The sequence below is a fragment of the Coloeus monedula genome (genome assembly GCF_965178545.1).
Source record: "Coloeus monedula genome assembly, chromosome: 6".
Lineage (NCBI taxonomy): Eukaryota > Metazoa > Chordata > Aves > Passeriformes > Corvidae > Coloeus > Coloeus monedula.
Genome location: NC_138786.1, coordinates 35,338,109 through 35,482,287, shown reverse-complemented (window position 1 = coordinate 35,482,287; position 144,179 = coordinate 35,338,109).

Genomic DNA, 144,179 nt, shown 5'->3' with positions numbered 1-144,179 from the left:
AGTTTTGAAAAATATTTTTACCTCAAATCAGATCTTTTGCAGATCCTTATCTATCTATCTATTGTACCTACACCATTTGTGTCTCTGTATCAACACAAAGGTCACAAACACCTCACAGTAATAGACTCCTTAGTGCCAAAAGAACCCAGTGTCACAGACATTTTATCAAAAAATCCTTGGTGGCCAGTCTAAGAACATTCCAATCCAATATATTAGTAGATTCTAGATTTTGATTGCCTTAGTATCCAATCAACAAAAAAAAGCCTTCTTAAATGTGAAAGACTAATTATTCCTGCTCTCATTTCAATTTTTGTCTGTCAGAGAGGTCTCTCAGTACCCCAATGCCTTTTGACTTCAGCAATAAAGCCAACATAAGCCAACATAATGGTCAGCAAAATGGGTGGCTATATGATAAGCTAGATTTAACCTATGTAATTATAGAAATTACCATATAAATATGGTAATACCCCATATATTACCATATAAATATGAAAATACCCCATAATAATTTTTATTAAATCATCAGTAAAACAAAAAGGGCATATACACAGAGTAGGAAAGCCCCTGTTCTTGGATAACTCCTGTTTTTCATGCTGCCACACCACATACCAAGGTAAGAAGGATGTTTCTTTAAGATAAGATGGGTAGTCAAACATTTCAAAGTATTACATTTTTTTTTGAAATTATGGAAGCTTATAATAAAAAATAACCATATATTGTAACCATTCCTACTCCCGCATTAAGTGACATTCTGTTCGTTTTGGTAATTCTCTCCTCAATTTTAACTTTGTAGAACTGGTATGGCAGGTAAATGCAGCTATTTTTGATAGGAAAAGAACATTCTCGGTGATGCCATTTTAAAGCTGAATGACGCTTTTGTGGTGCTATCACTGCATTATCCACAGCTATGATTCAGCAAACCTGAAAGGAAAATTTCTTTACTCCATTTTCTTCCATTGCTTTTTCCTCGCTACCCTGTGTACCCTTTTCACAAATCAGAGAGTTTGCAAAAACCTTCTGCAAACAAAAAACCAATTTCACTTATGTTCATACCTTGAGGGGTATCAGAGAAAGATGAGCAATTACTCATCTCATGCCCTGTTTTCTCTTCAGATACTAAGATACCTGGTCCTGAAATGATGAAGTTGCCTTTTAAGAGCATTTTCTACTAAGTGCTGGGAATTTATCTCTGAGTCCTAACATGAAAGATGCTGCGAATCATGGTTATTTGTTGGTGCACTGATTGCTGCTATCAGCTGCATGTGCTTCTGGACAGGGGGACATCATAAAATCTGCAAAAAGTCAGTCATAAAAACAAAAAATTACACTATTATCTGTAATAGAAAAAAACCCACTCTGTTAAAAACATTTGTGATGCAAAAGCAAAAATTGTGAACAATGCACTTAGTAAAAAATTATACATATGTAGCATAAGCTGTGCATGTCAGAGCTTTTATGTTTATTATTTATGCAAACCTGTGTTACTGAGATGTAATTAATATTACAATAGCTGTGCGTGTGTGTTCATGTTCCCACATCATTTTTGCAAGGTCAGGGAGAGGAATTATTCTCTCTTAGAGGTAGGAACAGAGGTACAGAGTGATTAATCAGAAAAAGACGGGGAGAAATGTTGAAATTCCAGTTTGAAATATCAGGAATGCTAAGGATTTCTTTAAAACAGGTTACATCTTCTCAAACCAGGTCCTGAAAAAAAAAAACTTTGGCATATGTGGTAAACCCCCTAAGGTTTACATAATATGTTTATGTTAAATGGGAAAGCGTTGTTAAAGGTTAGTAATAATTGTCTTTTTCATGGGGAGAAAATGATGATTATAACATTGAAACCAATCCCTCTTTTCTAAGTTCTTCACTTAAAATCTTTAACTTATCTACAAATGAGAATGGAATCTTACAGACAAGATTCACCTTCAGAAGTCTCCCACGCTGTGTGGATTTGCTGATACAGCTATACAGGTTAGTGTTTTCTAATCTAGACAAAGCATTCAGCTTCAGTGTGCTCTGCCTGTTGATGCACTGCATCTGGGAGAGAAGGGGAAGATTACTTAGTTTCTCTAACCAAATATAGGAAGCAACAATCAAACACAGAAAAAATTACAGAGAAAAATTCAGGTTTATTATTTGAATGTTTTCATGTTTACAGGCTGATACCTGAATGTTTTCATGACTGCAGCTTTAAGCAAAGTGTATTAATCTTATTATGTTGTAGGTATTTTATGCCTTTCAGATACAGGAGTGCATGTGAAAAAAACAGTCCAAGGAATTCTCCGCAATGCAGTTTTACATAAGGGCCTGTAGGAGCAGGCAGAATGTTATTAGACCATAAAAGCACATCAGGCTGATTTATGGTTTCTGATCAAGGTTTCTGTGAAAATTACTCTGCATCAACAGCTCAAGGTGACTGCTACCATTAATGTGTGGAAAATAAATGAGGTGGGGAGACTGATATCAGAGGAAGTAAAAGGAAGCGCTGAGCCAGTTTATATAGCACAGGCTTCCCATTTTGTTTTACAGTACATAGAAGGCTGTCATCAAAATGATTGCTTTGGGGCAGAAAAAGCAATTCCTGATAATTAGATCTTATGGCAGGCCTTCTTACATCTGGTATATAAGAACCATCAGGTATAATACCTTCCCACTATACGTCATTCTCTCCTCTGTCCTGTAAATATTCTTAGGATGTAGAAAATGAATAACATGTCTTTTTTTTTTTTTTCCTGAAGTTATTTTCCAGAAGAAATAAAATTCTAAACATGGTTTCACAGGAGTCTCAGTGACTAGGACTATATTACACACGGTCTGATAGCAATTTGCATTTTGACCAGCATTACAGTAAATACCTGACATCTTTTCCACAGTTCAGTGTCCTTGTATTGTGTGTTGTTTCATTTGCTGGTGCTGGATTTTTTATTCCACTTTTATTTTTATTGAAAACATAAAGCTATACTATTTAAATACAAATGTATAACACATTTTTAAAAATTTAATTCATTTATTATTTAAATTTTAACTCATTTTATATTAATATGGTTCTAATGCACAGCTATTCTTTGCATATAGTTTATTTTTATTAATATAAAGATACATACATTATATATCTTTATTTATATAAAGATACATACATCTATATAATGCCAATTAAATTTTTTTGGGGTTGTTTTAAACAGACTGGATTTTATTTATTATTATTTTACTTTCTGCATAATATTCAAGATATTTAAATGAAATAACAATGAAATTAAATCCATCCATGTTAAAGATTTTAGTGACAATACTAAACTATGAACCATGGAAAAGTGGACTATATGCTTCTATATAGCATTTAAAACCATTTTCTAGTAATTTATTTCTAGATTCTAAAATGTTGCATAAAGATGTGCAGCATCATTTTACCCATTTGCAGAAACATCAGGGCTACTCACACAGCTGGCTATAGAAGCTGATCTGGTGGTCACACGGAATATGTTTTCAAAGCAGCTTGTGGAACAAAGACATCCATACCTTGGGGAAGGGCAGGGTCAGGATTTTGATTTAGGATATGATGACATACTAACTACAAGTTTTCAAAATGGAATCTTCGTTCCTAACCCAAATCTCTTCCAAGATACCGTCACAATAAAATGTGGTACATTTTTTAGTGCATAATACTAATTTATCTGTGGATTTTAAAACAGGTAGTTTGTTATTATATTTAACGAGAAATTTACAAACTTAAAAAAATATTTTAACTATTTGTATTCTTCAGATGTATCCTGAGAGAAAAAGGACTCCTGTTTATGTGCAAGGGTGATTAGTTTGTACTGTTAATAAGATGGATTTCCTGGTACTTAATTGAAAGCAGGTGGATAATTAAAACCAATGCATAGCTAATCAAGAGTCAGATATCAGGTGATCATGAGGCCATGCTTGGTTCTGTTCAGGATAAAAACCTAACTTTCAAACCTGTTTACTTTAGCATCTAATGTGAAAATAGTAAGAAGTGTTGGTTCCTGGAGAGAACACAGTTAAGGTATCGTTTCACATGTACAAGAAATGGCTGGTACAAGGTCATAACATGGGAGGCGCTTTTTTTTTTTTTTTTTTTTTTTTTTTTTTTTTTTTGATCCTTTTTCTTAAAATAAGCATTAAAAGAAATCTGAATCTGCTCTTGCCTGCCTTTGTTCATTTGTTGTTCTGTAATGGGCCTTGTTAATGTTAACATGTTACAAAGTGTTAGTAAAATTCAGTGGTACCCATACTAAAATCTTGGTAACCTACAAAGCTCTCTTTGGAAAGTATGATAAGGCAGAAAGAAGGATAGCTGTTTACCATAGTATATGAGCAATGACTAGTTTTAGAGTGTTTCCTGTGCTACAATTTAAGTTGCACTTCGCCTTTGACAGTGTGATCATGCAGGGCAGTATGGTGCTAGATCCTGTTGGTAAGTAGGAGCTACTGTATACCAGTTATTTTCCTCTTCCAAACCCTCACACTAGCAAGAGGATACACAATTTTTTCTCTGCTACAGAAAGTTAGAAATGTGCACTGGGAATCATATTTCTCTGTCACCCTTACTTGTTTCTCTGACCCACTTCTCTCCTACTTCTGGGCTGCTGTTACGACCCTCTAGCTCATATGTATTGTTGCTGACAAAACTATGTTTTACTTATAGGTATTATGTATTGCAAACTGCTAACTGAGTGCTGAAATGTCATTTTGATTAACCTCTTTTCCCCTTCTTCTCTGAATGATTTTTTTTATAAGCAAGTATGTAAAAAAACCAGTGAAAATGTGCAGTCTGTTTTAAAGTGTTCTCAATTGCTTTGAATTTTAATGCTATTTTTTAACTTTTTTTACTGAACAAATCCACCCTGATAATATTTCTTTTACAGTCTCTTACAAGTTCCATATAAAGTTGGCTGTGACGGGAAAAAAATGCAATAATGTCTTATTATTAAAAAAAAGAGTTTGTATCTTTACTGAGTTCTATATGCTGGTGTTAAACACAAATTATCACATGAGACATTTGTTCATTTCCTTCTTATGATTTAATGTGGAGTAACTTTAATTGGATATTATACTTGCTTCCTTGCAGGTTTTTCTGGTTTTATATATGGTTGGAAAAAAAATCTTATTAAATATTTCTTATTACTTCTAATATGTAACCTCTTCCCTTCACAACTTTTTCAGAAAAAAAAGCTAATTTTGAAAGATAGGAAGAAGATGGAAAAACACACAAAGGATAAAGGAGAAGTTTAGAAAACCAGTGAAATCTGTGCCATTTCTATCTTATTTTAAAGTCGTAAGAAAGGCTTGATTTCTCAACAGTCTTGCATCTTAATGTTAGGAAAGATGGAAATTGTTCTCTCTGCGTTTGTTTAGAAGAGGGCCAAGAGTTTAAAAATCCTGTGGAGTTTCATTTTCTGTTTCTAATTTTTCTTGGTATACATATACATGTAATAGCTACATACATGTATGTATAAATCAGTGTTACAGTCACTAGCTCCCAAAGGAAGTCTTTAACAATTGATAGTGTTTTTCATATCAAATGTATGTATGACAAGGATTTAGACAGGTGAGTCATCTAATAACAGGCTCTGCAAACCTTTTCTACAGGGTAGGGGAATTGGCTGCACGGGCTTGATGATTAGCATTTCACTGTATGGTGTTGGAAGGGTAACGTTTGCTATATCTCATTTATGCTAACTAATCTTGACTACATTCTTGGCAGTTCTCTTTGATAAAGGCTTAATTGATCTTGGCACACTTCTATGGAAAACTTATGAGGGTAAAGAAAAACAATTCTAAGAAACACTCTGGGGCACCCATGTTTGAGCTGCAATTCTATGCCTGTCTCAGTCAGTGGTTTGAGGAAATAGCTGTATTTCTCCATGCTGAATTATGGGTTTGGATAGTTTTCCAAGGAGGGGGAGAGCAGAAGGCAAATAATGAAATAAAAATAATTTATCATATTGCTTAAGGGAGAGTGACCTTTCAGAAAATATCATACTTCTAACAGATGAGGCAGGCTTTGGCAGTCTTTAGGGAAGAAGAAATCAATTACAGTATGGTACTGCTGTATAAAAGTATGGGTGAATGTACTGATTTTGCTGAGAGGTCTTGTCAGCCTGGCATGTCATGTTCTGGAAGTACATATGGGTCCTGGTAGGGCTAATGGGTTTTGGGAAATGGTGGCTTAAGCCATGATTGATCTCCAGTTAAGTCTGTGCCTGTGGAAGCCTGCTAAAGTTCCTCGAATATATTAAGCTCATTTCAGTGCTTGTCAGTACACAGTACAGAAGATTGGATGTTTAATGTGCTGCACAAAAGAAAGTAACTTTAAATGATAGTAGTGTTTGTCAATAACAATAAATGGACTGATGATCATTCTGGGCTAAGAAGCACCTCTCAGAAGAGGCAGCCTGGTGATGGGAGTCTGTGCTGGTTTGGACAAATTTGGAGGAAAATATCCTCTGATAGAAGGCAGTTTACAACCATCCGCCCCCTACCAGGTTTGGGGAAAAAAAATTTTCCTTGGAGGAAAGTGAAAGAGATTAAAAAAAAAATTATTTAACGAACACACAGGGAAAGAATAATAATGCTGAATAAGGAAATCTCTCACTGTGGAGAGAAGCCTGGGGAGATTCAGAGTCCTTCTGAGGTGTGGTCTCTCTCTTCCTCCTTGGAGCTGGGTCGGTGTGGGCCCTCCTCCAGGGCCTTGGTGGAAAATTCTCCTGATGTGTTCTGGTGTTGAAACAGCCCAGAAGGGAAAAAAACGAAGTCCCAGGAAAACAAAGTTCAACCCTCCATCTCCCTCCAGAGGAAAGGAGAAAAAGGGAAAAGCAAGAAGGATGCTTCCTCTGCCCTTCTTTCTGCAGCAGCAGAATGCAGAGGAGTGTGTATCTGTGTCCTTGAACAACTGCTTTGAAAAGTTCGCTCAGTTTTTTTTCTCTCCCCCCTCTTGGGCTCAGTTTAAAGACACAGAAAGGCACAAGATTCATGTCTGGGCATAGGGCAGGAGACATGGGATACAACACCATAAAGTCACCCCAAGACAAAGACAGTGATCCTGATGGTTAAACTTACAGATCTGGAAGCAACCACCAGAGAACAAAATGCTCCAACCAAATCCTGAACAGATAACTACTTTCTTGAAAACCAGTATTTTCACTCTGGGGCAAACCAGGAGGTTTTTAGCATTTTATGACATAGAAACTAAGTCCAAAGTGAGCAAAAAGTCAGTTTTGGCTTATTCTACCATTTTACAATTTAGTTGTAGCTGAGGAAAGAGATGAAATCAACAGATGAAAAGGAAAATGTCTTTCAGTAGCCATTGTGTATTGTTTGCTACTGCCACACTTGAGAAAAAGAAGCTTCACCCCCCCCCCCCCCCCGCCCCATCTTTCCCCAGACATGTTCCAAAAGAGGATAACATTGAAATGCAATGACTTTGGCCAAACTGCAAATGTATTGCATAGATATAAATTAATAAAAACTGATGGGTTTGGGGTAATACATTGCATTGAAATTCACACTTTTATGGCTTTGAGACTTGTTGCCAATTAAAGACAGGAACCCAAGATAAACAAAAAATTATTAATAATATCTTGGTCTTACATAGCACTCTTCAGGAAAGAAAAGAAAAACTTTTTAAGATGGGTCAAAAAATTGTTTTTCCACAGCAAAAGGAAGAAAATTGGAAGGACCATAATAGTGCTGTAGAAACTGTAATAGGAAAAGTAATGCCTCCTTAGGTTATTTTCTTAGCTTTAGCACAAAAGTTCAGAGACATGAATGGATGTTAAAGAAAATGGATTTGGAAAAGACATACAAGGCTTTTTTTGCACTCAGTGTAATCCTTGTTACTAACAGCCTTCCTGGCACGTTGTTTTGAAGCAGTATTAGTCAAGAAGGTGATACTGTACTACCTGTCAGAAGTATATTAACAAGGCTTAGGAATATTTTCTCACCTTCTGATATCGTGGGGATCCAGTTGAATGTAAGAAATATTCTGGTGACTGGGTTCTTGGTTACACTTCCTCTGTATTTACTCTAATTGTGCACTATCAGAAATAAGTACCTGTTAGAGATTCCTATCTGCCAAATGGTATTCAACCTGCATTTAAATTAGCTGGAGAGAGAAATTAGTCTTTGGTAGTTATGAAAATTACAGGCTTTAGAGTAAACTTTATTCTACTTCAATATGTGTAGTGTTACTATTAACATTTTTGTACTAAACAAAGGAACATTAAAAAATTAATACATTAATGTCTAAAATACTGTACTGCATAATAACAGATAATGTAGAATAAACTAATGTGTTGAACACCTAAATATGACATTTGTTTGCCTTTCTGTTTATCTTTTTCTCTTTATGTAATCTTGTGTAATCATTAGATCTCAATAGCTAAATATGTGATCTTCATTTGCAGATGCCTAAATATCTCCTTTGGCCTTAACCTCTGTGGAAATTGGTGAATTTTAGCCCAGGTTTGCTGAAAAAGAAAATAGGTCGTTTGAAGTAAATGTCAGCTTAATAGATGTTTCACCCACTTCTTATGTTCCTGCAAATTGCTGAGCTTCATGTGTGACAGACCTACCTGACTCTGAGACTGAGGTGATAATTGTAAATCCTTTGCAACTCTTTTTGCCTATATATAGAGTTTGTACCAAGTTCTTAAGAAGCAAAAAAAGTATACATCTTAATAACAATGTTTCTTCTCTAATGTAACCCTCCCTAGCAATGTGAATTTCCACTGACCAATTATAAAGGAAAATAGGTAGGTTTATGGAGGGGGTGGCAGGCAACCATTCTGTTTCAAGGCATTTCAATAACCATTTCTAAAGGTGAAGATAAAGTGCAATAATACTTCAGGTATGGAGAATTGGGAAAGTAATTACTCAACTTTCCAAATTAGATTAATACTGGAATATTCCAAGCCTTAGTGTAGTGTAAATTTTTTTTGTTGATCCAGTTTTTTGCATCTCAATTCTTTGTATGGATTTGCATCTTGCCTATCTAGATACAAACTTTTTGTGTTAGTCTCATTCCTTTAAGATAGTAAATTTACTGTTGACTCTTCCTTTCAACGTTAAGTGGCTTTCTTTTTTCATCTTTACACATCTATCTTCACGCAGTTAACAAAAGCATTGCACTGGCAGATATATTTCAATTTTTGAGTGAAAAAGGCTGTGCTTAGATGTATGGGATGTGTGATCCTTTAACTTCTGAAAGCAAATATTCAATTTGTATGTCTGTCAAGATTGTGCATATGTGTGCTTTCAATTTCCTGAAGATATTGAAGTGATACTGTGTATAAATGGTTACTTTGTATTATCCTTACCATAGGGAATTGAAAAATGGTTTATGTGTGCTTGTAAATTTATGTTCAAAATTGGCTCCTCTTCAAAACTCTCCTAACTTAAAACAGGAGAACCTCTTTATCTGGTGTATATTTTGCTGTTTCTCTTTGTAATGAACTCATTCTTTGTGTTGTCTTCTTCACTTCATCTAACTAGACTTGAAAATATGTGGCATGTTGCTTCAGTGTTGCAGTTTTTAAGATATGTTTTTTCAATGCATGAGCTTACCTTCCTAAGGTCAGGCACTGGAATAGACCATGATACGGACTATGATTCTGTTTTTCCATTGCCCTCTGAGCAATTTCCCATCTGGCAAACCTTCAAAAACTTGCCACATCGGGTACTGATGTCAAAGAGATGAAGAATGAAAAAGTATATCAGTACAGCCAAAGAATACAAAGTGTTGCTGCATTCATGTAACAGATATGGTTAAAGGTGGTTTTCCCCATTCAAGTAAAAAAAGGTATTTGTTATGATTTTCAGCTGTCTCTATGACACTCATCAGTTATGAAACTTATTTCAGAACAAAATTGTGAGAAGCCTCTTTGCACTGGTATTGCACCCAGCCTTTTTGCAAATGATTCTATAAGTAGACATTTCTGTAGGGCTCAGCTACCACATCAATACCTATTATGCAAAAGTTATCCAGACCCCTAACATTCTCTTCAGAAAAAGCAACAATTTTGATTTGAAAAATGAACTTAATCTCCAATTTTGATTTCATTAAAGCCAGAAACGCATTCCAACTTGCTGATGAGTTGATGGTCAGAAGCTATGATCGTTATGACCCCATAAAGTGTTGAGGAGAATTCAAAAGTTGTTCTGGACTGATAATTCTACCCAAAAGAGACTTCCTTTTCTCACTTACTCTTTTTACTAATCAAATAATAATAATAAACTTCTCCACATCTAATGTGCAGTAGGTGGATGTAGATTGGAATTAAACCCAGCTGAAAAAGACAGATATATGGCCCTGTAATACAATGTACTGGGTGCTTAAATTGGATTTGATGGCAAAAAGGCAATGGCTCAGGTATTTCAGTGGTCCATGCTGCAATGCTCTCCTGTTATTTTTGATCTGGGTAATAGACTACTGCAAATAATGCTTCCTTGAGTAATTGCTTTTTAGTAGCTTGAAGAGTTTAACACCTCATTTTGTGGCAATAAACATCATAGAGATTTTTTCATGGATGTTAGAACTGTCAATATAATGAATACATATTTATAAACTTCTGCATATATGGCTTCTAATTCCTAACCAACCTATACCTACTTGTTCTGCCAGTTACTCTGTCCACTAATAATCTCTTACTTTTCTCCACTGTCTAGGTAGAACACATAATTAATTTGTAGGCATCATCTATACTACCTTGTTTTTATTGGCCAAGCAAAGCATACATTTATCAGTTTGATATTCTAGCTTATTACAGTTTCATTTGTAAGAAAATATTTCCAAAACCATCTCAAACAGCATTATTATTACCCTGTCTCCAGGCCAATGTTCCTGCCACTATTTCCCATTATTGAACATCTAGTGTTTCATTTTTAACCAGCATCCTTCTTATTTACTTCCTCATTAAACATGATTAAAAATTGAGGCTTTGTATTCCACAAATGGACTATATCATGTTACATTTTTGTTGAAAGTGAATTTTGAAAATGGATTTCAAGTTAACTGCATATTTGTAAACCCATGCAGTGTTTTCTAAATTACTGTGTGTGTCTAGTTATTACCCCTTAAAATGTATTCTTAATTTTGTATGTTATTGAGATAAGGTAATTGGTCTATAGTCTGTTGAATCATCCTCCCTTCTCTTCCCAATAAAGATATTACATTTGTTACTGTTATGACATAGGTCACCCTTCTGGATTTGTAGATGTATTTAAAATACCTAAAGTACATATTTCCTGTTCTCCAAATCCACTTTCCAACTTCTCTTAATACTTTTGGTTATAAAGTAAATATATCATACTGTTTGAAGAGACACTACATTTTATGGGTATTTATTGCTAGTTTCATGAGTTGGAAATAGTTTGACCTTTCATGATCATTCAGGAGGTTTTTGGAAAGGAGAACATAACTTATATTACCAATGGGATAGTGATGAATTCAAAATTTTCTGTAAAGTTACGTTATAGAGATTGAGGTGGTCAATGCTCAGGTTATTACTTTAAGCTACTTGTTTCCAGAGTTTACAGTTTTTACTACTGCATGTAACTCTTTGGTTGCAGCACCATATCTCCTCACGTGGACTTATAAGTGTTTTAAAGAGGTATTTGTAGAACAGAGCTGTTGGATGGGACTCTACCTGCTTCTCAACATGCAAGCAAACTAAGTTTGATTCTTCTTCCAACATTTTTCATTGAGCTGCAAAATACCATTCTTTAACCATGATTGTCATTCCTGAATCTAAAGAGAGCACTTGAGAACCATTTCCTCAAGTATTTATGCAATTCATATTTTACAGCCAGTACAGAACTACGCACACTCCTTTATTTTTCAACCTACACAGAAATATGTAGGTTTCTCCTGACATCTCCTGCATTCTTTAATTTTTAAGTATGTTTTTGGACTCCATAATGCATGCATTTGAGTCTATTTAATATTAGAAATGTCTATGTGGGTGGCAAGTTGTATTACTTTATGATGCTCCAGGGCAAGTGAGAGAGGCTGTGCTCTATGGAGCTCACAGAATACCCAGCTGCATATGGAATTAAAAGGCATGTGAGTGGGCTTGAAGATGATAAATTGCTTCTACTTGTCAAAAGGGAAATATTTTAATGAAGGTCATAGTATAAAAAAAAAGTTAGCCACCATGAAAACTGTTAGGAATTGAAGGGAACCAATAAAAACTACCAGACTTATTTAAAACTGTAGTAAATTTGTATCTCAAAAATGGTCAATATTTGATTTATTTAGAGTAGAACTTTGATGTGTCTTTTTCAACAGAGTTTTGAAAAGTTTTGAATGTGGGGGTAGTGTTGCAACTCTAGCTAACATCTATCAGTCCATAAGCACTATTTTTTGAATATTTATATGTAGATCCAGCCAGAACCATGCTTCTCCTTATTTCCCTATGCACATCTGAGAAAAAGAAAAGGATCTGGTACTATATTCTCAGTGGCCAGCCCCTTAGAGAGTAGGTGGCTATGGTTAGTTTCACCCTTAAATTTGACTTCACCAGAATTAACAGGACAAATTTTTGGGGAAACTTTTGTTAAAAAAGAAAATAATGCTGCATCTTCATTCTCTGTGTAGTACTTGAATTTGGGGAACATGCAACTTCCTTCATAACTTTTAAACAAGATAGACTAATCCATCTAGTAGATTATTTCCCTTTGCATTTTTTTGGTAATCTCCTCACTGTCACACTGTTATTACTGTTTTAGTGCAGAGAGACTTTAGACATATAGAAATTCTTCCCTTCTTGTTTAGCTTTAGAGGTCAGATTTGCATCCAGATGTCAAAATCACGGATATCTGAAATAAATCAAAATACTAACCTTCATGTGCTGTTTTTATGAAAGAAGTTTTTGAGTTAATATTTGGTTAATGATTAAAAGTTTATTCCTAATAATCTCCCTTATAATGTGTTCAAATCCAGGGGGACCAGGAAGAACAAGAATATTTAAGCATATGCTTATGCGCATAAGGGTTTTTCAGTCTTGCCAATTGCAGTTGTCAAATGTCCAAAGAAATAAAATTGTTAAAAATTATTTTTCTAAACCCATATATTCCTTGGGATAATTAAACTTTTGAGGTGTATAAAGAGTTACATTTTCTTATTTTTTCTGTTATGACAGCTATATATAAATATACTTTTTAGCTTGCTTCTTTTTAAGGCAAAAGAGATTTATGTGTTAGAAACTGAAGACTTTGGACAATTTTGACCTGGAAAGTTACCTATAAAATCAGAGGAAAAGCAGGTATGGTACCAACAACTCAAATATGTGAAATATGATCACAAGACTTAAAGGAGAGTGAGGGATTGTTTCAGTGAATAAGAAACATAATACTACAAATGACTAATAACTATAAATTTCAAAATACAGATTATATTGGTTTACATTATGAAGTATTTAGCATAATTTTTTAAAGGGAGATGTTCATGTCCAGTGGTTGTTCACAAGCTTCTCCAAACTTTCACATAATTTCTTGTGAAACTGACTGAAGTAAAATCTTTTTCTTGATATTGAATTATTACTAGCTGGAACTCTCAACAGTAAGTGTAATTCAATTCAGATTTAATAGACTTGTTTTTTACACCCTACACAAGTGTGTGCAATTAAAGAATACTTGTTTTCCTCAACCCTTTCTTCATTTTTTTGGAGGATTTTGACTTGAGCGTTCACCTATTTGACTGCAAAAATGTAACTGAGTTTCATGCAGATTTATCTACTAGTGTTGATATAATGCAATACACTTACAGAACTTGTGGCAGTGCATTTCATTTTTGTGCTCATGCGTTTAAAGGGGGGAAAAAAACAAAGCAAAAAAATTTTAAAAGGATACCACCAAGAGCGGAAGAATTTTCTGCACAAGAAAAGATTCTGTGTGGGAAGGTATTAGGTAGTCATTATGAGGCTCTTATTTCAATAATTATTCTTCAGCCTTTGAAATGTCATTATAGGTCAAAGAGGCAGCTATTTTTCCAAGTAGAAGCAGAATTTAATAAGGAAGGACACAATAGATATGTCAGATGGATAATAAATTGAAATGATGTCAAATTATGCATTGTTACAAGAATCAGCTATGTGATAAACTTTTGCATACTCTGGTTTACAAGTTCACTAACTCTTGTGGAGCATTTTCACTTGCCTTTCTTTGTTGGATAGACAATGCTGGCCTGTCCTATCTAGACCATACTCCATTAAAGTCATCTGCTTAAAGCAAGAGAGGTCAGTGACGCATCTTTGTTTCATTTGAGTTTTCATTTCAGGGGATATAGAAAAGGATATGTTTACTGTAAGTATATTATGGGTATTTAGCTAGCTTTCCCTAGATCTCCATACTTCTCTAAGGACAGATATATCCCAGTCATCTGCAATCAATCAAAATTTTTGCCACACATTTCTTTGCCTTTTAGGAGCCAAGAGTATATGAGTACAGGATAATGTTTGGCTTCAGTCCATGTTGTGTATGATATATAGTGTTAAATATAAATTTTAATACATGAGGCCTTGTTAAAATTTTGACTCTAGAGTTTTAGGTATGACCATCGCTTTTGCCAGGTGGGAATATTTAGTGACCTTTAGCCGGGTCTCATTAGCTCTTTTGTGAGCTTCCAATTTCAGGTTTCTACACATCATTAAGGATGTCTTAAAATAGAATTGACAAGATATGTTTCAATGTTCAGGAAGAACTTAGACATAGTTTTGATATCCAATTCATCCTACAAGCCTCAGTCAAAATTAGAATCTATCAAGCACCAAATTCAGCAGCCATATAAGTTTTTATGTAGTTAAGATGCTCCCATGTGCATGACATTGGTATGCCAGCTTATTCTCTCTCTATGTCCCATTTCAGCTCATTTCATCATGCCAACATCTAAATTCTATCACAGCTGTCTGGAAAACCCATAATTACAGTCAAGGCTGGCAGTTGCCACTCTTAGAACAGGCAGCTTACACAATTTTTCTTGGCAATAGACATCATAAACAGATGACAAAGGACAATCTCCTGGCACAACTGCAAAGCCGTCTGATGCAGGGTTGGCTAGCAGAACACGTCTTGTTGCACTTTGTTATTTTACTAGCATTCTTCAACAGCTAACCCAAATGAAGAGAGCCTGTATATCCCAGTCTTCCCTGGAGTCACTGACCATTTGGGTCAATACTTTTTTTCATTTGCAGAGGCAAGTTTCCTAGTGAAAAGGTTTGAGTGTGCATGTATAGAGGGGAGGGAGGTCCACACTGAGTCATCATTAATGAACCTGTTTGTGGGGAGCCTTTACTGGGTTCAATTATCAGAGCTTTCTCAAAGAGGTCTTTTCAAAACCTCACACTTATTCTAAGTTGCCCCTACACCCAGGCTGTCAACCCCAGGGGTATAATGTACACTGGACCCCAACAACTTTCTTCTCCATTTTGAAATTCTAAGCACAAGAAATTCTTCCTCACCATAAGAATTCTGTCCCCGTCCCCCTTATGCTACCAGGAAGGGACTTCAGCAAAAAGTCTGGATCTATGAGTTTCATTTGGTAAGGGGTGCTCATATACTAGAAACTATTTTATTCAAGGTGCAAGATATGAAAGTGTATGCAAATCTATCAATAACAGCTCAAATACTCTTATAGCTTATTTTTAATGTTGCAGAGTTTCTCCGGGATTACATTTTTCAAATTCTATAAACAGCCCTAAAATAAGAGTGATCAACTATCTCTCAACTGTTTTCTACAGCTATGATATTGCAAGTTGCTAGAAAGGACTTGAGCATTCTCCTGCTATGGGCAAATAAAAGCAGGCTCTATCCTGAGATGTAGTCAGAGGATGTTTGTGTTTGAGCCTGAATGTCTATTTTCTCCTATTTGAGGCTTGTCAATGGGAACTAGAGAAGTGAAATAGGGACTGTGATGTGACTCCTGTACAAGGAGAGGTAAGGCACTTACCCTGGAATCTGCCCTCCTTAAAATACGATTCTGTTCAATGGGCACAACATACCCATTGATGCTTACTGATCCTAGCATATGCAGTCCTCTAGTCCCAGCATATATTTTTTCATGTCCATGGAAACATCAGTGTTATGTTTTTCAGCTGACGTTATAACTGTCCTGTTACTCTGGAAAGATCGAAATAGATGATTTTGCTTGTTTCTGGGTTTCAGATGGAGATAGTACTTGGGATAACTATAACATCTGGACACAAGCCATACTTTCTTAGATAGAGAGAAGCCTTAATTTACACTGCAGTTTGATAAGGCTAGTCTATGCTTCTACTGCAGTACTGTTTCCTAAGTAAACCTTGATCTACAACAGGAAAGAGAATGGATGGAGACCAGCTGTTCATTCGAGGTGTTGTTAAAAGGGAGTGTAAATGTTGAAGTGACCAAGTGAGGCTTAGTAGCAAAACAGAGGAAAAATATACTTAGGCTGATTTGAGGTGTTAGTCTTCAGTTTTCTCAGTGATGTGAAGAGAAAAGGTAGATTGTCTTTAAAGATGAGGCACCAGCTTGCTAAGACCTGCCCTCTGAGTGTCAAGAGGCTGAGTGGCGCGGAACTGCATTGCAGCTAAAATGAAGCTAAGTCCGGGAGCATGAAATAGTTTACAGAACTATGGAACAAAGATGGAAATCCCAAGTGTGTTTATCTCACACAACTGTAATATCTGATGTTGGATGAGATTAATTTTCTGGACAGTCTTTTATACCTTAAAATATTAATTAATACTGGGAGCCCTAAGGTGTTGTCATGTGTCCACCAGATATGAATATCATCCATGAGTTTCAAAGGTTAATTACTGTGTAAAGAATACAAGTATAAAAAAGGGGTGATAGTCACCCTGATCTGTGTTTGAAATGATTATCTGATTCTTATTAGCTAAAGCAGTACCTTTTTCCTATCCTTAAAGTTATCTATGATGCTTGAAGGCTGTTGGTTAGAAAACATCATATAGAGCTCAACAAGGAGAGTAGTATGTGGGTTTCTCTTGCTTTTCTTCTTGAAAGAAGAGCAGGAGACAGGACCTTTCTGAAGAGATTTTCTGATTAATTCCATAAAGCAAATTCATTAAGTCTTTATTTTGTCATAATACTGATTCTTAGTTACGTTTTTTGTGATATCTATCTTTAGAGTAATAGTACTTTTTTTACTTTGAAATCAGGATATTGTTTCTCTCCCCAGCCACTCCCTTTAACCCCTTCAGGGTTTTGTTATCTGTGAAATTTTAAACTCAGTAAATGTAGATTTCTCTACAGAAGATAAACTAATATTAGTGAGTTTTGACATCCTTTTATTCAAAATTGGAGAAATAATTTTAGATAAGATATGTTCTTATGTCATGCATGAATTTTTACCAAAATGATACCATTCCATTTTCACATTCATTAGAACACTCTCATTTGGTCAAAATGAGTGGGAGTGTGACTGTAAAAAGTAAGCCACATGCTTTCAGTTGTGCTGGAGACAAAAAACACAATTAAGAGATGTAAATTTTAGTTAAGGTGAGATTTGAATTTTGGTTTCAGAATGTTTGGAAAGCAAGGAATATAAATTTTTACAATCAACATAATTGCCATCAGACAAAAATGCAATATTTTCTACATCACCAAAGTTGCCATTCTTCCTTTTTCTTTAGCCCTGTAAATATGCTTTTGTGTAATCTTACCATGAAAAAGGCTGAACTGGATTCTCTTGAGTTGCTTACCTAAAAGACCTTTCAGGAGTGACTACTTTTAGTCTAGAAATACATATATACTGCTACATTATAGTATAGCAACTGTGCCAATTTTTTGTTTGAGTTTATATCTGCATAATCTGTTTGATTTACAGCAGAAAGCATTTGTGTTGTTCCACTCTAGATAGCATCCATACCAAAAAGCCAACAATAAACAACCCACTGCTGTTCCTCATCTCAATGCTGTTAATAACAATCTGACTTTCAAAAACAGTCACAAATTCACCAACTGTCTCACTGCGTATTTTCCAAATCACAGTGAGGCAAAGTTGTTCTTAGAAATACATATGTGTAACAAAAAATTCAAATTAATATATTTTCCTACTCTACTACCTAGTAGCATTCACTATAGAAAGAACATTTCCCATAAAAAATATAATTTGCTTAGCAGTTCTGGTATGACCCAAATAACCCCATTCATTTCACAGAAACAGTTTTAGAGGCTATGTTGCATTATTCATTAATGTTGTGGATAACAACTTCAACCTCAAGACTGTTGAGCCAGCACTTTCATGAGCAGCAAATTCCCTGAGGGAGGGAATGAAAAAAATTGTCCCTACCCTGAGGTTTGAAAAATAGTCTTCACTACAGGAGCAGTTTGCTGAGGGGTTGTGTCTAATGAGAGGAAATTCTCTGAGATGATAATCATCCCCTGGAACATTTTTGGAAACCTGAAGCTCTTTATCAGACTGCTGTAAGAAATTTTTTGTTAATCCTCCCATTCCATGACATGCATATGCTCAGTCCTTGGGAGATCCTGAAAAGGGCAACTCATGCTGAGAGAGGGTATTTATTTTGTCTTTGTAGACCTGATGTACTGAAGGAAGGACAAGAAATGGTGTCCTTACTATAGAGAATATTGTATATGTGATCAAGAACAAAACACTTGAGATGGGTATTTAGGGAGAGGCAGTGAAGAGTTCATCTCTTTCCCATACCAACAGACAGAATTAAACCACTCTAAACTCCTCCACTAAACTGACCTCTTTGTACTGACACCAGTTTTGCTTTTTGTTTCTTTTTGCATGGAGCAACAGTGGGATTTAAGCTTACACTGGTCAGACCCAGTTATTAGTCTTTAAGAATATGAACTGTTCTGTCCTCCCATTCTTGCAAAAAAATGTGCTTTTGTAAGATAGTAATAATGTTCACTTCCTTGTTATTAACATTTTTTACTGTACTTGGCTGATTTGGTCATAGCATCCTCAGAAGTAACCTTGGTTCATACTCTCGGTAAAAATTCATGGGTATTTTGTGACAAATACAGGTTATAAAATGGTTACTGTGAAATCTTCACTTAATCCAAAATAGAGTTTCAGTCATATCAAGGCTAGGGATTAATATTTCTCTTCTCATATGTCACTATACTCTACAAATAGTGAGTTTGATTCTGATGTCTTTTTCAGCAACATAAATGAAATATTTTCCCATGTAATCAAAGGAAAAATCAGGATAGGATATAGAATCGGGAATTACATGGTTTTGTTTTGAACAGCAGTGAAGCACACAGACAGATTGACAGTAAAGTGTGCCTCTCTAATTTTTTGGAAGCATGAATTATTCAAGTAGTATCACAGCATATATTAAAAATACTTAAGATGTAAGCAGTACTGGAACTATGTCTAGCACGCCTCGATAGTCTAAATATTTGTAAATAGAGAATATGAGGCCTTTCTGATCCTGATTTCACAATTGCACATCAGGGTGGGCCTCAGGATATCATCAGGTTCAACGTCCTGCTCAAAGAAGGATTAACATTAAGCATATTAACTGGTGCAATACTGAAGACAGGATTTTAGAAAATGCTAAATAATATGTCCCTGGGAAAAGGAAGAGTTCAAATGGGCCCTTCTGCTGCTGTATGGGATTTAGAACGATCTGCAGGTCCCAAGCACAGCAAGGTAAGATTGCTGTCAAGGTGAATGCTGAACAAATGTGGGTGGTGTTGCTGCCAGTAAGTAACCATCCTCAGCAAAGATATTAAGGTTTTTGTTATTTCCGTTCTTCAGCTTCAGAATGGGGAACAAAATCAGAGGGATGATTTTTTGAAAAACTAATAGGATAATTTAATTGACTGGAATGTGAGTATCTCAAATACCTGTGTATCTGTGTGACAGCTTATGTAGATCAGGTGAATTTCTTCACAAAACACAGGTCATAACGTCTGTGGAAAATCACTGAATGTACAAGGTTGACTAATGTTTAGTGAAATTGTCAGGGAGGCAGAAGAAAGATAATAAAGTAGTAATAGCAGCTCTTTAATAGTTGAAAAAATGAAATAATTTGGGAAAAAAGCCGAATTTAGCTTGGAGATTAAGAGAACTTCTGTGAAGAACACAGAAATTATCCAGAAACTTTAACAAAGGTTGGTACCAGCTGTCAGATTTGGGAATTATTTATTTATTACATAGGTTGAAAATAAATTTTTATATATAAAGAACAAATACAAATACAGGAAAAAAGTGATAATTTTGTTTCTTTATCCTTCTAACATCACAGAAAGAACCAGTGCTTTAAGGTTTAGGCCTCTTCAGAACTGATTTTGGTTTGGTTTTTTTTGAGGAATGTAAGGAATTAGACATGCAAGATTGATAGATTTTAAAAAATTTTATTTAAATTCCTAAGCATTTGATATAAACAGGAGATGAATGGACTGTAAATAACCTGTAGAACAAACAGGAAAAGAAACTCGCTAGCAAGTCCATATGAAATGTAAACAGTTAATCAATTATTTAAATGAGATTTGTTCCTCTATTACTCTGCTTTGGAGTAAAAACTCAAAGTCCATCAGGTTTCCATCAAATAGAAAGAATCTCTTAAAGGAATTGTTTTTGCTTTTTTTTCAGTTATTTCATGCTTACTTGTAAAGTTTTCCTGAGATTTACCTCTAGAATGAAGCAGTCTAGAACTCTAGAAAGCGACAGCCTTATTGTGTTTGCAGAACAAGTATTAGTTAGATAAAAATCACTGTTTCCTCTAATCCACAAATATTTTGTGTCCCCATAGTTTTTAATCCAATGTTATGCAAATCAAGACAGAACCTAGAACTCCCAGGCTTCTGATTTATAGTTTTACGGTTCTTCCTCTCTCATTCCTTTGCATTCAGATCTGCTCCATCCTGCTTCAGTGCCGGAAAGTGAGAGCTGACAACTCAGCAAAAATTTTTGCACTGGAAGGTGATTCTTCCTACTTTAATCCTAAATTTTCATTTCATAAAGTCATTCCAATATTTTCTAATACAGTCATTCCCCACGTGACCCTTACAAGCATTCTTCCCACTCTTTCAGGTTATTGAAGAACATTTGATGGGTGTTTACCCCTCTTTATGATTCAGTCCAGTTATTTAGCTTCTGGGATTTTTGTTTGATTTTGTCTGTCTTCAGCGTTTTACAATACCAGCTCCCTCCCTGTATGAGATAATTTACCCAATACTAGATCAATGTAGTAATTATACCTCACAAATATTTTTTCCTGTTCTTCAAGTAATGGTGTCTTAGAGGAAGATTAAGCAGTATCTATCTGAATAAGCTGTTGCTTCACTTTTTACTTTTACAATTTGGATAAAAAGGAAGACAAAGCAAGGTTGCAATAAAATCATATGTTCATTGGTACTCATTGAATATTTAAAACACAAGGGTGCAACTTATATGATTCATTTTAAGTGTATGTGGGTGGTGGGGTTCTTGTGCTTATTGTAACAATCTAAGAAATAATTACTGAGTCTCAAACTGGCCAGGACTGAATTATTACCAAGAAAATGCAAAGAATAAACTATACATAGTATACAGTAGATCCTGTTTGTCACTTTTCTTTCCCTTTCCAGAATTAATAGACACTTTAAAAATCAAATTAAGTCTGCTTTATGGAGCTAAATTAATACACAGCAGCTAGCCAAACAGCCTAATATGTTTACTTACAGAAATATAGTCATTTACAAAGTAAGAGCTGATTGCAATAGGGTCTACTAATAGACTCTTAAAGGAACAATAAGTTTTGCACAATGGTGTTGGAAACCTGGTGCTTCTTCAAACAGCTAAGGATGAACTAAGCATCCTACTTCTGCAGAGCTAAGATGCCAAAAATATAACACAGCAGTTATATTCTGGTTTTCCAGGTAAACTATGGCCTATAGAAATATTTTCAATTCATCCTCAAACTGTTGAATGACTTGTTTGCCTTGGCTACACAGCAAGAAGAGGATTTGGCTCTCCAAGCACAAGCAACTTCAGTTATAGTGACCCAACTAATTTTCATCCAGCTCAAAAAAAAAAAAAAATTATTCTTCCAATTCAGAATGATCTGTTTTAATACGTGAAACCCAACCACAACCAAAACCCCCTTCCCATGCTTGTAATGAAGTCCAGTCCAAGAACATGCATTGCAGTAGGAAGTACTCAGCAAATTGCTTCAAGTAGTGATCTGCTTCAGCTTTTTCTGTTCTCAGTTACAGATCATATTTTCAGATTACTTTCACTGGAGAATTTTAATTGGTGGTCCTGTAGTCCTTTGAACAGGATTTTATTGTTCAAATATGGAAAAGCTGTCTTCACATTGTCAGGTAGCATGAAAGGATTGCCCTTAACCTTGCTGCCTGCTAAGCAATGGAACAGGAGATAAATAAAATGGAGCTTGAAACAGATTATGTCTGCTCTTAATAAGGGTCAATTAGCTATATCATCCACCTACAGACAGTTCTGTTCTTTTGCACAATCAGTAAATTACTTTTTCCAGGACATTGTATCAATGGTTGGGAATAGATGCCTCTAATTTTGGGCTTACTGAGAACTTTTGTAGTTATTGAAAAGGATTAATTTGACTCCTTTTTGGATAGTGTAACAGAAAGAAATGGTTTTTGCACCAAATTCTATAGATGTTTCCTGCATTTCATTTACCAAGCCTCTTTATTTTTTGTCTCCCTAGTAAGAAAAAACACAGTGCTGTTTTTCATCTTTATGATATCTGAATTCCAAATGTATTTGCTTGAGGAAGAAGGACTATTTCAACAGCAATAATGCTTAGGGGCCTTAGAGAGATGGGCTTTATTCGGCATTCAGAAGAGGAACTTGAACTGCCTGCATCTGTCTCATTATATAGGCTATATGCAGTAAGCCACAGTGTCTAACAGCTGCTGGTGTTAGGATTAAGGGGAAAATATTTAATTTGATGCAGAGGCACGTATGTCATAATTTCTGCTGTAGCTTCTACCTGCTCCCAAGGGTGCATGCTAGATATATGGCATAACACTCAAATCATTTAATTGTGTCAACAAAATATGGTGATGTTTGTTTAAAACAAAAATTAGTTTTGCAATAAAATTGATTAGTTGATGGTTACTTCACTGTCACTCTGCTGGTAGATAGAAAGACAAAATGCTTTTGTTTAATCTTGGAGGAGGGTGAAGAATTCTGGTGAGACCAGAGAAAATACACAGAACATGAATTAGTCTTTCTGTATAGTGAATCAATAAAACAACAGGGAAGTCTGAAGAGTAACCCAGATCATCTATCAAAATGGGTTTGTGCTCCTATCCTCACTGCCTTGTAAACAAGTGCCTTTAGCATTCTAGTGCCCAGAAGCATCTAAGACAAAAGGACAGAAACAGTTTTCAGTTTGCAGATGTACTGCCAATGACAAAAACAAGGCAAGATGAGAATTGAGCAAGCTGCTTCCCTTAATCTCTAAACCAGATCATACTAAAATTCCCAGGTGACAACTCATGTAACATGAAGATAGCTCTTTGCTATCTGCAGTAACAGAGAGTATGTTTTATGCAGAATGCTAATAAAATTACATAAGGGAGAAGGTATACCTTAGATTTGAAAAAGGTGGCAAATGAAATCAGGTAAGAAAACATAATTACATTAATAATGGAGGCTTGCTTTTCTCTATCGGATATCAGATCAGGAATCACAGATACAGAACTGTGAGAAAACCTGAATCTGATCATAATTCTGAGTAAGTGGATTTGTAATGTTTTCAAATCCATAAGTGGTGAGTTGCAATTAGTTAGATAAAGTCGGTTATGAAAAAGTAATTTATCTACTGAAACTGCTCAAATTACTATTGTTTTTTAATTTTTTTGGTGTAAATTGTGCACTAGTTCTCTTTCAAGTAATACAATAGCAGTAAAATAAACTGTAACAAGGGTGATAAAAAAGGAGGAAGAGCAAGAGCTATGCTGATAAGAAAGAAAATGCTCCTCGGGAGCATAAATTGCTTCTACTGCTTCATTGAAGAGGCAAGTGTCTACATGACCCTAGATTCCTCCTTGCTACAGATTAGGTAATGTGCACCTTACACACAATCACTTCTTTGGTCTTGAGGATGAGCTGTATTTTTCATGACAATACCCAGAAAAAAAATCATAGATGATGGTATTGCATGTGACAATGGAGAGTGAACATGGGTGACAATGCAGCAGCTAGGGAGCAAAGGTACACCCAAGAAATGAATGACTCATTGACTGTATGTGGAGAAGTCACCAGCTGCTTCATTCCTACTTTTAATTCAGCAAGGCTGACAAGACCAAAAATAATTGCCAAATTAAGATGTTTAGTAGTCTACATGTACTGAATTATGTCTCTAATTCCAATTCCTAGCAGACAGGTTATCCTTACCATATCTTTCATCCTTGCTAGTGGATTACCACTGTTCTGCTTAGCTGGTGGGGATTCTGTATGTAACTGATATGTTTTAAGGAAAACTGCAAAGATAACGTGCAAAGACACTTTGGTCCAGAGCATATGAAAACGAAGAGACCTGCCTTTTTTTTTTTTTTTTTTTTTTTTTTTTTTTTTGTGCTGATCTTGTATATACCTTGTATGTAATTTTTTCACTTCTGCTTCCACCCTTCCCTCCCATCTATGAAATCAAATCAGTCACTTTCTGCTCTGTGCAAGCTGCCAAGAGATCTCCAAGTAGAAAATATAGTGTATGAACTCAGCTTTGTATTACTATATCCCATAGGTCATCAGCAGACACACAGAAAAACTTTTCTTCAGGTGCTACTTTTCCATTCCTTTGTTTAAGCTACAATCTTTATTATAGTTTTTTTTTTTTAAATGCAGCTGCTATAGAAACTAGAATAAAAGTGGGGAGGGAATAAAGTAAATATAAATGTTAAATGTGAGAGGAAAAGACAGAAAGCCTCTTGCTACTGAGCCATAGATTATAAATTAGTGCTGCTATGCTGCAGAACAGAACAATTTTGTGGAAGATATTTTTTGCCAGAAATAAAAGCCTAGCCAAGCAATATTGTGAAGCATGTCATTACCCTCAGGGTGGAATCTGGCAAAAGAGTCAAGTTGTTTTGCATGTTACCTTTGAAACTGTGTGTTTTTAAATCTTAGCTTGGGCTTTATTGAGATGCAATTCCAAGCACACATAAAGGCAAACTGCTAAAACAGCTATAAATTATTATTTTATTTACTGTTTGATCACCTCCCCTGTAACCACTGATTTCTTTCTAACTATTATAACTGTAGTTTCTCGCATTCAAAGTGGTTCCCCAAGGACAACAAAGGAAACCAATAAATTCAAAGGCAATACTGTGAAATGAAATATAAGTTTGGCCTTTTATATGTATGTAGCAGCCAGCTATACAAAATTTATGCTTTAAGCTGTCAATTAAATAAGCAGCACGAACTTTTTCTTAGTGACTAAATAACATCCTAATACTGTCCAATGTTTGGTGACAAAGCTCTAATAGGCCACAGTGGTGCAATAAGGATGACTAACAACTGATTGTGGCTTATTTGATTACCATGTCAGCAATGTAGAATAAGCACCACATGTGAATGAAATGACCACAATGGCAATTTGTAAAACTCATGAATGAAATTAATTTTAGAATTATTTATTAACACTTCAGAAGAGAAAGTAGGTTTGGGTTAGTCTTCACATGTTACTTGTTGTCTGCTTGCACTTCTCTCTGCTCTACTCCATTTCTTTTGTTTCTACCATGCAGCCAAATTTCTTGTGTAGGTTATCAGGTGATAACAGATTCCCTTTGAATACTTATCTCACCACTGCATGTTAATTCAAGCTTGTATCCTTGTGACAAGCATTATCCTAACATGAAATTATTAATGGTTTTTGCCTAAAAGAGATTCATCCTGATAAGGATTTCAGAATAAGATGTCATTTTTAGTTTTAATTAAATGGCCTGTTATTCAAAGACAGTTGAATTGGTGTTGTCTATAAACATCACGTGTTAGTGGAATATCTGAAGTCTTAAAAGTTAGCAAAAAAACCATGTTTAAATATCAGATCCATGAGATGAGAAGATTCAAGATGAGCATATGTGAGAGAGTTGGGGATACATATAATTATAGAAAATTAAGATATTGATGTTTATAAAAATAAACAAAAGCCTACAGTATTTAATTGCCTGAAACATTAATGTAATATGAAATCATAAGACTTTGTACATGTCCTACCTTAATTATAGTTATATATTCTGATTTTCATCACCATTGTACCAGGCTGAGGCAAAAAATTTCTGCAACATGTAATTCCATAACAAAGGAACACAATACAATGCAGATGAAAAGAGACAGCACTCATGAGTAAGATGAAAAAATGTCAAAGTGATCACACCAGTGCAGTTAAATAAATAGTATTTCTGAACATAAGTCCATTGAGCAGTACAGTGATTCCATATGCAGCAACACTGATAATAGAGAGGTTAGTTTCTGTAAGAAAGAAGAGGAAATTCCCTTAATGATTGCTGCATAAACTAATTTACCAGTAGAGCTTGTTTCTCTTAATATGTTGAAACAGTGATATAATTTTAAATATGCTTACTCTAAGAATTTTTCAGTGAATAGTTCAGATTTTAGTCATATCATTTAATGGTTAAGGAGCAGGTTCAGCAAATGCACAGCTACAGAGTAATCTTTTAAAATGTTCACTAATATTGCCTTTTAAACTTTTCATTACTTGAATCAGTGCTATGTCTTAGAAAGTGAAAACTATGCTTCCTTGACAACATTGCCCTCACTAAATAATATTTTTTCACAAGTATCAGTCTATAAAATATTTTTTTAGAATTGCAGGTATGTAATTTTGAAGGTATTTTTTCATAAAATCAGATATTTAAAAACTTACCATTCTTTTTATATGTGGAAGCCCATTAAGATATATCCAGCTGACACCTGAGTAATTCAAGGTATTTATGAAAAAATGGGCATGGGGGAGTCTCCCTAAAATTCATATTGCTGGAAGAACTCTGGTTTAGCTTCAAAAAAAAACCTGAATGAAAAGTATAAAAATTAGAAATATTAGACATATCTTATGCAGAAATTTCATAATTTTTGAGATTTTCTAAATATCTGAGCTCTTTGGAGTCTTAACACCTTCAGTGAATGACCACAGCAAATTATATTAGCCATTGCATCAACAGGATTTTTTGTATCCCTGTGTTCTGAAATATATGAGTGTTTTTAAAAAATATTTGTGATTTTCAAGTCTTCCTTGAGCTTTAGGGAAATATAAAATAAAAGTAAAGCATTTCTGAAGGCTTTCTATCCTTCTTCTCCTCTTGTGGACACATTTCAAAGTGTGTTTTTTGAAATAGGTAGAAATTACAGTTTGACTGAGAAGTACCGAGTCCTGCTTTGGTTAGCATTTATGGAACTAATTTCTGAATGTGATAGCTTTTCCTGTTCAGGAAATCTCGACCTGGGTAATTAAAAGCTGATTGTATGCCACAGCACTGAAAAATGACTGCTGAAGTACTTCAGCACAGCCCTTGTCCATTCCTCAGAGCGAGACACAGAGTAACTCAGACTTTCACAGTCTAGTGCCATCATCCTTTGACTAAAATAGGCTTTTTCACCCTACCATGATGTACTCAGTATCTGCTTTCTTTTTCATCCAGCCTCCAAGGTGAACTCAGCATTAGATATTGTTAAAAATAAATAGCTCTAAAGCCTGTGGAGAAGGGAAAGGACTAGGGCTAACATTTCTCTGCATTAGTGATTATACTAAAGATTTCCTTTTGCCTTTCTAGCTTAAAAAGTTACATTTTACTGGCTGAACCAAAGCCTCATCTAATGTTTAAAAAGAAGAGAGTGTTAAGTAATTTGCAACAACAAAAATATATTCCTAATGAACCTTAAAATGAGCCTTCTTACTGAAACTCTTTCTATACCTGAAAAGAAGCTCCAATAGTTAACACATCACTGCCTACTGTATATGAAACATAAACAAAAGAAATCACTGACTAATATATTCTGTAAGAAGACTAGATTAAATGGATTTTCAAAATGAGATTGTAAAGATGATCTTAATTGTAATATCTCACTGAAGTTATTATTGTGTTGTGGGCTTTTAAGATACCGTGCTGAATATTGTATGTATGTCATTCTTTACTATGGAGAAAGCCATGAGGGTATTACAGTTAGCTCAGTTTGCTAGTTTTATCCACCTTCTAAAACATGCAGGTATGAGTTTATATAATTAATAAATACATTTAATTTCAAATAACCAAAGGTTTTAAGCACAGTGACCTGGTTCTGGAATATATTTCTAGCAGTATTAGTGCTGCAAAACACTAGCTGAGATGGAACTAGATAAGTTAAAGGAAGGGATTAAATGATGTGGTTCCCTATGATAGCAGGGGCCTGGACTTGATAAGCCAAGATCGTTTCTAGTCCTATCTCCTGCAGAAAAAGAAAGATACTGATCCTGTGGATTAGTGAAGCAACCTTACCTTAGCAAAAGACTAAGAGCAAGATTCTATTGCAAAGTCATAGCAGGTATGGTACAGAAAGCCTGATAGAAAAGAGGTACGTAAGCCGTAGCACAGAGGAAGATCTGTCATCTCTTAACAGTACAGCATTCCCCATGTCCCCAGATGTTTTGCTGATATCCTCCTTCCCTACCTAAAATGAAGGAAGGAACATCTAACCAATTGAAGCAGATTTTTTTCTTAGTAAAATCTTAATTTGGAACACTAACACCCAGTGTTCATAAAGACACTTATGCCTATCCTCAATTGACTCAAAAAATTTAAGAATTAGGTTGATTTATTTCATGTTTCTTTTCCACTGATCTGCTTAAACACTGCAAAGGAAAAACATCTATTTACACAGCTGGGTGGGAAAAGAGAAAAGCCACATATAACAGTGTCTCAGCTGTCCTGTGCAAACCACTTCTGGTTTCTAGTGGACTATTGCACAATGGAATTGATGACTGGATTTGGTACTGCTTCTGTGATAAACACTAGATACTGAAAATACAGTGCTTCACTCTGGGTGGCATATTTTCATAAAAGCACCAGCTGCCCTCTTCTCCAACCTCTGAAGAAAAGTTGGAGATTTTCTTCAAAAATCACCTATTTAATTTTAATAGGCCATTGGAATTTCTGTAGCTTTTTCACTGGTCATAGGCAGACATGAAGTTATCAAAAGTGATAGTGATATGAAAGGTTTTTAAAATCAATTTGAGCATTCTTTGTTCATACCTCAAATTCTTTCCCAGCCCCTCTAATTTCTTTTCCTCTTTTCATTCAAGCAAACATTCCATTTCATAAAAGTCAGCATTTTTCATGTGATAGTTTCTTTAACTTTCTCAGTGTTTTGTTCGTTAGGGGTAGGGTGTTTGGACCATTTTGTTTCCTTCTTGAATTGTGGGACAAATTTGCTTGAGCTTTGATTTAAAAAAAAACTTTAGAGTCTTCAATCTGTTGGTAAATTTCATTCTTTTTGGACTGTTATTTTTATATTCTTCCTGTCCTCTTTATATATTTACCTCTCACGAATTTGAACATTCGCATGCTGGATTTACCTGCAGTAAGTGTTACTGCAGTAGCATTTTTTATATCCTTCCTGTTCCTGTCCCCAGAGGTAGGACACAGGCAGTTGTATCACTTTGAGCCAAGTGTACTTTTGCATATCTTAGCTTTCTCACAGTATCTCCCTTCTAATTCGAAATGTTAGTCTACAACACTTTTCATTTTCATTACCTGACTATGTTATGATTAAGTTTCAGACTATGCTGCCTGTGCAATTTTCTTCTTCAGACAAATTCCCCAGTTCCTAACATACCTATATACACCGTTGCTTCATTCACACATTTGGGTTTCAAATCTCTACCTACTCCTCAGTTCTTGAGAAAAGAGTTGACAGGATTCTAAGAATGCTGTTTTTGAGGTGTCAGTCTTAGTTGTCCTGCCTAAGAGTCAGAATTTATCTTCCAAAAGCTAAGGCTCACAAAAGCACTTCATTTTTCCGTGCTTAATTATTCCTTTATCTCCAATTTATTTTGCAAGAAAAGACAGTAGTTGTCTGCATCAACAATTTACAGGTTAGAGCAACAAATTCTGTGATGTTGAATTTTTTGTGTAGGAATGGTGAATCAAAGAGAAGGTAACCAATAATGAACCACACAGAGAGTCCCAGAAAACTCAGATATTCAATTCATGTTAAAATAGATTCATTGTTATTTCCTTTGAACTAAGAGCTATTGCCTTGTTATTTAACATCCTATGGGCCTTATTATCTAGAATGCTAAACTGGCAGATCATAAAGGTCACTTCTGACTTCAAGAGTTACAGTTCTAGAAATTACTGTAGGTGATGACAATATGTAGCAATTGCTATTCCAGATCATACAGAACCAATAAATCTGAAGTTAGGAGGTCTGATACTGCATTAAAAGTGTAAGTAATCCAACAGTGAATGAAATTTGGATTTAAATGAGTGAAAATTAATTGAAAGCAACAATAAATCTGCCATCATTTTAACCACTTTCTCTCTTTGCAACAACACATCCTAGACTGAAAGTAGAGAAACCATGTAAAGGGGCTGCATTTGTTTTGAGGAAAGAATTAACTTCTTAGGAAAGACTTAAACTTATAGCTACTCAGGAAAAATTTTGATGTTACAAAATCTGAAAAGCAGCTGCATAGAAATGATTTAAGGAAGGTGAAATTGTCTGTCTATATAGTCAGTGGAAATTAGGTGAATTGTGTGGACAGTCAAAGGAGAAGCAGGAAAATCAGATCAAACTGCTCAGGTGTACACTGCAGAAATGTTCAATATATTTTTAATTGTTTAATCGGTGTTGACAACATTGACATTTACCATCTGATTAAGGTCAATGGTCTTCAAACACCTGTAAATAGTAGGAAAACAGATTTTATATAAACTCAAGAGTTTTAGAACATAAGTGAACACATATTAACCCCAGGAGTTTTAGAACATGCTATTTCTTTATTATTTCTTGTTCACTCATCAGGCATTGTTACTGTTTTCTTCTAGGTTTGAAAAGAAAGCAATGGAAAAAAAGTAATAATATGTCTTCCTGGCTTTAAATAAAGTCAATTTATACTATAAAAACACTAAACCAGTCAGTATTGGTTATTAGTATATTAGTATTGGAGATACTAAGTCCACCCACACAGAATTCTAGGTAGTCGATACTTTTCATTTCCTTGTGTGTAACAGATTTTATACTCAATACACATGAGCCACATATTGATAAAACTGTTTTCTGAAGACAAACTCAGGATTTAAATGGCTTGTGCTATCACAAGCTACGAAGAAAAACATGGGTTTAAAAACCAATTTTGACTCAAAAGTGTGCTTTGACTTAGCCTGTATTCTTTGTTGCCTTTCTCCATAGATGTAGATTCCCTGACAGCTTCTTACTGCATTCTCGGTCTTTCTCATGCATTAGAAGAGTAGTTTGTTTTCCATAAAGCTCCAGGCTACTGTGGGTTCCTTCAGCTATTATTTAAACACAGAGGAATGAATCCCTAACATAATCACATCTGACACCAACCACGTTGGTGTTTAGTTGTATGTCTGGGCTCTGTATCTTCAGTAGCTAATTTATATAATGAGGTAGAGAATTTCCCTCACCCTATAAGTGTAAGACATGAGCAAGTTCTCATGAGCACAAAGTAAGAAGCAGCTACATACAGCTTGTAAGCTGGGGCTTCCTGAAACAAAACTGCTTCAATTTTGTGTGTTAATTATTCAATATTTATAAGAGTTTGCTGTGACAGATGGGAAAATATGTCTGTGTCAAGCTGGTTTTGACACATTTTGCTTTGTGAATGTGTTTCTGTAATTGCCTTCAGAGATGATGTATTCTGTTTGATACTGAAGACTGTTTATGTCTATAGCTAGGTCAGAGAACAGAGTTCGTTTAGGGTATGGTGTCTGTGTCCTTATTTTCAACAAAATACAAATTTATCACCCCATAACTCTTTTAAGAGTCATTAAGTAATTCTTCCCAAAAGAGGGGTGTAGTGGATTTTTTTCAGAAATTTTCTTTTGAATAACTCTCAACTCTTTTGATGAGACAAGATAATGATCTCACTGATTTTTTCCTGTCCACCAATATAACTTCTTCATCTGTTTTTTATTAAGACCTCTATAAAATTAGAGATTAAATCCTGGTTTGCTTCAGTTACAAGTATTCCTCTATTTTTTAAATAATATTGTGGTGGTTTGACCTGGCTGGATGCCAGATACCCATGAGAGCTACCCTATCACTCCCCTCCTCAACTGGACAGAGGGCTGGAAAACAATATGATGAATGGTCCATGGCTTGAGACAAGGACATGAAGAGATCAGTCACTGATTACCATCACAAGCAAACCAGACTCCACTTGGGGAAATTAATTGAATTTTTTGCAAATCATATCAGAGTAGGATAATGAGAAGTAGAACCAAATGTTAAACATGCCTTCCCCCTGCTAGTCCTTACGGGGCTTAACTTTATTCTTGACTCTCTAACTCCTTTCCCAAGCAGTGAAGCAGGGACAAGGAATGGGGGTTTACTGGCAGTTCATCACATTGTTTCTGCCTCTGCTTCCTCCTCAGGGAGAGGACTCTTTCCACTTTTCCAGGATCCCTCCAACAGGAGACAGTCCTCCATTAACTTCTCCAGTGTGAATCCTTCCCATGGGCTACAGTTCTTCATTAACTTCTCCAGAGTTGGTCTCTTCCATAGGCTACAGTCCTTCAAAAAAAGGACACTGCTCCTGTGTGGGTTCCTCATGGTATCACAAGTCCTGCCAGCAAACCTGCACCAGCGTAGGCTCCTCTCTTCACGGGTCCACAGGTCATCTCAGGACCCTGCTCCAGTGCAGACATTCTATGGAGTCATAGCCTCCTCTGGGCACATCCACCTGCTCTGACATGGGGTTCTCCACAGGCTGCACGTGGATCTCTGCTTCCCCATGGACCTCCATGGGCTGCAGCTGATGGACTCAGCCTTGACCAGAGGTGGATCCATCTTGGAGCCAGCTGCATTAGCTCTGTCAGACACAGGGAAAGCTTCTGGTAGTTTCTCAGAGAAACCACATCTGTTCATCCACCACCAGCTCTGGTTACCCAAACCTTGCCACACAAACCCAAATAAGAACATGTTTCTATTTTGTAAATTATATGTGGTGAAAATATGTCCCTGTGGGCATTAAGGTTGTGTTGAGACAGTAAAATTTCCACTTGCTTCCCTGTTAAGCTGTCTTGTGCAACAGTATGTCTGAGAAACAGCCACAAACAGGCTGAGAGCCCATAAGAACCTCATGAAGTTCAACAAGTCAAAGTGCAAGGTCCTGCACCAGGGTTGGGGCAATCCAGACATGTAGAATCTGGGACAAGAACCTATTGAGAGCAGCTCTGTGGAGAAGGAGTTGGAAGTTCTCATAGATGAAAAACCAGACATGAGCCAACAGTCTGCACTCACGGCCCAACAGGCCAACAGTATCCTGGGCTGCACCAAAAAAAGCAAGGCCAAATAGTCTGAGGAATGTGGTTCTCCTCCTCTACCCTGTCCTTGTGATACACCACCAAGTGTTCTGTGTCCAGGTCTGGAGTCCTTAGTACAAGAAATGTGGACCTGTTGAACCAAGTCCAAAGGGCCATTAAGATGATCTGGTGGCTGGAACACCTCTTCTATGAAGACAGGATGAGAGAACTGGGGTATTTCAGCATGAAGAAGAAAGGCTCTGGGGAGACCTCATTGCAGCCTTGCAGTACTTAAAGCTTATAAAAAAGAGAAGGAGTGACTTCAACAACATTTAATGATATGACAAGGGGGAAAGGCTTTAAACTGAAGGAGGATAGGTTTAAATTAGATATTGGGAAGAAATTCTTTACTGTGAGGGTGGTGAAGCACTGAAACACATTACCCAGAAAAGCTGGATCTCCTATCCCTGGACGTGTTCAAGGCTGGGTTGGATGGAGCCCTGAGCAACATGATCTAGTGGGATGCATCATGGCTATGACAAGGTGTTGGATCTTTAAGGTCACTTCCAACCCACTCTCAAATATTCTGGTTGCTGATCTGTAAAAGTTTTCATGTAGCAACACAACACTAAATTTTTGTTTGTCACTACTTGTAAAATCCTCTTTTGACAGGTCCACTCAGCCCTTTAATACTTACAAAAATCATTACTGTTGGCTGACACACACCAACATAGGTTTCCAGACTTGAAGTACATAATTCCATATCTTTCAGCATAAACCTTGTGGATATTTTTTATTATCTGTGAACATCTCTGGATGACATAAACAAAAATATTGATTACAATGACTCTTATGTCTTTTATTATAAGGTCCAAATTATTTTTAATGTTTCCTAAAATGTCAGAAAAAAATTTTCATCCTTATGTTTGATTTTGTGGGTTTCTAGACCCAAAGTATTTTCATGATCCTTAAAATTTTCATTATCTGAAGTCTGCTTTTTTTGTGTTCCACTTGCCTAATTTACCTTAATCCCTTCAATAAATCTTGTGCTCTTGCTTGAGCACCGAACTCCCATTTAAGGGTGCCCATTTGGGGCACTCTCAACTGCAGATTTCAGTGATGTGCTGGCAATAAACCTTTCTCAGCAGAGACAGGTAACTGAGAAAGCTGCTCAGAGCTATGCATCAGCAGCCTGCCATCTATTTTTCAGTTTTACACAGTATCATCGTTCTGGTTTTTTTTTTTTTAAGTCTTAAATCATGTAGCTTTTTCCACACTATAATTCCTGGTATTTTTGTTGCTCTCAATTTTTTTCCCCATCTTCTCCACTCCCCATTTTTTCCTTATTATACAGTTTAATATAAACTGAAGAAACACTTCCAAAGTTAAAGGCATTGAATAAACACCTGAAACACATATTTCACAAAGAGGTACAAATAGTTCCAGTTTCTTGTATCAAAATATACATAATTGCTTTCTTTTGACTTAGTAAATAAGTTATTGGGAGATACTTCACACAGATGAATCAGTATCCAGCGTGGGTCTCAATTTACCTTATTTCTCTTTCTAAGAGCTGACCATACCATTTAATTTATCTACTGAGACTTTTCTATAGTAAATGAAGAGAGCCCAGTACCTCCAGGGGATAATTCGTCTCAATAAATGTAGATGTCTAGGGCAGATAGAACAATTCTTTCACAGGTGGTGCTACCTGTGGATTCAATCACTTATCAGCTTTAAATTTTTCCCAAGAATTGTGCTATTTTGATCTGAAAGAAAATGTCCAAATAATGTGGACCAATGCCATAATATCACTTTCTTATTTGTTATTTCTTTGCTGACTCTGGATCTTGGTATTATACAAAGCTTATCCTAAGGGCATGTTCTGTATCATGAGAATTCAGAGTTTCAGATTTTCAGTTATAAGAGCCAGTCTATTGTTTATAGGATATGAGTCTCCTGATCTTTGAATTTGTTTTTTGACAGATTAGACACTTGATGAATTGTTCTTTTCAGAAGTCCGTAAGTGAACTGTTTTTTCTAGGACCAGAGAAACAGTTCCATGAAAACAACTTATATTCATATAAACATTTTATTTTCAATGTCCTGAAAATGTTACTAAAAAGACAATTAATGTGAAAAATGAACACTTTGTACTGTAAGAAGTGAGAGCCTTTTTGGATATCAACTTCATTAAATTCTCATTATTTACAGATGAAATGGTTTGAATTATTCTTGTAAATTTTTTCCTGATTTTCTGTTTCTTCCATTATTCTAATCAGCAACATTTTTGTCAAACTGCTTAAATTTATATTGAGTATTTAATTATTTTGACAGCTGATAACAATATGTTAAATAGGAAGTAGGTTGAATTATTTGAATAATTACCTGAATTGCATCAGGAAAAGAATTAAACAAAACACTTTAAAAGAAACTACGTCAGTAGAATTCCAAAGAGATAAATACATTGGTTTTCAATCTAGTCACAACAGAATGAAAGTCTGATCCAAAGCCACTGAAATCAATAGGAGCATTTCCACTGAGCTGGCCTTGGATCAAGCTCCTGATGCAGAAAGCAAAAAATCGAAACTCCTTTATCTGTATTCATTGCACATGCAAAAATAAAGGAGCTTCACCCTGTACTCAAGTGAAGACAAAGAATCTTGATCTTGAATAAACTACCGTAACATCTGTTCACACAGACCCTTGCTCAATCCAATAATGACCTGCTAGAAAAAGTTTGAAAATACAGTTTTGAAATGTTTTACTCCTAACAGCTCAGAAAAAAGTTTTCTTAACGTATTTTTAAACCATTTTCCAGTAGCAACAGAATGACTAGTCATTCAATTTAGACTCTCCTTTATTCCTTTTCAATATATATATTGTGTACTGCTAAACATCAAGGAAGCCACCAAGTGACCGCAATAAAATAAGATTATATTACACATATGGAAAATACAACACATTTGAGATATTAGAAAGCAAATATTATTTTTTTTAAAACTACATAAAACCCATAATCCATTATTGCAATATGGAAACAAAGAAACTACAAGAGCCTGAGGGCCAGGGAGAGTTTAAGACAGCACAGAGTCACTGGTGAAATTATTGGATACTCGAGATGATATTTGTGCATCTTAGAGAAATAGGATCCTCCTTCACACTGCATTCAACTCTATTAATATTTCTGCAGATTCCTAAGGTTAATCGTTGAGTCTCTTGGCAGTTTTAACAACAAATGTTGTCTTTCTTTCTTATTGTTATGTACCTCATGATGCATAAAGCCCAAATTCTTCCCTAAGACCAATCTTTAAATACTTAATTTTTGGTGACTAACATGTCACTTCTGATAGGTTTAATTCTAAAATTTCCCCTGGATTTTTTAAAATTAATTGTTGCTCTAATGATAAACCATTTAAACCTCACTCTATTGTGTACCCTGACACAAAAATCACAAGAGGATACTGGGTAGGAAAGAATTAATTGTTTGAGTTTTTAATTTCTTCTTTTCATTCCAGAATCCATTTTCTATTCCAAGCCCACAAAAACTATAATGTACAGTCATAAATAGCATTTCCACACATGATTCAGTGAGAACTTACATAGTTTTCACAAACTGGACTGCAGGCTGGTAGTGATGCCATGATGATTTTTTGCCTTTTCTTTTATACCCCTGTTATACCTTTTTACATCTTCTGTATTCTTAGTGCTTTTTGCCTGCATTCTTGGACTTGTTTGTTCAGCTAGGAGACTGAACATTTTAGAAGCTTCGTAGGTAGAGGATAGTGTGCCCCAGACCCCAAGGTCCTCTCCAGAACACGTTTTGTAGACTAAGATAGAACCATCCAGGGGAAGGTTCCCTGGGGAGGGGGGGCTCATTCAAGCCTCTCATTGGGGAATTTTTGATAGATATGCTACTTAGTAAGACCTATAACGTTATACCAGATATTTTGGGGGTATGAATTGCGGTGTGCATTGCGGTGCATTTGACTCAGATGTGGTGCACCTAAGGATCCTTAAAATAAATACCAAGGTAAAATCCCTTTTTCTCTTCTAACCGTGTTTGACTCTTGATTTTAAGACCAAGAAAAGGCATCAGTAAGAGTAAATTCCCTAGTTTTCCTTTTTGGTCTGTGAGAGCAGAGAAATGCCTTTTGTAGCACTTTAAAACCTGCCTAGGCCAATGAGCCTAGGCCTATTCTGCATCAAAAATTCTCCACAGAAATTTCCTCTTGATGAATATGGATTCATTCATAGCAAATCCCACTCTTTCTTCTTCCTTTCTCAGTTTAGCAAAAAGCGTGAGGGTGTACTACACATTGCAGGGAGAATTTCCAAGGCAGTAAGTGTACAGAATTGTATCATAAAAGTTCTAAAAGGTCTAGAGACTGATGGTTCATTTTACAGCTGATGGGACAATTTTTAAGTCTGTTACAGAATAATACACGTGTGACCATAAATTTTTGTCTTCCAGACGCTTGAGTGATGAACATTCATTGAAATTCATGTGAAAAATTGTATATATGTAAGCGTGAAAATAACCAGATTTTAAGACTATTGTTATGATTTTTGGTGATTCATATACTTCTTTATGACAAGAAATAAATAAGTAGTGGATAGCATAATATGATTAACAGAGAAAAAGAAACCCTTTAATCCTTTTTTGTTTCACCACAGGCTTATGATGACTAGGTATTTGCACTATTTTCCATTGCTCTATAAACTTTTTATAATCTAAAATGCACTGTATATATAATACTGAGAACATAGTTATAAAATGCCATGTTAGCCTTCCTGTTTGAGACAGCAATTTTTAATTTACGAATCTGTACCAAATAATGGGGCCACAAATCTTTTTTTTTTTTTATTTTATTGTTGTTTTCCAAATGAGCCCAAGGTTTTGATATTTACTCCAAGGGTCACACTGATACCCAGAGACAATCCAAAGCCCTTTCTAAATTTTCTATGTTGCAGGAACCTTTAGAGTCAATTACAGCTTTGTGTTCTGTCTGCGCACTTCCATTTATAATTACTCTTTGTGCATTTAATGCATATTTGTTTCAGTGGTTGTCTATTGTCGAATAAAACATACAGTTAAACAGCTTTATGGGCTCAATGCCTCAAATAAAAATAAAAGTACAGATGTAGTGTCCCATGCCATCTAAAAAGCGGTAAAGAGCTTTTTAAGTTCTAAAATCTAAAATTACATACATGCCTTATAGAAAACATTTTGAATATGCACCACTTGTCATGTATTCATATGACATTTTCTATTAAAGATGACACTTCCATTATTTTTTATTTTAACTCAGTAGTGATCTTCAGTTCAAGTACCCTGTCTCTGATTATAATGGATGGTCTTACTTTAAATGAAAATTTGCTCCTGTCATACAGAAATCTACTATTATTACATTTTATTGAAAAAATGTATTAACATCAAGAATATTAAATGAAAATACAGTGAGTATGAGAAATCTCTTTTTTTATGATAGTTTAAGAGGGTTTTTTTCAGGTATTTGGAAGTATCAATACCTATGCTGGAAAATAGTTGGCTGCTCAAAGCTTCCAAAGTAAAAAGATAATAAAGTATTTTATATGTATGTAAAGGTTTCACTAAGGCTTCCTTCAGTCTTATTTTGTTTTGGCTATTGACTTCTTAGAAAGGAAAATTTGATGTTCCAAATTATTAACAAACCAAGCACTCCGCAGACACTAAACCTACCTAACACTCAGCAAAGATTTACAACACAATAATTTTATAACCAGTATTATATGTATTGTATTAGACAAACCATACTGTAAAAATTCATTGGTTTCATGCTACGGTTCTCCTACTGGAAAAAAATTCTGCCTAAGTCCAGCCTTCTGCTCAATCTCCTCCTCAGATGTTCGGCTGCTATCAGGTCCCTCTCAAGCCACCTCTTTTCCTGCTAAGCAACCCCAGTTCCCTCTGCTGCTCCTCACAGGCCATGTGCTCCATACCCCAATTATCTTGGTGGTTCTCTGGAGTTTACCAGTTTTTTTCCTGTAAATTGTACTTAAGTTTTCTTGTAAACTGAGACCCAAACTGCACACAGTAACTAAGTGTGGGCTAATAAGTGCCATGTATAGGGGGACAATAACTTTCCCCTAAGTATTGGTTCTGCTGCATTGAATGCAGCCTCAGATACTGATAACCTTCTCTGTTGCCAGGAAATTATGTTGGTTCATGTTCTGGTCACCTCCTTCTTGAGGGCCCCAAGGTCTTTGCCACAGAACTGTGCCCCAGCCAGTCAGTCTCCTGCCTGCATTGTCTCAACAGGGTCTTTCTTTGCAGGCATAGGACTCTGCATTTGCCTTTGCTAAATTTCATGAAGTTCCTATCAGTCCATTCCTCCAGCCTTGTCAGGTGCCTCTGAACAGAAGCCCTGCCCTGGTCCACTTCCTACCCCCACCCCTCTCAAGTCTGGTGTCACTTGCAAAATTAATGAGTGCAACTCAAGTGTTGATGGATTTGAATGTAATCTAAAAAAGACGTCTCATTCCTCTTTTAAATAGGAATGTGTATTGTAGATACACAAATTTGACCATTTTTTTATTCCTCCTTTTTTTTTTTTTTTTTTTTTAATATGTGAGCAAACCATATTGTGGATGCATTAGCCCATCCTGAGGATATTCCATAAGCTGTTCTTTTTGTTAATGATTCTTCAAATATTGTTGTGGGACTAAAAAAGCTACAAATGTAATTTGGTTTTCTGACATTTCTACACAGAGTGGAGACTCTGGTTGTTAAGCTAAAATCTTGTAAAAAATTTTTCTTTTGATTAAAAACAGGCAAGGAAAAAGAAAATGTGTTAATACTTCTGTTTAAGAACTATATTATTGAGCAGAATCCAATGACTCCAGGAGAAGTGGCCCATACAGAATGAATGGTCATGGGAGCCTGTGAAGAACTCTGGTTTTCTCCTTTTTTAAAGAAATATTATTTTATGCTAATTTCCAAATATTGGCAAAATAGCAGACTTGAAAAATAAAAAAACTGAATATAAGAATTTTCAGATCAGTACTCAGACTTAATTTCTATGTTGTCCCTAATGAATTGTGCAAGGAAAATGAGCTGACTTCAATATAAATTAGTGTAAATTAGAAGTTACTTTACAGTAATCTACTTATGACAATGTTCAGAAAATAAATGTTCATGAGTCTAATTTCTCACAGATATAAACTATTGCATCTGATGGGTTATGCTCAAAATTCAGTGTAAAACAGAACTGTACCTAAAAATGTTCAGCAGTAACAACAAACAGAAAAGCTTCTTGAAATTATTAAATTGTATAAATATTTCATATGTATCAAACCTATCATGTTGATTTCAAGGGAATGAGAGAAGTGTAACAAATGATCTCAAAACAAGATCATACCAAGTGACAAATTGGCAGATCTTGGTATCAAGTTACACTGCAGAGAACAAAAATCTCATTATGCAGCCACTGGTATACAGAAAATATTTGTTGTCTCTGAATATATCTGCATGAACACCCATTACCTACACAGTTCCCTCTGAATTAAGAACTTGAGAAAAGTAAAAAAACTACAAATAAAAGATTTGTCCTTGAGCAGTGAATTTGAATATTCCAGGATGACTGAGGTGAGTTTAAATAATAACCTAATTAATCTTCTCAATTTTTTTTTAAGAAAAAAAATAGGGTTTGGGGTTTATTTTCTGTAGGCAATCTCTGGTATCATAGTGAATTAATATGTTAATAGTTAAATTAATCTTCTGGTTTTAGCAGGAGTGGGAGGAGGGCGACACTGGTGACGTTTGTTTATATTTTAAAAAGGGACATTTTCTATGCTCCGTAAAAGTCAGGAAATAAAGAGCATCTGCATTCACTATATGCCATATTTTTAATTCTTTGGTCTCAACCTGGGTTCATGTTTATCATGAATAAACAAGAACTGGTGTAGACCATCAGGTCTCTTGAATTACGAAACATATCAGATCAAGGAATCTGGAATCCTTAAAAGACTTTTGACTGAGACACCAAATAAAATCAAACAGAAGTTTTAAATTCAGTTATCCTCATTCTTTCCCAGTTCCTAAACCCCTCTTTACTTTACGGGTTTGTGTTATCCTAATCATTCTTCCAGTGTCTCCCATTATCTCACCAAGACACAGACCCCTTATTTTCTTCTGGTTTTTTTCCTCCTTTTTTTTTCCTAACAAACTTTATCCAATGTCACAGTAAAATTCCAGTTGGGTAGAGGCCAACAGCCCAGTTTGGATGTCTTAAAAGTATCCTTTTTTTTCGTTTAGTGTTTCTGTAATCCCTCGACCATAACTCTATTTTAATTATCAGACAAGTATGTGTGATTAATTAAAAAATATTTGTTTTTCTGGCATATATTCAGCTTTATCCTAAATCAGGATCTGCTGACATTTCATACATAATGCCATATCCATCAGCCTGCAGATAGCTTTTGGCTTGGATACCTGGAATTAATTTTTTACTTTGGCTGCTAATTCAAGCCATTTTCTGTTGAGATGCCTATTTCTTACATATGTCATGAGGGAAAAGGAACCGTTCCTAGAGCCTCACTAATGACAAAATTTTTTGGGATGCAAATACTTGGATTTCAAAGTTAAGTAGAGAGGCTGAATATTTTAAGAAATGGTGTTAAGGACTTGTGCTTTGAGTTTTAATGTTTAACAAAAAATCCTAGAGGCCATGCCATACCTGAGTTTCAGGTGAACGGTATGGTATAGGCTAATATCAATGACAATACAATTACATTGTTCAGATCATCTTGGCTACAGTAAGATCTTTTTCTCTCTCATTCTAAATTTTGGGCTTCCACATAAACAATTTTAATAATTATTAATTTGAAATGTACAGTGCTAAATAATTCTCCAATGTAAGAGGTGAAAGTTGTGTTGTTAGTCATACATTCATATATTTCAAATTTAATGGAACTGTAAATTAAGCAAAGAATCAAAAGAGAGGGGCAAACCCTAAATTGGGATGATGGTTCTTTATTTATATGTGTTTCATTCTTAATCTTTTACACGTAGCTAGTTTGTCGCTTTTTCTATACATAACTCCTTGCGGAAAAGAAATATCTTGAACTTAAAAAACAGACAGGATACTGAATTTTGTTACCCTTGGTGGAAAAAGTACTCTTTGAATTTTGAGTAAAATGAAATGTTAGCTAATTCAACCTAAAATAAATTGCCTCTTGCATCAGCCTATAGAAAATTATAGCAGTATTGTAGTCAGTACAAATATATATATTATTCCCCAAGCTCCTCTGCTGCATATTACTGATTTATGACATCAAACATTTTCCAAGGTTGATAATGAACTATATTAGAGGAAAGATATGAACTGAGAGTAGCTCTGAAAAGTTTGTCCCACAATCTTTTCCATAGAAATTCTCTTAAGTAAAGGAAAATTAAATCACCCAGAAAGTAAACCCTGGGCAATGTACAATACTAAATGATGGCATCATTTGGCAAGTACATGAAGTACCAAACTTCCAGTTTCTTCCCTGTCTGAGCTTGACAATGAATGCAGTCATTCTCTATTTTTCCCAACAGAGATAAGCTAGTTGACCTAAACCCAGTCAGAGCAGTTCCTACACCAACAACTTTGCATTATGGGGACAGCATCAAGCATTGCAGCTAGTGAAATGAAGGGAAATTCTCTTTGTTTAGAAAACTCTCAACTTGCTCATAGCCCTTTTGAGCACATGTCAAGTTAAAAGTTTACATTCTTTACTGCAATGCAGTGTAGAGGTAGATAGCACAGTCACTGAAAATGTGCCAGCCTGATTGTTGCAGCAGCTTAGTTGCTGTACTCTCCCCAGCATTTAATTGACCCTTCTGAAAAGCAAAATGGCTCATCCAAAGCTTCGCCCCAGTTGTACTGTTCCTGACACTTAGAGTCAGTCATTCTGTACCAAGTCAGAATTTCTCCTCCAGATCTCTGCATTCAGGAGAGACAAACTCTGCCCAGATTTACACAGGTTCTGGGGTTTTCTGAAAATCTACTCTCTGTTGTTTCCCAGTATATTAGTTAGTAGTCAGAACATGTAAGAATGAGAAATAATCTCATGTATGTATGACACATAGGATTTAAAAAATAAAAAAGGAGTAAGACCAAAAAAGCCTCTAAAAACATGTAAACAGTACAGTTTTAAAAAAAAAAATGCAGATTGTTAACTGGCTTTTGGAATTCTTAATTTCTACATTTTATGCATTATCACTCATAATCCTTTCCCACTTCATGAAGTGCTGACACATAATTCATCTGCTGTGTATATTAACCTTTAATATCAAAAAAACTTACCTAAGCAAATGACAAAATGGAGTGAAGCAATGACATCTTACCTTAATGGAATGAAGATTACTTGGAGTATTCTCTTTATTTTGCTAATCCTGTTTCTTCATCAAAACACATTAACTTAAATCATCAATAGATAAGATCCTAGATTCTGTTCATTTAATCAAAAAGACGTTTCAGTCTTAGGTGAGAAAAAATAGTGTTTATTGTGCACACCATCAATACAAGCATTTTCTGGCTGTGGTCCAGTTCAACAGGCCTTGATTGTCTCAACAGAAGACATAATCAAGTCAAAGCAGAATAAGTATTCAAAACTTTTAGTTTTATAATGCCTTGCAACTTCATATTCCTATTATTTCTTCAATAAAGTTATCCCACTTGTTTTTACAACCTGACCATTCATCTTATCTCACAGCAGTGATCTAAATTTCAAGTATACTTGAGTTATTGTGAGAGTTCAGCCCCCTCCTCAAATACACGTCTGCATTGCCACTTGCCTTTTATGATCTGCTACTGCATTTGAAGTCATGTGTATACCGTACACAGTGCAGTGTGCTTGTACCTTCAAAGCCAAGAGCAGCTTCTCAGACTATACCTGTACTGCAAAGAGATCATCAGGAACTTATTAAGGCAAGACTCGACAGGAATGGAAAATTTAGGTCCTTACACTCTTTCTCCTTCTTCATGTGTCTTTCTCCATTCATTTACAACAATTGAAGAGAGCTTGTTTTTTACTGTAGAAGTTATTAAAACTGTTAGAATGTTTTGCAACATACAAAAACTGGTTGCCACACTACTTTGCTTTATAAAGAAGGTGCTGCTGACTCAGGACTCAGTCACAGTATGTATTAAGTTCAGATTAACAGACTATAGACTCTATTTTATGTTGAGTTGAAATGGTGCATCATCAGGTGTCAGCACCTGGCACACAGCCATGCAGTTTTCTCTTTTTTTGCTTAGAAATGTAAGTTGAGAAGTATGAAGTTCCTAATTCATATACACAAAAAATAAAAAAGAAAAAAATTGCTTTCAGAGAGACACTGAATCATATAAATGGTATTACACTATGGTAGAGAAAGAAACTGAAACAACAAACTCACTTAGCAGCAGGAATAGCACTTTTACCAAGAAACAGATGTTAGTCCTGTTGTTTAGTACTTTCCTGGAAGTTACTAAGGTACATTATTGTGTAAAAGTGTGTGTAAAGTGTAAAAAAAAAAAGAAGAATCAGAATAGAAAATTCATGTAGAAAGTCACACTTTCTTGATCAGTAAAGAATGTTGTTTTGTAGGCCCAACTTACGCATTAAAATATGGCTTCATCATATTGGATTGGACTTCAACATCCTGTCTACATTACTGGACTGATACATTCAGGAAGGAATAATGTAACTTAATCGTAGTCCTGGAGGATTCAGAATGGTAGTAGTCAGCTCTAGTAGCGGCATCAATGATTTGAAAAGAGATTGAATGATTACCTCTTTATCTAAGCTAGATAAAAACACTGATCCCATATCCAGTGTACTGATTCAAGTAACTGGAAAGGCTTTATAAAGAACATGTTATCATGACTATCACCTCAGTTAACTCAAATTACTTGAGGGATAAACTTGTTCTGAATACAGAGTGGAAATTTTGGTAAGTGGTGTCATTATCCTGTTAGATTCACAGGTTAGTGAAAGTGAAAATGTGTCATCTTCAGTAATTCAGCAGGCCACATCTTGATATAAATATGTTCAGCAATAAACATATTTTAAAATTCATAGGAAAATCTGGACGAGTTTAAGACTTTGTCATAGGATGGCTGTAACTTGTTAAATAAGCACATACAGGCAGAGAGATGCTAAACATCTAATGAAAGCACATGCTGATGCAGACTGTGAAACATTGTTCATAAGGGAGTGTTCTACTGCTGGCATTTAATTTCTGCCCTATCAAATGATGCATGTAGATCTAATAAATTTCTTTAGTGGATCTTGGTTAAGCAGAAATAAGCTACTGAGCATAACAGTGTGAAAAATCAGCATTTGGTTTGGTTAGGGGAGGGACCATCTTGTAACACTCAACTAATCAGAAAATAACCTCATAAGGAAGGACATGTCATTGCTGATCAAAGAATTACTGTTACCCATAAGTAAAATGCAGCTTCCATGTGAATTAAACTCTGGTTTAGATTTCATTTTTATCCACTTTAAATATGAACAGCACTCATTGCATATGGCTCCTAGACTGAAATTTCATTCCAGGATCAATGCCTCATAGAGTCTGACTGACTTATAGATCCTCAACACGTGTGGTTGTCCCATGTATAGAAGACTGCAAGCCACACAGGAAGTCATGGTCAATCCATCAGTTGTTAAACCTATGCAAAACTCAAAATATTAGCTCCAAACCTTCTTGAACTTACAGTTTAGTCCTTTTTTTTATCCAATATCTAACTTAAACTAGTTTTAAAAATTATTGCATATGATTTTTTACAGAAAATGAAAAGACAAATATTTAAATGAAGGATAAGTGTTGAAATATGAAATCAAACTAACTGGGGCAATCACATTCTGCTAGTTGGTCAGATGGTTGTTTGATTTTACTTGATTTAAAAATTACAGAAATGATTTATCAGTATCTGAGAAAATAATGCTTCCATAAAAATAACAAACCAAACCCCATGACACAGAATATGGAACCAAAGGTCATCCACTTTTCAAGAGTAACAAAATTGTTTCAATTTTTTTATGTTTTAGAGTAAACCTGGGGGTTTTTTTTGCCTAAATTTGTTTTAATCTTGCTTCTCATAATTCTCTGTGTGTTCCTTTCTTCTGTCCCTCTACCAAGAGAGAGCTGTTGCAATGGATTAAATGAACACAGACCAAGTGGAAATTTCTGTTCATTATTTACATTTATCAAAAAAGCAGGTCTCTGGTTCAGATAGAGATGAGAAAAATTATTATTGAAAGGAAAAAAGGAAGAAAATGTTTCCTGTATGCTTTCAGTTGAAAATTTGACAGCATTATGACTATGATAATTTTCATTCTTTAAAGTGTGAGTGTCTAGAGCCTGGGCCAAAACTAAAAATTAGATTTTGATCATGAAAGGGCAAGGATGAACTGGAAATAGAAAAATTATGCTGTTTGCATCAGTTATTTAAATGAAAGCAGAAAATCACAAAGTAAAAATCACTAAGCTCCAGCATAAAGCTTGATCTTTTCCTTGGTATAAGTCTTTATTACTGCTGCTAGAGCAGAGGTGATTTTTTAAAGACATTAGGGAACTAAGAGAAAAAAAAAATTAATTCCTTCTCCTGCAATATTGCATGTACCTCCTTTGGATTTTTTGGAAGTGTCTTGGTTTGAAAGACAGGTGTCTGCTAAGAAAGGCAGGAGCCTCCCTTGGAACAAAAAATGTAACCCCCTTCCCTCTGAATTATTATAATTTTGAAATTAAGGGGCTTTCAGGCAACTATATGAGAAATAGGAATAACAGTTCTTTACTAGTATATATAACAAGGCAATAATGCAGAAACACTGGCTTAACCTGACACAGTCAGGATACGACCTGACACCCTGTTGGTCAGGGTGGTGGTAGCAGTCCAATGAAGGGGTGGCTGCAAACCTCTTTGAAGTAGTTCTGTTGAAGCAGTGATCCTGTAGAAAGGTCTGGTCTTCCTTTGAAGGCCCAGGGGTGGTTATATAGCTCTCATCCTCTGGGAATCCAGTAGGTAAGAACTGCTTGTGCTGTTCCAAACCCTGCATTATATCCAGGTGGGAATGCTTGGCCCCTCCCCCTGGGCGGAGCATCTCACAATGGGCTGATGTAATTCTCTGAGTCCCGTGGTGGGTCCTTGATTGCCCATTGATAGTCCCCCGAGGGAGTTATCAGGGATGAGTCATGGTAGGAGATAATGAGCACTGCCTCACCTGCTTTAACAGCTTGTGAAAATGATAATAGAATACATACTTTTGGTTACATCTTGCACTGTAACCCAGGACAGGAAGACTGCAGGCAATCACTTTCCCTAGTGAGGACCTGACCTATGGATCCCTGTAGTTTTTTACACTTGCTGAAAGAACGAGAAATCAGAGTGTTCTGGTATGCTTTTCCTAAAAATACGAAAACCAGGTTTTCTGCATTAATGAGGTTGTTCTTTGCCTTCTCAGTAAAGTCAGACCTTGATGGAATGAAGACATCAGTAGGAGCAAGGGAACTCCGCCTTCATGACTCTGCTGTCAAGGGCACAAAGATGTCCTTATACCTAGGAAACCAAGGCAATGATTTGATCCAAAGGACAGGGGAGAGGCTAGAGCAGAAAAAGCCTAAAAAACTCCTAATTTATTTCTTTGTTTTATATAAATATTTTTATTAATCCTTTCTCCCACTTTCCTTAACAAACCACTTTCTTCCTGCATTTACCCAGTCTCTCCCTGCTGCAGCTGCAAGGCTTCACACCACCACCCAACATCTCCACATAATCCAGTCAACTTGTAACAATATCATCTGTTCTTCAACCATTGCCCCATATTTCTCCCAAAACAGTAGCTCTGTTCCCCAGTTCTTGAAGCCCTTTAAAGACATCATGGGGAAAGACCTCATGAAAAAATCACAGGTTATCCTAACAGTATTTCTCAGTTCTTTGGATAGCCTGTGAAAATAATTCATGAAGCCACACAAGACTTAAGCTATGACAGAACATTAATACATAAACCACACAGAATTACACAGGGAATAAACAATAAATGGCATTAACAGTAGCATACCAATATATTAGGTAATTAATGTGATGTACAAGAATTATACAAACTGCAAATAACAACATAATATTACATTATAGTATCTGTGTACATGCAAATTTCCCTTGTACTTTTTACATGTGAGAAGGGGAATATTATTTTTTTTGTACTTCCTATTCTTTCTTCCTTTGATTCTCTTTACTCTTCCTTTCTTCCTTCCTTCCTTTTTTTCTTTCTAGGGACTTCTGAAACTAGCAAAATTTTATGACTGCACCTGAACTTTGCACAGTACAATATCATAAATCAATATGATAAACCAATTTCTGTGTTCTCTCCATCATAGATAGCATGGGGGTTCATTGCATTTACAACTTGCTGCAGTGATTATTATGGCAAAAGGAAAAAAAGGAAAGAAGAAAAATATTACACCTGTGACTAGAGCAAATCTAACAATGGATATCTCATCATTTATTTGATGACTTTTGCAATACCTTTTAAAATACAATCTGATATATATCTTTGCAGTTTTTCACTGATCTCAATGTTTGAGAATGGTTAGAGAGATAGTAGTCACTTTAGTGTCTGAAGAAGTTGCGGAACTAATTCAACCCAGCAAAACAATCTTAGCCAAGTATATCTGACACCTGGGAGTGAAAAAGGAAGCAAATACGATAGTGACAGAATTCACTGCAGGAAGCAACAGTAACAGTGATTCTGTCTCAAGCCAGAGGTGTTTTACTGTAATTGCTGCTAGATGATCTAACATATACTCTTTTTCTGTAATACAGCCTTGGATAAAGCCTGGCTACCAGCTGACTGGCTTTAACACCTGAATGCCGAAAAGTGCAATTTTAGAAGTGACATTGCTGATCTATTTGCAGAACACATCATCTGCCATTCGCAACACTGCTAGGGAGGGGGATCCATTAGAAAAAGAAGCTTCAGAACAGAAATGAGGAGCTTTTCTTTCTTCTTGCTGGCCTCTTTTCATCTTCTCTTCTTATGTTTCAGTAGGTAATTTTTCCCACTTCTTCCAGGCTTTACGCTATGATTGTGGTGCTGAATGCTGATGAGGCTCTGCTCAATGCAACTTCAGGCAATGCAGCCTAAGATTTCTATAGTCGGAGAGCCTGTAAAAATCCTTCAATTAGCAAGCATCTAGACAGAAAAGATAATAGAATAAAATACTTAATAAGCCCTTAAAAAGAGACCCAGTGAACATACCAAGGCAAGACTTTGAATATGGTATGATCATTCATATACTTGAGGCATATGTACAGTCTGAAAAATATATCTAAGGTTGATGTTTATTTTACTTGAATTACAAAATTTGCTTCCATATCTCTAATATTACTGGTTTTGTCTTTAAACAATGGTGCTTCATCTATCCTGTGTTTAGCCGGATCCTGTACAGTAAGCCTGTATATTTTAGATTCAAGAATCCAGATTAAATTTCCTACTTATGTAGCAGGCACAAAACAATTTGCACATTCCAGTGCTGTGTAGCTTTCAAAACAATTATACCACTACGCAGACTTTGATTAGCACAAATGATATTTCAATTATAGATCGGTAGTGCCTGCTGAAATAAAACTCACACCTGTTTGAAAAATCATTTATTAAATATACATCATATTGTCAGGAACACCATTTTGGAAATCTCCTTCCTTTCTTTCTTTCTTTCTTTCTTTCTTTCTTTCTTTCTTTCTTTCTTTCTTTCTTTCTTATTTATAAATATTGATTACCACAGACAGCACACTTTCAAAATACAGAATTGCTTCTTTACACTATAAATAAAATGGAAAAAGGTGCTAATCACCTTTGAAAACTTTCAAATTGAATGTTCCAAAGCATCCAAATATTTTCACATTTGAATACAAATACAGAGCTACATTTTGAAGTTGAAATTCAAGTGTCTTGAGAATGAAATATATCTCTTCATAAATAAAGAGGTCTGTAGGGACAACTGTTAATTATCCAATATATAGACAAACTTTATTTTACATAAGAGAAAATCAAGACAGATCAGAAGGGCACATACTCTGTATTATGTACATCACTTTCTAAATTGCATTCAGAAATAAATAATGACTAAAAATAGAGCTGTTCAAGAAGTATTTTCAAATAAACTAGAACTACAATATTTCAGCTCTATTCAGATCCAGATTCCCCCTCAAAATGGAAAAAATACTCCTTCAGTGATATGTATAGGTCCAGTTTTCAAGAATTGGAATTGCAGATTTTTAACCTCCAGTGGCCTCCACATAATTGTGGACCTACCTGAAGACCCCACAGGTGATGCTATTACAGCAGATGACTCTTCTTTTGATTGAATAGGTCAAAGCCATATACTTCTTGCAGAGACTGCAATCAAGTTTCATCCCCATTTGTTTTAGTATGAAGTGATAGAGATGAGGAATAATGCAGTGTTCAGGGTTCTCTGCCTCTGCCACACTTTTCCTCTCTGACAGTCAGAACAGTGATGGGATTCAGAAAAATTATTAAAACTAATCTGGGATTACAAAACTAATTTCAATTGGATTAAAGGCAGATTTAGAAATTAGATCTCTGGGGAATTTTTTTTTTTCAGTCCTGATTGTGTGAACACTTGTATATATATTCATCTTTACATATACAACGTGACAACAGAACAATTCACAAAAATGATATTTAAACACATGCACCACAGTTGTCAGGACAGAAACCTCTGTAAAATTATGTCAAACAAGTCACTCATTACATAGTTATTACTTCAGGGGAAACAAAAAACATTCTATTCAACTGAATAGATTATTTATGAAAAATTATATGATCAATAGCTGAGTATTCTGCCTAAATCTATTCCATAAAATAAATCTCTCCTGACTTGTTAATGTGGTGACAGCTATGAATCTCATTATTTTAAGTTCTGACTGCTGGACACAAGTTTTATTGCAACCACTGCCATGAGAAATATTTTTACTTAAAAAACAGAGTACTAAAATCACAAACCCCTACCTTGGGGCGAGCTTGCAGCAGTTCTATCTCTTCTTGGTAGAGTTGCTCTCAATAGCTACTGTGGGTTTAGAGCACCTCTTTGTGGTATGTTAGTGAGATGTTACTTATGAAAAGAAAATTCATAGGAAAACATATTTCATATAATGGATAAAAATCTATTCTTAAAAAAAAGAGAGAAAAATTGCTGGAAAAGTATTAGTGTTAATCGTTGAATAAGTGATGGAGAGTAGTAACATGCATCCTTCCTGTGTCCTTTTTCTGTTGCTTCTATTAGTGTTCTATACAGTATATCCTAGCCCATGAAAATTTATGTGCAATATGTATTTAGTATCTATTGTGATTACACAATACTTTTATTTTCATTTTAGAAATAATAATAGTAATGGTAACGGATATTATTAGCTTTAAAATACTTCCTGCAATTATCTCAAAATCTATGGTGAAGTACATTTGCTAAGTATGAAATTTTATCTAAACAATGTTGCATTAAAATTTTCCTTTTTGTAGCTAAATACAAAAGTATGGAAACATAAAAGTTATATTTACTTCAGTTCTACCACTGACTCATTCCTTCACTGGCTGAATAACTGCATCCTCTTTATTCACAGAGAAAGGCAAAGGCAAGTAAGAATGATGCTGGGAAAAGAAAGTACATACCTTACTTTCTCCCAGAGATAATGAATTTCCCAGGGCTTCTCAGCTGACTCTGCAAGTAAGTCTCAAGGCAGCATAATTCTAGGATTTAGAGGGAAGGTGTTAAGGTAGAGATGTCTGTTTTGAAGAGTACCTCAAGGAGTTGTATTTATTTATGTTTTATTAAAGGAGCAGTTCTCTATGAATCAGTGACACATATGAAAAGTGCTCTGTGATGGAAATTAGCATGAGAATGAGGTGGAGTTCAAGTAAGCTTGTATAATTAGTATTTTAATAGTGTGGTTTTTCAAAGGAAGAGTTTTCAAAACTGATACTTTCAAATGTTTCCATTAAAATAAATGATAGATTATCTTAGGAAAATACAAGTCTATTTTACAGTATTAGTGTTTTAATGTGGAAAGTAAACTAATTCTGGTAATAGGAAGGAAAAAATTCTAGAGTTTAATCACGGTGTGTAAGCCATCACACATATGGGCAAACTATAGAAATAGTATGAAATATCTCCCTAGAACTGCTTTTACAAAGTTGTCACTGGTCATTTCTTTGGAAAGACAAAATTTGGAAGGAGGACCAGCCAGTTTAGTATTATGCATACATAAAGTATATATTTTGCCATAAAAATAGTATCTAATACAAAAAGCAATAAAAAATATTGTTGGACAGAGTAATCCTCTGTCCTTGCCCTGGTAGATACCCAGGGGGCAATTTCTTGTTCATATATGCTAGAGAATAAATCCGTCCTCAGAAGTGGGACTTTTAAGTGTTAGGAGACATTCCCATTGGAAATTCATGTACATTTTAATATAAATGAGCATTTATAATTTAGAAAGCTTAAACCCCCCACAACTGTTCCCTAACCACCATTTATGTATAATGCCTTTGTTATTCTGTCAAGCCAATCTTTAGGATTTTTTTCCTATTATTGCAGAGACCACTCTTGTGAGGATTAGAACATATGACAAATATGGAAAGATAAGAGATTTTGGTATTTTCTCTAAAGCTTATGTCAGCTTTCCTGCTCTTTGAAGCATAAGCCTCTTTTTGAATTGTATCCAAATAGCCGAACATCTTGTGTGAAAAATGTCTTACTATGCAAAGGTCTGTGAGATGACCATGGAATTCAAAGGGTATTCTGTCCATTGGGAACTTTTAGAAAGAAAAGGAGTCTCACTTCAGCTTAACATAGTTGTTTGTAATTAGTCTGTAAGCCTTTTCCAAATTTTGCTGTCATTTTATTCAGAAACAATGCTGCAGTCATGTTATGCATTTTTAGCCTGACTAGCAAACTGAAGCTACTGAAAGGTAGTCTGCTGCACTGAGACAGTGGGCTACATCCCGAGCTTTCTGTCATACACATCAGATCATTATCGTGTTACCTTGACAATGCAAGTAACTTTAAGAAGCAGAAAAGTTAAGCAAATATCTTCACTATGCCAAGGACTACAGTTTACTGGGGTGTATTGAATCCTCCAATACTGTAAGATATGGATGTTATATGTGACCATTACTAAAGATACCTTTTGGATACTGGATATAGTCTTTACTGTGGATGTATCTGAATGTTGCTTAATTACATTTGGTAACAAATTTCAGATGTGTTAGAAAGAGGAGAAATTAATCATAACAAATTGGTTCACTGATTTGTTTCGGTTCTTTTTCCACTCAGGAATTATATGTGATCTGTCTACAATTTTCTAGAATTTATCATTATCTGTGGAATAAGGTTTGTGAATTATTCTTGATCTCTAACTCATTCACTAGCAATTAGCTGGAAGAAATACACATTTTAATTCCTTGATTAAAGATGTGACTGCTCCCTATAGGGGTGAGAACAATGGCTAAATTTCAAGTAATGCTGAGAGCATCAGGCCCCAGATGAGTTGTACAGCAAGGCATAGAGCATGAGACATACATTTGACTCTGAAGTGTCTATGCATGCATACAAGTGCAGTTGGAAAGTCTTCAAGCTTTTTACAATACATATATGAAACTTCCTGTTTCAATATATTTGTGCTAGTAAAATGATTTCTAGAAAGAAAAGAGGGGGAAAGGAACAGAAAGAGATGAAGAGATCTAAAGACAGGCAAAAAAATTGTTCCGAAGAATAAAATTATTTTTGATTTTTCTAACACAGATTATGAGCAAATTATTCATATGAGCTTTTCTTTATGTCTGTTAAAACTCTTTGCTAATTACAAATTCATTGTCAAGACTTTCATGACAATGTTGTTCAACATGGAAAGCTAAATATATTTATGTTTCAGCTGATGACTTTGAATGCCAACAGTTGGTAGGAGGAGAGTCATGGGGATTTGATTGCACTCTGACTTTTTAGCAGTGATTGGTGCCAATATTTACTCAGTAACTAATTTTGCTAATATGGGGGCAATAGTTAGAAGGTTTTGTTTGAATTGTTATTTTGTGGTAGGATAAATGCAGAAAGATAAATCACAATCATATCCATAATGAATTAAATTAGTCTCAGCTAGACGTGTCTTGGCATTCAGGTGCTTCTCAAAACCAGAAAAGGTCATCTTCTGAGCAAGGAGGATAAAAAGGGTCAGAAGGAAGAACAGTAACACAACAATAATGAATCTCTGGTGATCTCAGAAATAGTTACTGTTTCTGTAAACAACACTTCTCACAAAAAGAAGGGGCCTGAAAATTTGTTATTTTGCTGCCTGGTTTTTCCAGACACTTGTTATGCATCCAACCGGTTGTACCAAGGCTGTTAATACAAACATGAACTCAGAGGATGGAAAATGACAACTGCGTCTGCTGCACGCTAAAAGCTTTCCATAGACTAAGCCATCATCAGCTTTTTCATTATTCTACAGAACTACTCACTGTTCCCAGTGACAGCCAGCACCCTCTTTGGCTTTCACCATTCTGGTCCATGACATGTCACACTATAATCAAGCTTATACTTTTATAGGTTTTGTAGCTCCTATTGAGATCTGCACAGTTTCATAAAACAGCAATTGCCTTTAGAGGGGAAAGCTTAAAACAATTGTGACCCATTTCTCCAACACAAAAAGCAGATACAGAATACATGACATCTCCTGAAAAATCACATAGGTAAGAAAATTTCATCAAATATATTTGAGTTATTTGTTGATATATTCCCAAAATATGTAAAGAAAAAAGAAGTTTCCCAAATGTCATCGCTGTAATTCTTTAAGCTTCTAAGGAAAATATGTCTTTCTTTCTTTTATTTCTCCGTGAATACTGCTAAACTTTATATAGCATTTAAAGCTCAGTAGGTACATTTTTGTCCATTTGAAATCAATTTCAGTTTGGTAGACCCAAATATTTTATATCAGTGAAGCAAAGTTGAAGTATATTCTTCTGCTTATTTGAAGCAGTATATACAGTATATACATTTATAACCTCAGACCGGTATTTTAAAGTCCTATCTAGATGATTGACAATGATATATTTTTGTCACTGTATAATTGCATTCTGAAAGAAATATTGGCTTTTCCAATGTAGGTTTTTTCTATTTTGCCTGAGAACTTCAGATAAGTCTCTATGTGCATGTGCCTATCTGCTGCCTGTCTGTGAAAGGAAATTAAAAATTTTTGAATATTCTGAAACTGCTTAGGGTGTCATATTTTTTTTGTCTGTATATAATTTTAGTTTCAGTAAAAGAAGGAATTACAAGTATATTTGTAGATCTAAGTATTAAAAAATTTAGGCATGGTTTTAATTTTACAATTCAAGGAAGAATTTTAATTAATATCAACATTGTTCTTCAATTTTGTAAGGACAGTTCATAAAAACACTGCTAATATTTAAGTAATAATTTTAGTTAACAGCAAATTGCCCAGAGGGATTGTACAGGTGTATATTGAAAGATCGTTTTATCAAAATTATGCTCTTAATTTTGGGGAAGGACAAAAGTCCTTTAAAATTATATTTCAAATCAAAATGTACATGCAAATGCATAGCCTTTTTTTTTGAATGCTCTTCTTTTCAACTGTTTAGAAGAGAGGGAAAATAATCATGAACCCATGTTTCTATTTTGCCATCAGAATTCAAAGTTTTTTCTTAAGTTTATTTGAATTAAATATAGTGAGTTATGATATGTTTACATTGATATGTAGCATGCTTTGCAAGACCCTTTCTACACACCATATAGTTATTTCCAATGGTCTCTCACATGAATGCCTTTTTCCATGGTTGAGTTTTTGACTCTTTTTGGGGAATCATTTTACAGATGTGAGACTAATTGACTGAGCAGTCTTTAAGGACTTCAGTTAATTTTAGTTGTATAAATGTATGCATATTTATTAAAACACTAATTGTAAAATATAAATTATTTGTATTATTTAGCCAATATTAAGTTGACAGCTAATTCACGAACCCTTCAGTGAGTGCACAAACAATTCTCCCTCATCTTTTCTCTTTATGCCTTTTCTATTCTCAAGGTCACGACACTCTCCACTTATACCTCTTGCTGTGTTTATTCTGCTTGAGATGGCCACTCCACTGCACTTGTTCTGATTCTCTGAGCAGTAAGATAACTGCCACTGTAATCAGTGTATTTTTTTTTTCCCCTCTGGTTATTGCCTGCAGCCTTTTTTATCACTTGTTTTGCTCTTCCCTATCTCTCCCACTTCCCCATCGTCCCCGACTCCTTCCCGAGCACACTTGTACTCATTCCTGACAGGATACTCCCTTATAAAAGACAATTTTCCATAATTTTAATTTCAGGGCTAAAACTGAGGCAATGAGAAAGCCATCACAGTAGTAAAGAGCAAAACTTGCTATTCTTTTCAGCGTCCATGAAAACCCTAAATTCAGCAGGCCACTGCTTTCCCCTGTAGGCACTAGATGGCAGCATGGATCACTGCTGCATTGCATCAGACGCAACATGTTAGGAATGAAACAGCAACAAGGGTTTCAATGAGGGTTTTAATTGAGGAGGGGAAAACTTCGTTATGGATGCGCTTCATTTTCATTAAAATTAGTTTCAAAATTCTCATTGTCTTTATAGAGAAAGACTAAGCCACAAGGCTGAATACCAAGCCCATTCCCCCACTCTCTAAGACAGTCACATCTATAATCTATTCCACTTTAAAATGACAGAGACTCTTTTTCTTCTGTGACTTTTCATGAAAGGTTGTTCCATGCTGTCTCCCGTATTTAATGAATTTGTATCTGAAAAATGCACTTAAATGCAATTTCATTCCTAGCTGAATGAAAATTCATGTCACAATTTCCCCAAAACCAGGGAACAGTAAGATACAAAGATGAACACGGGTAATAGATAAAAGTGAAATGATCTAAGGGTGACTTATATGCCTGGTCAGTTTCTTTTCTTTGCCATTTCCGTGCTCCTCTTATTCTGAACAGACTATGAACAGTGGTTGAAGATGATCTCTTGCACCAAACCTCTTGCTTAATTTTCTTTTACTGTAAGACAACCATTCCTGCTTGGGCTTATATTCAGAAATAAAAATCAGTTCCCACAAGGGAAGAATTCAGCAGAATGGGGCAGGTGATTCTGTTGAATTACCTAGAATCATATAGTAAATTGATATGTATAGTTTCATTTAAGCAAAAGTGCATCTCAAACAAAAGATACATGCAATGAAGTAAGTTGGAAGGCATGTCTGGAGGTCATCTAGTCCAATTATTTGTTGAAAGCAGAACTAATTTTGACATAAGATCAGTTTGCTCAGAGTCTTGTCAAGAAAAGTTCTGAAAATCTTCAGGAATTGTTATTCCACAGGCTCTTTGAGAAGGAAAAGAGGAAATTGGCAGAAGGTGATGCACAGGAGGTTCCACCTAAACATGAGAAATAGCTTTACTGTTCAGATGACTGAGCACTGGAACAGGTTGTGCAGGGAGGTTGTGGAGTCTCCTCACTGGAGATACTCAGATACTGTCTGGTCTCAGTCCTGTGCCATGTGCTCTAGGATGACACTGCTTGAGCAGGGAAGTTGGAGCAGATGATCCGCTGTGCTCTGTTGCACCCTGACCCATTCTCTGATTCTGTGACAAAGAGAGCAGATGAAGACAGGAAGCAGAGAATGAGTGAAATGCATCCCAGAGCAGCAAGGTGAAAGTAGTCTTACTGACACTGGGGCATGTGTGTACCTGTGTGTGTACACACGTGGATTTAGAGCTGGGCAGGGGGCAGAGGAGAGCATCTACAGTTACCAGACATCGTCTCACTGGAGAAACCTCTCCAAAAAGAAAGTTCAGAACACAGTACTTCTCTTCCCTTACAGAGTCAGAAAGGGCATATGTCTTTTATCTGTCTCTTCTTGTAGAAGAAACCTTGTTTCATAAAAAACAAACTTATGCTAGATGACAGTCTTCAAAACAAATACTGGCTTTTGTCCATATTTATGTCCCTCCACTCAATTTTCATATGAAAAAGATCATTCCCAAGACTTTCACCTGTAATGGTTATCTTTTCTGTTCTACGGTTCTAAGTTGGCCACATTCCTTACCTCCTCTGTTGCTTTTTTATCTGACTTATGAACAGGTATGCTAAAGATATCTCTTTACCGTTACTTCTTTTTTAGCCTCCATAAACTAAAGTCAGATGAGAACTTCTGGTCCTAAGTAGGTTAACTAAGAGGCAAGAGTAAATGGAGGGGATCTACATTTATTTGAAAAAACAAATTTAAAATAACTGGAAAACAGCAAACTGGAAAAGAAAAAGTGACATGATAAGTCTCTGCTATGTAAGCCACAGAAAGGGCTCTGTCCTTTTGTTTGCTACTGCATGATATTACAATGGGCAAGATTAAATACTATTGCTAAATGCAAGATAAACTATATTTTTAGTGCTTAAAAATGCTTATTTTTAGTTTCCCAGTAGGAGCACTGCTTTCTTCTTTTGGACCACCTTGTTATATAGACACCGACTGAGTACAGATTCCATTTCAAAATAAGGAAATAAATCCATTTTCTTATTCAACAGTACTATTGGGTTCATCCACTAGTAATGAGTTTCATGTTCCAATAGTGTAAACAATTACTATTGCGTGAAAAATCTACGTATTCTCTTCAGTAGGATGATTTCTACTTCTGGCAAAACAAATGATAAGCAATAACTTTTTTTACTCTACTTATTCTGTGCCCTTCTTAAGGCATAGCAGTGTAATCCATTGGTCTCCTGAAAGCCATGACTTCATTGCAGGAAAAAATGACAAGCAGTCTGCATGTGCTACAAAAGATACTCATTAATTGCAAATAATATAACCTACATTATATTATGGCTCATAGCAATAGGAGGCAATTCATATCCTCATCCTTGACATTGGCTGGATTGTCACTCAAAGTAATTTTCCCAGCCGGAAACCTATCCATCGAAAAGTGATTGTTTCACAATTCAATTGTGCAGTCCTACCACAGGAAACACCACAGCAGCATTTCCTTGGATTCTCTTCAGGGTGTTTATCAAGAAGGGACAATGCACCATATTTGAAGATTTCTAGGTAAACAAGGGATACATTTCCATAAAATTTTTTAATTCACCTGTTTCACCAATGAGACTTTTAGCATGCTTTCCTACTTTCTCATCCCATTTATTTTTATGATTCAGGGCTTTATTTATTTTTTAAATAACTCAGTAGCTCTGCCAATAAACAAAAAATGGCAAGGAATATAAGAGATTTGTTTGGCTGCATTTACTGTTTGGGGAAAACAGAATTAGAGTTAAGAGACCAGAAAGAAACAATTTCATGTAAACTGCTGTGGCTGATAACAGCTTTGAGATACTGAATATTCATGCATGGTATAGGTAGCTGTAAAAATACAATGAAAGTAAGTGTCATACCTTCAGACATGCCAAATCATCCATCTGTGTAGAAGATTTTGGAGTAGATTTGTAATATCACTGTCATATAAGGTAACTCCAAACAATAAGAGCATGCAAGAGTATTTGAAATAATTGGTTTACTGTTATGATTTTTAGTCATGGAACATTATACATATTTCTTTTATTTGTAAGGTAACCTCTAGAGTGAATCCCTATTCCATTCTTGGAAATAGTATTATGGTTCTTCCAAACCTTGTTTTAGATGTAAACCAAATATAGTACAATACTGTCTTCAGGTCCATACTAAAATATTATTTTAAAAAAAATTATTTATTCTTTAAGCTTTCCTCAGTAAAATATTCTTCTAATGAGGAGTAAAAGCAGAATTTAAAAAAAGTAATTTTTGTATGTTTAATCAGAATGTCTATTATTTCTCAGAGTAAGGGGTTTTATACATTTTCTCAATTACCTCTTAATCCCAAATAGTTTGTCTGTGAAAATTAATCCTGTTTCCTACACTTAGATGAGTATTAATACTTAAAAATTAATATTTATTTATTTAAATACATGAAAGTATGTCCAATTACCTGTCCATCTTTGCTTATAGGTTAGTGCGGGGTTTGTTCATTTTTTTGTGTGTGTGTAATCTCTTAGGAAAATCCGGCAATGCTTTAGCAGCTTTACCTTTGCCCACTGGAGGGAGCGCACGGGCACTTTTCTGCAGTGTGAGGTAATGCCTCGTGTCCTCTGCTGGGGAAGATTTTCTCTTTACAGGTTGTAGCCATAGAAACGAACTCTGTAAAACACAGGAACAGGTGAACAATAATAAAAAAAAATCTAATGAAATGCTTATCTTCCTAAATGCTAGACTTTCCAAAACAAAGTAAGAACCCAGGCCTACGCACATTAATAAACACCATTTAAGTTTCCAATTTCATTTCCCTCAACTAAAAATATCAGGTATTTGCCTAATCAATTTTTCTAGTAGGAGGGAAAAAAATAAAGAAGAAAAAGAGCAAAAAGGGGAAAAAAAAAAGAAAAAAGGAAAAGGCTCAAAGCCAAGATGGAAAGAGACATGAGATTTTGGAGATCTTATTCCATATGCAACAGAATGTGTAGGTCATTGCTAATATGAGATCAAAATTCATATTTATGAGGGGAAGTGTGTTCTTCTGTGTACATATATCAAATTGCCCATGTTTTACTATAAACAGAGACGTACTTTGATATACAATATATTTGCAAGCTGAAAATAAAACAGAAATCCTCATCAAGTTATTGTTCTATCACATAATCCTTATCAGTCCTCTCTTGTAGTCTTAATTTGGCTTCATTTTTTTTTCTGCTCTACTTATAAAATATTTCTTTCAGTTCAATGGAGTTTTTCAGTAGTACATCTCAGAGGAACTTCTCTCATTGTGCAGTGTATAGTTCTATTGAAATAAGATTCTGTATCTGTAATGTCAGCAATTTAGTCAGAATAAAAAGGTATTACAAATTAAGTATCGTAAATAGAGATTAGTAGGTGAATGCTGAGCTTAGTAAATAACTCAGCCAAGAGAAATCAGAATAAATTATGTTATATAAAAAAGCATCAGTCACAAGGAAGTTATTTGTTTTGAAATAGATCTTAATACCTTTTTTAATTAAGTATGAGTTTGAATAGTAGTAGTTTAGAGCTAGAGACAAGTGAGAAATTTACAGTGAAATAAAATTTACAGCAATTTACAGAAATAAAAGTGAAATTTACAGAAATAAAAGGCTGTGGGATTAATAACAAGAAAACTTCTGTAACTTTGAAACCTGGTAGAAGCACTATAAAGGAGAAAAAGCTGACTGCATCAGCTGATTTTAGAATGGCTTTGAGCCGTCAACATGAAACCAACATGACAATAGCAAATATAATTTGCCAATCATCTCAGTCATATTATTTACAAAATAACAGTAATGAAATAGTTAAGGCTCCAGTGAAACTAAATTTAGAATGCAACTCGTACTGATAAATATTGATATTGAGAGTAGATTGACTGAACCTAAAAGAAACACAAAGTAGGAACCTCTGTCATGTTCACCAAAATTATGACTTACGCTGCAGGAATAGGCTAAAAGAGTTTTTCAGTTCACAAATTATTGAATAGGAGTGTATTCCTGTAACTCCACAAAAGACAAAACATTCAGGGCAGGAGATACTTAAATTAACATATTTAATATGGAGCCATCTGTTACATTTTGCATGGTGCTTTTTAATGAACTATTTGATGCAGTTCAACTGAGTTTTGCAAGACTACATAGAGAAATAAGCTTAATTATGTAATGCCATCAGTTAGAACTGGGCTCCTCACAAAGTAAACTCTTAGCATGATACTTGCATCTTACATTAATTGTAAAATATGAGGTCCAGAATGCTGTTTTCCAATATCTGAAATCCTTATTATATCGGATGGCTGTCAGACAGAGCATCGCAAGCTGTGTTCTCAAATACCGATCCAAGTAAACCTTTGAAAGGTCCTTACACTCTAATTGCAATGTCAGTGTTGGAATGAGCTGGCAATGAGATTTTTCTGCTTTGCTAATTTGGGCCAGACAAACTGCAGTATATATTTAGTTTAACTTCTCTGAAGCTTAGATAAAATACCTTTACACTAAATGGTATTACAATGTGTATTTAAATGTAATACAGTAGTTTTCATCAAAATAATTTTGCTTTAATATTATTGATAGAAGTGCCATAAATGTCAAATTTAGTTCCACCTAATCAGTAGATTTTATAACAAACACAAAATAAGCATTGCATTATTTTCGTAAAACATTATTCCTGTTCCCTTTTAATTTTTCCAGCCATCTATTCTATAACCAGAATTCTTTCCAAAAGAACTCCAAAGGGATAATTACCACCATTGGTTCTACCTGCTCCAGGCAGACAGAAGCACAGCAGGAGATTTTTAAGGAAAGGACTGAAAATATCAACACTGAAATGTATACTTGCTCATACACACAAGATACTCAAGCAGTGAGTTACTATTAGCTTTCTATATACAATGGTTGCTGACAGGTAGTCTTTTCAAACTATATTATGCTTAAATTTTTTGCACAGGCATTCCACTGATACACTAGTTGAATGATGTAATGTTGTGTATACTTTCTGTAACATTCACCATATTAACAGGCTGAAGAATCAAAGGTATTTTTCCACAAGAGGGGGCTAATACTCCTTATTAGGTCCTGAGTGATAAGTTTTCTTCATCAGGAGTCTGAAACTTAGACATGACACAGTGAGAGAGAGTGAAAGAAGGAGAGAAGAAAAAAAAGTAAAAAGGAAGGAAGGAAGGAAGGAAGGAAGGAAGGAAGGAAGGAAGGAAGGAAGGAAGGAAGGAAGGAAGGAAGGAAGGAAGGAAGGAAGGAAGGAAGGAAGGAAGGAAGGGAACTAGAGTTACCTTTCTGTTATGCCTATTCTAAAATGTAAAATTGGTCAACTGCTCTGTCACAGTTGAGGAGTGATATTTTAACCTTGGAGAGATTCTAGTCAATGCAGGATCAGTAAAATTTCATTAGCAGTGAGTTGCTTTTAAAGAAAGGACTACACAGATATGGTCCATAAAATGATATTTCTGCCAAGGAGCTGAAATTACAGAATTGTGATCTGAAAAGAGTGAGTAGCCAGCCAAAGCGATTATGAGGAGCAAGGAGTAAAGAAGAGTTGATGAGAAAAACGAGCTGATCTGTCCCACACCTTGATCACTTTCAGAGCCAGTGAGTAGGTTCTTAATCATAGCCTGAGCTGAAACTGGTGGTAGAGCGCTCAGATTTGATTTATCTTTGCACTGAAAAAAATTAAGTATACTTTATAGAACTGAAATTTACAGAATATAGAGAAAGAAGGCTGACACCTACTTACATAAGCTGTAGTACATTGAAAAAGGACTCAAAGTATTAGTAATAGACTAGCAAAGGGGGAGAGGGAATAATAAACATTGAAGCACATGAACATTTGAAATTAACAAATCAGTGTAGAAAAATTATACAAAAAAGACCAAAACAGGAAAGTAGTAACATTTCAGCAGTTTACAGGCATGTTTTCATCTGCATCTAGAGAAACAAACTACCTTTTTTTAAAAAATTATTTTATTGCTCGTTTAAAATCTGATATTAGTCAGTCAACAAGGCACAGAGTGACAGCAGCAGCAGCTATGGCAAGTTCTGGCACAAAATACCTGAAGGAGCTAGAGGAGGGATTCCTGGAGTCAGGGAAACCTGAGAGAAAATGCAGAGATTCAGCGGGACCTGGAAGCTCTCACGAGCAAGGCTGGCATGCTGAAGGCCTTGCCAGAGCAGCCGCGGGAGATGCAAATGACTCCAGGGAGTGTGAGCAACCTGCGCGGGCAGTCGGGGCATGGTGTGGCACTTCCCATGGATACAGCATGTAGGAGGACACAGCCACACCCCCAGCTCCTGAGGCAAGCTCACCTGGAAGTTTTCACCTGCCCAACTAGAACATACCCAAGGATAATTTCCACACAGTTGAAAGCCATCACTGGAAGAAGCATGGTGATGCAGATGGAGTTCACTCAGAAACATGCAGCTGTCCAGGTCTTCGCTTCCTCAGGCTGCAGGGAGTGTTTGAGCCTGGCATTAGTATCTGAGGGCAAGAGAGAGGACACCTGCATGTGGTGTGGCCAGGTAGAGCTTATAGAGGAGGTAAAGAAGCTGAGGGCTATCAGGGAGTGTGAGGGAAATAGACTGGTAGAGTCACACCCTTCCATCCCTGAGAGAAATGCAGCTTATGGAACCTTGACAAGAGTCAGAAGAAACCTGACTCTCTTGCTATCATGCAGAACACAGGGCCAACATCAACAGTGAGGAAAGAAAGAGAAAAACTGGAGCATTTTCTTTAATACTGAACAACAGAAATATTACAGTAAGGAAAAAAGTTATCATTTCTTGCAAATTTTTTTAGTGCTTGTGTATTGGTTAAGGCTGAACCCTTCAAGACATTTTCTGCTTATATAAAAACATAAGCTTTCATTTCACAGAGTATATCTAGCTTCTGCAGCTGCTAAGATAAGCTAGAATATATGGCCTCAGTGAACCTCAAAGATTCCCAAGCAGGGAGCTAATTAAAATTCCATCCACTTCTAGAAACTGTTTGCTTGTTTGTTTGTATCTGATTATTTTGTGCCATCTCATGATTTCTATGCAGCCTTAGTCATGACTCTTGAATGCTGGAGATTAGCAGTACCAGAGCACTTCTATTCTTAATGCTACATCAGTACTCTGCACCACTGCCCAGCTCCTGCTGAGAACCTTCCCCAGCTTTCAGTTATTTTTGGCAAAAAAATGATGCCACCTACTTATGGCTGTAGTGAGGCATGAAGTACAGCCATCCCACTATGGTCCCTGCAGTGTGAATTTGGAATAGGATGAACAATGATCCTCTGCACATTTCCTGTTGCATGCTCTGACTGTTACACCATCAGTTATACATGTTATATATATATCATGTATAATCCATCCTCAGGATGGAATCACATGGAATCACGTGGAATCACATTCCTAGAACATGTTTTCAATTTAACAGACTTAAAAACTTTCTGTTTTCAAGCTATTTATATTTATATTGCTATATTTGCTATTACGGTCAGCCTGGTCGACAGTGAGGGTTCACATAAATTTTCTTCCTGAAAGTTTTTTAATTATTTATTTTTATAATAATCACTCTATTTATAAGTTCTGATACAGGAACATCTAAAGCTATGGCCTAAGACTGCTGCTAAACTTTCTCTATTGGCTAAAGAAGCCATTCATACAAACAGTAACTTACCTGAAGCTAATTGGATTGTTTCTTCATCTTTCAGTTGCAATCAGGGATTACTTGATGACTCTATGCAGTTACAGCTCATTCACACAGTCCATCATTCATATCACTGATTGCAGAAGAGTCAGTTTCCAGGACACAAGTGATTTTTGTTTTTTTAAAAGTGGTTGGATAGATGGAAAAGATACATTTTGTGTCATAGTGCAGTATTCTGAGCTGAAATTTCTGAGGGGAAATTTACATTGTGTGAAATTATGAACTCAATCAGATACAGCAATTTTGAGATCCTTAATTTTTTTAAAAGACACCTTTTTTCTCTCTCTTCAGTTGATGAGACACATTGATTAAGACTTACTACAAAAAGCATATCATCTAAAAATTGCAAATTTCAAGAGGTTGAAACAAATGGGGAATGTTTCTCATGGAACTCAGGTATTGAGAAATGGTCAGTTCTTTGAAAAGTTGGTTAGACAAAATTATTTTATATTGAGTTTGAAGATCAGCAGTCCTTTTCATAAGAATGTGAACCAGTCCAAACATGTGAATCTTACTTTCAAGAGGAAATACTTCAACCATGTTTACACAGGCATTTTGGAGCAGTGTTCTGGTTAGTTTAAGTAATCAGATTAACAGTTCAGATTGTTAAGTTTGGAAAAAACAATTGTAATAGTCCATAATGTCCAATACCTCTTTGCTGGAAATAGCCAGTCCCTGTTTCACGTTACAAATCAAAGCAAAAAGCATATAGTAAAAAATGAATCATTAAAAAAAAAACTTGAATAGAGGTTTTTTTGTACCCAAAACCTGCCTTTGAAAACAATTTATCACATTGGTCAAAATATGTTTTCTGACTTACATTCCTCAATAATTCTCTATTTTGTGTCAATTGTTATAACTATCTATATTTTTTATACAGATTCAAGTAAGGTTAAAGTAATTAACCTGAACAAAATATAATGACTTATATTCATCATGGTTTTCCTGCTTTGTCAAATTCCAAAACTATCCTTTTATAAGACCCAAATTAACATTGTAATAATACTGTTAATTCAGAGCTTATGATAATGAACTCTTTTTCAATTTTAAAGCAAGGCAAAAGGCTTTCTTTAATTCATTCTGCCTCACATTCTGACAGTTTTATCATGAATATTTTTCTCATATTGAACAAGAAGACAAATCTATTTTTTCTATTTTTCTAATATTTAATTTTTTCTCTTTTTTTTGCTAATAGTGAATCCCAGACTAAAGATTTTTCAAAATGTATCTGATATATCTAACATTTAAGAACAGGCTTGTAATTCCACAAAAAGAGGAGTTTTTAAAGATGTTGTAGTACATGTTGGATTTGAATCAAATTGGGAATATGGCTCAGCAGTCCCTTGAAATCCCATGCTCTGATCTCAGACAAAATCAGGATTCAGAGGAAGAATTTTTTTTCCTTTTTTTTAATGAAAGTGCAGAAGCCTTTTATTTAATCTCAGGAGTCTGATTTGAACCATATCCAAAGTTCAATACGGTACCAATTTTTATTTTATCCATATCTACTCACTCCATATCTACTTACCCACACCAAAAGACTGAAGACCTACTTCTCTATAATGTTTCTATTGTTTTACAAAATCTGAATTGTATGTAGGAGTCTGAAGAAGAGCAAGAATAGTGCCCTGATGAGAAAATATCTTCTGTACAGAGCTCATATGCAAGATGTCTACCACACATTGCTCATATTCTCTCAGATAAAAGAAAAGCCAAAATACAGATCTGGGAGGTGGAGAAGACAAAGGAGATAGATGAAGAACATAGCACAGTGAACATATCACACTTCTTGTCCCATGACAGAGCAAGAGCCAGTTTCAGAGCCAATTTCAGAAGCCTGCTTGCAGTGAAAGCCATGCTGTTTGAAGGCACAATTGCAGTGGGTTTTGAAGAGAAGGGACAAAAGATGAGCACAGGAAGGTGGACAGCGGGTCCATTTCAATTCTCACACCTGGCCTTTGCGCACTGTTGCAACAGAGATTGCAGGAAGTCAAACAGCCTTGCATCTCACTGTAGATTTATTTGATGTGTCTCATAGGCTCATTCTCTCTTCAAGAAGAGGTACATCAAGGCATGGAAACTCAGTACACAGAGGATTCCCTTTGCCTGTGGAATCCTGCATGCTCATCTTCCTTTGAACACTGTCCCTTCAACAGTGTTTTTCCCCAAGTCCATGGGGGACTCCTTGATATGCTTTACCTTTCAGAGCAAGAACTAATGCAGGAGGATCACTCCTTAATGGATTCTCTTCATTTACAGGCCTGACACTAGGGGTTATATGCTATTTTGTTCACTAGCACATTCAGATTTTATTGGTAGCATAACCTAAAATATACCACATGATTGGTGTTCGCACTGTGAGCACCGGGGAAGTTACCACCTGTCCCACTTTTCAGAATACATCTAGTTAGTTCTTACCCTTCCAAGTGAGCAGCCATATTCAGTATCAGTATTTTTTATCAGTTGCTGTTGTCTGCCAGCAAGACAAATAGCTTTGCTCTGCTTCCAACAAAGTTACTATAAAAAGCTTCCTAACAGTCATTAAGAAAAAAAGAGTTCATCTACATAAAGATTACATATGGCATTTAAGGAAAAGAAAGCTAAATAATGCTCATATTGATTACAGAAAAACACAGTTGTGAGATTCAAATATTTAAATTCAGAGTCGAATCAAAATATTTGAAAAAGAAAGCCAGTCTAAATGGCATTATTATAGAATTTATTTTAGAATTGTATTGTATGCCATTTTCTTTACTCCAAATTAAGCATATAAACTTAAGCTTTTTTTAATTAAATAATTTGGACTTGAAAACGGTATGCTGGTAACAATTTGCTTTCAAAGCATTTTGGTGGGATTTTATTTTTGTTAAAAAATGTATAACAAAGGCTTTATGAAATAGAGGAAAGAACTGTCAGGTAGTGACAGGTTGCTTGGTAACTGCAATTTGAAAAGTATCTTTCATAATCTACAATGATAGTTGCCCTTGCAAAAGTAGAATTACCTGATGCAAAACTGTCTGTAAAAGCTATAGAAAATATAACTGAGGAGGAGGAAATTGTTTGACCTTGAATACTTTAGGATTCAGGTCCTTGTGAGATGTTCAAAGAAAAATCCAAATATTTTTAAAACTAACCTGTCACCATACTTAAACAAACAAAAAGATAATCCAGGTTTCATCTGAAAACCAAAAAATGTCCTTGCGAGATGCAATGACAAACTTAAAATTAGCTAAATAGTTTTGAATTAGAAGCTCTTTTCTGTTGTGATGTACTTCTTGAGCATAAGTTATGACCATGATTGTGCATGTGAATAAATATATGAAAACAACATACACACTTCAGGAGACTACAAATTACAAAATTATTTTTTATTATGTAAAATTTATTATTTATTATTATGTAAATTTCAAATTATAAATTATTTTTCGTATAGATAAATCTCACAAGTAATACATCAGAAACATCTAGTGCATTTTTGAGTCCTACAACAGATATTATGTGAATTCTACACTTAGATGTCTTTTTTAATTATTTACAACTTTCCAATAGTCCAGCTCAACTTTCTTTGAAAGTACAGAAATAAATAATTCATAGAGACTTTTTACTTAAGGGTCAATCATTTTTGAAAATAGTCTAAAATTAATAGAGATGCAGATTGTCTGAAAACAATGCCTCAAACCATTTTTGGCCACAGAAATGATTTATTGACTGAGAACACCACCTTTCTCTTCAAAAGTTCTGATAAAAAATTGACAGCTGCTGTGAGGGATAAAAGCAAAAGCATTGCAGAAGAAAGTGTACGCACACGGGGACACTAAAATGATTAAAGGATTGAGCAACTGTCATATAAGGACAGGCTGAAAGGACTGGGAATTTTTAACTTGTAACAAAGATGTTCTGGGAGAGGGGGAGGCACTTACCAACTTCTGTAAGTACCAGATAAAAAATGATGCAGCCAGATTCTTCTCATTGGTGAAATGCAGTGAAAGGACAAGAGGCAATTGATTCAAACTGAAACACAGGAAACACCACTTAAACATAAAAAAAACCAAAAACCAAAAAAGTACTGTAAGGGTGATAAAACACTGAAACAGGTTGCCCAGAGAGATTGTGGAGTCTTCATCCTTGGACATGTGCAAAACTCAGCAGGATACAGTCTGGGCAACCTGCTATGGCTGACACTGGTTGACATGGTTGGGTTGGACTGTAGGATCTCCAAGTATCTCTTCTAACCTCAACCATTCTGTGATTATATGTGGAAACTACTGGGGAGAAATGACTATCAAGTCTTCGTGAAAACATAGTTTGGCAAGAGCTTATATCTGCTGTCCAGACATACATATTGAAGAAATGTAGTCATGTAGCAATCAATGAAACATGCCAGAAACTTGTACAATTCACAGAAAGGGGCTTTCTGAGCCTTGGCAAAGATTATGCACTTGGACTCTTGCAGTTGCAATAAAATTTCTTACTTGTATTTGATGCTTACACCAGATGGACAGAAAAACTTGGCTAGTAAACAAGACATCAAGTCCTTGATTGTGATAAGTGAGGCAGTTCACATTTCTAAATTTAAGTGTTTAAATATCTCCTGAGGGTGCCGCTTAATGTTCATAATTGCAAGTTTAATTTCACAATATAAGATGTGAAATCAAAGAAGCACAGTTTGGGAGACAAACACATATCTGGACATTAAGTTTTAAACTGGTGTTACAGTCTGATTCACTGTTCGGTTGACAGTAGCATCAATCATGGGCCATTCACTTAAGAGATGGACTTGATGATCCTTGTAGGTCTCTTCCAACTCAGAACATTCCATGATTCTGACAGTGACAATTCTGCACTAGTCACACTCATGAATCACTTGAAGCAGCCTGAAACTCTTTCTGACTGCCACCAGTCAATCAGGCTGTCAAAACATTTGAAATTCCCCCCACTGGAGTACACAAGAGCTTCAAAACTGGAAATCAGGAGTCTAAGTATTGTGAGCTGAAAAGTTACTTCATTACTCTAGGAGGAAATCCAGTTTTAATTAAATTCACCAAGTAATGAAGAACATGACTGTGTCAGTGATTAATTACCCTCACTCTTTTACAGATACAAGCAATTCTGAGAACAAATTTTATCTAAATGTAAATTATTTAATACAATGGTGACTGCAATCCTGGAATACATCATACCAGCCAAGGAAAGAACAAAATAAAGATATTTGGACAACTTGGGTTTTATTATTAAGACAACAAAAATGGCTGAGGACAAATTACGCCAATGCCCTAGATGGAAAAATTAAGCACTCCAAAGTGTACCTGCACAGCATTTGATTGGCAGAAAGAAGGATTTCGATACAGATTATACTTTGAAACCCACCTACTTGTTGCCTCTTACATTTACATGGAGTCTCTCTTGCTCTGAAAATGTCCTCTAGCCATGCCTGGAACCATGCCTATAGAGCTATCATCTGTATGGATCTGTATGATCCTGATCTTTAGGACTGCCTTAAGGAAGTCCCTAAGATGAAGTGCAACTGTATCCACTTTTACTGTAGGCATTTGTTTGTCAGCATATCCAGAATAAAGAGTTACATCTTCTAGAACATAGCTAGGTGTAAGACCACAGACACCAAACTCGAAGACAGCCATGAGGTAAATTTATACACCATTGCTCCTTGACAGACCTCAGAGCCATGCCCCAAAGCTATAGAGATGTGCTTTTAAGACTCTTAAGTTGCAATATATTGTTTGTTTTCACCCTATCATGTGACTTCCAGGTTGTCACACTCTTCTTACCGAATGCACCTTCACCAGGAATAACAAAAATCTTCAGTTCACATCATTACAGAGAAAGTTTTGGTTCTCATGTTGAGGAGTACCTTCTGTACAGGCCTCACTGAGGAGGTTTGAGGAGTACCTTCAGTACAGGTCTCAGTGAGTAGCTGCAGTGTGAGCTGCAGGCTGAGCTCTGCGTGACGAGAGCCCGAGGCATGAAGCCGTGCCCTGCAGACCCTTTGTGTAACAGAGGGCACAGGGACCTGTGGCCCAGCCAGGGCACCCGGCACTTGGAGGCACAGCAGGAGCCCACGGCCCCCCAGAGTCTCCCACGCTCAGACTGTGAGGGTGTGAAAGCCTGGGGGCTCCTCTGTTCAGAGTCCCGCAGAGGCACCAGATTGAGCTGTTAGTTTGTTATTCAGTTATTGCACCATGATCAAATTATTTGAAGCATCTGGACATCTGAGACTCTGCTAGGGAAGCCTGGGTGACTGTGTCCCTGACCAAGCAGGTGAGGGAACCTGGTGTGACTGTGTGAGTGTGGGGGTGTAGCTGTGAAGGAGCCTCGGTCCCAGCTCAGGTGGTGCAAGAGTGGCTGTGCCAGAGGTCCCCTGGATGGTCAGGCAGGGATGTTTCCTAACACACAATGGACAGATACTCAAAGACAAATTCCCAGCAACAACTTCTTTCTTTTCTGCTACTGCTTTATGACTATGGTGGTGCGGGGGGGGGGGGGGGGGGGGGGGGGGTGTTTTTATAGGATCATTGCAATCGCCATCTGATTTAGGAATTCTTCTGATGAAGAGAAATGCTGACATTATTTGAATGAAGTCCATAATAACAAGCAGATAAAGTGATAATACTTTGACCCTTGATAATCCAGGTTGACCCTGCAATATTCAGAGAGGATTTGGAATCCTTTATGCCCTTTGATGCAACTCTTGCAGCTTTCAAGTGTTCATCCTGTGTCATTTACCCTCTCGTTCTGATGAATATGTTTTGTATTTGTTATATGCCTAAATACAACAACCACATTAGCATGTTGTGAAGCATGTAGTCCTTCTCACAGGCCTTATTTTGACTGCATATTCTTCTGCACAACTGCGGGTTCAGCTAAACAATGGAATATTGACTTTTGGCTGAAATAGCACTAGTAATGATACTTTTTTATTTTAATTTAATTAATTAAATAATATCACTTCTCTTTTCTTGTGTTATTATTCTTCTCTTCAGAATGCCAGTATTTACCAGTGTCTTTCTAATTTACACAGCTTCTCTTTTCTATTGAAAAATTATGCTCAGTTATTCTTTTCATCCTAAGTGCTGATTATTATAGTTCCAGTATTCAGAAGGAGAACAGGATATACTGAGATGGAACTTTCAAAGCTTTTACATCAAAGCTTTTACTGCTCTAAGATCTTTGATGAAGTTAGGCAACATATTTTTTTTAATTAATTCAATTCATTTTTTTCTAAGCAAACACATACCACCAAACTAATAGGTTGCTTTAAACCACAGAAAGCAAAGAAGCACAAAGTTTTGTTTCCTGTATCAATCAAGTTATACAATAGTCTCCAAGGATATAATTATGATGATGTTAACATCAATACTGCTTTGTAAACATGTAGAAATACAGTGATGTGTTTCCACTTTGCTACCATCACAAAAAACAATAAGGAAATGTGAAAAAAAATGAGAAAACTTATTTCTTACAAAATACCATATAAAATGAAAATTTCACAATCCCAGTCTTGTGGAATACATTATAATCAAGGCTTTAGTGATCTTGAGCAAAACATTTCTACTCTATTGGGACTTTCACTTAAGACTTGAGAATCCCATTAGCATGAGCAGCTGCTGAGCCTGCAGCATGAGCCTGCTGGAACTCCCTGTGCAGGTCTGTGCTGAAGTGCTAGTGGCTGCTATGGCAGAGATGGCCTTACAGCCTATCAGGAGAAGATGTGTTTTTGTTTGTTACACAAAATACGAAGTATCAGAGGAAGGAGAAACCTCTCCATGAATGGAGAGGAAAAGTCATCTAGGGTCTGTCTCATGTTACACAAAATGCAGGATTCTCAGCCTCTGAAAAGATATAAGACATATTTTAATCTTCTACTTTTAAAAAGCAGAATTTTTAATGCCATTTTTTTGTCACAATTTTCTTATGGAGATCTGGTAAGAGCCCACACCATCTCTCTCATGCACCCTCAGTGCAGAACATTGATGAAGGGAGCCGAAATGATGAGGTACATTCTTCTGCATTATTACGATGAGTTTTAAATTAATTCTGTGGAATCTGGGTTTTTTGCTACTGTATTCAAATATATTAATAACTACAGGGACACTCTTACTGTTGTCCAGAGGAAGAATAAAAGAGAGATCCCAGAGTATGCTAGTGAACACTTAATAAAAATTATTTACATTTGAAGCTCATAAAAAAGAATATGTAATGGGTGACCACATGAACAGTTGCAGGTATAGAAATGAGTCTTCTAAAAATGTACTGGTAGCTGGAAAAATAGCAGCTGTTTTCCCCTCACTTTTATGAAAAACACTACTGGACTCTTACTTGACCATATGAAGAACGACTAGATCAAAGTGCATAAAATGTCCCATGGAGAAGAATGATTTCCATTTGATGTCCTCTTTTTCTAAAGAAAAATAAAATTGAGAAATACAAAAATTAGCATAAAGAATAAGATCAAAGTTTCATGCTCTGAAAAAGCTTAAAGAAATTATTTTTAAAATGAACAAGAAAAATTATCTTCTCTATGGATACTGGCACCAGAATTTATTGGAATCTTATCACCAGGGTTCATACTTTGGCTGGTGGCTGGCACAACTGATAGTAAGAAATCTAGAAAAGGAGAGGAAGAGGTATTTTTATATTTTCCATGTTGGTTTTAAAAGAAGTAAGGCAGGTAGAACTAGTAAGGAACAAATAATAGGTATGTAGGCAGCATAAGTTGCTGCTGAGAGAAATAATAAGGTAGAAAACACACTGAGTAAATCAGCACTCTGTCAGGTTAGATTGTCAGAGGAAGCCCAGGGAAACAGCCAGAAGGTTTGCATGCCCACGCTTATACTTCTGGTAGCAGAATACAGTGAAATAGAAATCTTGTTTAAAGTACAGTTTCTTGGAAAAAGAGAAATTAATGTAGAGACTGCAGTATTCATTAAGTGTCCAACCTCAGCAGTCTGTTAGGGTCAACTGTGAAATTTACAATTCTATTATCCTCAGAAGTTTCCCCCATATTTCCACGTCATCTTTCTCCCTCTGCATGCAGAAATTACCTCTCTCCTCCTCATTAAGTGTATACAACTACAATATTGTATGCAGGAGATAGGTGCTACATTATTAATTACATATTGTTATCTGATTTTTCCCTGTTAGAGAAAAAAACATAATTGAATGCACCATTACCTTTGTCATTAGACTTAAGAGAGAACTGAGAGTTTCCCTTTGTGGGAAACATTCATGTTTTGAAATAATTTGAGTCCAAATTTGCACCAAACATACTTCTGAAAAAACATGTAGTCCTATTCTATGTGACATCTTCCCTTCATGTTTTAAATTAAGTAGACAGAAAAGAAACTAGAATATTTAAGTTCTGTTGCACTGCCATGACATGATCTATCACAGGATGCAATGTGATATGATATTTACTAAATGCATTTGCTATTATAATATCATGAATAAAAGGAAAAATGGCAATGGTAATATAAAATAACAAAATATCTGTCCAAATAATACAGTTTTCAAACACAAGTTTTCATTTTTTCTGGTGCAAAAGTTTCCTAAATGGCTTTCTAGATATGTCTTGTAGTAGACTTATTGTAAAGAATACATTCTTTTTTCAAAATAAGTTTTGCCAAAAATAATAGTTCAATAAAAATTCTGTAACCTTTTTTATTTCTTAATTTATTTACAGTGGTTGCTCCTAACAGTTGCTAGTGAATAGACTGATAATCACTGCCTGCCCATATGCAGCTAAAAGTTATTTGCACTACAGTGAGAAAGGACAGTGATAAATTGGTCAAATCCAATACAGGAAACACTGAGTGCAAAATTATGCAGAATCTAATTTCAGCAGAAAAGTGACTGAGTACTAAATATTGAGAGTACTGAGAAGATCGATGCTGACTATTAAGAATATATAATTAATCCAGTGAAAAGGAGCATGTATATTTTACAGTCAAAGTGACTCTTCAAAAATGCCAATCTCCACGTTTGGCTTAGAGAGAGCATTCATTTCAGAACCACTTTAATAAAACATTTGATATTGAGAATTACAAGCCTAGGTAAAAAGAAACTAGTTCTCTCTTCTAGTAGTCTTTCTACTTTTTTCCATTTAGTATACTGATACGAAGCAAAACAAAAAATCATCAACCCCAAAATTTACAAAGAAACAAAATAGCTTCATTTTAGAATTTTCATTATAGGAATAATATACATTTCTGAGAAATACATGAGTCTGTTAGGTGTGATGTCAATGAAAAGCTAGAGTTACATTGAAATTTCTTATAGACTTCAAGATTGACCCTCAAGGTAGACTAATAAAGCACAATTAGGCAACCCAAAATGGTACTCCCAGGTGAGGTAATGTCCTTTAGACCCCATCAGAGTAAAATCTCACAGGTATCAACAGGGATCTGTAATGACTTTGGTACAAAGCATTCCTAAAAGCATTTCACCAATTTATTTATGTTAATTGATTTTTTAATTTTTTTTTATTTTTGGAGTTTTTTCAGCATAATTTAGTCCATCATGTTTTACATGAAAGAAATTCAAAACTTTAAATTTATTTATTTATTTTTGTGACTTGTTTGATATAATTGTCATTTGTGACAATGCAATGCACTAATTACATTCTTCGGAAAAGAGCACATTTACATTACTTCATCAGACTGAAACTCTTCCCATCTCTTTATGCAAATCAGGAATTTTGAAGTCTGGCATTGTGATACTGTAGCAGCAGCCTAACTTTGGCAGAACTTTCTACACTCTACATATATTAATCTTACCCCTTCCCCCCCATTCCTACCCCCAAGCCCCCAGAATTCTTGATTAGAATATCCTGGGAAATAAATGAGGTCAGATTTTTTCCTCAAGGTAAGAAATTATTTCTGAGTCCTGAAACCCTTGTGTACTTGCATCATCTCTTTAATCTTAATAAAGAAGGTGTTACTCCTTCTAAGGATGGAGTGATATGTTCTCATTCACAGGATTCTTCTGCGAAAGAATTTGCATGCTAGATTGCAGTTCTCAGGGTTTTTTACCTTTTTCATCTGAAAAGCTTGGGAAGTTTTCACTATGGATTATTTGTCCTTTGAAATAAATCTTTAATTGAAATATTAATTCCCTAAAGCAAGCTGAAACACTGGGTTTTTTAAATTAAATTTTAATACAAGTCTTTTCTAACAGGACTCATCCCAGTTCTTTTGCTTTATTTGCAACTTTCTGGCAAGTCAATATCTATGGTTAAATACATATTTTTCAATCTAGATACCATGATAAATTTTTTCTGATGTTTAAACAACAACCTATTTTTACATACCACAGCCAATTTTATACTGTTTATTTGATATTCCACTCTGTGACCTCTAGATTAAATTATTCTTTTTATTTTCATCATAAGTGAGCTGCTTGTAACTCTCTCAGGTCTTTTGTGACTTGTCTAAGAGGAAGGAGGGCACAACCTGAATCTATTTTACAAAAAATATTATATTTTAAGCTTTCTTAATATCTGAGGTCTAATTGTATTGTTATTTCAGTTGAAATTCAGTTAGAGAAAGATTTGGACTATATCACAGTGTATCATTTTCTGATGTACTAGAAAATTAAGTCGATTATGTACTTTCAATAACAAGTCCAAACTATTCCTGGTATTAACTTACAGTGACATATAATTGTAAAAATGAAGGTTACTACAACATAAATTAATCATGAAAGGAGTGCTTCTTCATTGAAACAGTTATTGTCAATATGCCAGATCCTCTTTAAAATTAGTCTGTCAGTTTAATCAACTACACTGAAAGGGGAAAAAAGAAATATGGAATTCTTCCTTCATCCAGCAACAGTAAAGCTGGTCTTGGTATGCCAGTGAACATCAGTATGCAATGAAGAGTTTGTGCTGGAAGTAAGGAGTGCCACAAGACACAGCACCACAACAACTGGAAAACATTGATTTATTTAAGTGCCATTGCTAAGGTTTGCTCTCTTCTACTGAGTTATGTGTAGATACTGAGAACCAGACCTGGGGGGAAGGCAGGTTGTTTTTTGATTTTTGATTATAAATCGTTGCAGCAGAACAATAATGATACTGAAAGCAACTGTTTGATACCTAATGGTATCTGCAAGAATAAGTCATGATTTATAAATATTCATTCCATTTAAAAAAACGCATAAAATTGTCATTAATGGAAATCAGTGTCATATGGGAACCATAATTAGAGTGTCTCAATTTGCATTTCTAAGTACCGTAATGAGAATTGTATTCAAATATATTTATTTTCCTAATCTACAGCTGAAGCTTATTGAACCATACTTTTGTTCCAGTAGCTAGCAAAAGGAAAATAGTCACGATATGTCCACATAATTTTGGGATTATTGCTGAGGTTTAAAACAAGCTGAATCCTGATGTAAATGCAAAATGTTGTCTATAAACTCTAAACTCTTTCCAATGGAGTCTAGGGTGACAATAACATATTAGCCACCAATGCTACAAGGTAAAATTTATTGAGCAGCATGCCATAAGAGTAAAATAGATTTAGTCTGTAGAAAAACAGTGTATCCCCTAGTACTTTAGTTATAAATGTCCTAAAGAATACAGGAAGATGCTTTAGCATGTTTGGATACCTTCTGAAAGCACCCACTTGAGATATATCCCAAAATCTCTTCCTGCTTCATCATTTTGCCACTCCTTTTACAAGAATCTCTCATTTTCAATTGCCTAGGAAAGAAAGTCTTCCAAAGATCCCAGAAGTTCATGAGGTATGATCAGAGAAAATTCTTTATATAGCAACTTGGATGAATAAATCTTTTTTCCTTCTGTAAATAGGAATTGAACATGAACTAGTCTTTTATAACAATTTCTTTTCTTTGACAGAGGAGAATATTACAGCTTATAGCTTTTAGAAAATAGTACTTCACTTTCAGAAATCATTGAAAATGTCTTCTGCAGTTCAGAAACAATTTTGAGGGGTTTTTTTCTGAGCATAGGTTTCATTAGAAACAAAAACACATGCAAACTTACTTTTGATTTTAGTAGAAGAGTATAGGGTTTTTTCCATTTTTTAGTCCCTACTTCCAAAACTTTACAAAGGAAGATAAAATGCTTATGTTACTAAGCATAATGGTAGGCAAAAATTCAGTCTTTTAAGAAAGATAAACTGACAGGGATCAAAAGAATCTATTCAGTGAAAACTTTTTTGCAAATTAGTCAATCATCTGTATCATTTGAGTTCCATCCAATGAACTCCATCTGCTTTCCTCTTTCCCTTCTTTTACAAAGCCCATCCTTCACTATGCCCTGGGTTTCTTGGTTCATGATGTCAGAAGTTCCTTTCTAACATGATTAACTGTGAGCAATCCATGTTAAGCACAGGTCCTTTGGTTTGAAGATCAGATTCATCCATCCAACTTCAACTCTGTACATGAAATTATGAAGAAAACATCTTTGTGGATTTGCTTAATTGCATGCTAGTGCCGATATTAGGTATTTTAAAATTCTATGTGTGGAGGCCAAAATTGTAAAATGAAAATACACCTGGAGTGTTGTTTCTTACAAATGTGCTATACAGATGTAGACAAGACCAAGAACAATATATGTGCATTGTCTTCACAGTTCTTGAGCATTTTTAAGAGACTATCTTCTATGACTATGGAACATATCATCAGCTCAGCATGAGACCATGAAATATGAAGTATAAAGAGAGACCCTTTTCTGCTAAGTCTCATGTAAGATATCAAAATAATTTTCTTTACCTTCTTCAAAACCTTTTCTTTTTTCATTCTGTCCTGTGTCAAGATTCATTTGTGTGCCTCATCAGCCTTCTTTATTCAAAAGGCTGTGGTATCACCTGATCTTCAATGGCTCAAGGAAAAAAGTTTCTGAGATACTGGTCTGCTTCTGGTATTTTAGAACTCCATTTATTTGGGTTCTGAAAATCTTATTCACTCAAATTTAAAATAGGTATCATATTTCACCATTTACAGTTTTAAAAAAAAATATTAAGGGCTAAATTGAAACATAAAACACAAGGATAAAACTAACCATACAGTTTTCTACAGAATTGCAGCATGCATGCCCAGCAACTTAACAGACCAGGTTATATTCCTGAAGATAATACATATTCATCACATTTCTATTACGTATTCATTACATTTCCTGAGTACATCCATATAGGCTAATTATTTCCGTGAACTTAGTTGGATATGAGTAAAGGTCTTTTGAAGGTCTTTGGTGGTCTTTTGGGAACATCCCTTTTCTCAAAATTTCCTTTTATGGTCCCAGATCTTTTGATGAATCTTCTTTCCTGGAGAGTATCTCAAATATGTGGTCAGGTTATGATGCTCTTCTCTTATCATTCTTTGTTTCAGTACTCTATCTCTGTTCTCAAAACTAAGACTTCTCTAGTATGTCTCAATCACTAATATAAATTAATAAGAAAGAATTAGCTGGCACAAGACTCATTAATAACAGATGTGGGGAGTTAGCACAAGGCCATATTAATCTCTGGTATTTTTTCTAAGCCCTGTATGGTATAAAACCAAGCATTTAAATAAATACAGGAATCATACACTATTGTGCTAAAGTTAGAATTTTCCAATGTCTTCCCCCACTGATGCATAGACTTCTTCTTAAAGAAATACAACCTGTTGAGTAACATTATCTTTTGCTTTCTTCAGGCAACATAAAGATTAAAAAATTCAATAGATTGCAAATGTCATTTTATTACATTAACATTCTGCTATTAAAAAAAGCAATCTTTTTATTACAGAGTGTGTGACAGAGGAGTTTACCATTCAGTAAAAATGTGATAGCTTTTTTTTTTTTTAAATTGGCTAAAATGAGTAATGAGTGTTTATTCCTTTGTTCCTGTCAGGTTGTGCTGTCAGTGAGAAGTTGGCAGAAAGAAAATCTCCAGGTGGTATAAAGCTCTCATAGTAACAAGTCCATAAAATAGCTCTGACCTAACTATTCACACACATATGAGCATCAGCAGTATTGCCAGCTCCAAATGTCCAGAAATACAAGTCAGTTTTCAATGAGTTTTTGAATAGTCTTTTCTTTTTCAGTGTTACTCTTAGTATTCAATATTGTTCAGTCAAGCTTAAAGTTTCTAAAGCCAGGAGGACTGAGAATATATCTTTTTAATAAAGAAAATCTGATAACCTGTTAAATGAATCCAAGGGGTTCTTAAGACTCACAAGACAAATAATAAGACTGTGAGAGTTTACAATGCAAAGTCAGAAGGGAAGAGTTGTGTTACAGTCAAATCCTAATAGAATATTTCAGGTCTAAATTTGCAGACATGAGGGTTAGGGGTTTTTCCCAGAAAAGACAATTTAATAAATCCCAGCTTTCTGTGTTTTTCTGGAACTATTTGTAAGTCCTCATGATTAACACGTTCAGCGAAATTGTCTTTTTTTTCCCTCACCAGGTTATTTTTCAAACAGAAATGTTCCCTGACTGTTACATGCAGATGTAAAGACTGGTGTATTAGCACAATGAAACACGGAATGAAAACAGGGCCTGGCGGGGGCTGAATCAGCTCTGCTGGTGAATCTGCCACTACTCCAAATCATTACTGGCCAGTTTAAATTTTTATGGCTCTACTATTTTTGTAACATTTTAATGGTGTTATCTGATGAACAGTTAGTGACGAACTTTGATCTCATAATTTATAGCACCTTTTAGTAAGTAACTGTACATTTAAACTCACTGAAGGGCTCTGTGGAACTATCACCTGTTAAACTGCATAACAGCTTTATATAACACCGGTCACTTTACAGGGCATGTACTACATTAAGATGAATAACAGATTTCAGACCCTTCATCTTGTTTCTTCTCCACTTTTCTTTCTTGTTTATATTCTTTACAACTTCATATCATCTTTAATGTATGTTTTACCTGCCAGCAGTAAATGTTTTTAAATATAAGAAAGGGCAAACACTGGGCTGCACAGAGAATGTTTGATGTTAGCTAATCTTTTTTGGCTCAAGAACACTATCATTCATGTTTGGATATCTAAAACAGCATCAAAGTCCAGACTGAAAGGTAAGTCAAAGTGGATGGTAAGTTTCAGTCAAAAATTCCTGCCTGTCAAATTTTAAGAGATCAAACTGGCACCAAAAAAATCAAAATATGTGAAAAATCATCTCTGCTGAAGAGCAGGGATTTTTCGCAGGTTTGTTATTGTGTTATTACAGACCCATTTAATGAAAACCAATGCAGCTGAAGTAGTATTAAGAAAAAAATTATCCTTTCAATGGTAAATGAAAAAGAAATGGTAGGACACTTCCTAAATAAAAGGTGAAGAACTGGAAATCTTCTCTGAACTGCTTCACTACTCACATTTAGTATACACTAGCTGACGTTAATAAAAGCCACCTGCAGTACTAAGTTGTTTACAGTTAGGCCACTATAAAAATAAAATAATGTATAATTTAAGAAAAGATGTTACCGACATCAGAACTAATCTGGGATCAAAAGGGATTTCCAACAGCAATCAGCTAAATTTATTTCTGACTTTATCTGAATCAATATGTTCCTTGGAATGTTTTTTTTTAATAAATCAGGAATTTCTAACAGAAACTTTTCCAAAGCAATGTTTTCAACCACCTCTAAAAGACACTGTGATTTTCTTCAATTTTTTTGTCATCATAATTCTTCATTCTTTTCATTAGACTATTAATATTGCTAATGAAAAAAAAATTGAAAAAAATAAGAAAGATAAGAAAGGTCTAGATCAAAATCTAGACCAACTTGAAGCTTTCTAGTATATAGAACACAAGCTGCAGTACAGTATTTGCAGCTGGGTCAGGCACGCATGTAGACACAGATTTACTAAAAATATAGAAGTTCACTTTGTGATGTTTAAGCTGAAGCTAGTAGTAATGCAACAACTTAGAATCTCATGTCCCAGAAGCCTGGTCCAGCAGCTTTACTGTGGATGCTGGGAGTAGTTCCCTGGGAAGTGCGCTCACTGCACACATCTGGTAGTGTTTCCTCAGAGTCTTAGCTGCCAATTCAAGCAAGGACATAAATAAAACAGTGACCTTACATTTGTCCTATTTAACTGTTAAGTTTTGAAATAACTTGAAGGTAAGCATGGGGACCTGAAAATGTATGGTCTTGCTTTTATTTAGAATTTACCCTGATTTATTTAAAAGTGCAGTAAGAAGCTGTCATGCAAACATCCTTTATGAACAGAACTGCTTTCTTGTGTGAAAATTTCATATAATAGCTTTAATGACCAAAAGGAGGAACTTCTCTCCACGGAGAGGACCTGTGCAGCATATCATGGGAAAGCCATTCAGGATTTATCTGATGCTTTGTGCATATGGCTTTCTCCCATATGGGAAGATTTGTTCACGATCTGTATTTGCATTCTATCAAAACAGCAATTTTATTGTACCATTTGTTGTTGGAACTTTCTTGTTAAGGTAAAGAAAGAATTCTGCACTATTCTTTTCTCCTTCTCTCACCATATACCCTGTACAGAGCACATGGACTAGCTGCTCTTCTTTCAAACTGTTAAATTTCTTGCTGTGCTTGGATGTTGCTGTAACACACAAAAATATGAGGAAGCACATCTTTTCTCCACCTTTCTAGTGGCCAAAACTCCAAAGTGGGAGTGGCTATAATTTTTTTTTTTTTACTGCTGATACAGCTTCATTGAGCAGCCCAAAATTTTTCTCAGCTTGACATGCTAACAGAGCTGTGGAGGAATTTGTTATAATGGGGTAAATTTTGCAATGTAAATCACTCTAGAAAACTGAAAGAAATATGATTCACCATAATTAAGGAGAAATTACATGTATTCTGTTTGGTACCAGTCCAGTTTCCTCAACCAAAGGCAGTTGAAGCACACAAAAAATATTTACTGTACACTTACTTAAAATATTTGAAACTATTTCCATTATTTTCTATATAAACAGCACCTCTAGAGTTAGACAGCAAATGATGTCTCTGGCAACAGACAACCAGTAATTACTTCTTGCTGAAACCACATTAATGTTCTAAATAATGCAGCCACTTCTGTGTTAAAATTTCATGAGCTTGATTGTAATTATTCTTCAGTTTGTGTCAGTCTTGGCTCTACAGTACACTCTGCAAGGCCTGATCCAGATCTAAAAATAGCACCAGCTGTGACTGCTTTGTCCTTTTTCGACACTAGAAGACTGTATATATGGATGGAAATTCCTCTTTGCATGTTATTAAAAGGTCATCAATTATGCACAATTACCACATTTGATTTAAAGATGTTCTCTGTTCATTTCTTTCCTGTAAAACTCAATAAGCAAAGGGAACAAAAACCTCTAGACAGCCTATTAATAAGAAAAGACAACTTTCGAGGATTACTTGGGGGCAGGGGAGAAGCTGAGGCCTCAGCACAGAATTGCAAGTTTACAGCAGAACCCCATGGAAAATATGCATGTCATGGACTTCACTGCTGACCTGAGAAATTTCTAGTCTTTCATGTAATTGGTACAAGTATGGAAGCCCAGATTTCCCCTTCCTGGGGCACTGGACATAGTTCCCTCAACTAGAACAGCTGAAGTAGGCTGTAACAATCACTGTTGGCCAAGTTAGTTTCTTACAAGAACAGCCAAAATCCCGGACATTTCTCATTATTTCACAGCACTTAAATGTGAAGAAATGAAACATAGCCAAGCCTTATCACATCATTTTCTTCTTTTATTTGTGGAAATATGTTACACATTTGAGTAAGCTGCTTGTGGACCGGATGGGCATCAGTCAGTGTGTTGGTGAGCAATTTTACCATGTGTCACATGTATCCCTTGACTTTTATTCCTCCTTCCTCTTTACATTCAAATCTGTAGTAGTAGTACTATCCAATTATTTTTGTCATATTTTATATTTTGTTTTAATTATTGAATTGTTTTTATCTTACTTTTTCTTTCGAATTCTCCTTCCCACCAAGGGTGGAGAGGGCAGGGAGTGACTGAGTGAGTGAGCAGCCACGTGGTACTTAGTTGCCAGCTGGAGTTAAGTCATGACAACAATTTAATCCTTTAAGATAACCTTAGAAAAAAGAAAAGAACAAATAGAATCATTGTCTTACAGGACGATGGGAGGTGCTGGTCCATTATGGTCCCCATAAGAAAGGCACTCAGACTCTGTAAGGTATCATTCTAAATGCCACTTATTAGAATTAAAACTGTAAGAAATTAATAGCACAGCTAATACTTATTACATTCCCTTAGGTGCTGACAACCCACATGCAGCATGCAATGCAGATCCTGTCCAAAGAGGAGAGTTTCCTCTTTTGAGCTATTACTGGATTTTCTTACTAGGAAGTGACTCAATCTATCATTTCTACAGTCAAACAGAAGTGATGGCCACAGGAGAACTTCTTGCTGTTCTTTTAGCTAAAGGCAAGGCCACACAGATGGTGCACTCACATCCAGCTGAGGTCATCCTGTGACTAAGGGTTTGTGCCACACCACACAGTCCCGAGGGTGTTCTGGATGGACAGTGTGGCACAGCACAGGCCTGGACATACTTGGGGTTAGCTTATGTGGATCACTAACTCCTTGGTATGCAATGGTCTTCCAGTCAGGGTGAATAAATGCATGGAGGAAGGTGGAGAGCCTGTTGGAAAGCTAAAGCTAGTGACAGAAATAGGAATACAAAAGAAAATGCTTAAAAAGTAAAAAAGAAAGCATTCTGAGAGTTTATCCAAGTGGAATAATGGATACTTTATTATCAAAACAACACTTTTACAGATACTGTTTTGCAAAATCAAACTTCTTTTAATTTGAACAAGTCTTTTGAACGGGGCTTTTCATTTTATTCCTAGAATATTGAATTGAGACTGCTTACTACAGAAAATCAAGCTATTTCACATGGAACAATCTGCCTTTAAAGGCTGATATAATCTTCAAGTACAATTAAACATTTGCCTATCTTTAAATACAGGTCAAATAATCTATTAAACATTTCCACTGCTGCCTTTCTGCATTTATTTCACCTGATACTTATACAGCTAATCAAATTTACATTTCATTCCAATCACTGAAACTTCAAATGCATTCTGCTATTCATACATTAAAAGCTTTGTTGACTGGGAGATGAGGTATGTGAGAAAATGTGAAGGAACAAGTGAAAATAATTTAGATTTCAAATCCAGTAAGGTCAGTTTTAAAGGACAGAAGAGCAGTTCCAGTTAAGCAGCTTTGGACCACAGTGTGTTTAGCTTCTCTGTAAATCCATTCTAAGCATGCACACCTTCTCTATATATTCTATATTTATTATTAAATGGTCTTTGTGGTGGCTTGACCCTGGCTGGATGCCAGGTACCCACCAAAGCTGCTCTATCACTCCCTCCTCCACTGGACAGGGGAGAGAAAATACAATGAAAGGCTTGTGAGTTAAGGCCTGAGAGAGGGCACTCACCAAATACTGTCATGGGCAAAACAGACTTTATTTAGGCAAATTAGTTGAATTTATTACCAATCAAAATTAGACTAGGATAATGAGAAGTAAAACAAATCCTAAAAACACCTTCCCCACACCCCCCCTTCCCACATGCCCAACTATATTCCCAATGCTTTACCTCCTCACCTCCTGCAAAGGGAGATGGGGAATGGGGTTTACAATCAGTTAATCACATGGTATCTGCAGCTGCTTCCTCCTTGAGGAGAGAAGCCCCCCCCTTGCTCCAGAATGGGGTCCCTTATGGGAAACTGTCCTCCACAAACTTCTCCAACATGAGTCCATCCCATGAGCTTCAGTTGTCACAAACTGCTCCAGCATGGGTCCCTTTTTTTCCACAGACTGCAGGTGGATGTCTGATCTACCATGGACCTCCCCAAGCTGCAGGGAGACAGCCTGCCTTGCCATGGTGTGCACCACGGGCTGCAGGGGAATCTCCACTCCAGCTCCTGGAGCAGCTCCTTCCCCCTTCCCCCTCCTCCTGATCTGGTGTCTGCAGAGTTGTTTCTCTTACATATTCTCACTCCTCTCTCCTCTGGCCACAATTTCATCTGTGCAATAGTGGGTTTTCTCTTCTTAAATATGTTGTCACAGAGGCATTGCAACCATCGCTGATGGGCCCAACCTTGGCCAGCAGTGGGTCCATCCTGGAGCCGGCTGGCATTGGTTCTGCCGGACATGGGGGAAGCTTCTGGCAGCTTCTCACAGAAGCCACCCCTGTAGCCACCCACCAGTACCAGAACTGTGCCATGCAAATCCAGTAGAGCCCTGTAATTCACCGACCAGAGCTTATCCTCTGTGCTATTATTACTGGATCTGTACTGGCTTAAATGATATGATATTACCATTGATTTTGTATATTATGATGAAACATGACACCTTATTTTGCTGTATGAATAGAATAAGGGTGAAGAACCAGTTCAGAGGCATTTAACACGTAATAAAAACACAGAGGATAAGCTCTGGTCAGTGAATTACAGGACTGTATTTGTCTGCTTTCAAAATCTCAGTAATTCAAAAGTTAGACTATTTCTTCAGCTATTGAAGGATATCATAACAGCAGACAATCTGCTACACAGCAATAGCACAATCTTTGACAGATTATTAAAATTACAGGATTTAGACACACATATGACTGATTTGTTTTGCCCTTGTGAGTAGAACACCAAAGAGGAAATTATTCTAGTTGGCTGGAGAATTATTCAGTGCCACCAAAATTTCATTTGAAAAAAAAAAAAATTCTATTACAATACTCTAGTATGTGTTCAAAGTGTGGGTGTATTTAGTAGATGTTTTTTAAAATGTCAGATCATTTTTTAAAAATGCTATACAACTGGAAAAGCAAAATACTAATACATCTTTTCAAACTAGCAAAAGGCTGATTCAGCTTTTGTTTCTGTTCTACAGCGAGCAGTTGGTCAGAAAAAGCCCACATTTTTCAGCAGTTTGTCTTAACAGGAACCCTTGGTTTATAGTACCATTTAATGCAGAAAGAAAGTTTCTTCAGGGTAGCACAACACATTCTATTTGCTCAGAGCTAAAAATAGTGCCACTCTGCAGAGAACACTCTGTATTACCTATATTTTTAATTTCTGGTAGGAAACATGGTAGGAAACAAAAATCACAATATCATACACCGTATATAATAGAAAAACAAGCAGAACACATAGGTTTTAAATTAAAAAGAAAATTATAAATTCCATTTTAGTATTCATTTAACAGATTACTCTATAAAAATTCTTCCTCAGCTAAGTCAAAATATAAAGGAACACAGGAAAGCACAGAAAGTCATGGTAGATACAATATTTTGTTAAATATTCATCAGAATGTTGCTATATTTTAAGGGAATAAAGAAAAAACAGCCTATAGCTGGAGACAAGATTTATGTTCATATCTAAACAGTCTTAAACTGCTGACTAATTTTGAAGCTGAAAAGTTGAAGTGTGACATATATTCCCCACTTGCAAATAAGCACCATGGTAGAAGAGAATTCAAGCTTGTTTCTTTTCATACCATCCCTTGAAAAAGTAAGATTGTGTGAGACTGAAATGTCCCTTGCTGCCCCTTGAGACTTTTTTGACTTGAAATAGGTGTATTAGAAAAAATTGCATCGTAGTACACTAGTTCTATGTGCTGTCACATTGTGAAAACAAAATCCATAGTTACAAGCTACCTGTCAATTAAAGAATATGATTTTAAATTCACCTGTTTCTACGTGTTTTGCAAAAAGTAATTAGGCTCCAGGACAAGTCTCTGAAGTAAGTATTATTACGAAGTTAATCTTTTAGAACTCTGCTAAAACTGTAGCCAGGAGAACCTATCTTTCATTTCCTAGAAGGTCAGAGCTGATAAGCTTAATAATGCAAAATTATCCTGCCGCTAATTTGCTAGAGCAAGATAAGCTGATGGAAGCATAGACATCAGTGATTAAAGAAGGTCAGCAACAGAATTCCTGCTTGCAGTTGCCTCACCCATACTCCGATGAACACAGCTGTATGTTTCACATGATACAGCCATTGGCTCGCCAGCCAGGACACGCCCTGACCGTATGCCCCGTTCGAACACGTGGCTTTCTACAGGTCATGCTGTTACTGCCCTGCTACTTCAGCTCCTGTCTAAACCTCTCATTTCTGCCAGGCACAATCAAACATCTTCCTGTCTAGGGTCCTGTGTTTCCTTTCACTTTCCTTAAATCTTTTCTCTTCTAAACAACTTGAATGCATTCTCCATTATTATTTTAATATTCACATCTCTGCATTGTCTGAGATTAATAATTATTGATATATAAATTGCCTGCCTAGTTATAGTGCATTATTTTGGATTTCTTCTTATGACATTCTATCATTGTTTTCTCTTATGATTTTTGCCTTTACTTAAATCAAAATATTTGAGTATTTGATAACTTTTAAAGACATAAAGGATATCTTTATTTACTTAATGTGATCAGAAAAATACAGACCATCATATTCTACGTAGTGACTTTTCCAGCTTGCACAAAAGTTATTTTAAGTTGAAGTTTCTATTTTAGAAAGAGGTAGACTTTGGCTGTGTTGAAATGATACATTTTACACCATCCATGTCAATTGTGCTTTGTTGGTTGAGTTCAAATTATACACCTTTACACAACCCATGTAAATTTTGTAATTTTAATTTTCTTTCTAGTTCAACTTTAAGGAATTTGAATTTTGGCCATTAAATCTGTAAATGCTTTTGACTACTACAAAAAAAGTTTTATAGTACTAGATACCTTCTACTATGAAAGTAATTATAAACTAAATAAGTCACCTTAACCTTCTTGCCTTTGAGCTAAGTAAACTGGGGGTTTTTCACTGAGTAATTAAAAATTGAGAGCTAGACCACAGATCAAACCTCTGGTTCTGCAATGTAAAGAGAAAAGTCTCTTACTGCATATAAATAATTTAAAACTTTTTTTTTTCCTAATACAGCAGTTGAATAGACAGTCCTTTGTGTTGCTCAAGACTGCATCACATAACTGGAACCAAGTCCGGACTGAAGACCAAAAATCAAACTGATCATTAAATAATTGATCCTTGAGAAACAGTTGAGACACACTGAAGACACTGAACAAAATGTCAATAAAATATGTCAAATGTCTTCTCATTCTTCTCATTTCTCAAACATACAAGCCAAAGCATACAAATTTGATATACAAGTGAAATCATTATCTTTGTATGGCTCTCATGATCTTGCTGCCAATCACTAGCAAGCATTTCTACCAAGCTCTTAAAATACGTGTTTGTGTGTTTCTGCTCGCTTAAATTTTATTTTAAGAAATTTTATGTTTTTAAGAAATGTAAATTTAAAAAGTAGCAGTTGAATATTGATCCTATCTCAAAGTTCATTTCAAGCTACAATGAATTTTACAAAATCTGTATTCAAGGAAAGTAACTAAAGCTGTCATTTTTTTTCTTAGGCAATGGACTTTCAGTTGCTTATTTTCTGCAGAAACTCCTTATCCAGCACCATGGTTGGCTTCCTTGGAACCAAGATGCTTTGAGTCGTCTCTGTAGATCCACTTCTAGAAAAATCTATGGGATCCACTTCCTGAGCACCTGGCCTGGGGTCTCTGTAAACAATCTTAGAGTTGCACTGTGACATTTTAAATATGTTAGAAATCAAGGGTAAGGGCAGGATGTGTTTATTTTCTTCAAGATCTTCATTTTCTCTTCTTTCTAACAGTACAGTAAATGCAAATACAATGTTGATTATATTATGAAGCAAAATTTATTGCACTGTGATGTTTTTAAACCAATAATTAGTTATCCCAAAGGCACAAGCAATACTGATAGGAGCATCAGTTTTTCTATCGGTGTTTCTCTTCTAAGCTATTGCACAATTCAAACACAGTGGATTTCTTTCGTTCTTTTCATTTGAAAATGGAAAATGTCTACTTGAGAAAGAAACATCTACTAGCTGAAAATGTATAGTGACTTGTGTGAATATGTGTGAACATATATGGGGGCTTTGTGTGTATAATCATCATCTGTGCTGGTTAAAACACGACGATATCTTAAATCTGGTCATCAAGTTAAGCAGTCGTTAAAGTTACTTACTTCCTCTGCATTTGCTTATACCAATCAAGCTACTAACAAAACAATAATGCTGTGAAAAAGTGTTCTATGTCAACAGTTGATTTGTCTACATTATGGTTCCTAGGGTGGTTAGAAAAGGATTTAAGCAATATAGAGTTTTCAGGGCTGTTGCAGTTTTAGAGGCAGTATAATCTTTCACAAATCTAGGTGGACTTCAAATGCTGCAATAATATTAGGAAAACTAGTTTGCTCAGCCCAAGTCACAAGCAGAATCACTAATTCAGTTGCTCTGGCCTTACTGTTCCCTGTGGAAAGGCTAAGTAATTGCTAATGATTTTCTAGGAGCTAAGTTCACTTGAAATTGCTCTATACATTTCTAAAAATAAAGCAGTCTGAAAGGCATTATTACTGAATACTTTAACCTTTGAAAGTTAAAAACATCAGAAGACACTGAAAAGTAAGAGAAATCATCTCACCTCATAGCCTCTTTGTTCCTCTCTTTCTGGAGAAGATAGGGGAAAGAGAAGTGGCTTAATTGGAGTATAATTTTTGTCTGGTTTTAAACACCATTCAGTTAGTGCCCAGTGATGGGCATGAGAGAGTTGAGAAAACAGTTTTGACATAAGCGTTTGTGTATTAAAAAGAGAACTCCTTGGTTACAGTGTTGCTCAATCTGTTCATGTGGGTGCGGTACCTAACCCCGTAGATATTTCTGTATGTGCTCCTCCTGACTCTTCAGAGTGGGAGAGGGATCAGGATCACTTTGTTGCTGTACTGTGTGATATCAATTTATGACATAATAACAGCAAGGGCAATGACGGTCATTTGGGATGTGCATTCAGTGTTTTCTTCCTGTCCTGGCCTTGGGTGCTACCTCTGGGAATTCATTAATAATCTTACCCAGCCTGTGGGGGAAGCAGGGGAGGATGATTTTTTCCAAATGTTTCACCCCCTTTTTCTCCTTCAGGCCTCCTACAACAGGGAATTTTTAATTCCCTCTGGATGTTAAGGAAAGCATGTTCTTGTTGCTGTGTCTGCCAGGTTTCCTCAGTACAGTCTATAACATGTTCAGAGTCAGGACACAGATTTCTAGGGAAGTTGTCCAGACACCTGCTCCAGCGTAGTCATGAGGTGCATGGAATGTGGAAGAAAATGGGCCAGCTTTTCAAGGCGTATTCTGCTCTAAAGGTTTGGAAGTTCACCCCGGAACAAATACAGGACCCTTATAAAGTGGCAAAATATTTGAAAGAAAATCTCTGTAGCAGTTTCAGGGAGGCGCAAAGTTATGCAACATGCTGAGCACTGCTTGTCAGATACCGCTCCTCACAAGCCAGCCCCCTCAGGGGAAGGAGGAGGAAAGCAAATCTCAAATTGCAGCTGAACCAGAGGAACAACCAGTACCAGTAGGAGTCGCCCCTATAGAGAAGAAGAAATCCAAGTCTAAACCAGTTCGTGCAGTGAGTGATGAAGAGGAAGCAGGACCCTCACAACCAGAGGAAGAGTCAGGGACAGAGATAATTACGCGATCCGTATCCCTGGGTGAGCTGTGAGATCTGCAAAAAGATTTCAGCCAGCAGCCAGGTGAGCCCCTACTGACCTGGCTGCTCCAGTGCTGGGATGTCACGGCCAGCAGTGTGACACTAGACGGAAATGAAGTCAAGTAATTCGGATCGCCGTCCCAGCATGCAGGCATTGACTGGGGGATTGAGCAAAGACCAGAAACTCTCTGCTCATTCAAGTATCCTGGTAAATAAAGATGTGTCTTGTGTGATGGCTCAGTGGTTTTATGCCACTTAACGTGGCATTTTAAAATAAATATCTGCCTTGTAGATCTGCGGCCTGGGATTTACTTTTGTTCATGGTATTAGTATTAGTATATAGTAACTTCTGTATGATTTAAACACTTTTGAGCCTTTCAGTGGCCAAGAAAAGATGTAGTAAGGATCTTATGTATCAAGCAGCAGGGAATATAAAAAAATATTTATAAAAAACTACTCACTTCTCAAAGCCATTTAATATAGAAAACATGGAGTGTTTGTATATGATGTGTTTCATTTAGCAAATATTTTGAGAAAAAATATTGATAGTTTACTGTCATCCATAGAGTATAAAAACAAGATTTCATGTGGTAGATGGTTTATTAAACAATTTTTGGTGAGTTTTCATACTCTGATCTTGTAGTGACAGCCTTCCTGACCTACAAGCAAGTGTTAAGAGACATCAGAATTATTTCTTTAAGTATCCATTACTGTCACTGTGTGATCACATAAGTAGTGCTTGGCAGCATGTTCCTTTAGTGTCGAAACCATAATTTTCCCAAAATATTTTTTCAAGGCACATGCTTTTTACATTGAAATTATATTATTTTTATGTGCTTCATTAGCATTGGAGGTATTCCAGATATAGCAGCTGCAGAATATAGCCGTTTGGAAATAACACTTCAATGTTTTAAAATGAGAAAAATAGCATAGCTTTCTGAGGTGTACTGATTGTCAATGATACTGATAGACACAAACAAGGAAAACTGCTCAATATTAACAAGCAATATCTACAACTATTAACAAGCAGTATCTACAACAACTGTCTTAAGAACAAATGCCAGTGATAATTTCATGTTAAAATTTTCCCAAAGGGATGCTCAGAGCTTTAAGTAGTGGATGATACAAAAAAATAATCATATAGCCATTTACTATTCTTTGTTAGAAGCAGATAACTGTCCATTTTCGCACATAGCTTGTAGTCTTTATTTCTTTATTATTTCTTTTTAAGGAAGAAATTAATACATTGTAGTGCTTTAAACTGTACTTAACCAAGTGAAACAAATTGAGCTGGTGTTCATGGAAATACCCACCAATAATTTATTGCTTCAATATCTAAGTTGTATTACCAAAGAAGAGATTGTTCTCTTGTTCTCAGGTTTGCTGGGAAATATAAGACATTTCTTTTTTTTCCCCTTTTTTTCTTTCTTCTTTTTGTTTTGTTTGTTTGGTTTTTTGTTTTTGTTTTTGTTTTTGTTTTTTTTTTAATATCAGTGAGTTATTCCATTCTGGTCTAATTTTCTTACCAACACCAATATCAGACAAAGCTAGTTCTCTCCAGTTTTAAGGTATTGTAGAAAACCTTAGGATGTCTCTTAGTTACTGCTTCACAAATTAGAGAGTATATGCCCTTATGGCACTTATCTTCAGGCAGAAAATAGTCATGAAGCACTGGTGGAAGTGACACAGAGTGCTACTTCTACATTATGTTTCCTGTTTGTATTTTATGACCTAATTTTCTTCCTTCCCAGTTGGGCCTCCCAGACTTGAGAAGAGCTGACTGCGATGGTGTCTCATTAATCCCTATAAATATCTAAAGAGTGGGTGCCAAGAAGATGGAGCCAGGCCCTGCTCGGTGATGCCAACCACTAGGACATTAGTCAAAGGCAGAAACTGGGGCACGGGAAGTTCCACCTGAATGTGAGGAAGAACTTCTTCACAGTGAGAGTGACCAAGCACTGGAACAGATTGCCCAGAGAGGTTGTGGAGTCTCCCTCACTGGAGATATTCAGCAACTGTCTGATCATAATACTGTGCCATGTGCTCTATGTGCATGTGCAATGACCCTGCTTGAGCAGGGAGGTTAGGCCAGATGACCAAGTGTGGTTCCTTCCAACCTGACCATTCTGTGATTCTGTGAATATAGAAAAGGTGGGAGTATCTTACATAATTAATATTAAGAGATCACTATCAGTACTATGTAGAATGACAGCTGCACTGAGTTATGTCTATGTTAAGAACTGAATATAGGTGTAGACATCAAAGGTTTTTACAACTCAGCTAGTCTAGTTTTTATGCTGTGTCTACAACAATGATGAAAAAATTACTTGATGTGTGATAGAGCATATTCTTATGAATAGCTTTTCATGATACTAATTTGACAGGCTCCACAGTACATTACAGGTCTTGTTTTAATTACATCATGATGTCAGCCTATTCACTCCTTGAGACCTTATACTTGATGTGTTCTTGTATGAATTAAACCCAGGATTTCTGTAGGCAGGAGTAGAATAGTAGGTTCTTTTTAAAATCTGAAATGGAATCCATGACTTCCATGTCATATTTGTAGCCTCTTGAAGTAGATAGAAAGGAGCAATAATTAATTTTACTCTTTTATATACCTTGAACTCAAACTTCACTAGCACTGAGCATACTGAAAATGCTGACATGACAATCTTGAAAATACAGAATATAAAGTTGTAAAAATGTAGATGATGGTTTACAGTTCTTCACACATTGACAAGTTAGGAATAAAGAACTTGTGATAAAAGAATTCTAGTTTATATTTTAAATAGTTTTTTAAAAAGTCCAGCAATAATATATGTAGCTTTTCTTCTTGACTAACGGTGAAATTCACTGTAGTAGGGAACACTAACAGTATTGTGCTTAACTTTCACCTAAATTCTCATTTGCAGCCAAGATTTAGGCAGAATACCTTTTGCATAACAATGATCCTATGGAGTCATAAAGCAGAAATGTCATGAAGGGGAGATATTTGCCTCAGCCCAGTGGCAAAATATTGAAGGGACTTGCTGTATGAACCACAAAGGAAAACCATACCCCTGCTTTGGTTATGTGGGTTGGATGCAGAAAAATTTTGAATAACACCGTACTTTCAAAAATATTTCCTTTTAAAAATCATAACATTGCTGCATAACATGCCAGGGTGTTTCTTCATTCGTCACTCTTCTTTAAGGATCTGATCTATGCTTCAACTGTTATTTACAGAGAACTTGTATATATTGGATAGAATCAGCAGAAACTAGATTAGATAGAGTAGGGTTGGGACAGAGTGGTTTGTATTATAATCTCAAGTGTTTAGCCATCGTTTCAAGAAAAAGATGATTTTTCATTTTTTCCACTCTTTTATAACATATTCATGAGATGAGAATATCACCTCAGCCACATAAGGCCCAAGTAGTCTTCACATGGAACCACGATGGGGTAAATGAAAGTCCTGGAGTTTATACAGCAATGTAGATCAAGATGATATGCTGCAGTGTAGGTGGCATTTTTCTTGAAGCAACTGCTGCAGTTCTTTCACCTGTAACTCATTTTATTAGCACTCATTTCACCAAAAGGCAAACTCAGTGCCAGGTTTCCCCTCTGCAATTCTACAGACCAGTCAGCATATGCTTATACTAAGTCCACATACACAGTTTTTAAAGATGTCACGGAATTCCTATAAATTAGGGGTTGAATCTTGTAGATGCAGCTTCCTTATACAGTTTTGCCATAATGGCCAAAAAGTCCTTCATAGCAATGTTTATGCCATTAATCATAACATTTCAGTCTCTCATAGTTGGGGAACATATAAGGGAAGTTTGCTTGTTTCACCACTAAATTCAAACAGTAGTCCAAATGAAGATAGCAAAAGCTATCTGCATGCTTACATCCCTGGATAAATCAGAACTAATAGAAGATGATGAATTGTCTGGCATCATGTTCAATAATACTTTAATCACCATCCCTAACTATAGCCATGTTTATTGAAATTTAAAAGTTAGTTGATGTGACCTAATTAAAAAGAAAACATTCTATATGAGAAGCTCCTGAGTGAAAGCCAATGGCTTGTTGTATCCTTTACAATTGCAGAATAGTCTAAAAGCTTCAATGCTGATAATGAATTGAGGATAATACACAGCAGCATGTGCATTATTAATAGTTACCTATGTATGAATAGAAACTCAGCCAGACTTGTCTGAAAGTATACTTCAAGGACAGCTCCTTAATGTCACTTCTGAGGAGCAGGTTTGGGAAGATGAACGTGACATTTATTATTCATTTCAGAATTGAGAATAGGGAAAGTCCTATTCCTTTTAAGTACATTTACTCTTGTGTAATGGTAGTATAGATCCTTCAAAATCTCAAAGACTGTCCTTGTGACCAAAAGTCAGACAGCAAGTCGCCCTAAAAATTTCAGTTACATCAGCTGTGGAAGTTATCTGTAAGTTCTTGTACTCTAAGAAATCACCCTGGGATTTCAAAGGAACGAGATCTTTTGCCTAGTTCACCATAATCACAATTTGGGAACAAAAAAGTGATAATTTTTTGTGCCTCTATCAAATTATTCAGATTAATCACTTTTAAATTGAAAATGAAAGGTTGCACTGCTAATACTTAATGACTGACAAAATGACAGATATGATATTAAATAGAAAGGAAAGACCACTGCTTCTCAGTGTTGCAGGCATTTTGTGGTAGATTCATTTGATCGAATATACTTATGATGCAAACTTCCACCTCTAATTTAGTTTCCTATTCCCAGTCAAAGGTGTTGTCCATGCTATCCTAAAGCAGCTCTTGAAAATTCACATTTTTTTCTGCTGAAAACAATAAGAGATTAGAACAAAACTCTGAACCCCAAGTCTTGTTCAGAAAGCACCAAACTGCATTAGCAAAATTTTTTACCATCCTCTTGGGCCAGATACACCGGAGGTTATTGATACACATAGCTACACTGCAGTACAAACACATTACACTATAAACACTTTAAACTCATACTGTCTAAAAAATGCTTTTCACTGAATACTTTCATCTTTAATTTTAATAAAATGGTTTGTATTTTACTGAAAACTTCCTTACTGCTGTTCTAAGTTTAGTTGGGGATAGTATCAATGGCCTTTCACCACCTATTAAAGCATTAAAGTTTACTTTGATTCAGGAGTTGCTATAGACCAGTAAAGTGCTTCTTTGGGAAATAGAGAACCACGAAGTCTCAACATCATTTTCCTTTTCCTTAAGTGTCCAGTGCACATTCTTTACCTACACAATGCCCTTGTTAATGAAAACTGACTGTAGGTCTAACAGACCAACCATCATTAAAAGTTTTGCAAATTCAGAGAGTTTTCATAGGTCTTGAATCTCTGTAGTCACTGGTATCAGGCTCTTGTGTGGCTGTTTCTTCAAAATACGAGCCAAATACAGGACAATACATTGCATTTGGTGACTCAATTGCCATTAACAGGACTCAGGACAAGCCTCGTGTCAGCTCTTACGCAGCTGCTTGCCTATCAGCTAACCCCTGTTCTCAAAAGCTGGTGATATCCCTGGCTGCAAAAAGGGACGTCTCTGCAGATGTGAAAAAAAATCAGTAATAACTGGATGAGCACCACAAATCTCCAGCGCCCACAGTTTTGACCCCTGCTATTTTTCTGGATTGATTTAATTTTTCCACTCTTCCAGGTAAGAAAATTGGTATTTTAACAATTTTAAAGCAGTATATATATGTTAATTATGGGAGAGATGAAACCAATAACAGCTACTAGCAGGGAAAAAAGGAGGTCTAGAAGAAAAAAGTAGTAAAAAAATTTAAGTGTGTGTTAAAGATGAGTGCTGAAAAGGACAAGGAAAAAACTGTGTCTAAGTATGACAAAGCAAGAATAAAAAGGAAAGAATGAAAAGGAATTGTAATGAACCACACATAGCACAGAAACAATAGGAGAGAACAGAAATGCACAAAAATGTAAAAGAAGGTCAGAGATTAGAAAATGTTAATTTCTAATTCAGTTGTCACAAGCAATTGTATATGCTAAAAGTTTAAAACAGTCAAAAAAGCCACAGGTTGAATTCATGGAAGAAAAAATAATTTTAAGGACTACTAGATACAAAGGATTAATTCCTGGCTTTTGAATGTCTTAGCTGTAAAATGCTGGAGAAGTGCAGGAGAATTTTCTGGGGAGCTGCTACTTGCAATCACTGTATTCTTACCCTTTCTCCATGCTCTCCAGGCTGTGCGCTAAGCAAGTAAGCAATGAAACCACTACCATCATTCCAGACAATTAACTAATCCTGAAGATAACAGAAATAGCTGAACATCCTTAATAGTACTGGAGTTCAGCTGCTAATCAACCACAAAACTAGAAGACAATTAGAACATATTTTGATCACTAAGATGCAACAAATCTTACAGAGAATCAGCTTATAGATTTTGTCACAAGTTCTGTAATGCAACTGATTTAAACATTTCAGATAAAGATTCTTCAATATTTCCATTTAAAACTCTTGATTTAACAATATCTAAATCTTTCAGGTGGAAATAACTGATTTTGTGAACATTTCTAGTACATTTATCCAAATTATTCAGTTTAGCAAGTTTGAAATCTATTTCAACTATATTGTTCGACTTTTATTATGTGATTTTTACAAGAAATAAAAGTGGAATTCATCTTGAGAAGTAGAATTAATGTGAAGCAAAGAAGCTACAAAAACCCCAATAATCCATCACCTTCACTCCTGGCCTTATATTGGCATCTGACTTGACATTATATTCACTGGCAGTCAACACATAGATGAAACTATCAGGTTTTGCAAGATAGCAAATTACAAACTCTGTCTGGTTGCATCTTAGGATTTTATTTTACTATAACTAAATACATGGAATTTTTTTTCCATAGGATACTTCTGCTTCTGTTTCTTGGACAGGGCAGAAGAGAATTTGATCTGCGTGCCTGTTCAGTCTACAGTGGGGCTACATGGAGAAGAACAGTTCTGGGTGAAAAAAAAAGCAGAAAAAGACATAGGGCTTATTGATACCCTAAATCAAGGAAGAAACTGCAGCTCTGGAAATCTCAGAAGCCAATGTCTTATTCTGAAGTCAAGCCCAACCATCTATCATTACATAATTACCATGGACATAAGAAGATACAAGCTTCAGTTCATATGGAAACCTAAATTCATATTGGCTAGAACTAAGGATAATATTATGCAGTATTTGAATATCCAAGATGGAAATTTGAGCCCATACTTGTTTATATTTACTTTTCAGCAGTGCAGAGCTTCATAAGTTATCTTTTAAGAGGAACACATCATTTTAGCTCATATTTAATTCTCTCACCGTGAAATTCATATCCCATTGAAAAGGAGCACTGTAATGCAAAAATCTGCTTGAAATATGTTATGGACCATGTTTTATGCACTGTCTCCTCTGATGGTAAATAAGATGTTTACACAGCATTCTGCAAACAACTTGTACACGGAAAAAAAATAAGTCATTGGGAAAATGGAAAAACAAATCCACTGAGATTCCCATAATTAAACAGAAGATGGAAGTAGAGGGCCAATGTCAGTATGGTTCCAGCCATTGGACTTCATTAGGGCTATTTTCAGGTTACACTACTGAGCCGAAATATCTGTAACTTAATGCCAGTTTCTGTGCAGCAAAGGTTGCATCCAAATAAGTACTGAAGTGAATTTGAATGAGCTAGGTGACAGGAGAGAATGGAACAAGCGTTTTAAAAGATCATAGCAGTTTCCCCTGCTTATCCATCAGATATCTGAGAGAACAGTCAAGTAAGAATAATTTCATGTTTGAAGCAGGGTTGTGATGGCCATCAAGAAGCTGTAAGGCATTCAGCAAGTGTTAGTCTAGAACCTAGGATAGATACTATCTAGAATATGATGATCTTAAGACAGAAGTTCTGAGGAGTTTATGAAAGACAAACATTTGAGAATTCATCACCTCATAATCAATGTGGAGGAGAAACTGCTTGGTGTCACCATCCATCACAATCACACACTGTGCCAGACACTGCAGAACTGCATAATCAGTGCTGGTTCCTTCTGATCATGTGTTCAATCTTCAGTATAAGAGGGAAATCAGAGCAGCAAGGGTGAGAATGACAATCACCAGGTCAGCATGACGGGCATTACATTAAACTGCCTAATAGTTGTCTAGTTTTGAAAACTGTCTATAAACTATTTACAGACTACCAATTGATGTGGTACTCTGAGTACTGTACACTTACTATGGAAACAGTAATCAAAGAAAGTCCCTCTTTGAAAACAAGAATGGTAGTTGAAGCTAATGGTAACACAGTCCTAAGGCCAATTCTTTCAGACACCAGACTGTAGAAACTGCACACAATAATGTACCTTTGCCTTCTGTTAGGGATGTCCAAGTCACAGAAAATGTTTTCTAAAGGGAAAGCAGACAGTAGTTCATTAAAGTGTTTCTACGTAATTTTTTTGGGTTCTTGCCAGAAGCCTTGCTTTGTTATTAAAGCCTGCCAAATTGCAAAAATTAGTTTTCACAGATATTTTTAAACTCTGTAGCTGTAGTAACTCTGTTACTTGTCTTCAGTGACTTTTCCGGGGTATGAAAATAAAGCTGATATTCCATTTCATTCATGTTTTTAGGATCAAATGATTATACATAATTTTTGACCCATTGCATGGACAGTACACTTTTTGCACTGTTTTACTGAGCTTCACAGCATGAAAAGATGTAGACTGTGGAAATGGAGCTGTCAGCCTAATTTGTGAAACAGCAACAGCAGCAGAAAAATAACAAAGCCAGCTAACCCTTTAGTCCAAGGAGGGAAACTACAGCTGCAGCAAATGCAATCCCTGCTGTGAGGGAACATTTCTTGTGTATTGCTTTCTTGACTCTTTCCTGGAACTGATTTTTTATACAGTGGGGTTATTCCTTTTACAAAGAAAATAAAATCAATAGAACTGAACCAGCAGCCTAAAAATACACTACTAGGTTTCCTTAAAAATTCTTATTTAATCACTTCTCCATAGCCACACTTACTTTTTAATTTAATGTGCAGGTTTTGGAATTTCTGTCTTGAGTTCTTCCTGCTTCTCCGGAAATTACCCTTCTGATTTTTGGATCACAGTCACTCCTAGTGAAGTTCCACTGCCAGTACGAAAGCAAGAGAGGGAATATTAAATTCCACTGTCCTGTGATTGCACAGACCCATCAATCTCCCCTTCCTTAACATGGAGTGCAAAAGACTGCCCATTTTGATCATTCACTGGGAATTTTTGTGATGCTGAATATTCCTTGTATACTGATAATACGTACAATACCTATATGCATATACCTATAAGCTTTTGAAGCAGAAAGCATTTGAGCTGAAATATGAGTTCACCGGGTCATAACTGTCATTTCCAGAGACTGCTTTGAGGCCCTTTATAGGATCTTCATTTTACCTCTTTGAAAGGGACAGCAGTTGCTCTAACAGTAATGTTTAATATGAGAACTAATGTATTTTCCCAATTTATAAAACACATTATAACAGTACAGTTCTTGCTATTACTGGTGAAAATTATGCTGCTTTTCTTTCCCATACCTCTGTTTAAACTTTCTACAGCACCACAGAATTCTTTTTCCCAGGAAGCGCTAAAACAATCATCATGATATCTCAATATTCTCAAATCTTTTGGACAAAAGGTGTGAGAGATCCCAACCAATCTTATCTCAGGGGAACCAGGCAGACAGGAGTCCAGGAGTGCCCCAGTTCTTCTGCCACAGCACATCACAGAGTCATGGGATCACAGACTGGACTGGGCTGGAAGGAACCTTAAAGATCATCTCATTCCAGCCCCACTGCTGTGAGCAGGGACACCTTCCACTAGAATGGGTTGCTCAAAGCCTTATCCATCCTGTTCTTTAACACTTGCAGGGATTGGAGACCCACAGCTTCTCTGGGCAAGTTGTGCCAGTATCTCACTACCCTTGTAGTAAAGAATATCTCCTTACAGCATTTGTTTGATTTTAGCGTGTGAACACAGGCACCTGCATCATGGAAGGCACAATTTCTGCTCCGGAGAATGGTGTCCATCTACATTGGAACTCCTTTAAACTTTCTTTGCCATTTTGAGTTCAGTGACCTGCAGTGGGTGTAAGAAATATTATGTAAAAATTGAGATTCTTTTTTTAAAACCAACTCTTAAATTCCTTACAGGGTTGTTGTGCACCCATGCACCTGTGAAGTAGCCCTCAATGGAGAATTTTCTGGGTCTTCTTAAAGTTGTAGAAAAGGACATGTGGTGTTTTCATGCTCAGGCTGAGCATGAAACAAGGTCTGCAGGAGACTATTACAAGGTCCTTCACAAAACATAGCTGCATTTTTTTGTTTTGTTTTCTGATAGGAGCTAAATATTATTATTGTTTAGTGTTGTCTTGATGATGAATAACTCATAACATTCTTGTTTTGTATATTCTTCTCTTAAACCTCTTGCATAATACACACAAATATGAATACATGTATCCACTACAAAATTTTCTGTTGAGCTTCCCTCCAGCAAAAAAATCTGGGGCCAACAATTATAAGCTGTGGTAATAACACTGCTGTCACAAGGAGTACAGAAGTCTGTATCCTTTAAAGAGTCTGAGTTTGTAAAGAGAAGAATATATATTACTAAACCCACTAAAAACCATGGAAAACAACAGACACTTCTGAATTCATAAATCTCCTACAGGTCTCTGCAAAACTTCTCCCTATAAAGGGCTTCTCTTCCTCAAAGTATGCCTATTTTCCAAAATTATATCCTCTAACCTAATAGAATATTTCCACTGATGGTGTATTTTAATTTGGGGGCGATATGGTATCTAGATCAGTTTGTTGGCCTGTATCTCCTTTCTCAGGAGTATTTTCTTTCTTTCAGCCTAGATATCCTCCAGCCTAATAAAATATTCATTTTTCCACACCCTTTACATGTCTTACCATCTTGTCATGAATGATGAAAATTACAAAATTTCCATTCTTGTGACAAGGATGAATTCTAGAATATTCAATCTTACTTAAGCAGCAAATTGTCATGTGAGCTTTACCTCACTCAGAAATGATTCTCACACAGTAATCTGCAAAAAACTTGCAAACACAAAGGTGAGTGTTGTGATGGTCAGTGAAGAAACATATGTACTGGTCTACGAGCAGAGCTGAGAAAACATCAGTTATATTAACTTGTAGATAACAAGCACTCTGGGCATGGGAAGCCATGACCAAAGGGGTTTCAACCCTGCCAGAAGCTTCATCCCTGTGGTTCCAAGCTACAGGGCAGCCCTGGTCCCAAGGGGCAAAGATGGCACCTCCAGCCCCACACACAGAGGCACCACGCCAAGCAAGCTGGCCAGATCTGCTCCCTGCCTACAGAGAGGCATGAGCTCAGCCTAACCCCAGAGCTACAGAAATGGCTCTGCAAAGGAGGCTTCTGACTTTTAGCTTGGTCTCTTGCTCTCTAGAACTTGAAAACCTGTATTTGAAAATCAGGTTTGTTTTTAGAGTTTTACTTTTTTTAGATAAAAACACAATCATCTCTCTTCCTTTGTGAATCTAAAATAGATACTTAATACTGATTGGAAAGAGTCAAAATTTATTTTCCTGGTTAACAAAAGTCTGCAAAGCATTTATGCAAGGCTGGCAATTTCAGCAAAATTATAGGCTTTCTTGAGATGTATATAATTATTGACATTCCTGTCTCAATTTCCATTTCAAAACTATCAGAAATAATACTCTGGTCTTTACAGAAGACTTAATAGTTTTCATATTGTCTTTTCTCTCCTGTGGAGAATTTTGATGCATTTTTTAGAAGAGGATGTTTTGCACCCCCCTGAGGAAGACTTGGTCCCACCTGTTTAAATCTCCTGTTCAGTAGCCAGATCGACCTCTCTGAAGCTAAACAGCTGGGGTCTTTTCCTTTAAGGGAAAAAATGCCTTTTGTCTTTAAGGACAAAAATGTCAGTTTTCAGGTCAGTTTTTCCCTGTGTCCTATAAAATATCTCAGCAGAGGTACAGTCCACATGATTAAATTCTGTAATATCAGGGAACATTCTCCTCTTGTGGCCTGTGCTGTTCATTTATCGGGAGAAAAAGTATTGATGGTAATTCTGTTTTCATTAACTTAGGTGTCTTATATTAACCAGTTTCATGCTCTGTTCTTTTACCAGCTGGTAATACTGATACCTGTTCTGAGTGATACTCCACATTTTAATTTCTGAACCTTGGAGTAAATATAATTGATAAAAGCAAAAGCTTACAGATGCTTTTAAACTTAATTGCAGATATTTGAGCAGAAAAAAAGTAAATGTAGCCAAGAACTTTCTTTTATAAGCATATGTCACTCATTCTGTGAGCAGACCAGAATATTCACAAAACACATTTTCTCAGGAGTTATTTTTTAGTAATTACTCCTCTCAGATAGGAAGAAATCAAAATTCATGCATTTAAAGTATACGTTCTCTATAATCAACACCACAAATGTTGGTCTACAGTTTGAAAGAGTAGGCTTCTAGAACTGTGTAGAACCTATTGTGAGATTGTAACCTTGTTTAGTATCAAGTGTCAAAAGACCCCTATAATTTGCTTTTTAGGGTACCACAGGATACAAGAATGAATTCAAAATAACAGTCCATCTCAACTGCATAATTAAGTCTCCACAAACCAATAACTAATGGGACATAATGACTCTTTAATTTTCTGTTTTAGCTGAAGTTCATGGAGGAAATAAATATTAGGCTATGTACTATCCACAGAGTATTGATTATACTTCTCTTTTTAAATACTTTTAGCTCTTAATTTTTCATATGTTTGTCTCCATGTGATATGTGATGTTGACCTATGTGAACTTTTAGAACATCTGTAGTAAAAATTGTAAGATCAAAATGAGAAAAAGAGTTCACAGCCACACCCATACATCTTTAATTCTCTGTCCTGGGTTGCAATGTATTCCATTACCATCCTCATGAGCTGTTGAAATCAGGTGGGGCAGTGTTTACTTGCCTCCTCCCCCCAGACTACCTTTCTGTTAATGGCCCATCAATGCCCTGCTGCATGACTCAGAGATAACTCCCTCTGGACCATCTTCTTTTAATGAGCCTAATCAACGCCTGCCTCATGACTCATTACCCCATTGTGAGATGCTCCACCCAGAGGGAGGAACCAAGCAGCCCATCGTGGATATAATCTGAGATTCCTAACACCAGAGACAGCTTTTCCACTGGATTCCCAGAGGATAAGGGCTACATAGCCAACACTGGACTTTCTGAGGAAGAGCAGATCTTTCTACAGGATCACCGCTTCAGGAGGACTGTAGCCACCATTCTACTGGACTGCTACCACCACCCTGACTAACGGGGTGTCTGGTTGTATCCTGACTCTGTCAGTTTAACCCAGTGTTTTCTGCCTTTATTTTTGTGGGTTTTTTTCCCTTATTTTATTTCCCTATTAAATTGTTATTCTGACTTGGTGTCTCCCACTAGTTTGTTTTCAGACTAGCACATTCTTGTAACTTCACATTAGGTGCTCTTGCTAAAACAAAACAACAAAAGAGCAAGAACAACTGCTGCTCCTGGCTGTGATCTTTCCTCCTCAGCCTTAGGCTTGCCTGAATCTTAAGTGACAACAAGCTTCTCAACTTTGCCTCATTGTAAGGACTTCGAAGTGAGCATATTGCTGTGCTGTTCAAAATTCAGGACTGAATTAAAACAATCCCTTCAAACTGGTCTGAAGATGCTGGAATCTATTTATTCTTGCCAGCTCTTAATTTGCTTTTACTTTCCCCTCCAAATGTGATGAGAAAGCTGTCTACTGGAAACTTTGACGTGGAGTCGCAATGCATTAAGGTAAGAGAGGCCTCCTGATCTAGTCAGGAGGAAGGTGGGAGGAAGCTGAGGGAGATACAGGATGATTATCAACAATTAAGTGACTGAACTTGTATCTTCACTGGGAGAAGGATCTGTTAATGTGAGCAAACAATCACTGAGGTCCAAAGCATACACTTCCAGGCTTGACAGCTACTCTGGGCTCACGGTGCAGCCAGGCATGGAGAGCCCTCTGTGCGAACCCCAGTGAGCCAGTATTGGAACTAACAGCACTGGAAACAGACAGAACAAAAGGCAGAATCCCAAGGGGACTAATCCTTCTCCAAGATTAAATGGTACTATAGTAATGAGTTTTAAATTATTCTATTTCCTCAACTCTGTAAGAAAATTCCCGTGAAATAAGTGACAGTGCTGGGACTGAAAATTGATGTGTTGACAGAAGGGTGCATGAAAAAGACAAGGTCAAGGGAAGAACATTTGAGTAAGCCTTTTTTACGTGCACTTCTATTTCTCCATATCTTCACATTTTTGTCTTATACTGCTTGTTTTTTTCCAGCAGCACAAAATAGCCATTGGCATTAAGAAACTATTCTCAGACTAAGTAGTAGTTTTGCTGCTGATGTGCTAATAATTAATTCTGTGAAGCAATTCAGTGAAAGTTAATTGTAATCTGTGCTGTGGGCTACCACAAACTATGCCAATTCTAATGCTGTTTTATTATTTTCTGCTACTTTGTTTCCTTATGCTTTGGGAGGCTTCAAACATCAAGCTGTGTCTTAACTAGGTACTTGCTGGGAAAGTAATGCTGGGCTTTCACTTAATGATGAGACTTAATCACTAATGACTCTGTACTGACACTGTCTCCTTATATTTGCAAGTATTTAATTGCTTCTGAAAGAATTCATTCCTCTAATAAATCAATAAATAATACATGATAAAGTAGTTTCTCAACTCTCATTCTAATAATTAAAGAGAAGCAGTCATGGAGAAGATATTTATCCCACATCTAACTGACCTTTTTCTATGTAAAATACAAACCAGTGTTCAAGCTACTGTTCTGTATCAAGATTTTTCCACTCCAGAATGGTAGGTAATTTTCTTGCCAAATTGTTTATCAGGAAGAATTTGAATCAGGAAAGTGATTGCCCAGCTATTAAGACCTAATATTCAAACTGCTTTCTAAATATTAAAGTACAATTATTTTCACTGAAGTGAAAGAATCTGTTTTTTAACCTATTAAAAAGGACAAAAGTTCAGGCTAAGAAAAGATGAATTTGTCAAAAATATAATCTTAAAAATTATCAAAATATTGTACTTTGTTAGGTGAATTATATAAATTTATCCAATTATATCAAAATGTTGAGTGAAATCACATGGGAAAAAGAAGCACAGAAATATAAACAACCTATGATAATCACAGACATCTTCAATCCTAACTAGTTTATAAGTGCAATGCTTTTAATCTCCAACTGAGTAACTGTTTAAAAACTTTAAACAAAAAAATCTTACAGGTCATTTTTTATCAGACTAGACTAAGGCACTGGGTTTTTTTGAAGACATTCTTTTCTTGACAAAGAGTCCCAGTAGTATAAGCAAAATATTTTTTCAGTTAAAAAATTACCAAAAGTATCTAGAAGAAAAAAAGTATAAAATAAGAAGGAAAAAAACAATTGAAGTACCATGAACTCCTTTGTCTTTTTTTCTTTTTATATTATTTTTTAAATTTAATTTAATTCAATGAATGCAACCAGTCACCATCATTATTTTACAGGGGTTTTTTTTCTATTAAGGGCAATGTTTTTGTTCCTAAGAGCAATTCAAGTTATATGTGTTCATCTGACAACAGATATGTATTAATATGGTTGATGAACATGTCCAAACCTCACTCTTCAAAGAGTAAATAAATCTTGTCTCTTTTACAACTGCCATTTAAAATGAAACTAGCATGTGTAACATACCTCTTGTAATCCATCCTTGAATAGATCCATTCTTTCCATCCTTAGAAAAATGCAAAAGCTATTAATAGTCCTATTACCCCGGACTGTGCTTGGACAGAGTCCTGGGTAATCTGCTATAGGTGACACTGCTTGAGCAAGGTGGGATTAGGACCAAATGACACCCAGACATCCCTTCGATCTTCAGCCATTCTGTGATTCTGTGAAATTAGGTTCAAATGCATTTATTTGTTTACTCAGTATCTCATCTAGTATCACAAGTCAATAATATGGACCATTTTCTGTGAAAGTTTTTATGTGTTTCACTTTAATTGTTGGAGGGGGAGCATTTCTAACATTTATTTCTGACTGAAAGTGATGAGAACACATGAGATAAACTATTATTTGGGATCACCTGATTCTTCTCATTGATTACAAACAGTTCTGATAGGTACTTAGTCTTGAAGGTATTTTCTAGGTTATGAAAGCTGGGTAATAGGAATCATAACCTGATTTAATGTCGTTCGGGTCAAAAAGTCTCCCATGTTAAACAACCGAGTGAGTACTAGATATCCTTTGTCAAAGAAGGTGGCAGGAGCAATGAGTCAGTGTGAGTACTAGAGATGTTTGTACTTACTCTGCAAACTTCTGTAGCAGGATAAGATCCATATGACTCTTGTCTTTCTACAGCTAAACCTTGCAGTCAAACTCCAAAAATATTTGCCTACTTTCTGATACCTGTTTTCAGCAGTGCTTAAGATAAGAATCTGAATTTGCCTCAGAATGAACTGGGATAATTAAGTAACATGGTTTGGAATTCCCAGGAAACAGGTGCTTTGGAACTGATGGACAATCATCACATGAACAGTTAGGAGAAGGGCTTCTCTGAAATGCTTTGGATGTGCTAGGCACCTGGATCTCTGAGTTCAGTATATGCGTGAGATTGTAGTCTTTATCATGGAACTGCCTTTTTGATAAGGGCTTTCTTTTGCATGGGGGTGATAGGGAATGTGTGCTAATGTTTTTACAAACAATTCCATGTGTGAAGGTATGGGTGTTAACATCTTTGAAATGGGTTTCTTCTAGCTTCAAGCAGCAGGTTTGTTACAGAGCCCAGCCAGCCTGACTCCTGAAACAGACAAATGGGAGTTTCTGAACTCTGGGGTAAATTGACAGGTTCAAGAGGGATATAGGGTAGGTGGTTTGGGAAGGCTGTACCTTCCCTGTACCTCAGCCAGTGGGGAAAGGAAGAGGGCAACACGTGGCCGGGAGCTTAGGATAAAAGGAGGCTGCGCCCTCCGAAACCTCTAGAGAGAAAACCCCGCGGGCGTGTGCCCTGGTGGACTCTCCCTTTATTCAAATAAAGTTGCAGGACTCCTCTGTCTCCTTTGTGGACACTGGCTTTTCATAGTGTGATTTTCCGTACAAGGGTATCTGGCTTTCCCCTTGTAAAGTTAGATTGTCAGCTGCAGCCTCTCAGCTCCAGGTGATTTTACCAGCATCCCAGCAGCCCTTTTGTTTACACATCTAAATCTCATCTAAAACACTTGACCAGAGTAAAAGTTCTCATCTGTATTCCTTTAGGCAAAGGATGATCTATTACCATTAAATATGAAAAACACCTCAGCAGAATAGTGGGGATTTCAACCTTTCTGTTCCTAGGGTTTTTTTAAGATAAGACAACAAAGTTTTAATAAACTTTCGGGGTTTGACAAAACTTTCTTGGTTGTGAATTTGTATGGATGAGTATAGTTTGAAATATTTTGTAATAAAAGGGACTCAAATAAAGAAATGTAAAAACTTCTCAGAATTCCAGATAATAATTCAGAATATCACTTATGTCACATTTTATGAAAAAAGAGTGTCTCGGAAAATGTCAGAAACATGCCATATGTTTTCTGTTCCAATTAACAGAAAATACCTTACAATCCTGCAGTCACCAAAGTGAGATTTACTGCAATTCAAAGACAGACATGATCCTTCATACCAGTTAATACTGTCGTGCTAGTGTTATAGGGTAAAATATGGCTCCATCCTTCTAAATATAAAAGTATGTGAAAGCATTTTAAAGATCTGAGGTGCAAATTAATGTTTATGTAGACCATTAATTCAGTGTAGCACTTAGGGACATGGTTCAGTGGTGAACACGGTGGTTCCAGGCTTATGGTTGGACTCAATGATGTTATAGGTCTTCTTCAACTTAAGTGATTCTGTAATTTTATTACTTTTTTAAAATGTGACTAAGAGAATATATGTCCTTAAATAATTCAGAAGCAAATTATCCTGGTTCCGAATAGGACAGGTTAATTTTTGCAGTACCTGGGAAAGGGCAGGGCCAGGACCTGGAGATTATTATATACCACCTCACATCATTGCCAGGGGTGAGGGGAAGGAAGTCTCTTCGAGGGAGAAGGGATTCCTTCCAGTCAAGAAAATATGGAGGAGGGAGTTGTCGCCTTTGTTTATTGTTGGGAGATTTTTGTGTGACTAGTTCCTTTCTTACATCCTCTCTCATTAGTCCTGTTGCTGTTACTTAGTTTTCTTATCTCATTGCTGTTTTCAGCAAATTGTCCTTATCTCAACCTGTGATCTTTGCCTTTTGTGCCTCCAGCTCTCCTCTCCAGCCCGAGGAAGGGGTGGGGGAAGAGGGGGAGTGAATAGTGCATGTGTTTTAGTGGGAGCGTTAAATTGGACGATACTATTCCTAAACCACCACCCAAATCCTACTGAATTTTATGAGGGCTTGGGCCGGCACCGCAGTGTGCCTGTAAGCTGCAAACCTACTACATCTGATACTTAAAACCCTTGTGATTAAAAAAAAAAAAAAAAAAGGCAACACACTGTCAAGCACACAGAAACATGCAGGGAAACAAACATTATGAAAGCTTTCATCCTGCAAATGTTCTTAAACATCAGTTTCACTTTCAATTTTCAGACATATGGACTCAGTGCCTGTTTCTTCTCTAGAGTTAATGTTTCTATCAGACAGGAATCTTGCACTTCCTGAGTCTTTCTGAATCTTACACTTTCATCTCCTGTGAGTAAAACACTAAGGGAAGATAAAAAGAGCAGAAGAGGGTAATATTTATCAACACCTGACTTTTTTTTCAAGTTAGTAGGCATATCATGTTTGTTCAAACACTGACGTGGTATCTGTACTGTCTTAACATGAACATGCTTCAGGAGAAAACTCGCCTGTTTTCCATTTTAAAAAGTCTCAGTCAGTGAAATATAAGCCAATGTAGGTTGACTCAAAATCTGGCAATTTTGACTCAAAATCTGGCAATTCTTTGCTTCCAAAATGTCCGTACGGTGCAAATTCCATATTCGGTGTTTCTATACTGGGGCACGTATATTCTGCAAATTATTAGCAGTTCTAAGGGTAAGAGAACAATTTGTGTTTCAAATAAATTTGCAGTAGAAGGACCTGTAGTTTCACATAGTTTTGTTATTTAAAAGATCTGTGAAACATTTCTACTTAAAATCAACCTTGCATACTGCAAATGCTTTAATATTAAATTTATCTTCCTTGATGTGCCATTATTCCCCAGTAAAATTCCACAGTTAAAACTTTGACCTCTAGACTTTTTCATAATTGCTATTTTTTCAAATTGCATAATTTCAAATAATTAACAAAATCACTTTGTTATTTTAAGTTTTACACAAAAATTCAATGCCAGTCTCCCCAAACCTCCCATCAAGTAAGAAGTAAGGACAAGTAAACCTAGGGGGTGGGAAAGACAGTGAGGAAAATGTGAGGGACTAGTGATTTTGCAGGTGTCTGGAGTTATATTTTGGTGTAAGAAGTGGAGAAAATGTTCTGGGAGACAGACGGATATAATAGGCATAAAGCTTTTACCTTTCTGTGAGTCTTTTTCAGCTCTGAGGTGAGGTGATATTCTCTTTCACTCTCAAATGTTTTGTAGTGAAACACTAAAGAACTGGAAAATTTATCCTCAGGATCTGTAGACAAGAACAAGCATGATGGCAGCTTGAGTGTTTAAACAGCTAAACCTTTAAATGTCACTTTAGACACCTTCTGAGCACTAGCTTTTTATTTTTTCCTCCCTAGAAACACCACAGAGAAGTCCCAGTCGTGTTTTGATGGCAGTGCATGAAAACCTGCCAAAGTGACAGGCCCCACAACAGAAATCTACTGTCCTCAAGGTGGCTTCTCAAGCCTGCAGTCACACATGTTCAAGGACCAGCTCCTTATCTGATCAAATAAACTTAATGCTTCTACAGTAAACACGTTATTTTGATTTATATCAGAAGGAAAGATTTCTGTGGGTAAGGAAAACTAGAAAATAATGTGAGAAAAGCATGTAATTTGAGGAATTGCAAATGTGGTTACAGATGCAGATTTCCTTGCAGTGGAGTTTCTTAGAGATTTGCAAGACATCTTTGAATATTACATTTTGGAAAAATAAGAGGAAATCAGTTGGAGACACAAAACATAACTTTGCACTATTCTTTGTCAGAAAAATACAGACTTGATCTCTTTCTGAATATTGAGAAGTGCATTGTTAGCAAAAGTCCCATGCTGAGCAGCAGTATTTGTAAGTAGCAATTTGGACAAGAGATTTTCTTTCTATTCCTTGTGCATTTCCTTAAGTAGAGATTTATCTAAAAGCCATTTTTTGACATTGTCCCGTAGCACAGGCTTCCTAATTTGTCTCTGAAAAACAGTACCAATACATATCTCATATATTAAGCACATTCAAGCATTCCCCAAATTTCAATGATGATAAGTGAAACTAATGACCACAAATGGATTTGCTTGACTTGATTGCAGAAGTTAATTTCAGAGGTTGAGAACATTAATCTCTTACTTCAATGAGCACTTAAAAGCATGGAACATAATGACTTTCCTGTGCATTGCTTTTAGTACATTGCTAAATATTAAAAATAATTTTATTGGATAATAAGATGTCTCTGCTATCAAGAAAAGTGACCCAGACTGGAAATGTTTCTATTTAACATAATAGATTTTCCACAATAATATTTTCTTCAAAACTCATCACCAAAGGAGTGATTTTTCTCACACTAGACTACTTCCAGTACATAACTGAACCAAACCTGCAGGAAATAAAGCATCATTTTCTTATGAGTCAATAAGCAGGACTAACTGGTGCAGATTAAATAGTTTCTTTTAGAGACCTACCTTGTGGAAAAATAAATTACTTTTTAAATTACTCTTACTTCCTCAAGCTGTTTCCTAGTGAGTTATCAGACCCACAGTTACAGCCCACTTCAGGGAACACCCAATTTGGCAGTAGCCACTACATCTGCTTTTACAGACAAGAATGCAGCAATATTTTAGATATTAAAGTGCTGTAGTTGGGCCACAAAGAAAGATGTTTGTATACTAACACAGTTCATATAGAATTCTGTATTCATTTTCTCATTTTCATAAGGTCTGTGAACCAAAAGTATCAGTTGAATCAGGGTAATATAAGCAGTGGAATAAATATTTTAGGAGAAAACAAAGAAATCTGTTGAACTTTGATGAAACCTTTATCATCCTAATTCTATTACTTGAAGCTGCCACTGGCCAGCTGTGACACTTACCAGATTCTCCTGCAGCAATTTCCTCACGTGCGTGAGAGTTTGTGATTAGACTTCAGGTGTAGTCATGTGTGTAAAATGTGATCAACAGCTTCTAGGCCTCCTATCCTGTCCGGATCTACTGATTCCTCCCACATGCATGTTCAGTGTGCAGCAGTAGCTGTAAAGGGGATGGACAGAATGTTAACTGTCCCTAGAGCCCACAGTCTCACTGCAGGACCCCACTGTAACACATGCGTAACATATCCCAGTGCCTGGAGTTGCTGTTGCAAGTTTCGAAGCACTGTGGTTTTCCTTTCATCTTTTACTTACAAGGTGTTCATTGGTTCATTGCTAAACAATTACTTCAGACAACTCAATGTCTCATTGCTAACTATGAGGCTTGGAGAAGGAGAATTGATTATGCAGTATTCATCCAACATGCTGAAGGAAAGGTTTCCTTGATTGCTTTTTGTAGGTGTGTTCCTTGCCTTGTTTAAATTATGCAAATAAACAGGAATTCTGTCAATGAACAAGGTAGATCTTTAATTTCATTATTATCTGCTTGCAGATTTGTAGTCTATCTTTAGTTCAATTTTCACACAAAAGAAATTTTTAATAACAGCAATTAATTAATATATGTATTTTCAGAAATAAATGTCAAAACATTTTTTATCCCATTGTGTAGGGGAGTGCAGAAGTGACGTGAAGTGACTTGGCCAGTGTCATACAACAGGTATGTCCAGTTCTATCTTTTGCAACATGCTTTCCTATGCCAAGTACTAAAGAAAGAGAAATCTGGCTACTTTAATTTCTAGACAAATTAATTTTATCTAGAAATGTAAATACCATTTTTCTTCTTCACTTTTCGTTCTGAAAAGAAAGTCAACTCTTCCCTTATTGGTCATAGATATCTGCAGCTAGTAAATGCTTTTTAAAAACTAAGTACCCAGATTTTTAATAATTCATTTCAAATACAATCTCATGCGAATTTGTTTGCATGCAGCAACCACAGTTCCAAACTATGTGAGCAGCAGCAAATCAACAATCATTTTCCTCTCAGATCAGCTTTAGTATTCCATGCCTACAGAAAAATTCCTTCTCAAGAATGGTCTACGCTCAGAAATCAAAAGAGAATATAATTTTCTTTGACTCAGCTTCCTCTTCAAGCAGTTTCTGCACAGCTCTGAACATAGTTCTCTAAACAAAAATGTTTATTTGTGCATGGAGGAGAAATGCATCCAAAAGTATGCACAATAACACCATGAGTGAATTATCACCATAATATGTATATGCGTAAACCTAGCTTTCCTTTGTACATGTCTACAGAATAAATTTTTGTGGAATTGTACAGTGATGCAAATTTCAGGATGTCAATCTTTGAATCTTTATTTAGTTCTAACTTTATTAGAATAACAATTCTTTATTTAGTTCTAACTGGAGTTTATTAATCAACATATTTAGTATGTCAATAAATACTCTAGAGAAAATTTTAATGTAGTTGTCCAACAACCTGGAGATTTATTTCTAATGCTCTGATACATTTGTTCAAAGGTTTTGTAAGGAGCTGTGATGAGTCAGATGGTCTCCACAAGCAGAACTGTTAGAAAAGTTGAAAACTATGTTCAACTGGTTTTAACAGGGTGAGTTAACCTTGGCTAAAGGCCAAACTCCCACTTGGCTGCTTACTCCCTCCTCCTACTCAGCAGGATGAGGAGAAAATAGAATAAGAAAGACTGTAACGAGATAAAGACAGGGACATCACTTACCAATTACTGACTTGGGGAAATTAATTTAATTTATTGCCCATTAAAATAGATTCAAATAGTATGAAACAAAGACAAATATTAAAACATCACTGTTTCTCCCCACTTGCCTATGTTCAACTTCACACCTTCACTCTGCATATGAGCTCTGGAAAATTTCAAGCAACTCAGTTCAAAGAAAGAATCCCTCTTCTGTAATGCTAATAACTCATCTTTTGTTTATTACGGAACTTCTAGTAATTTAGTCTGTATCACATGACCTTGATAGAACCACAAATTCACAGAATAAGCTTATTTGGAAGGGACCTACAAGGAACAGCTAGCCCACCTCCTGGCCCTGCACAGAAGAACCTCAAGGATCCCACCATGTACCTGAAACCATTGTCCAAACACTTCTTGAACCTCATTTTTCTCTGGGATATGTTATAATATAAGGTAATCAGTACTCTCATCTAAGGAACACATCTATTTTTTTCCCCATTCCAGGGTGATGTTTTCCCACATTTGATCACACTTTAAAGAGCTTATTAAAGTGACCTCCAAAATTCAAGTACATAACTGTAGCTGCAGTAAATGGACACCATTCGCAGCACTGTAAGCAGAGCTACCATGAAAGCAGAACTACTGAGTTACAGACAGATGGTGTCTGAAATTCTGTATCCATTGTGCTGGTTACCAGCAATTTTATAGTTTCTTTTCCTGGATATAATAACAGCTATATGATAGTAAAATTGCACTTTTGTGATTTGCCTTGACATCTACATTACCTAGCGGGTTGTGGATTTTTTAACTGTCTAGCACTGAGCATCTGTGTTACCTTGGAGCCTCAGGTTTCATGGTATAAAAAGTAAGGATCTTGTCCTCATTAATTCAGGGAAAAACTTCAGAGTACAATCCCATAAAAGGTAAATTTTTAAAAGTAAACAAAGCTAGAACCCCATCTGGTACCCAACTGATTTGTAAGACAATTTAGCAGCTTTAGAAAGCTTTGGGGACTGGTGATGCTAGATGGAAGCTTCCACAGTACAGCTGTTTTGTCTTTTTAAAATGTTTTGTTTGATTGTTTGGTTTTTGTCTTTTTTTTTTTTTTTTGGGGGGGGGGGAGAAATTTTGATTTAATCTGATTTAAGATGTGTTACACAGAAGAAAGCACTTCTGAAACTTGAATAACTATCCAAGATTCTAAGTGAAATAATGATGCTAACAGGGCAGAAATTGAGAAGGGTGAAGGCTTGAAAGAGGAGTAAGAGATTTATCTCTGGAACAGTTATTCTTTGAGGAGGTTCAGCACGTAATGTTAGACAGAAAATAAAGATTTTTTTTCCAAAGAAGACAATAAAACCCCCAGAATTCCAAAGAAATTGGTCATTATTGCAAAATATGGCAAATTATGCATCATATATTTTCTCTGAATTTTATTGTATATTAAAACATATGCTACATATGTAGTTGCAATATATCAATTAGGTTTAAACAGTTTGGTGGCTTTTATAATTCATAAGTCTTTTGACTAAAATATTGCTGAAAATGCATATAAGAATAGAGTCAAAGCACTAGTTAAATTTTAGATGAGATTTACTAGAGTCAGCTAGGTTGTTCAATGAGCACTTTCAGCAAACATAAACTGGTACAGATATTGAAAAAAGCATTCCTTACCACCACTAAAAACATGCTCCTATTCTCATTCCTCCCATCCTTATACCAGCACAAATGATTGGGTGTGCTTATACAGTGTACAGCGAGAGAGCTGCACAGATAAAAATGGAAGGAAGGAGGAGAGGAAAAGGAAACATTTTCTGTCAGATCAGATCCTGCATCCAATTCACTACTTTGACATATTAACAATTTTTGGACACAACTGAGCCTTGAGAGCAGGGAGCATACAGGTAAGGAGTGAGAAGGACTTCTCTGATGGAAGTGGTGACCTGTAATTACTGAAATGGCTGCTGAGAAATTCCCATGTGAGAAGTGCCAGAATCAGATTGGGGTATAAGCTCCCTGTGCTGGTTCAAATATTTTCTAAAATGACAGGTTGAGATTTTATTAGCAGCATTTATTTGTTTCAGGATTATATTAGCAAGTAAATCAGACAAATATGCAGTAAATATCAGAACGGATAATCTAAAATAATCTTATTTTTCTCTTACAGTTAGATTTCTTTTCTGCTATGTTGCAGGTTTCCTTCTTATACTTTAGCCTGGATTCCATTACTTTCACCTATTCAGTGATACTCCCATCTTAGGATCTAAACCTGGTCATGCAGAGAGAGGAGTAAGTGAGGTGTTACCTTAGGCCACTTATACTGAGATGTGGGTTAGTCTAGACTCATTATAGTTCATTCTGTTATATGAGGGATGCTGTCTGCTGTGGGGCTTCCTGGAGGTGAAGTACATCTTTAAGTCTATTTTTTACTACTGGTAGAATGGCTGAGAATTTTTAGGAGAATTTAAAAGAGGATTTAAAATAAAAAGTTGGTTTCAGTTTCCCTTTCTTAAGAAGTCACACAGGACATACTATTCTGCTTTTTATAGAGGCTGTGTTTTAAGAGACATAAAGCCATTTCCAAATACGTCAAAATATACAATGCTTCCATACTCTTGGAACCTCCTTTCAATATCTTTCAGGCTTAGGCTAAAAATAAAATTACCTTCTACCTGAAGCACAAGGCCTCCTCATACAAAATAAGGTCCATGCATGTATTTAGAGGTAAAGATGCAGTGTAGCCCTTTAAGAAGAGTGGTGAACTTCTCCCTGTACAGCTTGTTCTCTGATGATGTGTGAAGCTGGGAGAGAGAATTGTATCTGCTCCTTTTGGCAGTAAAGCACCATGTTTTAATACTGTCATATTTCAAGTCTATACTGCATACAACTGAGTATGCATAGTATGTAGGTGTACAAGTGAGTTGGTGAGGAGTGGTTTTGTGTCCTTTGCTGTAACATGGACACAAGGACAGCTGCAGCTTGCCCCCCCAGGAGTTCTGGAGATTAACTATCCACTGGTCTTAGAGACAGCTATATCAGCTGCAACATAGATTTTCTGGTTTGAAGCTTAAATATATAGAGAATAAAAGGGCTGGGGCATAGATGTGCTAAAGCAGAGCAGAAGTAGTTTTCAAGGTATTAAACGGAAAATTTGGTGCTTGCAATTAAAAAAAAAAGCAGGCAACAGAAAGAGTATGTAGGGTTTGAAAACTAAATTTCCAATCTATCACAAGAATTTCATTTCATACTGTGGAAAATTATAGCCCTAATAATTTTCCATTAATCACATTTTAATAGAAAGAAATAATGATAGCTTCATGAAACTGTGTCTGGTTCATGTATATTTCAGTTCTTCCAGGGCTGATAAATGCTTATATTTTTTATGAGCAACTGGAGCTGCTAGAATGGGTACTGACACTCTGATATCAGCACAACTAACCTGTTCATCCAGATGTTTGCTTTCCAGTGAGGGAAGGAACCATCCACCTCATTCTTCTGACTACTGTCATTTGTCTATTCCTCACGCCAAGTCAGCCTTTGGTTGAAAGGCACCTCCATTAGCATCTATGCCAACCCTCTTCTCAGAGCAGGTCTGATTTTATCAGATTTCTCCAGGCTAAGTGCAGTCCTGAACACCTTGAAGGCCGGGGAGACCACAACATCTGGAACCAACCTGACGCTCTTCGTAAAAAGGTTTCTTTACATCTAAATGGAGCTTTTCATGTTCCAATCTGTGCCTGCTGCCCCTCATCCCACAACTGGGTACCTCCATGTAGAGTCTGATTGCTTCTTCTATCATTCCATCAGGGATTTGTAGGCAGCAGTAGGGTCTCCCCAGAGGCTTTCTCTTCTCCAGGCTGGATAAACCCAGTTCTTTCTGTTGCTCCCAATAGACCCCATTCTTCAGCCACACAGCCACCCTGCAGGAGCCAGCCCTGTGCGCAGCAGCCTTGACAGCTGTGCCCATCGTGCCTGTGATGATCAGATAAAAAGGTGGTTGAATGCACGGGGAGGAGAGCAAACTGGATGTATGGCCCTTTGCTAGATCAGCCTGTTCTCACAAAAAATCTAATGGCTTTGAAATTTTATATCAAGTCTTGCACTTATTTTTGGTGAGAATAATGAAAACTTGTTCCCCTGGCAGTTAGATAACAGTAAGTGAAATTACAGTATTCCTTTAACTGACTAAACTTTTTGTGTTAAAAAAAGAAAAGGTGGGGTCAGAATGGAAGAATTGTGCATATTTACAGAATTCTAGCTATTTGTCAAAGGATTTTGCTAAACACAGGTAACTTTGGGCTGATCTTGCAGTGATAGATGAGCTGTAACTTGAGAAAATAAGGCTTGACTTTTTAAACTAGTAAAAATATGAGTTATAAGAAAAAATTTCAAAGTAAAGATTTTTGAATGAGCTTTATATTACATTTGAAGAAGGGCATTTTTGTGTATATGAGGAAGGTAGATTAGTAATAAAAGTATTTTTTAAATTGTGCTGAGTACATTTAAATTTATAATGTCTCTTGGAATTAAAGTATAAATATTTATGAGCTAACATTATTAATTTCTGTAACAAGTCAGATTTTATTTGAATATTTCTGAAGTAAAGCTATTTCCTAAAAATAAAAAAAAAAGCTATTTGGATAATGGAATCCAAATGATTAAATAAAAACATTTATAATAAATATCTAACATGAGAGTTTTCAAATAGTTGTTTCCTTTGGTTTATGTCCTCTCTTAATACCTATCATAATAAGATGGGAGCTGAAAAAGGCCATTTGTAGTATGACAAAGCTGTTCAACTTGTGAACTAAGCCCTTAAATTATATGGACTATTAGAATAATTTTTTGTCTGAACAAATCAAGTTTAATCCCCCCAAGGGGGCTGACTTTCTAGACATTAAATAAAACCAAAGGAAATATCTTTAGAACTTGAATCATTCTTTTAATCTATTGTACTGAAACTAATGGCAAATAATTTCTTGAAATATCCTTTTTATGAACTATTTTTGTCTGTGCAATATGCTAAATGCTATGGACGAAATCTGCAGAGAACTATTACCAAGCACCAGAAATTTTCAATTGATTCATTACTAAATTAGAACTTAATGGCTATTAGAAGTCAGCTAATACTGCATTAATCCTCGTTCATAGAAGATATTGAATTACATACAACTGAAAGCTGTTTATATCTACTGATACAGGGAGTTGATACTAGAGGATAAAATGCAATTGATTTCAGAGTCTTTCTTGTTCACATACCTGTGATGAATACTTCATATATTATTGACAAAGTTAAAAACACAAAGCAGCAGTTTTAGACAGTAGCCAAATTTTCCAAAATTTCTGTTTGAGGCCTCTTCTGCATACAGAGCAGACTGAGAAAATAGGCTTAAAAATGAAGATTTACAGACAACATTTTAACGGCACGGAGGATGTTAAAAAAAAGTAAATAGCTAAATACACATATGTACATTTTTCCCAGAAGAAAGAGGAAAATAAACAAAAATGCATAATAAAAAAATCTTCTAGTGCTGGGAAAACAAAACACGTTAAGATTTCCCCCTCTCCGTTTTACCTCGAGGTTTTGTTTGTTTGTTTGTTTGTATTTTTAATGTATCCATTTTCCTAGGGAAACAAGTGGTTTTTATATTAAGTAATTTTAATAGGAATATTTATCTTCACTGACTTGAAGTGGCAAAAGTTTCCATTTTTTAGACAAATATTGGCAGATCATGAAAAAAATTACATTCCTTTTTTTTTTTTTACAAAACCACCCAGGGTGGTTCAGAAGATGGCACTGTTCTCCCTGTTGCGTTTAAATGCTTGTGTGGCATATTGGAACAGGGAACAGCCGTCATTTAATGAAGTTACATGAATTCCTTCCCCATCCATTAGCGCATATGTCAAGCAAATGGAAAAATAAAATGCATGTTAACACTTTTCTTATTACTCACTGATATGAGTCAAGTAATATCCTATTACAATTCCAATTATGTCTCTTACCTGCCTCTCTGTTCTTATAGTATGTAAATAACACCTGTTCCCACGATGAAATTACAGACTACAGAATTTCATTATGAATATCTCTTTTTAATTGTTTTTCTCACCATCAGACATTTGTTATATGGTCTATTATGTTCATTCTGCCCACAAGTTTATGCCAAACACAGTAAAGAGAGTAGACCCTGATTACCTCTTAACTCACCCATGTAAATTATTTCGTTTTCTCTAATAAAGAGAAGAATATTTACATTTTTCAGAAAGGAAAAATAATCCACTTTCTAGCTGTAATGAATTAACTGAAAAACTGTAAAATAACAGATGTCAGTGCAGATTGAATTTATTTTTCCAATATGCTTTCAAATGAATGAATGTGAAACTGTTAATACTTGTTGTAGCTCAGGAAGTTGGTTATATTTACATGATTTTAATGTCTGTTTTTTCAATGTTAGAACTGCAGTCATGTATGTGGGAGGTAACTGGCACTTTCCCAAAAGAGGCTAGCTGTATGAGCTTGTCATTTAGGATGACAGCTGTCTTTTCTTTCCTGTTTACTTTGTGATTTCATAAACCAAATCTTTTTTTTTTTCACAGTTAGATACTGAATGCGTATTTCTACTCACAGTAGAACTCAATAATCAGATTGAGCCTAACAAAGCTATATGGGCAATCAGGCCTGACAACGCTCTGTGGACAATGAAAAAGGGTATCCTTTTCCAGGAAGAAAGGCATTCTAGGCTCCTACAGCCATGTTTCTTGTATTGTTGTTGAAGCTGTACATAAACATTTTCTTCTTGATGCAGATAAAGAAACACATTCATTCATGGTTCATTACTTGTAGGCATCTTGAGAATGTGATAAAATGAAATACACTAATATACCAATCTGCAGAGCTTATGGTCAGGAAAACCAACATTGTAATGTTATTGTCCTATTACTCTGAATCTACACCCTTGGATGCTGTGCAGTCATGTATACGTACATTAATGACAAAGATTTTTTTTTTCACTTCTGTGCTATAGTATCAATACACTTCAGGAAGAATGAGATGAGCTGGTCTGCAGCTTTCCTTCTACATCATCCACATTGTCAGCTTAGCTCTATCTGCAGAGTCCTCATTAGAAAGGGGAGTGGAAGGAATGAACAGATTGCTTTTTTCAGATTCCAGATGGAGTTTGTAAATCTGACAGGTGAAGAAGAGGAATGAGTTGGAAAGAAAAATTTTCATACTTGTGAAATTACAAAAATCTGTCTAGAAATTCTTGAGAAAATGAATATTGGACAAAATGGGGTTTTAAATTATACCCTTCCGAGTATAACAGCTTCTGAGGGGTTAATCATTCAAAAATGCTTGTAACTGACACACATATTCTGCAATTGGAAATATCTCAAATGAATACCACCTGAGATCCTTGTCCATGAACAGATTACTTTACATAAAGACTTGTGCTATTAGGTGTTTCATCTGAATTTATTTTTCTTGTAACTTCCACGTATAAAATATTTCTCTGCTATAGAAATATGAATCTCACAGACACAGCTTACTTGCTTGTTTTTAAATTCAGTCATCCAATGTGTTTTAGGGCATCAAATAACTTTACAAGGGCCACATGGAACAACATGCTTTTTGCTTTGGTTCACATAAATTCTTAAGATTTTACTCAATATGATGGGCTCCTTTGTGACCTTGCAAGCATGAGGCTGCAATTTTCCAGATATGGGTATTAAACTATGCCTCACAGGTGTTTAACCAGGTAGCTCTCTAGCTTCAGGTCAATACTTATTTGCTCGCTTGCGTCATGTCTGACTGTGCTGCTTATTTGAAATAAACCAGGCTTAAATAAATCAGCAGTTAATTTATATGGAATCATACTTGCCATTTTGCACATTTGCAGATACTGCAGGCAATGGAAAATAAGTCAGCTTGAAAGCTTAAAGGCTAAGGTTTATACTACAAGCCACTAAATTTCTATATTTCCCCAATATATTTGAAAAGTAAAAGGTAAGGAAAGAGAATGGAAAAAACCAATTAACATGTGATAATGAAACATATAAGACTGAAACCCAAATTTTCTTTATCAGTGTGAATAAGTATGCAGATATATCTGATTTGTCTCTGCAAATCCAAGCTAAGCAGCTATGCAAAACTACTGGCAGCAGATGACATATAAATGCATAAATAAATAAATAAATAATACACACAAATATATGCTCAAATATACATACTTCCAGATTACAGTGTGTCATGATAGAGCCTTTAGCTGGCTTGTAAGCCCTTCCAGAGCACAGGGAGGTAAAATAAATGCTAGGTAAAATAAATAGCTATATGTCACTGTGTTGAGCACTCCAGTACTTTAGAGTACTTTAGTAGCTTAGCTACAAGTAACTCACAGAAAGTCTTTCATATCAATTATGATCCAGACATGGATAATAATTTCATTGAAAGAAAATTAAATATGATTCAGAATACAATAAGAATTAAGCAACTTAATTCTGTACAAGAATATGTGCTTCTATAGAATTACTTCAAGATATTAAGAAAGAAAACTTTCTGTTAGCCTCACACTTTTGAATTACACAATTAAATCTAAAAAATAAATCCTTTTCATATTTTTCATGCTTTTTCCAGGTTTTGTATACCATTATTCTTGAAATAATTTATTAGTTTTGCATTTTCTTATTGGGAGTGTTCTTATTTTGTGTTTCACTTGACTTTTCACACAAGTGCTAAAAATGGAAATAAAAGGAATATTCCATAGGGTCAGTGCAAATGTTTATCTAATCCTTGCAGTGGCTGAGTGCATGCAGAAGAGTGCAAGAACCAGGGTATTTATACGATCCTTTCTCTTTTAGATTCTGGAAGACCAGTAAAACCAGAGGCTTAAAAGAAAAATTTTATGTTTAACAGCTATATGTGGAACCATCTTCCAAAAGTTATGTTCCCCTATCGTCTTTTAATACATGAAAAAAAAATTGTGTTTATATTTTTACTTAAAGTGCTTTACTCTTAAGAGTAGAGACTGAATCAAGATGACGTAAAGAACAGCCCCAGAAGCTGTGAATCCATCAAATGATGTCAAAGCACCCAGAAAAAGCTGATATGTAAAAAGCTATTTCTATAGTCTGAAATGGGTTCTTGTCAAAGCTTCAAAATCTGGATATAAATTTCTTCTGACCACAGAAGGCCTGCTTCTGGGTCAGAGAAGAGCAAGTGCTCTCAAGGAATATGAGATTCATGATTTGCTCTCAGTGGAGTGTAAACTGCTAAAGGCTGCATGCCTGCAGCCTGCATTCAGAAAGAACTCTGGCTCCTTTGTATTCACCGAGGGATATCAGATTCCTAGACATCCTCTGGGGAAAATATATATATATATATATGCTGGGAAAATAAAGGTCTTGCCTCTGCCGCAGGAAAGTATTACACTGATGCTTTTAGAAACTGTGGAAGGATATTTGTGACCTGCTATGCTGTCTTGTACACCATAAATTCTTCAGGTTTTTTGTTACAAGATGTTACTTTTGCTTTAGTTTTATTTAGAAAGAAAAACTACCTTTCAGGCTAGTGTTTCACACCTTTACTGACTGCAAAGTACGCAAAAAAAAAGTGTTATTTACTGATTGAGTCAAAGAATTCTAATTTCTCTTCCCATTTTCTATCTTTATGCCTTAATCTAAGCTCTTTAGGAAACAGCCATATTATCTATTCTCACAGAGGCTCTAGGCAGAGATTAATTAGCAACATGCTTCTGAATTCTTCAAATTAATGTATGACTGAAATGCAAAGTGCCCCTACTGATAACAGAAATTGCAGCTTATATTGCCAGAATAAAGCTTTTTTTATTGACTTAAGATGGAATCAAATTCTTCTGCATTTGTATCCAGAGTGCGTGTTAGAGTTAGGTAGTAAGAACTACCAGAGTTTCATTAATTTTGTTTCCAACCAAAAAAACATGTATTCTAAAAATATATTTAAAATATTACTTGGGCAGCCTCTAACAGTGCTTGGCTTCAAATTAGTCACCAAGTATTGAGAGATAATTATAGCACTTAGATTGAGTGTGAGGAATTGTGGTTCTCATTGCTGAAGCAGAGATAATTGCTGTGAACAGACTCTCCACCCGTGCCATTCTACAAACACTCAGTTTGGGAGCGTGGTGAAGAGATTGCTTAGATTATTTCTGCAAAAACATGTCCATGAGTTCATAGTCTGGAGCATTAGGAGGAAATTTGTTTCAGTGAAATCAGAGGTAATTTTTTCTTCCATAGTTATGTCTTACTCTACCAAACTATCAGAGGCTCAAATGTGCTTATTAGTCCATCTCCCTAATGTTAGTTGCATCCGACAACAATACCTGCTTTCCGCAGAAGTATCCCCAAAGGCTCACAGCCTTCTCATGACCCTCCCCTCTCTTTCCATTTCAGTCCCAGATGTCCTTACAAGCACCAAAAAAGCCATACAGGAGCTGAATGCAAAACAGTCCTCTCCTTTCTGAAGCAAACCCCATGTTTCTGGTATCTAGTAACTGACTGGCATGCACAGGCTTTTTTCATCAGGATATGAATGCCTCCATCATATTCCTATACGGAAATACTTGGGATGTAAAAAGTTTTTAGGCAGTCCCCACAGATGCCTTGATCACCACCATACTTTCTCTCCAACTTTCACCAAAACTGGAACTGTACATAGTAGCAATCTGCTGTATGCAGACTGCAGATAAAAAATGCATACAAGGACTCTAATGTTTGATGAAGATGTTGCCTAGGCTGGTGCCAGAACATGTTCTAGAGAACTTGCTGTTGTTTCTCTGTCCTCTTGTCAATCCCACAAGCCTTTTCATGTTTTTCTCAAAATCTCTCTTCTCTCTTTCCCACTTTCAGACCGGCCAAGACACAACTCTGAATTTGGCAGCAATTCCTCAAGGAAAGAATTCACCCATATTTTTCTCCAAAAGCAGCACAGTGTGTGGGGATATTCTGAAAGAATATGGAGAGAGATTTCACATGGACAGAAGTATGAAAAAATGCGTAACAACTGAAACATTCCCAAGTAGTAAGTCATACATGTGATGACTCAGTTGGCCTAAGAAACTGAAGCACTCAAAGCACCTCTGTTTCAAGTACAGACGCTTGGACACTGATGTCAGACGTCCATGCTAGTTTCCACAATGGCAAGAGAGCAAGGAGCTTGTGAAGAGCTCACTACCCATTCTCACTAGGACAAATACAATGCATTAGCCGATTTTCGTAGACCAAGAATAGAAAATGAAGGCACTTCTTTTCCTCTTTCCCTATGCTCACATTTCTCAGCCTTTCCTACTGACCTAATGGAATACCTAGCATAGCTATGCTCTCTCCTTCAGAAACCTGAATCTCTGCTGTGGAGTTCAGCTACTTGAAAGACCAGCATCTAAACTTCCTTCTGGAAATAAAAATAAACCCCCATAGTCCCCTATCATCATCTAAGGCAACACAAGGAACATTTTCAAAGTATGACCATGTAATGAAATTACTTTTGTGTCAGACACAATAGTCTATGAAGATGTTTTAAAAATACACTTCTGATTCAAAGTGCTCTTCATTATCTGTTTTGTGATTTCAGTATCATGTAAAAGATTCTATTATTGTTAGACTTGTTTCCCACCAAACACTTAGTCTGAGTTCCTGTCCCATCCTCCATTTGATCAGGAGAGTGTACATTCTTTATTACAGACCCTGTGTTTTTAAGGCAATTGCATCTTATTTGCAGATTTCTGTATTTCTGAAAAAAAGCAAAACACAGGTTTAATACTCTTGTGTGCACATTAAACAAACCATATTTTAAATATTTGAGAAAGAGTTTTCATATATGATGAAATGTCAGGAAGTGGGTTTTTTTCAGCCCAGTCAGCAAAATTAAGTTCTAATGGAATTAATTATCCCTTATATGAGAAGCAAATGCTGGCAATGTGGCATCTTAAGAAGCAGAAGCATAATTTGAAATATGATTTTGATATTTTTTTAATTAAAAATCCCACTACATAATAATATTGTATATATACAATTTTTATTCCTAGACAACTTGTTGTAACACAAAATCTCAATTCCCAACTGTTAAAAACATGACTTCTTTGTTTGCATTTTAAATTGTTTCCCCTTGAAATGATATTGCTAAAAATATATTTTTGGGAGTAGTTTTCAGTGTTTTTCAATACTATGTGTTTCTTCTGTGGGGTTTTCACCTAAAAATAACTACCTACCTTGAAATCTTCCCACTCTTCACTCTGTCTATTTTAAATATTTTGTGCACACTACAAGGTGACACTATATTTTTAAGGAAATACATATATGGTGTTTTGTTGCTATATCCTGTTTGTAAAGTTCTGTAAATAAAAATTACATAAAACTCAGTAAGTTGGCTTGGGTTTTTTTCTTATTTCTTCTAGTGATTATCCAAAAGCACTGACATCATTATCTGTACCATTTATGTAAAAGGTTTCAATAATTTTAACTTAAGGGAACATACTTGTTCAAATACTTAATAGCTAATAGGTCAATTCAATACAGACTCTTTGTTCAGTTTGCTTTGAATTTTCAACAGTTAGTTATCAGTTGCATTTTTTGAAAAATCTAAGTACAGTCTCAGAGCTGTAGGACATCTTGGATTTTTTAAACCAATCCTTATGTATTGAAAATCTCTTTACTCATAATGAAATCTGAATAAATATTAAATAAAACTTTTGTTATAGAGTCATAGAAAAATTTACTGACTCAACTAACATCTTGAAAATAAAAAGCCAAATATTGACTGATTTTAATGTTGCTTTGCTTTGGACTGTCAGGATAACTAGCTCTTCAAAAGAATTCCTTCATGAGAGCTTGAGAGATCTATGAAAAACACAGAACATCTGGGGTAGACCAGTTACAGTCTGAGTAAACTGTTAGGTTTTGAGTGATTCCTCTTCTTCTGGGCGCTGATTGGTGAAGAACTGAGAATTAAAAAGAACAGACATGACAGGCAGCATCATGTACGTAACCCAGATACAACTGGGGTGAGAAAGCACAGAGATGATCCCTTCTATATCCGTCACTCACAAAGATGATGGGCAAGAGCTTTTGAACTGGTGAATGCCACCTCCTGAATTACTTTGTCAGATGATAGTCAGCAGTAGGCTTTTTGATTGTCAGCTGTCTACCTCATCAGCTGAAGGGAGAACTCAGCAGAGATTTATGTGCATGGGCATCACCTCTTTCATCTGGAAGCTGTCCCTTCACTGATGGCCACATTACAGCGCTCAGTCAGTACTGTCCCCAGGCTCCAGACACTACTTGGTGTTGGCGTCTGGATGTTTATGAGAGACATCTGGCAGTCAGATGCATCAGCTGCACTGCCAGCTCTGTTCCCTGCCTACCACTCCGCAGTTTTTCGAGAGCTGGGAGCTGTTCTGTGGCTGCACAGCTCCTTTCCCAAAGCCCAGCTGCTCTCAGGTTGCAGACCAGAAAGGCTTCTAAAGAGTACACTGAAAATTACTTGGCGGAAAGGTAATGGTGTCCTGATAGTGATGTGTTTCTTTATCAGGGGCTATTTTTGCAGGGCTGAGCTAAGAAACAGGAGAGCCTAGGAGCCAGCTGCCAAAAGCCTCCTCAATGTGCCATGCAGATAAGCAGAGGAAAAACACCAGGCAATCTGGGATGGCTTCCACATGCCCACAGAGTGTGCAGATGTAAATGTCAGAGTATGAGTTTTTCTGCACTCATACCCACTCCTATTCAAATCTGCACTACTTAGTGATCTGAGGGGATAGGGATTCCTTTTAAATGAACATGAATGTATGGCCCTAGGTACTAACTGAATCCTTTCTCTCCCAAAAGTTTCTCCCTAGTTTAATTTAGGGGGTTTTTGTTACGTTAAACACTTCTAAAGCTCCCTGACTCAAGAGTTCTCAGTATTAACACCTGAGAACAAAATCACAGATCAGTATTTTGCAGCCAAATGTGTTCTGAAAACTATAGAAAAATCCATGAAGTTTTCAATTTATTTCATTTAAACTGCCTTAACCTCTTATAGGACACAGTGTAGTTATTGGCACATCACTCCATGTATTACTGCAGTGTACTCTGTTATCTTAGGGAGAAGGCTTTACCATTTTAAGTACTTGTACTGCACTGTTGCACAGAAGAATATTAAACACATCCAAATAAAAGACTGCAGCTCAAAAGAAAACATGTCTTTTGTAGTAGAAGAGTGTTGGGGGTTTTAAAATCCCATATATAGATATAAAAAACCACAACTGAAACCAGTTTAGAAATAGTTTTCTACTGGTACACAAAGTATTTGCTTTTATGAAAGGAAAATGGATTAAAAAAAAAAAAGTTTGAGATTGCAAGATGAAACAAGAAGTAACTCCATTGAAATTAGGCAGCTATAAGAACAGAGCAAAGTCAAAGTGCACATTCCAAAGTAAGGCCAGCACATCCTGATTATCAACACTGATATTCAATGGAAAAACACAAGTCAGCTTGTAACATTGCAGTAACATTCTCATTCACAGAACACTAACTTTAAAAAACAGTGCCTGGATGTTAACAAGAGTGTATCATTTCATGATTTTCTCTTCCTCAACTGTCCTTTTCATTTTAGGAATTTTTGGTCTAACTACTTTCTTCACTTTCCTTTAAAAGGAATCAAGCCTCAGGAGGCAGAAGTTGCACAACATGGATATTTAATTTCTTTTCCTTTCACCCTAAAAAAAAATAAAGTTCACCTTTGGGTACAAAAGCAAACAAATACAACAAATATCCAACACTTTTTTCACTTAGACAGGATGGTGGCAAAAAAAGCTGATTTTAGAGACGCTTATTTAGACACTCAAGTGCCCATAAAAGAGATAATTTATCCTGTTTGCCAGAGATACGCTGGTTAAAAATAGCATGGTAGTGAAACAAAGCACATGGTGACACTATGTCAGATGACAACAAAATGGCCTAGCAATGGAAAAGAAATGAATTCTATGTACAGTAAGTTTTTCTCAATTGTTCTTATTTTCTACACAGATTTTCTTTTCTCAATTATCCTGTACTATAGCATGACTCAAAAGCAGAATACATAACAACACGAAGTGTTAGCTACAAGTTAGAGATATGCTACTAGATCTTGGTGTTTGGGGAGGTGGGAGGGATTGTTTTGTAGGAAACAAATTCTAGATTTTATCCATTAACTGTATTCATCATTATTTCTGTTAATTAACAACAGAATTTGTTAACAGATTATCAAACAAAAGACAATTCTAATATTTTGTATATCACTAGTGTAAATACTTCAGGGGAAACATTTCTGATAACATTAGTCAATGTGCTTTGAGAACTGAATTTATTTAAGAGGTTGGTTGTTTCCATATTAAGTTATCTCTTTCTTTTATAGACAGAGAATACTTCACTATTTCTTTTCTTCTCTTAGTTTGCAGAAAGTGAAAGTTAGGGAAGAGAAACAATTTAAAATCCATTAAAAAAAAATAGGTCATTATTAGAAATGTTAAACATTAAGCCTAATCAAGACAAAGTTTAAAGTGCAAAGAGGTCCTTCCTAACTTATGCCAAGAAATGCTTACAATGAACATCAATAATGACATAAAAGGAAGTTAGTCTGATTATTGTTACTATTATACAGAGAATGAAAGCTTTTCAGAATAAACCACACTTTAAAATTATCTGAGTACCCAGAAGAGAAAATTTCAAGTACTTGGAGAGTTTATAATCCTTCTTGGGAAGTTAACATTACTGGCCATATATAGGCGTGCAATGAAACTGATTTTCTAATACTAAGTATTTTTTTTTTTAAATCCTCAAGACTATAAATTTCTAAAGTACCTACCCATTACATGTGCTCAAATCCTTCAAATGCAGTATTGTCAATACAGTAACTTCTCCCTCCCCAAATTGATTATGTCTCTGTATATTGGCTACAGCTATTGAATCAGCATTTTTAGTATCTAAAGAAACCTAATGGTGCTATCAATTGTACTATTTGGTAAGTGATTTAGGGTCAAAACCACAGTATTGATCAGACTCCATCTTTGAAAGAAATAAACAAACTGAACATCTATTGCTTTACCTTTACGTGTATGTATATGTGTGTGTCTGCACACATGTACACAGCTGCCTATTTTGACAAACATGGTTTTATTTGTCCCCTGAGGAAATGGTGCCATTAATCAGCTAATTATGAGTGCAAAACTATCCATTGGGCAGTTAATTCATTGCCAGAGTACACAAAGCCATTTCACCTAACTGACTTTTTAAATGGTTAAAGAGGTTGAGTACTACGCTATGTACAGGCTGAAAATTGATTATCTTAAATACAAAATTAAACTCAAAAGTTATTAAGAATGCATGCTTGCTACTTTCCTTTTTTCTATGCAGTGCAAGTTGGAGATGTATACAGTACTGAAGCTGACTGAGCTCCAAGGCTCTTCACTCTGAAGCAAGGATTATGAACCCTGTTGCCCTCCCAGTGTTGGTGGGACACAGAGAGTACATGCATGCTTTGCACTTCTTACACCTTACTGCAAATGGCTGTTTCACCTCTGTTGCAGAAAGTCTCAGGGCACTTGTATTAAATCTTTGAGACCTGTGATTATTTCAGAAATGTGACAATCTTAAACAGTATCTCCACAGAAACATTTGCATATGTAGGAAATAAATATACATTTAAACATCAAAAAAAAAGTTTATTTAATAACTTATTTCTTTCTTAAGACCTCTGATTTGACTCTTTCTGCCTCTGAAGACAAGATTTAATTTACTGTCAATTATTGGGCAATGTTATCTTACCATTTTTAGATTGTATGTGGATTTCTACATAATAATCCTTACTGTTCTAAAAAACCCTGACATTCTCCTACTGTCATAAATCCCTATCTAAGCAACCTGTCAAGAATGAGACCACTCGATGTTAATTAAAAATTAACATCTGTTTTATTAAAAGAACAATTAAAAAAATTAAAAGTTGAAATAATCCAGTCCGGGAAAATCCACCAAAAAAATCCTAAACCCCAGGTCCGCAGCGATTAGAAACCTTTAGGCCTAACCAGCACAAGGCTCCAGTGCAGGAAGCCTGCAATGCTGGGTTAACTTTGGCTAGTCCAAAGTTAGAGAATTAAAATGGTCTCTCTGGGAGATAGGGGCCTCACTCACCAGCACTGGGCTTCACCCACAGCTAACCCGAGGCAAACGCCCCCCCAGAGCTCTTGGAAAGTCTGCTCCTGGAGCTGGGCTTAGGAACTTGTACAACTTAAGGACAACTAATGAAAGCATTGACCTACACCACAAACACTACAGGGAACTTTTAAAACAGAACAATCAACAGTCATTTTAAGGAACTTTTAAAACTGAACCATAAACACTTCAAGAATCTTTTTAAAAAACATACTAATTAACTTGGATACCTTGGGTATGTGCAGGAAACAAGACATTTGGAAGTCTGAGGCTCAAGGAAGGGATCCAACTTGGGAATATTTTATCAATAGGGATTTTTAATTAAGAACTGTGTGATTACATGATTCTGAGAATTGACTTTATATCTTTAACTAGTTTGATGGGCATTTTAAGTATGTAAAGGCTAATTTGGCAATTAAAACACTGAATATGCAAAATACAAAACTAGGACATTTAACATCTTATCATGCAAAATCAGGGCACTTAACATGCAAAGGCCAATTTGGTGGATTTCATATATAACACTGTCCATACAAATTATGTCTAATGTAATTTCAGTATAACCTCTGGCATTGGCAAACACTGATCATCTTTTATTGTTAAATGCCTTAACAGAGCCTGTGGCTGATTTTACCACGAGCAGAATCTAGCCCTGAATTTAACACTACTTCACATATTAAGTCTATGATACAGAGAACTTTGAAACTATTTTCAAATTGGTATGTCCTCACCAAAGGCAGGCAGATGGTCATTTGTAGAAAAACAAAGATAAAGCCCCACAGGAAATCTATTTTAATGTTATAAATCTGTATGAAAAAAATTGTCAACACAATTCAAGGAGCAGTGGTGCACAGTTATTTCTGGAACAAGTATATGTATCTGCCTTCTTGTGTCTTTTTCAGACTGGTTGCAGTAAACAAACTCATTAGAACAACAAATCTGAGTTCCAGAGAAGAAGGCCTGGCAAGATCTCAAAGATTTATGTTCTTCCAGTGACCGATGCTGAATCAGCTTCTCTGCAGATATGGATTTGCTGATTTTTTTATGCTTTAATTTGATGATTCTTATTAAAAAAAAAAAAAAAGCAGCAATGTTGGTGCATGAAAATTTTTATAGTTCAGTGTGTAATTCAAAAGCATGCCTTATCATTGTGTTCTGCTTATGATGAGTTTTTATAAGCAGAGGTTTCATTTTATTTTTTACAATTAAGCAAGTCCTTGCAATTTTTCTTACTCCTTACTCCTACTTTGAAGATTCAGCAATACACAGTTTGAAAAGTTCCTTGAAGAATTTTATGTGGGAGGTTACAAGAAATATAAGAAACTTTCTCAGACTCACCAGACAGCTGACCACCATGATGATAGAGGATAGCTTTGCAGAATTTACCACAGTCCAGGTTAATCTCCTCATGTCTCCCCCAGTGCTCCCTCAGGACAAAACCTTCTCAATTTTTTGAATGTCTGTGCTGGCCTCAGACAGATCCTACTCCCAGTTCTTCAGGTGGACACTTGAATCTAACTCAGTCATTTGATGACAGGAAAATTTTATTAGCTTGAGACTTTTGGAGGTAATTTTGCCCAAACTCAAAGCAGGGCTCACTTAAAAGAGAGATTTGCCCATTCTAGTGATGGCTACTCCACTGCTCCCCCGAGCAACCTCTCCCTTGGTTAATACATAAAGGTTTACACATTAAACAAAATTAGAGTCCATAATCACTGAAATAATAAAAATTAAGCTTAATGGTTTTCAGGAAGAACAAAACTTTCCCAAAGAAAACAGATTTTTCTCTTTTTTACTATTCACAGCTGCAAGTTGAATAGAAAAATAAACTTCTTTCTTTCATTTGTAATATCAAGTCTGGGACATGATTTAGGAAAGAATACTAGGGAGCCAAAAAAACATTACATGAGTGCTTTGTACAGGCATCACTGTAAATTATGCAGTGCTGTTTGCTTTTTCTCCCCTTTATCATGAAGGGTGTTTTTTCAAATAATTGCTGTAAACTTTCTAAGTACTCTTGACTCCAAAGCAAATAGTAAAATGAAAAAAATTTTAAATTAACTGTCATGAAAGTGTATTTCTAACCTTCCTAAACTCCTTGGATGTCATACTCAGACCCATATTTAACAGCACTGTTCACATGGCTATGATACTAACCATTAAGTGATGATAAATAGTAAGGCATGCTGTGCAAATGATATATAATTTTATGTTGCATTCCCCATACCATATTACAAATCACACTAGAATTTCTGTGGTCAGGTCATATACTGTGCTAGGCCAGGCAACATGTGATTTTACTCCCCTGATAATCATAAACATTATGCACAGATTTTATCTACTGGTCAAAAGAAACCTGTAATTAGTGACTAAGCCAACCAGATCTAATAAAATGACAGGGTCTTTCCAGTCCTATAAGCATGGACTAATCCAACCCCTTAAAAGCTCCCACTGCTGCCTAACACACTGTGTGTCTTTTCAGAAAAGTGCATCTTCTAAAAGAAATTTAGGAAAATATCACAAACATTTCCAGGATATCTGAAGTTCACTTGTGCCGCTTCACCCTCTTCTGCCTTGCTGTACCTGGAAGTTTTCTGACATATCACTGGTCAATGAAGATAATTATTCATCTCATTTTCACATAGGTATTTTTAAACTGGTCTGTGCATGTTCTGACAAACAAGACCCAATACCTTCATTGCAGGAACTAGGACAGTTTTAATGTATCCCAGTAATTAGGGATTTGGATTTTCCACATTTAGATACACACATATCTATCTATGTCTCTGTATATCTTGATGTTATCTTAATTAGATTTGAATTAAGGGCTATATATTTTGGACAGCACTCATACTTAACTAAACATTTTAATTTTCAATTGGTAGGCTTAGAGGAGATCTGAGTTTGCAGTTAGAGATATTGCTTTTAGTGTAAACAGGAACTGAATAAACATCAGAAGGTATCAGTGAAGAAAGAGTGAACACAAAAATGGTGAATTTTTTTTTTCTTGTCTCATTTTTTCTGTCTTAAAGAAGGATAAAACTATCTTTTGAATGTAGAACAGCATCCTCCACATACTGCTCTTTTACTGACATATTGGAGTACTGAAACTTCCTGCTCTTGTTTTATGGTGCCATGAGAGGTCCACAATGAAACTGCTTTCCTTTACATGTCCCATAGATCCTGCTGTGGAACATCCCATATCCTGACATGGTTTTCTGCTCAGCCTGTCTTGCTTCCTATACTCAATCCTTTTGGCTGTTCTTTCAACTGCATAGAAGGAATACTTTCAGGAAGGTATTTGAAGGTGGAGATGTTTTTATTATGTGGGAAAGGAACAGTCTCGAAGATAAGAGAGAGGGAATGCCTCCTTTGCTACCTGCCAATACATTCTGCTGCTGAAAGAAATGCAGAATTCCTGAATGCTCCCTCCATGGGTAAGAAAGAGCTAAAAGCAATTTGTCAAATGACCTTACTATCACCAAAAGGTCTGTATCTACTAGTATAAACATCATTTTTGCAGTGCATCGATACATAATGCTTTTTCTGCAAACAGCAGTAAATTGTATTAATTCTATGGATCAGGTTGTCCTAAATTTCTTTTTGTTAAGCAACACTTGCTAATAATGAGGACTTCTACAAGAAAATATGACTCAGCAAGGATCATGGGAAGTATCCTTTTACGTTAAAATTTTATTTGTACCTTTTACAAAAATACAGAAGCAAATCTGTCCACTTACTTTTGTTCATATGAATGCATTCTTTCATCATTAGAAAAAACAATACAACTTATTTCATTCTGAAGCAAAACCAGTTGTGGTCCTTCAGATGACACATTAGGGATGTGCTGTAATTCTGCAGTATACATACATTTGTCCCAGATGAGTAGTTTCTGCTTTTACCTATGCTGCATAAGGTTTTACTCCCCCTGCCATCAGCTCTCCACAGAGCCCACCTCTTGATTCTTCAAGACTGGCTGCTTTCCTGCTAAGCACCAGGAACCCTGGCTGCTCTAGAGACTGCTCCTGTCACTCACCCAGTCCCTGGCTCTCTTTACTTTTAGCCACAGACTTGGTGGATTTGCCATGAGGGGCTTTATGATCTGAGGGCTAGAACAATTAGCTAGGGGGGCAGCATATGCAGGCAACTCAGAACACAGTTCTAGCTCTCATAGCACTGGAGCTTGAGAAATCCCAAAGTCCAGGACACAGCTCTGCTCTCTACATAGTTCATCAGTAAATTGTATCACACACTTTCTTACAATTCATTTTCTCTGTCTTGCAACTGTAAAGCACTTAAATTGCTTAGTTACTTCAGCTATGCACTAAGCATGAATGCCAGCACTTGTCATTAGCAGCCTTGCACATTCAGTTTATGCTACATGTCTTTAAATAATATGTTTAAAAATTATTTTCTATATAAGACTTCAGGTGTCCTGCATTGTTAGTGCTGTGAGAAAGTGTAGATATCCTGCTTTTTAGTCCCTTATTAAGCTGCTTATCAGTGACATTCTGATGCTACTGCATAACTGTAAGAGTCAGACTTCTGCTCTCCAGGCCTACAAAACATTTCTTTAGTCTTAATTCTGAGGTCATATTTCTCAGAAGCAGTTTATTATCTAAATGTAATTTTAAGTATCTTGCACACAGACCATTTCAATAGTCTCATGTGTTCTTGGAGCAAAGGCTAAGTTTTGCTTTTGAATACTCAGATGAATCTTACACCCAGATAACCACCGATATATGTAATTTATCTCTATTCTGGTGGAATTGATGAAAAGTGAACCTTTCTGAATCTGGACCTCTCTCCTGATCCCACAGGACTACAGGACATACAGGAAAGCTCAGAGTTTGTTTCTCAGATCTCACTCCTGCAAACACTATGGCTCTCAAAGACGTACTTTGGTACAATTACTTAAAATTATTTAAAACACTATCACTTCCTCAGTTTAAGCTCTGCCTCCTGGCCAGAGATTGCTGCAAGGAATGTTTAGGTTAGAAGTAAGGTTTGTTTGTACTGAGATAATAGACTGTGAATTGGGGTAGGAGAGATAGAAGCACGTCCTGTTCTACTATGAAGAGGGTAAGCTCTGTGAAGAAGTCTGGCATACTGCAGTGGGCATTAACCTTTCAAATTTATTCATCTAACTGGACCCCTTAGGCACTCAAATAATTTTACATGGTTGACTGACACTTTTTTTGGTGTTGTTTACAGCTACTTCCATGTGTAAACCCACTTGCTTTCCTAGACCTGTTTGGCATGAAGGCTGAAATCTGCTGGACAGTTTTTGTGTGCTAAATCTGTCTAACTAATAAATTTATCCAGCCGTAGGAGGAGAACAATGGCTGAGCACAAGCATGCCACTCAGCCTGACAAGCCCAAGGACATTGAAGAAGACGTTTTACAAGAACAGTACATGTCACTGGAAATGACAGGCTATACACTTAAATATAAACTCAAGACCCTCAATACAATTTAGCATTTCTAGCAGCAACAATCCAGTAACCCAAATTAAATACTATCAGTTCAAAAGACAATGGAAGCAAAAAGGAGACAAATTTGAAAAGTTTGAGTAGCTGCAAAAATAAAGCTGGACTTCAATTTCTACTCTTATCAAAAACATATTGCCTGCAAGAACCTACGAGAGGAAAAGAAACCCCAAAAAACAAAACAGGAAAAAAACAAAACCAAAACCAAAAAAACCTAACCAAACAAAAAAAATCCCCAAACCCAAAGCTCGCCAAAATACACTAAAAAGAGAAGGAAAAAGGGGTGACAGAAGGGCTGAAAAGTGTCATTATTAGTGTTCGTGAATGCATATTCAGCTTTTCTCTTCTTGGTTTCTGTAACCAGGCAATTAAATAACCATCGTAACTTCAGTGTTACTAGTCTGTATAGCTGCAGAAAAATTAGAAAATAACATTTTAAATGACTTAGTATTTAGATAGTAGATAAAAATGGATCACATGTCTGGATGTTCCAAAGTTTATCTTTCTAAAAAAGGTCATGATGAACACTTTGAAGATCTCAATGCTCAGATTCATCAGAAAAAGAAGAAAATAACCTTGTTTCCAACTTTGCCTTTCCTAACTGTGGCCTGTTCTCCCTGTTTTCTGTTCATGGCTGTGTATCTGGCCTCAAGTCCACAGATGCTGGAGACACTGAACTCTAATGGCAATCATACTCACAGAAAAAAAACAATCTATATTTTGAAAAATTGGTTTTAATATATAGGGACCACTGGGGGTTGAACTTTTTATATATAAGATGGGAAGGCATTTGTAGGAGGCTGTTGCCTACAACAAAAGTAGATTGGCTTATTTCCATGATATCCATGCAAAATTTATTGAAATTAATGTGAGTCATTGAATGGATTTCACACCATTTCTAGAAGAGATCTAAAGGAACAGCAATACAACTGAGTATAATGGTCTGAAAACTGAGGCTGTAGTGAACAATGCCACAATGTAACATAAACTACCATTAAATTAAATGACAGGATCAAAATACACACCCCCTGAGCAAACAATCAACTTACATTTCTATTAACTAATGGAAATTGTACCAACTACAATTCACGTTGACAATCATAAAAAAACCTCAGTGTTATAAATTAAACATTGCAAAATAAAGTACAAAAATATTTTGCTATGTTATGTTTATTTTCTAACTAACCGGCTTATTGTTTCCAAGCATTACATTCCCAGCATTGCTACAGTGAACACACAGCGCTGTGGCGCAGGATCTGGACATCTTACTGACACCCAGTGTAGAAAGTACAATAGCATAATTTGTTTCCAGCCTTATCCTCCGAGTGTCGAGTAACAGCCCTCTGTTATTTGTGTGAAGCCTGAAGCTTTAGCAGGAGACAATGCCTTTCAGGAACCTCGCTGGGGGCCTGAGCAGCCATCGCACACCTGACCGATCCCGGGCGCTCCGTGCTTTGGCTCGGCGTTACCCGCGGGCCGCTGGGAAGAGCCAAACCCGACTCCCGCCCCGCGGGCTTTCTGTGACAAGGTGTGAACGTGTTTCTGTTCCCAGCACGTTTAGCGCCGCAAAACTCGTCAGAGAGCTAAAAGGGCGCTTTATACGTTAATTTTGGATCTTTGCCCGTCTAAACTCTTAATCCAGGCGCCGGGCGCCTCCGCCCTCCCCAGCGGCTCCGGCGGGACTCCGGCCGCGGCGGAACCCGGCCCGCGGGAGGCTCCCGGCCGCGGCGGGCGCACGCCTCTCCTGCGGAGCGCTCTCGCGGAGCGGCGCTGCCGCCAGCCCGGCTCCACTGCGGCCCCGCGGGCGCGGAAGCGGCACGCAGCCCCCCGAGCAGCAGCGTTTGGGGTTCCCTTGTTCCCTCCCTTCAGCGATCCCAAACTCCGTTCCAACGCTTTTATTTCCTCCTGCGTCCCAAGGCAGCTTCCTGCCCGCGCTGCCACCGCTTGTCCCCAGCATCCCGCCCGCCCCGCCGCTCCGCGCCGCCGGTTCACGGGCGGCCCGGGACGGTGGCGGCGGGGGCGGTGGGCGGCCCGCGGGAGGCCCCGATTGGCGCAGCCGGCGCACGTGGGGCCGCCCTCCCGCCTCGGCGCTGGCAGCGCGGCCGCCGCCGCGGGGCACGGCACGGCAGGGCGGGAGAGCGCACCGTGCTCCGCTCCGCGCGGATCTCCGCGCACCGCACGCGGCGCTGCGGCGAGGAGGGGAGCGAGAGGACTCAAACCGAGCCTGCGGAAAGGTGGGTGTGGGGGCGGCAGACGCCGCGCTGCGGGTCGCGGTGGCCGTGGGACGGGCGGGGGCGATGTGCCCATCGGCTCCCTCGGTGGTGCGCCGCGCCCGCCCCGTTGGGGCTGCCGGCTGCCACGGCGGTCCGCGGGCGGAGCTCTCCGAGGGAGCGGGGCAGCGAGTTAGCGATTAACTCTGCCGTGGCGTCCTCCGCCCCGGCACGGCGCCGGGAGCGCCTGGGCGCTCCGGGGGTGCCGGGCCGAGGCAGCCGGGTCTGCGCCCCGGGGGGAGGCGGCTGTTCCCGCGGGCGGGGGCGGCCGCAGCCGGAGCCGCGGAGCTCCGCCGAGCGCCGTCTGCGGCGCGGCTGGGGCGAGGCGGGCGGTGTGTCCGGCAGCGCAGCCCTTCAGCCCTCGCCGTCGGAGGCTGTGCGAGCGGGGGGTCCCGGCCCTGGCCGTGCGGCCACCTCCTGGCACAGGAGGCTTTGCTCTGACACCGGCCCCGAAGTCTGCGCTGCCAGGAGTCGCTGGTGCAGCCCGGCGGTGGTCGGTCCCTATAGATCATCCTTGGGAGGGTCTGCGGGTGGTGAAGAGCAGCACAGAACCGGCCAGTAAACGTTAAGCAGATCTACTGGTCCCCTTCCAATAGGATGTTTCAGGAGTAACCTTGACAGTCCAGTGAAACGGCCACCACCACCCTCCTCGCCTTCTGTTTGAGCCAGCTTTGCTAATGGAAAAGTAAAATCTACAATAGCTGTCGTCATTATCCACTTGTCTTGTGCTGATGCTGATGAAATCTGAAGTTCAAGAAAATATTTAACATTATTTAGAGAAATGTGTTATTCTTTTTTCATCATATTTTGCCCTCTGTCAAACAGAGGAGCTTATGTTTAAGGAATTACATCACTTTGCAAATCCCTCTATCTTTCTCTAAAAATAAACTGTCTTTTAGGATGTCTTTAACTTGGCTGTTTTCCTTTTGTGAGTCAGAGCTAGTGTTACTGCTTTTCATTGCTTGAACAGGCTCCACAGACCCATGACACCTCTCTTAAGAGTTTTAAGAGTTGTTGCTCATGTGATGGGGATCATCTGGCAACTCTGCTTAACGTTACTGAGGCAGACAGGACCTTTTCCATCCTGAAATACTGGAAGATGACAATAAGGTATCTTGATTCTCTTTCGATTGTGACATCTTATCAATGCTGCAGTGATTAATTGTAGGAGGTCTGTGACCTGCCGTCCCTTATAAGAGAGGAGTAAGCAGAGGGCAGGGAAATTGTATCTTGCTGGTGATGCATTGAGTTGGCAACTGAGAGGTTTCTTTTTCACATCTATAGTTTCCAAGCACACTTCACTCCTGATTTTTTCTGTAATTGTAGTAAATTATTTTAATGAGACCCTAAGAACTCCAAATGTAATGAACACAGGAGAAATACTTGTGCTAGTTTGTGGGCACGCAGTCATAATGGGGAGTTGGGCATTATTTTTTTTTCCCCCACGCTCTTTGAATATGAATTTACAGCTTCTTGCCCCTAGGAAGGATGTTCCCCCATGGGGTTGATGTTAGTCTGCTTGATAAATACTTGGAAAAAGTCGCTTTCAGTGAAATGTTTAAGGCCTTTCTGCTTGAGGGAATGCAGTTACAGTGTAGCTTCGCCACACTAATTTCCCTTCTAATACTCTTGATTTTCTTTAGGAATATGCCTTAAAAGTGGGATGGTGCCTTTAAAAATGCACTAAAATAAAACAATGAAAATAAAAAGTACTGTAACATTTTGAGTGTAGAGTCAAAGAACCATTTTTGAAGTTAGCCCAATCACCATTTTGTGATAGCTTCCTCAGGTGAAGGAATTTCCAGGTGGAAAAAAAAGGCTGTGAAGAATTGTGCAGTGGAAAGTAAGGGGTATCCTACCCCTGAGTAAGAGTGTTTGCTGTGGTGACAGATTTCTGTTAACTTTCACATGTTGTTTTCTCATCTTTGTTTCATTTATCTTCAAGTTTCTGAGTGTCTCTCTAGAGTCAGGGATGTGTGATGATGGTATTGTGAGCTATAGAAGGGTAAAAGAGAAGTATTTTACCGGGGTTTTTTTCTTCCAGATTTATGTTCAGATCACCTCACTCGTGTGCATGTGGAATTTTTAGACAGTGAAGATAATATAAAAATAAGCTATTTATAAAGTCCTCAGTATGAAGGGGTTTTTTTCCTCCTAGTTGAATATTCTTTCTTTGCACAACATACAGTTGCTTATACTAGAAGTTTACTTCTTAAGTAAGATGAATTCATCAATAGAGATACTTCTTGTGCTTGTAGTGTTGTTACTAGATTAAAGCATACATTTTAGGAAACTTAAAAATACCTTTAAAAAAAAGATGCAGCTTATAAGACTATATGTGGTAAGATGTCTTCTGTTTTATTATGAATAAAATTCTTTAAAATGCCAACTCTGTAAAATAGGAGCTGTTAGTTTCCTGTGGGGAGAGGCATGCTGTCTAAATAACAGTGCATTTGTTCTTTCTTTCTTCTTTCCTTGTAACTTAGTGTCTATTTCCAGTGTCCAGCTAGTAAGCTAACATTGCCAAGGTTGTAGAGAAGTGTTTTAATCACGTGTTTGGAAGTGTCTGTTTGGAAAACATGATGGTAAGACAAACTTGTCTTCTGTTTTTAACCAAGCAGGAATTCTGTAGCTAACATGTGCAGAGACAAATCAAGTCCTTCAAGTGAACCCTTAATTTGCCTAGTCCTTGATTGGTGCTCTCTAGTGATGTTGGAGATTTGAAAAATGCATAAACTAAAAAGCCTTGGCATTAATCTATATTGTAGCCAGACATGCCGGTGAATTCATTAATACACTTTTGCATATGACTGCAGCAGTTTGTGCTGGTTTAACTGTATAGAAGCATGTTTAGATTTAGGCTTTTGGTTTGCCTATTTCTTGTTGTTTTGAGTTGGGACATGCAAACTGGGATGTATGTAGTATTTTATCAGTGCTAATAAGCATTGTAGCATTGTTCTTGTTCTGTAGCATTCCTTGGTTATACAGATCTTTAATTTATCCCCAACACATTTCTTAAGCTTGGAGAAAAGGAGAAGAAAATAGTAATAATAATTTAAAACAAGAAATATGTTAACAAGAGAAGGGACTATTGGTTTTCCTGCATAAATTATGTTGTCACAGAACATTTAGGCTGTGGTGTGCAGGGAGGAACTCTGGTTTTAGGGGAGTGGGAGGAAGGACATTGCCTCTTAGTAACTTTTTTTTTTTTTCTCTGAGTAATCTATCAGAGAAATGAATGATGATTTCTCAAAAGCAAATGCATTTCTGAGGCTATATATAGCAGAAATAAAGTCCTGAAATGTATTCACTGCGTTACTGAGGGCCAAAAAGAGATCAGACCGTTTAAGAAAATCATTGTATTCAAACTCTTTCAAAACTGCCAGTATTGTCTTCCATCCTGAAAAACCTTTTTCCAGTAGTCCCTTTTCTTTTTCAAGTGTACATTTGTTGGAGGCCCGGTTGACTTGTGGCATGTGTTGTTCTTTGTGGTGCTCTGGAGCTCATAGTTGAAAGTTAAGCTGCCTTTTTCTCCATCTTAAGCTTAGGCAGACATCCTCTGCACCTGAGGTTTTTGACACAGACAGTGCTGTGGGGCTTCTTTGTCATAAATCCCTTTGTAAATGGGATTGCATGACTGTGAGTCTGCTTGATATATTACATATTCCTACTTTCCCTTTCATAATTTTTCTTGGCAGATAGTTTTGGGAAAGGATTCCTGCTGTGCTGAAGTGCTGCAGGTCTGGGAGCAGTTTGGGCTGTAATGTTCCTGGAAGGGTGGGCTGTATTCTTTACAAGATAGCACTTGTTTTGGATTTCTGATGCTTGGAAGACCTAGGTTTATATA